Consider the following 121,896-nt stretch of genomic DNA (forward strand, 5'->3'; position numbering starts at 1 on the left):
ACAGAGCTATTGCTGCAAGCAGTATTTTCAGCAGTTATTTTGTAAGCAGCACTAATAGATGGTTTCTAACTCATTAACTGTCTGGGGCAAGTTGCCTCTGGGAGAAAGTAGCCGTCACCTGTCAGCGGCTATCTCATTCCTTTAATCGTTTTAAGTCTGGTCGGAGCGGTAAAAATGTCAGTCATGTTCATAATGTCAGCTTCAACACAATCAGCTCATAAATAGGATGTTATGTATTCAAATAGACCACTGGATACTTAACCCTTTATTCACCTGTGACCTTGCAGGTTAAAGGTCATTACTTTATTATTATTATTTTTTATTATTATTATTAATAATAATAATCGGTTGGTGTTATTAATCAGTGGACGTGCTCTATTTTGAATTGCGATCTAGTACTTCATATAAGTACTCTAATTTATCAATGGTCATTTAATTGAAAACAATACTATGGGCAGGCTTTAAGTTAATTAACATATAAATCGATTAAAAAAAATCTGTTGATGATTACATTGTGTGTGAAAATTGCTAAGATGGAAGTTCTATTTAAGATGGGATGTTGCTTTGGGCAACCAATCAGAATCTACTTCTTATTTAGTTAGCAACTTCTAGGAAATAATAGATAGAATGCGATTCGTTGCCCATGGCAACATCTCATCTGAAATAGAACTCCCATCTTCGAAAATTCCCCCTATAAGCCAGAAGTATCAAGCTTTAAAAAATGATAAAGTGGAGAGCGATTAACAACCAGCCAATCAGCTCCTACCTGTCATTTTTCAAACCCAGTTGGTAACATGGCAGTTAAAAGCTGATTGGCTGGCTGTTTATGACTCTCCATTTTATCATTTTTTAAAGCTTGATACATCTGGCCCTATATCTCATTATCAGTTAGTAGGTGATAAAAACCAGACACTTTATCACTTCGCCAAGCTTAATAAATCTGCCCCACAGTCCTCAGGACACCACACAGGCCATGTTTTCCAGGTCACCCGGCAGGTGTACTTCGTATCACCAACTGTCACATTTTAAAAAATCCACAGGTGACCTGGAAAACATGAAATGTGTGGGGTCCTGAGGACCAAGTGTGAGAACCTGTGGATGAAGTTGTGGCATGTTTTGGCTGTTTGTGATCGATACAGTGACAATGTGATCTTATTGGGAAGACTCTCATCGCAAAACCAAGTTGCGATGAGATACAATATTGTATACAATATTGTATACAATAATTGTAACGTGTATGGGCACCTTTAAATGCCCATTCATTAGAACCAGTTAGAAGTAACAGAGAACACAAGTGAGGTAAGAATTTGAACATACAATTCTACCATCAGTCAGAGGCACATTAGATCCATTTTGATAACTATCCTTTTTTTCCCTAGAGATAATTCAGTAATTTAACCATATTATATATTACCCAATAATAGCCGTTTCATCTTTCTGTCTTATTCATTATTAAACCAGAAAATGTCTTCATAATTTGCTGTGCCCCAATATAAACGCAATTAACATAAAGGAGAACACTCACAGATAAGCTTTTGAGTTACACAAGAGCTTTTTCTTCTTCTCTTTCTTTTTGGGGGAGATTAGGATCAAATAAATTTTGTTTTATTTTCTACAAGTGATTTTATAAATGAATGGCTTGAGACTGTAATCATTAGTAAGCTCATCTCCATTAGATGTTTTCACAAGTAGGTAAGCTTATAGTTAAGTTAAGTGGATTTGTTGTAATACTAAAGGTAATATTATAGATTATTAAAAAGAGCTGCTTAATAAGTAATCATGCATGGCATTATACTAATTTTTGCACACATAAAAAAGCCACCTTTCAGTGTCCTGCCTATTATCATATCTGGAACGCCCTCTTATTTTTTCTTTCGATAAACCCAAGTCCAACCTGAGTTATTCAATGTGGTTTTTTCATGCCATGTCCCAACTGCTGGAAACTGCGTTCACACCACAGGCTGGACCTGTGCCAGGTGGTCACCTTGACATCCCGTAGGAGATGACATCATCTGCAAGTGACGGGGATCCAGCAATCTGCTGGTTTTAGAGTGACCCGGGTCCAATAACCAGTTAGCGTTTGCGGACGTTGGCTCTAAATTAAGCTTTGTTAGCACAGCAAAAAAAATCACACAAAAGGGCAAAATTAAGTTATCCAGCCGGTGGGGCAGACGTAACATGTGCAGAGAGATTTAGATTTGGGTGGGGGTGTGTTCAAACTGAAATCTAATTTACAGTGTCAAAATAAAGCTGTGGGCTACATGAAAAAGCAGCCAGTTATTTACCCTGCACAGAAACAAAATAAATCTATCTACTCCCCTTTAAGAGCAACATGGTTTGTTCCAGACTTTTTTTTTCCCTTTACTGAATCTGGCCTATTGCCTGGAATTTAATCCCCTCCTATGAAAAAAGTGGATCGTTTTGCTCATATACAGGATATGCTGCACTGCATTTATATATGCTTATACGGTTAATAAAAAAATAATAAAAAAAACTCCTAGTTTCCCCCGACTGAAGCGCAGCTGGCGAAGACTGTACGACATGCACATATAAGAAGGAATTTGTGTGAAACAACTCTATTGTCTAAGAGAACAGATTAAACAGGACTCTTCAAAACCTTCTTTGAAGAATCACTGCTGGGCCTCTGACCCGCACCTGCAGGTAACCTTGAAATAAGTGTAGCATTCGTACACTAATCCCAGCCTAAAGAATCTAAAAGTGGAACAGATTGACTTGTCCACCGAAACATAAAAGGCTTATTAACAGACAGAGATCAGCCTCGAAAATATTAGCCAGAGACAACAATTTATTGAGTAATACTGGGAAGGAACAAAATATAGGACATTGCTGCCTCATCCTTCATAACGGGGCACCTAAACATGAATGAATATATTTAGACTTTGTTTCTGAATCTGATCTGCCTTCATGGGTCTACTGGCTAAGACAATGAATGCAGACAAGGAACCCTACCTAGACTTGCACGCCTATTAGCCAATGAAAGTTTACAATGCAGTTTGGTTTGTTAATTGGATATTGCTCTTAACTTCTGGATTTCTACTAAAGCCCTGGTTATCTTTTCCTTTTAATGGAAATCCTCTCTTCACGCTTTTTCCTAAACTCAATCTATTTCCCAGTGCTGTGTTTTTTGTAGGATTATGTAAAATAAACTACCTGATTGTGTTTTACATTCATCCGGAATAACCAGTGTTTGTTCAGTTCCACGTTTCAAAGGCCGGACTGCTTGTCGGACAAGTTTCTTGTGGGAGAAGTAGAAAGTTTCTCTTGGTAAATAACTGGATTAAGAGGGGGATTTAAAACATAAGAATCATGTTAGATTTCTGATTGCTAAAGGCAACATTGATTTTTTTTTTTTGGGCAAATGCAATAAAAATCTCTATAATATGACTCTTGGTGGGAAAAAAACTAATTCGGATTTTGTACATTAGCAATAGCATACTGGGTACTTATGTAATAGCAGGGCGCCCACTAAGCAAATTGCTTAGCGGGCGATTCTGCATAAGAAAATCGCATGCGATGCGATTTTTGCGTGCGATGCGTTCGCGTGCGATGCGATGCGATGCTATGCGATTTCCCTTTCCCTATGTAATTTATCCACTTCACTCTGGCCGCGGGTGTGATGCGATCACACCGCACCGCAAAATCTCATGCGTAGGGTGTGATGCCAGTGACTTTGCGATACATTTGTATGAGATTCAATGAGATTTAGGCACCCCCCCCCCACTATCCACGCCACTCCGAAGCGTGGCGAGTACAGCGAGCCCCGGGAGGGATGGCGGAACACGTATTCCCAACCTTTCATACCCCCACTATCCACGTCGGCGTGGAGTTGATCTTATATAGTGTGGCGAGCACAGCGAGCCACCGAGCCCGAAGCGTGGCGAGCATATCGAGCCCTACGAGGGGCCGCGGACTACATGTAAGTTAATCCGCGTCCCCTCGCGGGGCTTTCTGCGTTCGCCACACTATATAAAATCAACTCCACGCCGACGTGGATAGTGGGGGTATGAAAAGGCTGGGAAGACGTGTTCCGCTGCGCTCGCCACGCTTCGGGGTGGCGTGGATAGTGGGGGGGGGGTGCCAAAATCTCATTGCATCTCATACAAATGTATAGCAAAGTCAATGGCATCGCACCCTATAAAATCGCATGCAACCGCATGCGATTTTGCAATGCGATGCGGTACAGAGCAGTGAATAAATTACATAGGAAAATCGCATTGCATGCGATCGCACGCAAAAAATCGCATGCGATATGATTTTCCTACGGTGCCGTGCGTATGCTAATTGGGCGACCTGATAATACATAAGTACCGCATACTGTATAATAAAGGGAATCACTGAGGTTCCAAGAAGTAATGTAAAGGTGGTGTCACCATATTTGCAAATATTTTTACAATTTACTTCTGAGATTCTTCTGCTACACTTGTCATTTTACTTCATCTGATGTAAGAAATGTTTATTTGTGGACGGGCAACAAATTCGGCCTGGCAATTTATTTGAGTTGTTCATAGATGTAACAATTATCCCATGATCATTTATGTTGCCTCATACATATTGCAGAATAATCTTAAGTATATACATTATACTCGCCTACTTTGAAAACTAGAATAAGTAGGAGGTCGAGGGGGTGTGTCACATGCTGCCCAAAGGGCGTGTCTAGCTCCACATATGGGAGTGTCTATTTTGAAATTGCTTGTTGTTGCGAGATATTTTTATATAATATTAGTAATAATAAATTTTGGGAAGTTTGGCTACTATTGATGCTAACAGTGCTGCCTGCAATATGGAGTTCCTTGTTTGCAGCTATATATTCACTGTGATATTTATTTATATTTATTTATTTCACTCATCACGATATACATATAATAAATGTGATGCATATGCAATAAATTCCAAATGCATTTTGAAAATGTGCGAATTCATCCCTAAGCATATAAGTATGTTTTTGGCGTATTACATTTTATTTTATTGTGAACACTGGACTGTCTGCAACTTGTAGGCACAGCCTATATCTATTGGATGTGCTGTTTTGCATACCATTATAGCATTAGCCAAATCATTATGGACCACAAATACTGTAATCAATCAAACATGTTCAACTACAGAACGATTACTAGCAAACATTATCACCCTAAGTAACTCAGTAGCAGCAGCACCCTATGGATGAGTGCACAGCAGCACAAATAAGAATATGCTGTCATATGCTTCCGTCTCTCCTGTCAGGAGTTACCACAAGGGGGTATAATGAAAGTCATCAGCAGGGACTCCTGAACAGCTATAGCAAATCACAATTACAGTAAATCACTGTCTTTACAAAGAAACTCTTTAGTGGCAGAATCTGAAGAATCTGGGAGACTTGAAGTACAATACAGGGCAGCAAGAGATTTATGAAAGAAATGGGAGCCTCCTTTCAGATGTGGGAGAGTGGGCAACAATGGTATACATTCACTTCAGAACAAGCATTGGAGTGAACATAAATAAGGCTCAATGCAAGAAAGTGCATGTAGATCACAGACTGCCTAACTAAAACCAGTGCTACTGTAAGTCAATAAGGATTGCAGAATTCTGGAAAGCCCATTAGCTGAGTACAGGTGAAAGCGCATCAAAGCCAATTATACTGTAAATTATAAAAAAAATATTGGAGCTGTATTAGAATTGCATTCTGGCTATAAACTAAGAGTGAGATTCAATACAGTAACTATGTAATCAAGTTACAAGGAGACAGTTACATTTGATTACAACAAATATATTTATAGAGACACCGAATGCTGAATAAGCAATAAGGCTGACATAAACCACGTAGGGTTCCAGCAGGCTGCACTTGCTAGATGTCACATGTTATGTTGATGAGGATGGGCACAAGGCCTATCAGAGCCAGGGGGAGGGCTTAGCAGGGTAAGAACTGATCACGAGTTAGTGTGATCCCCCTCTTTCTCAGGAAGCCCCGCCCACCCTTCCCTATTTTTCTCTTCTTCGGCGGCGGTAAAGAACGGTCATCTCTAATAGATCTGTGTGTATGTAGATAGTGGGGGGCGCTCTCCCTTGACAACGATTGTCGTGGGCCATGCTTCTGCACGGGGGATGGCCTTTACCATCTGACCGGGTGGTTGTGTAGGGAGAGTAATCCCAGCGATGGTATGCGTGAACATCTTTAAACCCCACTTTTCTATAATGACCGTTCTTAGTTATACATAGTTGCTTGTCAAAAATAAATTTTGACAGTCTGTTTGAAACGCCAGCACTTGTGTCCGTGTATTTATTTTAGATAAGGTTATAGATAAGTTAAGCTAAGTTATGGTTTTATGTGATGGTCTTGGGGTGTGGCCTGTGGGGATATCCGATAGTGAGTTTACTAGCCCTGGCTCGCAGCACTATATGTGCACCATGGGTAAAGACACCACTGGGTTCTATAGCATACAGAATATTGGAATCCTCCAATAACTGTAGTTGAGCAAAGTAAATAGATATTTTCTTTTTAACCGTGTCACTATTTTCAAACATCTATTGAAATATTTAAATCTATAAACCTATATGTTATGAATTTAGTATTGCCATTTATTGCTTAGTCCTGAATATTGGCAGTTGGGTCTAGATAAAAAGAACAACATTATATAGACAGACAGCAATAGGTCAACACCACATGGTCCACGTCAATAGATTGACAGGGTCAAAAGGTTGACAGATTTTATTGTGTTAATTTAACCCTAATAATAAACCTAACCTTAACTCTCCCCTTCTACAGCCTAACCCTAACCCTCTGCCAAGTGCCTAACACTAACCGTCCCCTACCCCAGCCTAACCTTGTCCCTCCTCCAAGTGGCTAACCCTAATTGTCCACTCCGCCAGCCTAGCCCTTCCCTTAGTGGCTAAGCCTAAGCCAAAACAATAGATTCCAGGTTTTGGGTATATCCATACTCTGGCACGGATTCAGTACTGAATCCCGGCGGTCGGGATCCCGGCGTTCAGAATCCCGACGCCGGAATCCCGACAGCCAAAATCCCGACAAGGGGGGGACGTGGATCGCCCCCCCTTGCGGGCTCGTTGCGCTCGCCACGCAGCGGGCCCAGTGCCTCGCTACGCTCGGCACACTAATTTATTCTCCCTCCAGGGTTGTCGTGGACACCCACAGAGGGAGAATGTGTCGGGATTTCGGCGGTCGGGATTTCGGCAGTCGGGATTCCAGCATCGGGATTCTGAATGCCTGGATCCCGACCGCCGGGATTTTAACTGCATCCCTCTGGCACAGGTGACTTAATTAATACACAGTCAATTTGATAAACTGAGATGAGCCATGGATATTTCCAAACCTGCATTGTTGGGGTGCCTTGGGAACCAAGTTTCGGAACCACTTCCTTAATCCTAACCCTTAAAAATAATATATATATATATATATATATATATATATATATTAATTTTTAATTTATTTTTTTTATTAATTTTTTTATATTTTTCTTTTTAATTGTTTTTATTTATTTTTTTCCGATTTTGTTTGACCTCACAGAGGGCTAATCAGCGAGTAGCTGTGAGTGGGATGAGAAAAGGCTGCCAGACTGAGCAGTGTGTGTAGACTGCCTGGGGAGACTGCAGAATCTCTGTGTGAGAAACAAGCTGCCCTATACAAGTGAGCCACCCAGTGTTGACTGGGAAACTTTGTGTTTTTGTTTAGTGACAGTTAGGAACATCCTGTGTTTAGTTAGTGCCAGACAGGCAAGTATTTTCTTTTGATGTTTATTTTATTTTCTGCTGAATAAAACTGGTTGCACCACAAAGACTGGACTTGTATGATTTCTCAGCTGCTGCTGGCTGCCTTCTACCCCAGGAAACTGTGGAACTTTGACCCTGTCGACACGTTGACTGTCTTTCTTTCATCTGTGTATGTGATAAATGTGATATGTATTGATGATTTAGTTGTGTTTTCCATGGCACGAAACGTCTATTGCTTCAGATTTATGTCATTTTCCATCGCTGCAATGTCCCCCAATGTCCCCCTGAACACTTTATTTATATCACGTGTCCAATGTTTTGGAAACGTTAAGTGCATTTACATAAATGTTACATGCTAAGACTAATATTGAATGTAAACACGGTACTTGGGGTGATTCCCAGTCTAGCTCCCAGTGACTCGTCACAATCAAACCCTAGGAGTTTGTAAAATACATTAGAGTAGCTTCTGGGTATATTTAAAATTAGAAATACACTGCAGTCAGCTTTCATCAGAAGAGGATTCCATTGCTATGGGGTCCAGAGGCTTAGGGGGCCTGGGCGCAGGGTAAAAGGTTGATTACCAATTTTCCAGATTTGTCTGCTAAGCAATTTTGTTTGATCCATTGCCCAGCCTGAATTACATTTTCAGTAAGAGGTGTGTGTGAGTGTGTGGTGGATGTTATAATGGTAAGGGGGCACGGTATTGTGGCATAATTTGAACTGGAGGCCATTGTAATGTGGCACATTATGAAATGGACATGTGTCATAATCTGATCTGTTCTTTATAATATGGAGGGCACTATATTTAGGACATAATAAGAACTGGGGCACTTTTTTGTGGCACAATATGAACTGGAGGCCACTGTACTGTGTCATAATCTGATCTGCTCATTGTAGTAGGGAAGACACTTATATAGAGCACTATTATTAGGAAATAATAAGAAATGAGACACTTTAATGTGGCACAAAATGAAATGGAGGCACTATACTGTGCCATAATATTAGCAACGCACGCATGACCTGAAATGGGGGTGGGATCTCTGGTAGGAGATTCATCCTTTCGTGGGTGGATGTGGCCTTATGGCACAATCCTGTTTTCAGCATTTTAGGGGTGGGACCAGCATTCCCCAGGCAGCTGGACAGCCCCAGCTTACCATCCTGCTCCGGATAGATACCATGTGCATGGCATCTATTCAGGAATCACTCAATGCTTTGCAGAGCAGTCAGTGATCAAAGGTTTCATCCACTCCCCCCCCCCCCCCACCTATAGAACACTTTGCCATTGGATGGGACAGAGGGACAGCGTCCAAAAAGCGTTACTGTCTCGTTGAAATTGGGACAGTTGTGAGGTATGACATTGATGTCTTCGTTTTCTTCTTGTTTTATAAATGAACCGAAACCTTGCAATATAGTGTCAGCACTACTGTATTTTTAGATGCTGCCATTGTCACACCCAAGTCTGTCTAAATCCCTCCATTGCTGAACAGCCATCTCTGTTGGCACGCCGTGGGAATCACAACCCTACGCTATTAGTATCTATCCGCCTCCTCACCAACATCGAGGCTTCAGCCACCAATATCAGCACCCTTCCCCCTCCCCAGGTACCATCTGAGCTGCATTCACCTCTGAATCACATGTAGATGTAATGCACTCCAGTCGTGAAGAGGTCCGTTGGTAGACGTCATGTCCCTTTAAACATGGTTAACTCATATTGTTTGATGGCTCTTTTAAAAATAATGGGGGGGGGGGGATCCTAAACTCTAATTAAAATATCACTTTGTCCAGGCTTCTGAACACATGCCCAAAAACTTTAGCATTAATACAGATATTTGTATTTTGATCCTGGAGAGAATGGGGATTAGGTAACCCATATTACAAATGTAATCACATTTTGCAAAGCACACTATGAAATTCAGAAATGTTGGCCATGACTTTAGGAAAAAAAAAAAAGAAAAGTGTATTGCCTCATGTTTAAGAAGGTTTTGTTCCGTGCAAAAGTACTTAAACAGACGTTTATCATGCATTTGTTGGCTGGCAGACAACAGACACCAAGCTTATTGAAACAGATCCAGACAGCTCCACATATCTCTCCATAACAAGGATACGGCTTCCCATAGTCGTTGGCAAGCTCGTAGCAGACTCTTGTCGTCTTACTTTTTCCTTCAGCAACCAGCTCAACAGGTGTTGCCACAGATACAGAACACTTGGCAGTTCTATGACCTAAATAATGATTCCTAGGGTAGATTTTCGGGGGGGGGGGGGGGGGGGGGGGAGGAACCATTTAAATGCGTCTCTTAGCAACAGCCTCATAAATAGAGCAACAAGCGTCTTAAATAAAAGTGTATTTTCCTTGCGATAGTTAAATCCTCAATTTTCATGGCAGCTGGCAATGCCAATTATTTATTGTGAGTGCTCTCTTCCAGAGATGGATAAAGTAAGGGAACGGTTTTCAAAAGAAAGTAGCGTTGGTACAATACAGAGGCTTATTCTGCACCTGACGGGTTCTCAATGTATCAGGCTGCGCCTGGCACGTACAGATACATTGCTGCACTCAAGGTACCGAGAACAGGAACACTTAGGGAAAGGAGTGCACAGGAAAAACATGGATACACTGCAACCAATCAGACATAGGTATCAAAGCTCGAAGAGAGAGTTAAAGTAGTAACCGATCAGCTCCTGGGATTTTTCCAACACAGAATGCAAACCTAGCACTCAGAAAAAAGGGGTAATGGTCTTGCCAAATGGGGCGTGGTTTTGTGACAAAGCCGCAATCACTAGCCATGCCCCCGCTTGCCGTTACTGTGAGGGCGTAGCCCGCTCTCTGATGTGCACAACATCTATTCACTGCTGCTCTGCTAAACAGATCAGCGAGGGACAGGGGGTATGGAAACTGCCCCCACCCCACCGCGGGATACTTCTGCATGGCATTATATATTGTTACAGCATGCCACCATTCATTGCATTGTCTCAGCTGGTGTGCAGCACGTCAGATGGGAAGATGAGATGAACAACCATTGTGCACACGCTGGTGTGATGGTACATTATCTTTCTTCAAGATACATCTCCCAAATATGCTTTTATTTTCTAGACAGGTTGATATTGGTAACCCTACATTTTTGTTTCAAATCAAAAAAGCGTAACCAAGATCTTCCTAATGCCCTTTGCAAAGGGTACTTCCTTAGGTTTCTGAACCATTATAGAGTAGTGTTTGTTCTATAGTTCCAAACATGTTCTCCTTAAACCTTATGCTTGGATCAGTTGGTCTAGTCCACTGGTTTTCCATAGATTTAGTGTTGAAGACTAAAGGTCTTATTGTATGGCAATACAGAATTACACCTCCCAGGAGCTTGGGCAAACCCCCAATGTTATAAACTCTAGAGCAGCAGTTATCAAACTATGGGCCTTGACCCCAAAGTGGGTCCTGACCTTCTCAGCATGGGGTCGCGACTCCATGTTGCTGACCATCAGGCTGGTGACTTTTCTAATCTCAGTCAGTGATTCAAGTAGTCTGAAAAATCTGTTGAATTGTCTGTTATTTTAGACTCTTTCCATCATTCTGTACCTCCACAATGCTGCCATGCATGTGCTGTCTGCTGACTACACATGTGATGTCTGCTGACTACACATGTGATGTGATGACCTTCTGCAGTCACTTGCTGGGGTCCCATAATTATTTTTATTGTCTAATGGGTCCCAGAGCAAAATAGCTCCTGCTCTAGAGAATTTAACAGGGTTTGATGCTCATCTGGCACTTATGAAGGATGATGGCCTGATAGATCAGTTCAGCCTTGAAGTTAGGCCAAGGCTTCCCAAGCAACTCAGCCTCCCACCACTCAGCTGACCAGCTTATATAGACAGGCTGACTGTACTGCTCCACCTCCCGGCGTTCTGCTCAGCCACCATTTAGTGCATCTATAAGATATATATATGTGTGTGTCTGTGTGTATTCGTGTATTTCAGAACACTCATATATATATATATATATATATCCAACTGTATTTGAAGGCACTCAGCGGGCTTGTAGTATCTGAGTAGCTGAGTGTCTTCAAGTACAGTTGAATATTTATTGGATGATCTCCACGGGCACAGTGCACCTCGGCAGTTACTTTGTATAATGTATATATAACACTAAAGTGCCTATTTCCGGACTTTATATATACCAGGGCTCAAGCCTCAGTCTGTCCCTGGGATTGACAAAACATGTAAACAATTTTTGTAGATGTATCTATATTTTTTAGATCATTATTGTATTGAGTTGTATTGACAAATAATAACTCCAGGCTGAAGCCACATGATGCTTTTTACCAGATGCAACTCTGAAATTAAACTCTAAAATCTATGCCAGGCCACTCTTCCTAAGCTGGGCGCACAATGGGCAATATTCATAACCCTTTTGCCGTTTCCAAACAAATGACAAAATTCAAATTGCTTCCAGTGTGTTTGTACAATGTTGCCTAAGATGCGCACTCCCTATCGTCTTCACGGGCCTCCTCCATCATCTGTACATGCAGGGAGATGGAGGACATAATTAGTGAGAGCCATGCTGTGGAATAAAACGTGGCCTCTGCTCCCTCCCCCGCCGTTGTCCATTGTGGCTGGTATCGGCAATGTAAGTGTGTATGCACTTGCCAATGTTAGCACCACGCTGGGTCCTTGATGCTGCTGATCTCACTGGGTATACATATGTGTGTACCCAGCTTAACTGCGTTATTTAAGTTCCAATGGTTGGCATTAGACAACGTTTAATGAAAATAGAGACCCTGGATCCATATTATTGAATACGGCAAACCTCAAATACCAAAATTTCTTGTTATGGTTTATTATATATTTTATTTTGTTGTATTGCTCACTCCACATCCAGCTTTACTCATATCAGATTTATCCATATTTTACCCAGACACCACATTATGAAAAAGAAACTTCTGGACCCCATTGCATTATGGGTCCTGGTCTACCACGTCATACCTCTTATTACAGGTGTCTTACAAATCAATGAAAGAATGTTGAGTTTACACAACAATATATATCTATACAAGACTTCTACAGTATTACTATTGGGTGTGGTATAGCTCACAGACAATGTCTAGGTCAGGGGTGGCCAAACATGTCCTCAAGATCTACCAACGGTGCATGTTTTCCAGGCAACCTGTGGATCTATAGTAGGAATGAATGCAGCATGTTTGAAAATGTGACAGTTAGTAATGACTACAGCTATGCGCCAGCCAGGTGATTTGGAAAATGTGGACCGTCTGTAGATCTCGAGGACCGGGTTGGCCACCCCTGGTCTAGGTTGACAGCAAAAGAGTGACACAAACAAAAGGTTGACATGAACAGGGTCAACACATGAAATGGTCATGGCTTTTTCACATTTTTTTTTATCGTCAGTGGTGAAACCTGGCCACGTAGACCCTCAGTTATTGTACCGCATCCCCTCACAGGGCTCGCTTTGCTTCATTTTATCAGTCCACATAAAGTATTGTGGCAGAGACAGCATAACTCCACATGAGAGTAATGTGGAGGATCCAGACCAGGTTTTGGAGCAGTAGCAGAAGGAAGGTTGGGTAATCAGCAGCACCTGTGATCTCCTGATATAAGTGTTTCCAGGGCAGAGGGTAAATGCTTCTTATGGTGGATTAGCTGCCCAAGCGATAGGCCAGGGTGTGGGCTGTGGTAGGGAGTCTGTTCTGTGCTGGAAACTGTACCTGTGTGCTGCTGCCTATAACTATGCTTGCCTATGGAATTAATCTGGTATGCTGTGACCTGCTTTATAAAAATAAAGATCAAAGTCTTGATTTGAATTTGATTTGATTTGAAGTCTTGTATTTGATCCTTTTCACAATATGAAAAAATTCAAACAATTGAAATCCCCAAAAACTTATGCCACCTTATCATGTGTCAACCTTTTGTCAAAGTTGACCTTGTGAATGTCTACTTGTTGGTGGCACCCTAGACATTGTCTGTCAGCTGTCCAGATACAATTATTATTGCAGGAGCTTCAAACATAATTTTAAATGCCGCAAACGAAAACAAAAACAAATTTGTGGTTTCAAATTTACAAAAATATTTTTATTGTTTTACATTTTATATTATCTGCCAGACAAGCACTTAGGGTAGGTTGATATGAAGTTAGAGGTTTTAGAAATGACACATACTGTAACAAGATATGGCAGGATCGGGGATGATTGTGTATGAACACAGCAAGTTAGAATTGAAATAGTTTTTATTATTTTTGAGCGTCACTTTTTTTTTATTTTATTTTTTTTATTTTATGAGATTTAGAAAACATCAAATGTGAATGCAAAAACTCTAATTATGTGGCAAGGGAGGGACATGATACGGATTGAGGGGAAAGGGTGAAGTGGTGGGACGGTGTGTTGGTAGGAAAAGGTGTGACGGATAACGAGCTGAGGTTACTGAAATGTGGTGCGGTGAAAAAGCCCCCCACGCACATCAGTGGCAGGGGGTGTGGCCTCATGGAAAGGTGGCATGACCTCACAGGCCAACCTTGTTGCCATAGCAACCAAACAGAATCTACCTTTTCATTTAGTACCTTTTTGAAGATAATAGATACAATTTGATTCCACTCTTCCATTAATGCCACTACAAAAATGCAGGCATAATATGTTACCCTGCTTCTTACAGGCTTATTATTATTATTATCCTTTATTTATATGATGCCACATGCATTCCTCAGCATATAACAAAGTACATTTGTGTGCAAAAAAGTGACTTACAGTACAAGATAATGCAGGACAGGTATATGGTAATTAAAAGCCTGTCAATATAACGGCTTCTGCAATGTACTTTCACTTTGAGCTGTGACAGATTTAACTTTAACTTTGAGATGTGACAGTTTTTAGCCCACAAGCTCTCCACCCAGCCCCCAGTCCCTATCTGTTCCTACCTCCAATCTCTGTCTTCACAGCTCCCTCTCCATAACCAGCAAGTTTGAAACAAGATCAGTGTCCCTGTAAAAATTGCTTTCACTTTCTGTTATGACATCTTTTAGCACACAAATGAGTAATTTGGTCCGTCGAGTGGCCTCTAGTGGTCAGTGCTGGTAGTTCACCTCACAGAGGTGAGGAGTAATTAGCCATATATATATATATATATATATATATATATATATATATATTTGGAGCGCAAATGTGCCCACTTCTGAATGTGCACAATGGTGTATGGGTCAGTACGTGAAATGCGGAGCCGTGAAGCTTTGCGGAGAACACACGACAAAGGGTGAGTGTTCTAGAGAACCCTGGAGATTTGTGCCTGGAATAGAATTTTAAAAAAAAGTGAGAGTGAATATAATACGGCATTAGCAATATGCGCAGTGTTTAATAGTTGTCATTCCCAATTCCACTGTGGGAAGAAAATATACATGATCAGAAAAATAAGGTCATGATGTTGGCACTAGTCGGGAGTATACAAAAATATAGACATTATATCCAGAGCTTTTGTTTAAAAGAAAAGTCTCTGTGCAGCAGAATTTCAATTAACAAAATAGGATGGTTTACCTGATAAAACTCTCCCTGTGTGAGTGTAATTACATATTTGTGCCCCACAGAGATTTTTTAATTTCTGTTCGGCTTGTTTGCCTTGAAATATTTGTCACTGGAAATCTTATTGATGTGTAATTTTAAGGCAATGTGGACACACTGCGTGTTTTTGTTTTCATTCTTGATCTCTCAGTGGATAGAACGTCTTTGAAGATGATGTTTTGGGAGTTCAATTAACAATCCCTGAACAATTGCTGCACTTTGATTTTCAAAATGGAGGCAGTGGGGATTGGCGCTGTGGGAAGAGTTTCGGGTTCCGTCAGATGCTTCGGACTATTGCTGTAAAAAAAAACGATCCAATAATAACTAGCATTAGAAAAGACGCGCAATTTATGGATATAAATTTGTGTTATAACCGATGAAAACAGTTAGGATACGTACAGTAGGTTTTATCTTTGGCTGTGGCGGAATACCCTACTTAGGCATGTCCAAACTATGGCCCTCCAACTGTTGTGAAACTACAAGTCCCATCATGTCTTGCCACAGTTTTGCTATTAGGGAATGAAACTCTCGCAAAGCATGCTGGGATCTGGAGGGCCATCGTTTGGACATGCCTAAGTAGGGTATTCCGCCACAGCCACACGTTTCGCTCTGGTATGAGCTTTTTCAAAGAGAAAAAGCTTATAAAAAGCTCATACCAGAGTGAAACGCGTTAGTGGATCCGGCACCCCTGGAGATAAGGAGATCTTTGAGCCAGAAACAATAAACCCCCTTTGATGCGCCTCACACCTTGTCTACATTGGTAGACGCACGGAGCCTTCACATACGCTTGCACGGCCACGCACTGTTTAAGCGCCGCTGACGGCAGAGCGGCGGGTGAGAGACGCGGCTCTGTGAGTTGTACAGGTGCCTGCACAAGCCGGACGTGAGACCACCTGCTGCCACGTGTGAGAGATGCGGCAGTACTGGACTGACTACAACTGCTGGATTCAGGTTGGTCGTCTTTCCTGGCACCTCACCTTCACCAAGTACATCAGCGGGTACCAGAACGGAGGGCAGTGAACTTTACACAAAATAGCCCTCCTGCCTCCCTGCATCAACACTGCCATTTACTACTTGTCATCATTGGAATCTGTGAGTTTCGCGCACAATAGTGGAGGTTCATATCTACAGATTATTTTTAGACTTTATTTGAATAGGATCTGGCTCATTGATTGGGACATTCTTCCCTATACATACGAAGTGGAAGATATCACTTCGGGGTCCATTTTATGCAGATTTTTTATATTTGTGCACATTTACATATATTTTGTATGATTTTATGCTTATACTTGGCCTGCAATAAATATTCCAAGTATACGCATAATAAATTAACTAATTAATTTTTTATGTTTTTATTTTTCATTATTATTATTTTTATCCATTTTTTTGTGTTTATTGTATTGTGATATATTTATTTATTTACACTTTATTAAAAAAATCAATTGAGAAAACTGTGTCCAGCATTACTTCAGACCTACAGTATATGCACCTCTTTAATAACTAGTGCAGTTAATTGGACAGAGTTCCTTTGTTTCCATAGTTTGGACATACCTGCCAACACAGTATTTACTAAATAGGGAAAGTCACTTTAGCATTCCTCAGCATATTAAGTACTAGACAACCACAAGGACTCTGTTGCCAGTACTAACTGTCCATTTCCCCAATGCCAATAATACTCATTGGGTAGTATTCAATGCGGCCGGCGAGGGGGTAAACAGTGAGGATTGTAGAAAACCAGCGATCCTCGCTGTTTAACCCCCTCGCCAGCCGCTCGCCCTATTCAACGTTCTGGGGAAATCCTCGCCATCACAGGACAGCGAGAATTCCCCAAAACAGCGAGACCCGCGGCTAATGCAAAAAACCCGCTGTATTTAGCCGTGAGTCTCGCTGCTTCTGGAGCCGCATACGCCAATTACCCCTCGCTCAAAAAACGGAGCGAGGGGGAATTGGCATATGGGGGGGGGGGGTGTTGAATACTGACATGGTGAATGGTGACAGCGAGCAGGAAGCCCTGTCACAATACTTGATCAGCTTACTGTACCTCCTTCAGATAACACCCTGGCATTTCCCTTGTTCCACTGTGCATGCCATTCTCTACATTGCCTCTGTTTCCAGTTTGACAGTGTATGTCCAGCTCAGCATGGGTGAAGCCATCTTAACTATCATCATGTGATCACTCTTTCACCTGACCAGTTCCTTCATTATCCCACATGATCACTGCATGACCACTCCCAGGTCAGCCTATTTAAACCCTTCCAGTTCACCATTACCAGAACAATAATTAGTCACATCACTTACTACCTGGTCTGACTCCTTGTTCCTGAGTTTTCCACCTTGCTGGACTCCATTTACATTACAATACAGCTCTATCTATATTTCAAGGTATAAGCCTCTGTCAGCTGCATTTCACTGATTACAGACTCCCTTAATTGTACTTCCCAGCTGTGAGGCTTCCGCTATTCAACACCAGTGTACAGTACTTCTGACCTACTCTGCAGCAGTACTGTTTCTAGTGATATATGTTTTTAAGCCTGGTGAATACTATTTCCAATTCTCATCTGCTGCATACTACTGGTCCCAGCCAGGGAAACATATCTGCAATCCCAGCTTGCCTCATTCCCAGAACACTTGGTCCCATCCCAACACACAGCTTTGCCAGTCCCAGCCCAGCGTATCTCGCGCTGCCGCGGTCGCTTACCGGGACCACGAGCCAATCAGAGCTTGGTCGCGGTCCAGCAGCCAATCAGGAGCCACCACTCCTGATTGGCTGCTGGACCGCGAGCAAGCTCTGATTGGCTCGCGGTCCCGACAGGCGGCCCGGCAGCGCGAGCTAAGCTTCAAAATAGCCAGAGGTCCCGGGGCTGCTGCAGAGCTGACCTGAGCCTGACGCACACTGTATACAGCCGGGCAGCAGGACGATCTGCCCGGCTGTTAATTCTTTCAGGCGGCGGGGGGCGGCATTTAAATAAAAAATAAATAAATAATAGGTCATAGTTAACGATGGACATCCCCTCCCCTGAGATTGAGAAAAAGCCTGCAAGCAAGAAGGAGGAAACTGTGCAGGTAATGTTTCACTACACAATGATATACAAACCATGTGACCCATGAACTCATTGTATCACCTTTTTTTATCCAAATGAATGCATAGAGAAGGAGCTGATATCTTTGTTATATAAAAACAAATCTCATAGTTTAATAATAAATACAGAGGTGATGACAGAGCATTCGTGTTTGTAAGCTCTTGTGACTGAGCTGTTCTACTTTACAGTTGTGATGGGGCTATTGCAGATTGCACGTAATGGCTGCAGTTGCACCTGCATTGCATAAAACACGGATAAAAATGGCAGAATAGTCTCCCATATGCTTCTATGCACGGCTGTAATTGGGAATGTGTGTAGGGCTCTGTGTCCTAGGGGGCTGGCTGCTGCAGTGATCTCTGTGACGGACATTGTATGCAGCCGGGCAGCTGGACGCTCTGCCCGGCTGTGAATTCTTTCAGGCGGCGGGCGGCAACTTGTAATGGGCATTATGGTGAAAATTTTTGGTCCCATGTTTGTGGTGTCTTTTGTGAATTTTGCCGCAATCCATGTGGCATAATGTGAATTTTGGCTCACTTAGGGCCTTATTCTAGTTCACTCTTTCTGACAAAATTCTTCTTAGATGGACAAAACCATGTGCACTGCAGGGGGGCAGATGTAAAATGTGCAGAGAGAATTAGATTTGGGTGAGTTATTTTGTTTCTGTGCAGGGAAAATAATAGCTGCTTTATTTTTAAACTGCAATATAGATCTCACTTTGAAGTAAAACCCCACCCAAATCTAACACTCTCTGCACAAGTTACATCTGCCCCCCTTCAGTGCACATGGTTTTGTCCATCTAAGAAGGATTTTGTCAGAAAGAGTGAATTAGAATAACCCCCTTAGTTTGGCATAATGTGTAAGGGGCAAGTATAATGGGGGTCTACTATTATGTTGCATAGTGTGTAGATGTGGTATATGGTGTGGTACACAACACTCAAGGCCACACACCCTTTTCCGCCTTCGGCGTGCGCACAACTGCATCCTTCAGTATTGACGCCAAGGTGGGCCTACTTTCAATGCCAGGGCCTAATTTTTAATCCCATTCCCGCCCTCTCTCTGTCCTCCTTCCCTTCCTCCTCAGCGTGCACACCACTAACACCCCCCCCCCCCCCCCTATCTTGGTGCCCCCCCCCCCCCTGTCATTTTCTCCTGGATCCGCCCCTGTATACATGCATACATATATTTATCTATACATATCTTCAATATATTTTGTACTACATTTATTTTAAATCACATATTTCTTATGGATTAGAACCCCTGACCTTTCACACCTGAGACAGACACCTTAATATCAAAGCTATTTCCTCTATTAGTAAGGTGTCACCGTGCCACATACTCTTCTACAGGTTTTGACCTTGGTAGAATGAATAATAGCATGGGTGAAAATGATTATCATGTTTGTGAGTTTATTGATCTTAATAGATAAATCTATCAATAACCGGTACATCATACAAAATCCAGTTGTGTGTTTGCTGTGTTCAACAGCGATGATGACATACAGAATGAACGAAAAAAATAAATTTGCCCAAAAGGACTTCTAAATACTATACAAAATCTTGTCCTAATGAGGAATCTATTGACATAGGACAGCACGAGATTTACAAAACACATCAAATAAATTAATTATTTAAGAACCATCCGGCGCAGCGCAAGATACACAACTTGTCAAGTAAATCATTCACTTGAGCCTACTTAAAGCCCTCTGTTATCGCTGTTTTGTGAATGAGGCCCCAGGTTCCCCTTTCTTCTTACCATCTCCATACTAATGAAAATCATCTTGTATCGTTTGCCACGTCTGGGAATGGTGATAATCCGTCACGAGCAGTCAGGGCAGCGCTGTAATAGAGATAAATTAAGAAAGGAATCTTTGGTCTCTATAGAAGCCTAGTTATTATTGCAATCTGTGTTTCTGACTGAGGCATTTGTGATGAGATTTCATTTGCGAAATTACTTCCACGCTCGCTGGATACATTATGCTATTCCATTAAAAAATGACACTTTGAAAATAAATACCTTTAACGTTATTTTCTAGCAAGGTCAAACCTTTCTCTTGATGCGTTTAACTAACCATGCAAAATATTACATCAGCAGCCCTACGAGGGACTTAGATAGACTCTCATTTGCATAATATCTTCTGTTACTTGGACTGCGCTCCTTAAGGGTGTTTAGAAATAACTGTGCGCAAGAATATACTTAAATCCAATCTCTTTCTAGCTTTTTGCTCTTTTAAGATTTGAAAATTAATAAAACCTCCTGATACTCCAAATTACCATGAGCCTTTATAAGCATAACTTTGTAACTTTAACCCATTTCGGAATGTGCCCTACAGGCAACCATACTAATGAATAAGAAAATAACATTACAAGTTTGAAGATGGTTTTTTTTATATGGAGTAATGTAAGAAAATCCCTTTAGCTGGATCAAGTACAAAAGTGTGCTTTCTTACAAAATTGAAAATCCTTTATAAAAATGACTTGTAATTGCAGTCACCAAAGGACATATATAAAAGAGGAATGGCTGAGCATTGTGGATTACCCCGTCGCCTGGTGTTCCTTGGGTAAACGTCATGTAATTCGGCATTGAAGAAATCACGCCTTAGAAAAGAAATGATTGTTTGCATTTTTGTATTTACTCTATGACACGTTACTGTAGACGGCGCATGCAGTTTTGACAGCTACGTTTGTGTTTGCATTGTCAATGGAAAAAGGAAGATTCTGTGTAGTTACATTCATTATACGTTGAAACATGTACTTTATACCAGGGTTGCCGACTTTCAAATGCTCCTCTCCGGGAGAAGCCCGGAGAGGAGATTTTCATTACCTGTTCGGGAGGGGGAGGGGCTTGACTGTGACATCATTAAGCCCCGCCCCCATTACAGGAAATAGACACAATCACTGATCTCCATGGAGGGGGTGGGGCTAAAAGACACGAGTGTGTTATTTTAGCTGCGCCCCCTCCTCTGAGTCTGCAGATTGCGGCATTTAAATGCCGCGATTGGGGGGCTCAGTGGGGGACCTGATTCCGGGAGGGTTGCCCACCCTTACGGGGGGGCCGGGAGGGGGACCCGATTTTCGGGAGACTCCCGGTAATTCCGGGAGGGTCGGCAACCCTGCTTTATACATGGATGTAAACATGTGAAAGATAGCGGTCGCCATAGCGGATAGCGGACCTGTTCTAATTCAAGCATAAAGATGTTTTATTAAATAGATAGCAACAGGGGCCACTTGTAAGAAAATATCTCAACTAATGTCAGGAGAGAATCGGAGCATGAAAAATAGCTGCTGAGCCTTCAACTGGGGGCGGAGCTCTGCTCTATGCTCCCTGAACCACCAACTGGGCAGAGCTCTGCTCTATGCTCCCGGAACCACCTGGTCCATGGCCCCTCCCATGCAACCTAGCTGCTCCCTTCTGTAGGATGTGGTTGGCTGGTGGACACAAATATTGGTCGACAGGCCATATGACGACACATAAAAAAGTTACACAATACCTTAGGTTGACGTGGTCAAAATGTCGACACAAGGAAAAGTGATAGGCAAAACCAGTGCTGGTGGCTGCCAATCATAAAATGTATGGACAATTAGAACCACAGCTATGTTCCCCACCACATAACTGAACCTGAGGGGGACAGTTAAGCCCAATTTCCTTTTACTTTTTATTTATCCATAAGAAACTTTTTGACTAGGGGTGTCTTGAACAAATGCTGATATTCTAGGGTGACCTGGTCAAGAAAGTTTGGGAACCACTGCACTACACTAGATTCTATGGGGTAAATGTACTAAGATGGGAGTTCTATTGAAGATGGGCTGTTGCCCATAGCAACCAATCAGAAGGCGCTAAATAAATAAGAAGCATAATCTGACTGGTTGGTTACTATTGCCAACATCTCATCTTGAATAGAACTCCCTTTTTAGGAAATTTACCCCTGTGTGTATTCTCAGTCGGATATAAGGGAATGGTTGCGGCTAGAACCACTTCAGTTTTTTTTTTCACTTTTCCCATCATGCACTGGGTCCACATATACCTGGAGGGTTGATATGGCATGGCGAACGAAGGGTACAATCCAGCTGAAATAAAAGAAAATAACCTCCACCTATGTAAATACAGATAAAAGAAAGAACGCTGTGAGCGCATCTAACAATTTCCGCCTTCACCTAATGTCACATACTGGTCAAAAAACAGAAGTGGATCTAGACACAACCCACCCCATACACACTAGATGAGCGATATTGTTAACAATTCCCACTGAACTCCTGGGCAAATGATATATTGCATACACACTGAATGATATCGTTAACAAAATTGTTCAGTGATGTCATCAAGTTCCTGTTCCATACATGCAATCATTGACGATCTAGTCAAATTGAGTTGCATGTACAGACGATGGAGGACATCATTAAGGACCCTGCGGGAACGCCCATCGTTAATGATATATATACACGCTAAGCGATATTACAAACAATGTCGCTCAAAAGAGCCAAAATGAGCGATATTGTTCAAAATATCGCTTAGTGTATATGGGGCTTAACACAGAGCAAAGATGCAATTAATTACACATTATTTATATTTATTGTCTATTGAGTTGTGACACCATTGTTACAAATGTCGTTTTACACTATCGTTTAAGTGTTTTCTTAATAATAAATCAATAATACATAGTGCCCACAATGATGACAACAATAATAGTGTCCCCAATAGAAAAATAATTCAGAGTACTAATTACAGTAATAACTAAAATAAAATGAATTGCCTCATATTTTTATTTTTTTGTATCGCAGTGGGTATAAGAAATACAGAACTTATCTACAATTTTCTTGACCCACACCCTCAAAGACAAACCGGACTACTCCCAAGAAGTTTCCTTTACCTAATGAGTTGATGTTCGAGTAGTCCATCCTACTGATCCTGAAACCAGGAGAAATGTTATTATGGCAGACTTAGCTCCCATATAATATAATGGCAGTGTAGAGAAGGTGCTAGCCATGGACTGTCACAGGTCAGAGTTGGCTGATTCTCCAGACACCCATTCAAATTTGGACAAGTCGGCATCATTGATTTGACCATCTCTCAAAAGAACTCCAAAACTACAGGATTATATTTATTTTTGGCCATCTGCCATGCATTTAAAATTGTTGAAAGTACCTACTGTATATGAAGGCGTAACTTTCAACCAGGCAGACCAAAAACAAGTAATTTCATATCCACCAGGCTATTTTACCAATAAGGGGCTTATTCAGATCCAAAAACAATCCCAAACTGGTCACAATTGACCAATGTGTTTGGGACTGCAATGATCCTGCGGCACTGGTTGCAGTACTCTGGATGCCGCAACTGGACTTGACAGGCTGCATGCATTTTGGGGCATGGCCCAATATGGGCATACGCAGGGCAGCCAATAATGGGGTGCTGTGGGTACAGCTGTCCCGGGTCCTGGCCTCTGGAAGGGTCAGGCAGCTCATTTTGCCCACCGCAAACCTCCCCCCCCCCCTCCCCCGACTGCCTCCGCTGCGCAGCGCTCAGTTCGCTGAACAAATCAGGGCCAATTAAAATGCTGCACCGGCTTATGAGCCAATCAGAGCTCACATACCAGCAGCCAAATCAGAGCAGCTGCAGGTATTTGAGCTGTGATTGGCTCACCAGCTGGTGCTGCATTTTAATTGGCTGCTGGGAAAATGACGCATATAAGACAGAAAAGACTGCTTGGGTGGCGGTGCACCCTGAGAAAAATGAGAAAATGAATATTTTTAAAACATAACTTTTATTAAGGCCGTGATTAAAATATATAAGCAGCGAATATATTCGACATGTAATTTAAAATCAAACCATATAAGTGAAGATGTGATAACAGAAAGGAAACTAATGTATCCTAATCAGCTCACGGGGGGGGGGGGGGGGAGGGGGGGGAAGTGAAGCAGATGTTTCAAGTGTTGTAACTTATCGGTGTTTTAACACATAACGTGCTAACCATGCCCACTGTTATTGTGATCCTTTAATGAGGTATGGATACAGTGGGTACAGTTAAAGTGTTAGCTAAAAATTACAACTGCTGATAAGTTGTGCCAATCATAAGTACCAGTCCAGGAATAATGTCCCGGATTGCCTAGCAATTATAGCCCTATCACTCCTGTAATATTGTAGGTATATTATCCAGGAATAACACAGTGTGTATCATGGGGTTAGCAAGTTCCCCTGATGTATCAGTCTTGATAAAGCGGTGACAGCGAAACGCGCGTCGGCGTTCTGTTATACCGCGGGGGGGCTTGTTACAAGGGGAATTTATCTGTATTGTTGTTTATGCTGTTAGGTTGTGCCATTCACGCAGGGCTCCCATATAGGGGAGTTCCTCCAATAGAGCACCCTAGGGACCTCATTATTAACATAGAGTGAGACAGCAATAGTTCAACATTGGACTTTATTATCTCTATGTGGTGCCACTTATGTTGGGGGATTAATCACAACCCCTTGCAATAAGCACAGTGTGTAACTAGTGACGTGGAACCATTAGGACGTTTTTGTCCATATATTGAAGTGGCTCCACGGCGCTTCTAATTTATGCTACGGCGTCCTCAGGATTTAGGTGATCCACCAGGTGTCATTAGGATAGTGATACATCAGGGGAACTTGCTAACCCCATGATACACACTGTGTTATTCCTGGATAATATACCTACAATATTACAGGAGTGATAGGGCTATAATTGCTAGGCAATCCGGGACATTATTCCTGGACTGGTACTTATGATTGGCACAACTTATCAGCAGTTGTAATTTTTAGCTAACACTTTAACTGTACCCACTGTATCCATACCTCATTAAAGGATCACAATAACAGTGGGCATGGTTAGCACGTTATGTGTTAAAACACCGATAAGTTACAACACTTGAAACATCTGCTTCACTCCCCCCCCCTCCCCCCCCCCCCCCCCCCCCCCCCCCCCGTGAGCTGATTAGGATACATTAGTTTCCTTTCTGTTATCACATCTTCACTTATATGGTTTGATTTTAAATTACATGTCGAATATATTCGCTGCTTATATATTTTAATCACGGCCTTAATAAAAGTTATGTTTTAAAAATATTCATTTTCTCATTTTTCTCAGGGTGCACCGCCACCCAAGCAGTCTTTTCTGTCTTATATGCGTATAATCAATCACTGCATGGGCGGTAGCACACCCCAATGATATTATTGCAGCACTGTTGCGTCATTATTGATAAAGGGGGTCTCAGCAAATTATTTCGTATATTTACCTGTGCGGCAGCCCCATCTCTGGTGCTGTGCTGGGAAAATGAGTTGAAGAAGCCTGTGCTCCGGGACCTCCGGGCTGCAGTTCAGCAGAAGAAAATATGGGAGAGCAGGAGCCGGGTTACGGTAAGTCATGTGAGGAGGGGGGGCGGTGCCTGGACTGGAAATGAGTCCCGGACCCCAAAATTACTTATGGCATCCCTGGGCATATGGCAAGGCCAGTGGCTGAGGGTTACTCGGTTGTCTGATGCTGCCACCAAGGGTTTCAATGTTGATCCGTTTCTGGTCTTTGGATGCACCTAAGCCTTCATGCAGCACCTCCTGATGTCTTAGTAAATAGATATATGCCCATCATAACCATGATAAACACAATTGAAATAAACAATAATAACCAATCAGATTTGCTAAAGATGGAAAGTTATTTTTGTAAATTATTGTTATTATTAATATTTATAAAGAAATAGTGTTGCCTCAAGTCTTCAAAATCATGGCAGCTGATATTAACATGACTTTCCTGCACTGTGTTTGCCCTTGTAGAGGGCGGGCCTTTCCGAGCCCACAGCCCAATGACATATGGCCATATTCTTCTCAGGTGTAAAGCAGAGCCAGCGACACAGCTGGATCCAGTCATAGTAAATGAGGGAGCTGTAGTAGCAGACAACAGCAGCCATGTGTTTTCTGTTGCCTGTGGCTCTGTAACGTTGATATATTTGGCAGGACGTTGCAGCTGCCGGGATCTCACACAGACATGGCAACAAAAGCTTTATTTCACTTCCTTTTGAATTTTTAACAAGTGTAGTTTTGGTGGACGGAACAATGAAGGGAAAGGCTTAGTGGGAAAAGTCGTGTAACTTTCGGAATTTCACTAAATGAATGAGGAATGCACAGAAGCTTGGACGGAAGACATTGCGTCATTGACATTGCGACATTGACTGTATTCGTTTTATATAACCCCTTGGCCTAAGTCACAAACTTACGCTGTATAAGGCTCTATATATACGAGGCTGGATTGATAAGTAATGCCTGCATGGCTATGTTTTTCATTTGTGAACACATTTGAACACTTTTTTTTTGTACATGATAACTTCGTTTTTATCCTCTATGTAATGCACTGTTCACTTTTCAGCATAGTTCCCATCGCTTTCCACGCATGTACGCCAACACTTGAAGAGTCGGGCAAACCCATCGGAGCAGAAAGCTGCTGGCTGTTGAAGACACCAGGACCGAACGGCAACTTCCACCTCGTCATCGGAGTTGAAGTGTTGACACTTAAGTTGCTCTTTTATCTTTGGGAAGAGATGAAAATCGCAGGGTGCAAGGTCGTGACTGTACGACGGGAGTGGTAGAACCTCCTTGAACTGCAGGCACTGCAACCCTCTTCCCAAAGATGAGAGAGCAACTTAAGGGTCAAAACTTCATGTCTGATGACGAGGTGAAAGCTGCCTTTCGGTCAATAAGGAAAGGCACTTGGCTGGTGGGCGGGACTAAATCTAGGCATGTGGTTGGAACCGCGAATGTAAACAATTATTTGGGCTTCTCCGCAGGGGTACTGCAAGGCGGAGAAGACATCCATCGATCTGGGAGGCGTGTGGTGAGTATAATTTCCCTCAACGGGTACTTGTTTGGATTCTACATGGAGAAGAGGACTTCCTGGGAATCCATAGGTAATGTGTGTGTGAATGCATGTAGTATGTAATAAAGTTATGCTGTTCGTGTGTGTGTGAGTTTTTTTCACTATTTGTCACGTGGAACTACAAGATCCAGTGGGCCCTTTAATGCACCACATGCTGGGTCCATTTACCAGGGGCACTGGGGTCAGCCCCGGGCTTAAGCCTGGGCAGGGGTAACTCTTTATTGGGGAAGGGGGTCCCCACTCCTCCAGGGTCCCTGCATGGGCTGACCAGCCACAGGGATTATTGCTTTGGCCGGGGGTACTTGCATAAAAGTGTCCCCCGGCTGCGGCATTACCCTGTTGGCTGTTTGGGCCTGGTGCTGGTTTCCAAAATACTGGGTTCCCCTACTCATTTTGTCGTAAAAATAAAGCAACCAGTATTTACCCTGCATAGAAACAATAAAATACCAAAATTGAACTCTCTCTCTGCACATGTTACATCAGCCCCACCTGCAGTGCATATGGTTTGGTTGGGAGGAGCTGTTGCTGCTGCCAGGTAATGGGGGCACCTCTGTGTCCCTCCATCAGACCTGGGCCTGGGTAATTAGCCCCTCCCCCTCTCTCGGCACCACTGGCCCCGTGCATAGGACTCCGCTTCCATAGGAATGCATGGTGTGTACACACACTGGGCGGTATTCAATGAGGCTGATTCGCCAGGTTTTTATGGCGATTTTGTGCTGTAAGGCGTATTTCTGACTAAAACGGTGAATCACCCTATTCAATGACCAGATGGCGAATACATTTCAAGGTTTTTTTCGCCATGATTCACCGAGTAGCAATCGCTATCTTTTAAAACTCACCTCTTCAGGCAAGCCTATAATGTTTAAGTTCTACATGCATAACCCTCTGAGGCACTTATGTATTATATAGCTACCCTTCTGGACTTGTAACTTGGTGGGACTGCTATGGTATTACTGGTGCCTGTCCTTGTGTTTCCCCCTATATCCCTATAGATTGTAAGCTTGCAGCAGGGCCCTCCTACCTCCAAGTCTGTATGTTGTTACCCAGTTTGTTTTATCACTGTCTACTATTGTAAAGCGCAACGGAATCTGCTGCGCTATATAAGAACCTGTAAATAAATAAATAAAATAAATAAATTATGGTGAAGTGGAAGGTGAACTTTTAAAATAAAGTGTTTTGTTTTTTACAATTGGTGTAAAAAAATCTGGAATTTTATTCTGAGGAGGGGCATGCTATTTTTATTCATGTGCTGTAAGCACATGAATATATATTTAATTTAAAAAAATTTTTTTTTTTTTTTTACACAGACCAGCCAGCAGGGGGCCGGAGCTGAGCCGCTCATTAGATATTCATATATTCACTTCACACGATCATTACATATTCATGATCGGTTGTAGTGAATATACCCGGTCCCCTGCTGGCACCCCCGGGGGGGCAGCCTGTGCTGCCTGGCTCCCGGGGGAGCCCACCTCCCCCCCACAAACGTTCTGGGGCAGGCAGGGAGACTTCCATCTCCCTGCCTGCCACAGTCCTCAGGCTCCCTGCGGCATCCGCCGCAGGAAGTCAAATTCGCCGGTCAGGGGCAGCGAGCCCCTGACTCGTTGAATACCGGAGCCGGCGAGGCTCCGGAACGCAGCGAGCAGTGGCGAATGTCCAGCGAATCCTAAACAGGATTCGCTGCACGTCGCCGGTATTCACATTGAATACCGCCCACTGTGACTACTGTGTGTATAGCCGCTCCTGCGATACGTTTGCGCCTGGCGGATATATATACATAGATGGAGATCCATTGAATATCAGAGGAGGCAATTGTGGACGCTTATTGTTACAAAAAGAAGCTCGCTGGACATATGGACTAAACACAGTAAGCCCCAATGGCTTAAATGAACAGCTTAACATAAATTGTTTTCTTTAAGTCCGGTTTACTATATGACCTATCCTATAGCTCTTTATAACACCCTCTCTTTTAGATAAATGTTGTAGCAGCTACCAATAACTGATATACTATTTATATTTTTGTCATATTTAAAGATAATCACTACATTTTTTTAAATATTTTCCTTCAAAATTATGTACCGTATTATTTGTTTATTTTGTTTCCATAACTACATGTTCCGTTCACGCAGCATGACGTCATACAGGTGTGACTTAGCACCGGGACGTGAACAGCGGTGATCACCTGGAACAATTATCTAAGTGCACGTGGTGTGGGTGACAGGATATAGGTATGTACCTTTCCTTTTGTACGTTGTTCTTCTGATGAAAATTCACATTGAATTGAAACGTTAAGAAACTACTTGTCCTGTGATTATTTTATACTGAGAGTGCCGCCATCCAATCGCCCCATATATCTATCTATCTATCTATCTACAGTATATATATATATATATATATATATATATATATATATGGACAACAAGAATATAGAGTGCGCCTTCACGTAAGCCACCACCACCACCTTTGTTTAGGATGGCAATAAATCACTTGTTTGAGTATGACAAGTTGATAGTACAATTTATTAAAACATCAATAAAACAAATTTCAGATTTATAGCGTTGTTTCGTATAGTAATTTGTTTGGAGTCAAATTATATTGATCATCGCAATAACCCGACGCGTTTCGTCACTCGGACTTCATCAGGGGTGACAATAGACTCAAATAAAAAGAAGCTTCAAGTTAAAAAGCAACGACTGGGCTGGTTCTTCAGTAGTCTTAAACCAACCGAACTTTAAATTCAACTCCAGTATGGAATAGGGCAAACACGGCTATATGATAGGTTTGTCTGTCAGTCCTCTTACAACTCAGCAATTTCTCCTATATGTGTGCCAATCCAAAGTCTGAAGGTGCAGAAGAGCTGACCAGCATAAAGTTTTGTGACCAGCAGCTGAACATGTCACAAAAAACTGCCGTGCAGTATAATAATCTCATGAGGGAGGCCTGCACGGTGGACCTGCTGGCGCAGCCTCAGCGGCGGATCGGAGGCCCGGGTCACATCGTGGAGGTGGACGAGAGCCTCTATGTGAAGAGGAAGAGTAACGTGGGACAGCTCCTGCCCCAGCAGTGGGTGTTCGGAGGTATCTCCAGGAAGACCGGGCAGTGCTTCATGACTGCGGTGGAGCGGCGGGATGCGGCCACCCTGATGGCTGCCATTGAGGCCCATGTTGAACAACACCCAGCAGCTCGAGCAGGCCAGTTACCTGCATGGCAAGGTCAACCATAAATATAATTTTGTTGACCCGGACACTCGGGTGCACACCCAAACCATAGAGCGCCTGTGGGGCAGCTGCAATAAGCGCCAAAGGGGGACCGCGCGCCATAACCTGGACTCCTACCTCCAATAGTTTATGTGGAGGCAGAGTTTAGGGGCCCAGGACCACTTCCAACGCATCCTTCATGCTCTGACCCTGCTTCCCCTCATCGAGAAGGATGATGAGAGCGCCGAGCCGGCTGACTTCTCTGCAAGTGGTGGCGGTGACGACGCACAAGCTCCTTCCTATTCCACTGACCAATCATGACTTTTTACTTAATATTGGACTGTTCTTTACGCTGATTACCTACATGTTCTTTGAATCATTTATATCCTCAGGTTCTCATCAAGTTAAATTTTAACAAAAAAAAAGTTAACAGTTGCCAAAAATGTCGTCATTACTGTCTCAGGTGTATGAGTGTGCAGGTGTGAATGTGTTCCTGAAACAGCACCACTATCCACGCCAACCCGAAGCGTGGTGAGCGCAGCGAGCGCAGCGAGCCCCGTGAGGGGCGGCGGTACACGTCCTACGACTTTTTCATACCCCCACTATCCTGTGAAGGTATGCGTCCTACGACCTTTTGATCCCCCCACTATACCTGTGAAGGTATCCGCGTCCCTCGCCATGCTTCGGGCTCGGTGGCTCGCTGCGCTCGCCACACTTTCTATTCTCAACTCCACACCGACGTCGATAGTGGGGGTATGAAAAGGTCATAGGACGCGTACCGCCGCCGCTCGTCACGCTTTGGGTTGGCGTGGATAGTGGGATTTACAAGGTTGACAGCTGTTGCGTCGACTAGTGGCATTGTGGACAGGTTTTAATAATGTACCCCTAGACCCAGCTAAAGTTAGATGCTTTAGCGTCTAAATTTAGATGTACCCCTAGACCCAACCAAATTCAGGCGCTTGAGTGTCTGAATTTAGATGCCCCACCACCTTAGCATCTAGCAGGTAGTCGGGTTTCAGATGCGTTAGCGTCTAAGTTCAGAAACCCCAGCTTCTTAGCGGCTAGCAGGTAGTCCGTGTTTCAGACGCTTTAGCACCTAAATCCAGAAACCCCGGCTTCTAAGCGGCTAGCAGGTAGTCCGGTTTTCAGGCGCTAAAGCGTCTAAGTTTTAGCGTCTGCATGGGGGACACGACCCCTTCGTAGCGGCTAGCAGGTAGTCCGGTTTCAGACGCAGGGCTGCCTATTTCACTGTGGAACTACAAGTACCACAGTGACCTGTCAGCACCTGGGCAGCGCACTGCTGCTGCTGCCCAGTGCTACGCTGATAACGTAGCTGACACAGCTAGAGCGGCACGAGCACAGTCAGTCAGACAGAGCTAGAGCGGCACGCGCACAGTTAAACAGAGCCTCTGGCAGGCTGCCAAGTTTCAGAGACAGAGTGTGCGCGCGGCAGCGCCATGAAACTACACAAGTACCATATATATCTATATATATTTAGATATATCTATATATATATATAGATATCTATATATATATATAGCAAGAGAGAAACAGTGTGCACTCCCATTCTATGACTCCACCACCAAAAAGATGTCCGAACAGTAGTCATTCAAGACAAATTTTCAATTTGACAGTTTAATACAATTTTAAAACCACAAATAAAACAGTTTTTTCATCAGTATGACAAGGAAAATACCCAACGCGTTTCGTCGACACGACTTCCTCAGGGGTAAATTTCTGTGTATTAATTGGGTAGTGAAAGTATTCCCTCCCGTGTATGCATCCTTCTTAAGAAAAACAATAGGATCCCTTGAAGATCCTTAATATAAATGCATTACCGCATCAAATTTTGTAGGTTTCCATATATACGGGGTTCCTAGATAATAAGAATGTGGTTCTTAGATTTTCAAATGGACTCCCATTTCAGAGCCAATCCATTTGTCAGTGCCGTCATCCAATCGCCCTATCTATCTATCTATATATATGTATATATATATATATATATATATATATATCAGACTTCCGAACCGGGCACCCACTGACTTTCAATAATCGCAACTCACTCACATATACCTGCCTGGCGAAGGCCTATAATAAAGGCCCGAAAGCTTGTGATTGAAATCTCATAAGAGTGAGTTGTGATTGTTGAAAGTGCATAGGTGCCTGCTTCTGGAAGTCTGCTGTATACTATTTCTGCTGGAGCACCATGATATATGATATACTGTATATAGCTATAGTATAGTATATAGCTCTTTATTTGTACTCCTATTTTTGTTATTTATTCAATGTTATGCCAAGTTTTGTCTCCCTGTACTGTTCCTTTGTACGGCGCTGCGAAACACTTGTGGCACCTTATAAATAAAACACTATAATAATAATATATATATATATATATACATATATATATATATATGTACATAGGTATCTGTTATGTTGAATTTAAAATCCCCCGATTCAGTATTGAGTATAGAAAATAATATCTATTAATGATATCACATTTGTAATTTTTTTGAAAAAAGTTTGTCTTTAAATAATAACAAAGCTAAACAAAGCTTTTGGGTTCTTTTTAATTAACTAAATAAAATATAAATGAAATGACTACAGTATGGTTGCAAAATGGCCCAAGACCCTCATAAACTCTATACGCACTAAGCTATATTTTAAACGATATCGCTCATTTTAGCGCTTCTGAGCGATATTGTTAGATCATTTATTATCCTCATTATCGTTAACGATGTGCTCTGCTGCAGATCGTTAGTGATGTCCTCCGTCGTCTTTACATGCAGCTCACTTTGACTTTTTCTTTAATGACTGAATGTACGGAGCAGGGACCCAATGAAGCCATTGAACAATATCCTTGATGCACTATATCGTTTGCCCAGAAGCAAATTGTCTAGTGTGCATCCGGCCATACTGGCCAAGATCCGCCAAAGTCCAAGCCACACGAGAGCGACAAGCCTATCTGTTGTCAATAAAGTTCTGCTTGTTGCAAGATTATATCGACAAAGTTTTGTGCACATTTTGGATTTAAATATCCTTGTCCACAAAAAGGACTTTTAATTCAATATAAATGTGATGCTACAACTGTAGAACAAGTGCCCAGATACTGTCAAGTTTGATAACTGTTGTCTTGTGTCCATTTTGTGCCCAGGTGACTAGAAAATTACTTGTTAACTACATGGCGACACAGAAATCTTTGGGCCTCTCGGGGGGAGGCCGCAGCAGAAGAGTCTGGAATGTGCTCCGCTGTTCACCCATCACAGCCAGCCACTAGAAGTATTGGATTTAACGTTGTGCATCCTAAGATATAAAATTAGGCCGACAGAAGTCTGGATGGAGGCCCTCGCTTCATACTGCTAACTTGTGGGGAGCTGCTAGCCAAAAGTGCTTGGAACAGTCGCCTCTCTCCAGATGCTGCTATTCATTACTGTGGGAACTGCAGCACTTACATCTAATTACAGTTTGTGCTTAAATTATTAGGACAAGGATGACGGTGAAACTTCTCTGCACTGCGCTGATGGAAACCTTCAGTTCACACAGATTACCGAGCACTTGGACAACCTGCAGAAAGTATTAAGGTTCTGTTCTCATCTTCACTGCTACTGTCACACATTAAGGAGTACTAGGAATTTGTGCTGCTTGGGAATAAAATAAATGATTCACACAATACATCTCAATCCGTACCTCCCAACTGTCCCGATTTTTTTCCTGCGTCCAACCCGAGACCGGCAGTGTCCTGCAGCAGGCACATGGTCGGTGAAGCCTCTCCCATGTCAACGGGTTCAGCTTCCATTTGAATGCACTCTGCTATAGAATGTTTCTAACCAATGATGCAAGCTAGCAAGGCACTGTATGGTGTTAATCTTATGGGACTACAAGGGGTAAATCACTAAAATGCGAGTTCTATTGAAGATGGGATGTTGTCTATAGGGGATACAGTTACAATCCCGGCAGTCGGAATCCCGGCAGTCAAAATCCCGACGCCGGAACCCTGACCGCCGAAATACCGACACTTTCTCCCACTATGGGTGTCCATGACACCCATAGAGGGAGAATAAATTAGTGTGCCGAGCGTAGCGAGGTACCGGGCCCACTGCGTTGCGAGCGCAGCAAGCCTACAAAAGGGGGGGGGGGGGCGATCCATGTAAATAACGACTCGCTAAGCAGCCCTGAATCAGTGCCTATGTTTTTTAATTATTCTATTTTATTGGAGCAGAAGCATTGGAAATGAGTATACATTTTTCACATGAACGTTGAGCATATAAAATGTTATTGAGGCTATGTTTTTAATAGTAACAGTTTTCACAACTTCTTTAAATCAATCCACGTTCACATGTTTTTGAAAGTACCCAGAACAAGCTCCAATCCCGTCTGGTGGCTCCGTGCTCTCATTCCGTCAGAGGCTGACTCCCTAATCCTCTCCCATATTGCCTGTCCTGGAATCCAGAAACATTTACAGTAGTTTATTTTAAATGCATTAATCACTGTTAATAATGGCAACGAGTCATTCACAATATGATCTGTACTCGGAAAAAATGAATAAACTATTAAACTGCCGTAACTTCATTTCAGTGCCCCGTCCTTTTCATAACTCGCTGAAACCTTAATGAAATTCCGTGTGCGCGTTGAATGTTTTTTCTCAGTGAAACCAATTCTAAATGCCAAATATTATTGGCAAATGATTATTAGGCAAGTGTTGTCATGATGGGCATAATGTGGCAAAGCTTTCAGGAACAGCTTTCACTCTGTAAAATTCATCCAACAAAAGAGCTGCAGGACAACAGAATCTCATGACCGAAAATAAGTAGGACAGTCTACCTCTGGATGTCATGCAGAAGACCCCCCGATTGCCAAGCCTATGAAAAATTTACAACCCTATCCATTGCTTTCGATCCAAATTCAAATGAGATCGTGTTCCATCGCTGGTAGCCAAGAACGCAGGAGAAATTTCAGTAAACCAAACGCTGTCTTCTAAACAACATGGTCCAAAATTGAAGTCTGTGACCTTCCTCTCACAACCATTTCTTGGAGTTCTGTGAAATCTCTTTGCAAGTACTGAATGGGTTTGATTGTAATTACAATAATACAAATAATAAACATGTTAGCATTAAGACTTAGGGCTATTTCACACGCTCCGGCTCCTGCCGGCGGCGAAACCCCACATGGCCAGGAAGCCGTGCCGCACACAGAAGTTAATAATGGACACAAATGTGACCATTCACACGGGACGGCCATGGCCCAGCCGCCCGGTTGCAGCCAGATCCCACCACTGGAAGGGACGGCTGCCGGGCTGTGGCTATCCCCACCATTGTGAACTGCTGTGTGCGGCACGGCTTCCTGGTCGTGTGGGGTTTCGCCGCCCGGCAGGATTTGGAGCATGTGAAATAGCCCATAGGAATATTCAATCTCCCGCAGCCATCTCCCGATGGGGGGAGATGGCTGCGGGGCCCTATTCAATGCTGTCTTCCCCGACAGAATTGAACAGGGGATCTTGACAGAATGGGCCTGACTTCACAAGCCGCGAATTGATGAGTTCCTGGCCACAGCTCCCCAATTCCCGGCCAAAACTCGCGGCCACGCCCCCTTCTCGTCCCGTGGCAGGCTGGACATTGAATCCCATCTGCAAATTCAATTCAGACCGAGAACGGGACAGGTTCGTGGCTGTCGGGCCAGCCCGTCAACTGTGACACAACATTGAATACCCCCCTTCAGTTATCCAATTGTTTACGGATATGGCCGTAATACTTGCTTCAGAATAAAAATCCTGACCAAGTACAGACAGGATTGGCAAATGGGACATTTTTAACATGTTTAGTCTCCCCAATTTTCTGATGGATTGCTGATCATTGCTATTCGTGGATTCGGTCGGCAGATCGGCAGTGCTGGTGATGTATGGGGCCATAAGAAGAAAAATTAGCTGCTTTGAGGGACACTTTTATGTATGTCCCTTGTTTTATGGTCTCCATACACTTTGGAGTATTACAATTCCATGAGGTCAGGCTTACCGCATGTCTTTTTTAAAATCTTACAGATGTTCACTAAACAGCCTCAATCCTGAGATTCCTGGGATCCCAAAATTGACTTAGTGATGGCACTGGCAGTCATTTGCAGTATCCTCCTTGTCAGTAATAATCTTCGCTTGGGTGCTTCTACAGTATATTCGCAGATGGATGTTTGAGTGACAGATACCTGCACCAGGTGGCCGCAGCAAACAGTCCTCTTTTCAGCTGCTTAAGCAGGGTGAATTCTGGGCGGGGGCACCTGATATTGGGCTTTGCAGCAGGACATCTGATGTCACACTGTCTGCAGGTGCTCAGTGCTGGTCAGCATTAAAAAAAAATTGCACAATTGCTGGCTAATCCAGAAATCCTGGAATTGGAAGCTCCAATTCAGGGATTCAAATCCCAACACTTTTAGGCTAAAATCCCGGGATTGTCTATCCTACACAGAACACAGCACTCAGCTCATCTTTCCTCTATAAGCCTGCTCCTAGACTCCCATTGACCAGTTTCACAGGACCCCTTACATAACGGAATTACTTATATTCCCACCAGCCAAGAACAGTTACCATCCTGATATCTCCATAACTGTTGACAACTCAACAATCTACCCTACCCCACAAGCTCGTTGCCTAGGGGTCGTCCTCGACTCTGAACTGTCCTTTGTTCCCCATATTCAATCTGTCTCCAAATCATGTTACATGCATCTAAAAAACATATCCGAAATACGACCGTATCTCACACAAGATACCACTAAATCTCTTATCCATGCACTCATTATATACCGCATAACCCTCTGTATTATATAGCTTCCCTTCTGGACTTCCACCATGATGGCACTGCTATGTTATTACTGGTGCTTGTCCTTGTCTTTCCCTCCTATATCCCTATAGATTGTAAGCTTGCAGCAGGGCCCTCTTACCTCCAAGTATGTCTGTTGTTACCCAGTTTGTTTTATCACTGTCTACTATTGTAAAGCGCAACGGAATCTGCTGAGCTATATAAGAAACTGTAAATAAAATGATAACTAGTTTCATTGACCGCTTAAATATTAACTTGTAAACCCCAAACAGATCACAGTAAACAATATACATAGATGCATTGCATTAACGAGTTGATTAATGGTGCAACCTAAGTATAAACCCTTGGAACATGAGGCTATCCCTAGAACTAATGGACAGGCGCCATTGCAACTATATTTTTTAGATCATTTTTTAATCATGTTATGTTAATTGATGGTGAAACTTCCGTCTATATTTTTGCATGTTACAATATGCCTTTTAGTATTTAAAGACCGTTTTCCTTTGACCTGCATTCTGGATGAAGCTGGGTGAATGCTGATCTCATTGCATAATGCACCGCGGCAAATATCTGCCATTCTGCCAACACATTATTGGCTTTTAGTACAGTTTAGACACAAGCAAATGGAGACAGAGAGGAATGTTACATCTATAAATTCAGGATTAACATAATATTGAATGGATCCTGAATGTGCTGCGATTTAAATTGTATTCAGCGCATCTTGCTTCTGTTGCTTGCTACCAACAAAAAAAAAAAAAGCATTTTAATTGTACATTTGGCTGCTGGAAGTGGTTCTTTAAATTACAAGGAAAAGAAAGATGGATTCATTGCATTCGGTAATCTGTAAATAGACCGACTCTCCATGAAATGTGGCATCAATTGCAGGAGCTTCCATTTAGTTTTAGTTGAATAAAGACCGCGCTAAATACACAAATAACATCAAAACTTGCTGGATTAGAGCAGGGCAACTTGTACTTTAAATCACAATTGTCAATCATCGCCCGGGATTAAGGGATATAGTTTAAAAACCTAAAAGCAAGCACTTCCTTTTAGCTGCTGCCTACTGGGCATTTTGGATTTGTGCCCAGGAATAGATTTACTTGAATCAAGACTGCCCCCCTTCTACCATCTGAGAGTAATGCATTAGTGCCATCTGCTAGGCTGTACGTTGACCGAGATCAGCAGGAAGAGCAATTTGCTGCTAATGTCTAAGACAGAGTGCTGTAATGACATTGTATATACGTCTTATCGGTTTATTTGCATGTATTAAGGGAGTGTTTTGCATTTTGTGTTCTCCAGCTGCCATTCCGGAGAAACCGTCTAGTAGAACGGATGAGATGCGTCTTTCCATGTATTTATATATAGCTGAAAATAATCAGCCATCTTGGAGAATGGCTTCCAATTTCCAAAGGCATAGGTGCGGGAGAGTTCATCCCTCAAGCCGGCTTGTGTCGACATGGCTCAGCCATGCTGACTTTGTGATGACGTGTATTTAGAACATTACAGGAGTTCCAGGGGGTTTATGGGAGTATGTTGAATATGGGACTTTGCTATGGGCAACCAATCAGAATCTACTTATTTATTTTGCACTTTCTAATAAATAATAGATAGAAACTGATTGGTTGTCCATAGCAACACCAACATCCCATCTCCAATAGAACTCCTATCTTAGTAAATAAACCCCTAGGAGTCTATTAATTAAGCTACTTAATATTGCCCTATTATAACGGTGCATACTCAGGAGGTTCCATATCAATTGGAGAAAGATAGGGGGGTATTCAATATGTTATGATATTTCCCAACAGAGAAAATATTGTCACTCACTTATTCCGACTTTTTTTAAAGTTGATCTGTTTTGTCGGAAACGGCTGCCGATTGTCTAATTCTCGGCCGTTTCCGACACTCGACAGCCGGAACTTTGAATTCCAACTGTGGAGCTACTGTTGGATCAGACAAAAACAGCCCCTGATTGTCAGGACATCCCCTATTGAATACCCCCCATAATGTGTAAAGAGATAAAGTACCAACTAACCAGCTTCTAACTGTCATTTTCAAGCACAGCCTGTAAAATGAACAGAAACTGGTTGGGTTGTACCTTATCTATCTACACTTTACCCCTCTCTAAGGTTTGAGATATCTTCTCCTAAGGTTCCAAAAAATTTGATAACATAATCGGTAGGCTCGAATAGCTAACAACATGTGAAGATGGCATTAGCGAACAGGTCCAAGCCATACTGTACTTGCCAACACTACCAGAAAGGTCAAGAGGCTTTCTAAAATCGGGTGGTGTTCCCTGCCTCCCAGAAGAGTGGGCAAGTTGACCGGTTTGACCACAACATACAGCCGGCCACATGTGCCAACACCCTTCCGCCCACAGCTCATTTGTATTATTGTGGCCTCACAATGCTTTTGAGCTCTGCATTTTGTAGTGGGCACATGGTCATGGCGGCATGGTCACGCCCCCTGCTCCACCCCTTATTCAGAAGCATGGTTCCCTAACACGCCCCCTTCCCATTCTAGACTTGGCTGCCCCCTCCCGTGTTGCCCATAGATTTTAGCTATCATTGGACTAAAATCTACAAGATACAAATTATCTAGATTATAATGGATTGTTTGCTATGGAAAACACCCTTTACTTTCCAGAAAGTGTGATAAATTCCTCTTGAGTTTGGAGAAGGGAGTTGCCGAAGGCGTTTGTACAGGGTGGGGGTGGGGGGCATATTTGCGCATAAAAAAACCCATACCATCGGCCAGGGGGACGAATTTGAACCTGACCGATCAGGCCTGAATCAACCCATTAATGCAATGTGGCTACACTAACATTAATATACTGTCATACAGTGCCTTGAAAAGAAATGGAGGGATCTGTATGACAAAGTATACAACGCAAACTTTTTTTCGAAATATTTTTTTAAAGGGATTTTTTTTTTTTGTTACAAATACATCTTAAGGAAAAACAACTGAAATATGCTATTTGCAGAAATACTTAATCCCTTTGTTGTGGACGCGCTAACTTTACATTGGTGAAAGGAAATCACCAAACAAGCACACAATTGGCTTACAACCCACCGCAAAGGAATCATTACAATAACTGACACATTTTCGGGATAAAAAAAAAAAGGAACACATGGGATAATTATTCAGGTTGTAAATCTGAAGGACAGCTGTGCAAATAAAGACTACTGAGCATCTCAAAGAAGTAAGAGATAAAGCAGCACAATTGCATATATTAGAGAAATTGGGCAAAACACTATTGATGTGCTTGGGCGTCCCATTGGGCACTGTTGGTTATCAGGAAGTGGAAACGGCATCTAAAAGGATCATGCCTCAAAACGATGCAAAAGAAAAAACCCATCAAGACATGTGGGAGAAGCCAGATAAATGCCAAACAATCACTTTGAAGGAGCTGAAACCACACTTTTCAGGTGTTTAGAAGTGTCTTGGAGACTCCCAGAGGTGTCATCTGGACCCCCAGGAGAGCAGGTCACCCTCCCCATCCCAACACTTTTTAGCAAATTGTATCTTTACGATGCCTGATGAAGTGATTTGCTCCATAATGCCACTTTTGATCCCAACCCAACATCTGCATCATCCTTCAGCAAACTCTCCTGGGGTGTACAAAAAATAGAGATTAGTATGACTCGGACTTGAAAATAGGTGCACCAAGACAATTTTGGCAAATGCAGGTCTGAATGTCTAAATCAGGCCTAAGATTGCTTCCAGTGTCCAAGTCAGACTCATAGTTATTGTCCCCAAAGGACTTGTTATGGGGTGAGAAGGGTGACTACAAGATATTAAAATATGGGAATGACCTGTTTCTCCTTACCATGGTGACTTTGTACAGTCACGCATGGAAGCCAATGTGGTTAAGGACATAAGGGTGACCATCGATGGCTGATCAGTATGTAAAGAAACTCCTAGTATTTACTCTATAACAATTTTAAACAGCAAATTAATTCAATCATAGATGCCTATCGGTTTTTGAAGCCCAAATGCCCCATCAGTCACTAATGCCCCCAAACCATTGCAAAAGGATAGAGTGAGTGATATTGGCAGTTGGTACTTGGTGATTTGGCAGGTCTTGGCAATTCTGAATGAAGGTTAATGTTGCCCTGTATATTGTCTTCTGTCTTGTGTCTTTTTACTGGTCCTATCAAAAAGAGACCTTTATCCCTATAATTAATTTTGGATGTAGCTGTAAGGCTGATCTTCCTCATTAGATGTTTACTATCTGCTGATGCGTTCCATCACTGGTTATTTCTATTCCAGTGTATTCAATAGAACATACTTTTGCTTACACATAAGGCCATATACTAAACTAAACCAATGTTTATCTCTTTACTTGTCTCACAATATCTCCCAGATCAACCTCTTAGCTCTTCACAAGATCTACATCTCTCATCCACACTCGCTCTCATTTGCGATCGCAGAACTTTCTTGGGCTGCACGCACCCTGTGGAACGCACTCTCATGCACAATAACATGTTCCGCTAATCTCCAAACCTTCAAGTGTTCACTGAAAATTCACCTCTTTAGGCAAGTTTATCAAATTCCGGAAATACCCTCATAACCTTCATGAATGTTCTGATCCAATTGCATCCACACATGCTCACATATTTTCTCTTTCTTTACTTTACCATGCTCCTGGTCCCAGGCCAACATTGCTGGATGACCATATCATACAATCCACCAATATCCTTTTCCATCCCACGGAAGAAGCTCCAAGTCCTCCAACTCAGGATAAGGCTTAAAGTGTCCAGTCCCAAGAGGGGGTCATGAGTTTACTGTTTCAGGATGCAGTTTTGAGTTATTGCCCCAGGATAGAGTTTCAGCATTTCTGTGCCAGGATAAGGATGACAGATGCAATTGAGAGGTTTAAATAGTGCGCTCAGAGCAGTTATTGGTGCTTCTGGTCAGGTAGAAGCTAGCCCCTCTATGATTGGAAGAAACTGGAGTCAGCTGATTGGAATATTTGAGAAAGAGCTCTATCAGAATAAAATTATTATTATGAATTAATCCAACACGGCAGCACCCATGGGGTGCTCAAACCAGGATTAGGCACCAATTTATTAGAAGCTAACCAAACCCAATATGCACTGTTTACTGCATAAAAAACAACTGCACAAGTCCGGTAAGAGGGAGTCAGAGTCCAGGAACTGAAATTATATTTTGCTTTCCATGGTCTATATTTAATTATCGTTAAGTCATATATCAAATTTTAAGCTCAAACTCAAAGTTATGACTTCGACGTTCTGTTCAAACACTATATTTCTTACATTGTTATGTTTAACACTTACTGTAATTCAACCAGCAAACATTATTCGGTACTTGTGAGTTATCTGGGCTGCCGATTTTTTGATTGTATGCCTTAAGTTAAGGCATACAATCAGATGCGATGCGATATCGCATCGCATTGCATCGCATCGCATGCGATCATCGGATGCGATGACCCGATTTTTCCATAGGAATCAATGTTAAAATTGACTGAGTCCATTTTAACATGGAATTCAATGGGAAAAAGGGGTCCTTTTCATACCCCTACTATCCAAGTGGGCATGGAGTTGGATATAAACCTGTGGCGAGCGTAGCGTACCACCGAGCCCGAAGCGTGGCGAGCGAAGCGAGCCCCGCGAGGGGACGGTATTCTGTGTCCCCTCGCGGGGCTCGCTACGCTCGCCACGCTTCGGGCTCGGTGGCTCGCTACGCTCGCCACAGGTTTATATCCAACTCCATGCCCACTTGGATAGTAGGGGTATGAAAAGGACCCCTTTTTCCCATTGAATTCCATGTTAAAATGGACTCAGTCCATTTTAACATTGATTCCTATGGAAAAATCGGGTCATCGCATCGCATCGCATCGCATCCGATGGTCGCATGCGATGCGATGCGATGTGCCCGATCCGACCCGATTTAGAAATCGGCAGCCCGGATAACTCACAAGTACCCATTATTCTAATATGACATTAAAAATAATATGTACTGTAACCATTAAAGCTCACACAAAATAGAACAGGTTTGGACATGACCAAAACACTTTGATTTGCTTGAATTCATCTTAAGATTTAAATGTTTGCCCAGAATATTTGCCTAATGTCGATCTATCACAAATATAATGTTATCGTTTAATCCGAGTTCCCAGGTTTTAGATAAGGGGCGATATGTATCTCTGTCATGGGAACCGGTTGTATATCTATAATAAGTGCGGAGTGTATGCATTCACTATACTGACACTGGCATCCCGACTACTGCTGGGAGACCGGAGCCGGAATCCCAACATCAATTTGGATGCCAGCGGCAGAATCCCAACTGCTGGGTTGCCGAATGTAAGCATGCTGGTGAAGGTTAGGGTCAGGCCCAGGAAGGGGGTGGGTTAGGTTTAGGCACTAGTAGGGGGATTTAGGATTAGGCTGAGGGTAGGGGTGGCGGTTAGGGTTAGGTGAGGGGATGGATGGATGGATGGATAGTATAAGCCACTTAGAAGGGGGTTAGGGTTAAGCTGCGGGGTGGGAGGTCAGGTTTAGGTGGTGGGGTTCAGGGATTACGGTTAGGGGGAGGGTTTAGAATGCTGGCGGCAGAATCTCAACTGCTGGGTTGCCAAGCGTAAGTATGCCGGTGCAGCTTAGGGTCAGGCTGAGAAAGGGGGTGGTTGGGTTTAGGCGCTAGTAAGGGGACTAAAGGTGCCCATACACTAGTAAGATTTATCGTCAGATCTGGCTGGTTGGAACGAAAACATGGTTATGGATGAGTGACAGTTTGTCAGTTTTCAAGCATTTCCAAGCAAATGGTCAACTGTCATCCATAACCATGTTTTTGTTCCAACCAGACAGATCTGCAGATAAATCTGCGTGTGTATGGCCACCTTTAGGGTGAGGTTTTAGAAGGGGCTGTTGGGGTTAAGCACTGAGAAGAGGTATTATGATTAGGATGTGGGGGGTAGGTTTAGGCAGCGGGGTGAATGGGTTAGGGCAGGGGTAGCCAACCCTAGTCCTCGAGAGCTACCAACAGTGCATGTTTTCCAGGTCTCCTCACAGAATCACAAGTGAGCTAATTAGCTCCATCTGTGGATCTTTTAAAATGTGTCAGTGATTCATGAGTGCAGCTGTGCAGCAGCTAGGTTGTCTGGAAAATGTGAACTGTTGGTAGCTCTCGAGGGCTAGGGTTGGCTACCGCTGGGTTAGGGTTAGGCACTAGCGGGGTGGGTTAGGGTCAGGTGGGGGGGGGAAGCGGTACATCTGTCAGATCAGACTTAGGTCTACAGTCATTAGGTCGACCCCGGAAGGTCGACTGGCCCCAAGGTCGACAGGGTTAAAGGTCGACATGGGTCAATGTCGACATGATTTAAGGTCGACATGGGCCAAGGTCGACATGGGTTTATGTCGACAGTCATGTGACAGTGGTGTCCTTGCCGCGCGGGTACCTGCGGCGCTGTGTATAAAGCTGGCGGCAGCGGGGGGTCCCTGCAGTGAATAAGAAATAACTAGCGCTATGCGGCGGCACAGGAAGCGCTTCTGTTTTGAAAACACTGGCCGTACGCCATTGTTTTCAAACCCGGCAGCGCTTCCCGTGCCGCCGCATAGCCCGGCGGATAGCGCTAGTTATTTCTTATTCACTGCAGGGACCCCCTGCCGCCGCCAGCTTTATACAAAGCGCCGCAGGTACCCGCGCAGCAAGGACACCACTGTAGGCTCTTGTCAGACGCCAGCATGGACCCCCCTGCCTGCTCCCCAGACGGCGCAGCAGGTACCCCCTTTGCACGGGGGGCGAGGGGCGAACTGCCGCCCTCCAGTGGCCGGCACCCTAGGCAAATGCCTAGACCTGCCTAGTGGTGGCGCTGGCCCTGGCTGTAGGTGTGAGCTGCTGCTGAGATTACAGTTTTAACAGTTTTCTTTCACCCTCCTCTAAACATTGTGGGGGCGTGGCCAAAGTGTGGGCGGTGCCCACACCCCCACACTTCGGCCACGCCCCCAACATTTTCCTCTCGGCTGCCCTGGGTGCAAATACACAATGACGATTATGATCTCAGGCTTTAATGAGTCTCTTCTGATTGCTGGTTCACCTCTCAGCTAGTAAATGCTTTCTTAATTGCTCCTGCCTATGTTATTATGTTATTATGTGGGTGTATTATAGAAATGTTTGCTACTTTCATTCATACAAAAAAGCAAGCTTATACCTGCTTTAATAAAGATGCTTTTTTTTTTTTTTGTTTATTTTAATTGAAACCAAACCTACCGTAATAGTGAATAAAGTTTTCACTATCAAAACAAATGGTAACAAAAATAAAAAAACGGTTTATGCTTTTGACTTGATTGGGTGGGGAAAAAAAGCCTTATGTACACCTGACCCCTGTGCAACTGGTGAATACCTGAATGCATCTTGAGATTCTCTGGCTCGGCATATGGGAATTTTATTATGATATTTTTAAGTATAGTGCCATCTACAACACTTGAATTCCCCCAATAGAGGTGAGGAGCAGCATTTGCTGTTTATTATTTAGGATATCAACATAGAATTTATTTCTAAAATGATTTATATGAATGTATTGTTCTAAAAATAGATTACATGGTCTTGAGATTCCTTCTGCCAATATGAAGTAATGGAAGCCCATTAGTGTTTCTTTGTGTATAAAAGCACTTGTACGTGGACAAAAGGGCAAAAACAAAACAAAAATAAACTGCCAATTGTGGCATCATTATATTACACAATCTTCACATGCAATTAATTAAGTCTTTGTAATATTTTTTAAAAAGTTTTACGTAACTGTAAGAGCAATGGAGTCAGCTGATACTGGGCTCTGGGCTCCTGATCCCAAGGAGGTACTCCCTCAGGGGGCACTCTTTTCGGTGGGTGTTCCCAACACCCCCACCCCCCCACCCCCCCCCCCCCACACACACACACACACACTACCACACATCCCCCCCCCCCCAGACTCACCCGCAGCTCGCTGTCGGGGTCCGGGAGCCGCTACTAGTTCCCATCCGCCGCAGGGACCCCACTGATGACAGCATAGCCACTGCTGGGACCCCACTGCTGGGACCCCGCTGCCGTGGCCCGTGCCGTGGGTGCTCCTCACCTTCCGTGGGTGCTCGGGCCCCCGGAGCACCCACGGTTTAGGCGCCTATGTGTATATATATATATATATATATATATATATATATATTGACCACAAATGAATGCAGCACTCCAGCTTGAATGAAAAATTAATTCTTTAGTGATAGCTTAATGTGTCAACGTTTCAACAATTTCTTGTTTTTGTCAGCATGACGAAAACAAGAAATTGTTGAAACGTTGCTACATTAAGCTATCACTAAAGAATGGATTTTTCATTCAAGCTGGAGTGCTGCATTCATTTGTGGTCTGTATTCTTACAGCGACATGTGGGCACCCGCGGAGAACTGGGACTAAGGAGGCTGTGCTGGATCATCTTGTTTGTTTGATATAGCCATATATATATATATATATATATATATATATATATATATATATATATATATAACTACTCCTCACCTCTATAAGATGAAGTACCGCCAGTGACCACTAGATTCCACTTGTTGGCCCAAATGACTCCTTGTGTGCTATAAAATGTCATAACAGAAAATGAAAGCAAATTTTGCAGGGACACCAATCTGTTTAAAACTAGCTGGATATGGAGAGAGGGAGGTGTGAAGACTGAGATTGGAGGAAGGAGGAGCAGATAGAGGCTGGGAGTGGGGTGGAGACTTCGTAGGCTAAAAACTGGCACTGCTCAAAGTTAAAGTAAAAACTGTCACAGCTCAAAGGGAAAGTACATTGCAGAAGCCGTCATATTGATGGGCATTTAAATAGTAAGGAACACATGGGATATTTGCCTTAATGAAACAATATTGCCGGTGAGCAGATATAATATCTTCGGCATTTTGGCTATAGGAAAATGCCACTCTATAACCCAGCCAATAAGGAAAAGCACACATTGGCTCTTTGTATCACAATTTTTTAAATCCAATCTTCTGGATAAAAGCGATTTTAATAAGATTATTGAAACAATGTGTTAATTTAAAAACAGTTCAGCATTCTAATAAGTTACAAACAGTACATTAAATTGCAACCCAACAGGTAGCATTATTGAATTCATACAGGCGCCCTTGGCAGAGACATTCCAAATTTAAACTTAATTAATAATCCTAGTCCTGGTTTCCATAGTTTCTTTTTAAACACGAGTACCAGTAGAAACTGGCAGCAACTTTCCTTATATTCTCGGCAATAAACCCCCTCTGGCTGGCAGTATGTATGAAAGGACAAACATTCCGCATACCTCAAACAACCTGTCATTCTATTGCCTTTTGTCAAGAAATATGCTGCTGCGTTGTGTTTCTTTATTTTTTATTTTTTTTTATTTTAGTTTCCTTCGCTGCATAATTATCCCCCCTTTAGTGTAACGCTACTGACCATACCCATAATGCACTGCACCTGCTGCTTTCATAATGAATTGTTAGTTTATAGTTTCATTTTTTTTTTTTTAGGCTTAATTGAGATGGAAGGAATTTGTAGCTGTGACAACAGCAAGACATGAAATATAAACATCTACAAGATGCAAAAAAAAGAAAACCTAATAGAAAACACATCATTACTGTTTGTATAGATATTTTTATGTGGGGAAATGTGGTGTCCTCAAAAAGTGTTCTTGTTGTAAGCCTTAAAAAGTGTACCTTTCACACATGGAAAAATTAAAAAGATAACATTAGCACTCTAATAAAAGTCATAGAAACTCCTTTTCACTTGCTAAACAGTCCTACTTTAAACCTTTAAGTGCCGACGATGCTGTGAGAGATCCTCAATATATCTGTTAAAAATGCCGGCGCCGCTCACAGCTCACAGTTTTTTTTTTCAGTGCAACATTTAACTAAACTTCAATGAGTTGACTCGGCCGTGTTTGTATTTATTTATACTACAAGAACAGTTGCTGTGAGCGGCGCTGGCATTTTTTGCGGGGTTGAGAACGCTCACAGCAACCTTGGCACTGAAAGGATTAAAGCCCTACCATCTCCTCCCAGTCTCCAATCCAACCATCTATTTCAACCATTCAATATTCACCCGTCCTCTTGAAGTACTCTTGACTTTGTACCCAAATTTAACAAAATCCATCTAGCATCAACTCCCTTGTATGGGTAGTATACAAACACATCACATTCTTTCTCTCTATTCATTCAATCCTTGACCTACTTCAATCTGGAATTTGGCCTCATTACTCCACAAAAACTGCCCTCGCCAAAGTCAATGGTCATGGTTAAATCCAATAGCTCTCTCGCTCTCTTGTACTGTACACCTTGACCTCAGCAGTATTTCATAGCACTGACTCCTGCAAACCCTCCTGTATTTTGGGCTCTCTGTCTCTACTACTCATTGGATCACCTATTTGTCCAACAGAACCTTCTAATTGTTATTTACACTTTCATCATATCAAGACTTGACGACTGTAAACGTAGGTCATACTTACCTACCTGACCCTCTCCATGAGGGAGAAAATGCTCTGTTCTTGGACTTCCCTGGTAATGTAGGATTGCCATCACCTGTGGTAAAACACCTTTCTTATCAATGACCTAGCTCCCCACAGGTGATGGCAATCATACATTACCAGGGAAGTCCAGGAACAGAGCATTTTCTCCCTCATGGAGAGGGTCCGGTAGGCAAGTATGCCTTAGGTCTATTAATGTCCTGCCTCACTCCCATCTGCTTCCTACCTCATTTATCTGTCTCATCGCTTCATCTCCGCTGCCCAACTCTACCAGTCACTGCATTGCCTCTCTGCCTCACTCAGAATTAACCTTAATCTCTTTTTCACCTACAGACCCCTCAAGCAATCTGCTCTTATATCTCCAGTATCATTTCCACATATGCCTGATACATCCTACCACCCACTCTGTCTCCACAACACCACCTCCTCTCCTCCACCATAAATACCTCCTTCCATTCCCACCTTCAGGACTGTCGTGTCCCACTCCTGTAAAATTGGAGCTGAGTCCTTACTTGGAGGATGTGACTTTATACATTTATGAGTTTGTGTCTATATCCGTGTTGGATAAATAAATGGGAAATTAAAGACTTGTGGTGGGGTTCTGTGTCTCTATGAGTTCATTGGGTGTCAAGTGTGCAAATGTTTAAAGGTTTGGTTGTGTGTGTTTGTCAACCGTTGCATATATCGGATCTTGGAAAGTGGTGACTGAGGCAGTAGATATGTACAACCCTTTCCTAGGTCACCCATGCAAATAGGGTGGGGATCGGCAGGAAAAGGGACCAATGGACCAGATTCCGACACCTGCAGCAGCCAGGGCCAGATTAAGGTCCTAATGAGTCTGCAGTTGAAAATGTTCAATGGCCTATTTCAAGAAGTGGAGGATTCGAGGACAATGCCATGTGGGCATGTAGAACCCATAGATTATATGCCCCAATATCTACCTAAATATATAAAATTACAAAATTGCATAAATGTGTAAGAAAAAATGCAATTGTAATAGTTATAATGTATGGTCAAACTTGTGGCCAGCTGGTAATCATCATGCTGTCATGGGCCTATTTTGTAGGCCAAATAACCATAACAAGAGTGGATACAAAATATTAACCTGAAGATGATTACATTTGCATGACAATAAGCAATCAATGCTATAGGATACATTATGTATCAACCTACATCTTAGCTCACAATTACAATGATAACACAAGAGGTTAGTATATGATATTTTAATGTCGCCAATGCATCAATAAATACACTACTATTACAACCACTCAAACCTTGGGGTGAGCTTAACATTGGCACATTTAGGCTACTCCCAGGCACAACCTTTTCATGCCGCTCTGGCTCTTCCACCAATTTAAACCTACAGTATGTTTATAAAAATGACCGTATAAAGAGAGGTGTATGTATAATTTGGAAAACGTAATGGTCATGGAGGGTTAGCAGGGCCATCTTAGCAGCATTGGGAATCCATTTTTTTTAAATACCCTTTCTATGGCCGCACCCTATCTCTTCACCTGCTTCCATACAGTGAAGCACTTTGATTGGTGGATAGCTCCAGCAAGCAACCAATCAGCATTCTGACTGCCATTGACTGTGGCTGGAGGCATGCGGCTCTATGGCAAATTTTGCAGCTTCTAGGCGGGGCTTCAAAACTGCTGTGTGCGCACAAGTATCCATTAGTTGCCCATCAGTCACACATCGACCTTTTGGGTAACCCTATGGTCATGCAGTACAGCTACTGGCAATGGCGCGCACTGGCCAGTGTAACTATAGATGGGATTGCAGCTGCAAGCTGTTACATGCGCCTACAACGGTCGGGACATCCCTGCGCTTGAGTCTCCACACTTCGGTTACCTCCCACAAGCGCCCCCCTGCCTGTCACTCACTTTGAATTCCTCACTGCGGCTGCCAACGTCAAACCATCACATGGTAGACTTATACGCATGAGCAGTGGTAAACATCACACCACTGAGTACAAAATTGAGAGCGCCTTTATCTCTTTAACAAAATAAAAAAATATATATATATTTACCAAGTATAGACCAAAGTAAAAGTAACATAAAATTCAGTTGTAGAGGATAAATAAATTCCACATTTTTGGTTCTTTTCCAAATGTTTCATTTCTAGAGCGAAGCAAATGAACAGGTGCCCATGGTATACGACGCTGAGAACCATGTTTTCAATGGCAGATTAAGGGGGGGAGAAGAAAGCCACACTTGCGGGATTCTCTTCGGAGCACTCAGACATCTTTTTTAAACCATGTGCTGCTCCGACAGCTTCAAGAACACTTCTTAATCCATCCTCCCTGAGCAATGTGTTGTACAAGTACATTGTAAGTAAGCGGCTCCTGCTTGCCTGGTTTTGGGACTGAATAAAGTATCATGCTATTCAATTGTTACTTAGCAAGTTAACTTGCCTTTGCCGCTTACATTGTATGCGCTTCCTGTGTGGTTTCACATTTGTGCCAATTGTAAAGTAATTACAGGCTTAATGCACAAGTCATTATAAAGCAAGACTCTTATGAGGAATACATTTTTTGGCTTTAGTAAAAAGGTGAGGGGAAAAAAATGTTCCATACAATTTGTACATTAATGAATTTCACTGCACAGCTCTGTATGGGACGCATAGACCAGTGGTATTCAAATTTTGGGGGTGATTCAAACATGTTCGCTGTGGTCCGAATTCGCTTCCCCGGCCAATGGCAGGGGTTTGTGCATGCACATATACAGATGGAGCGCCTCTCAGCCAGCCTGCAGGACCGCCAAATGTCCTGAGCTGGTGCAGGCTGGCACTCCATCTGTCAGGAACGCGTCTCACACACTCACACGGCGTTGGGGAGTGGATTCCCTGCCCATCCCCGCTTCAGGGAAAAGGGCAGGGTTAGCGGAGGCTGCGGGCGGCGACGGGGGAGCAGTGGGGCCCTGACGGAATGGGGTGCATGAGCTTCTCGCCTTCCATCGGCTGGTGGCGGGACCTGGTGAATGGCGATAGAATCGCCAGGACCAGCTCCACTGTGATCTGCTCCATCTGTATGTGCATGTGCAAACCCCCAGAGCGAACGCCTTTGACGAGTTTCGCCCTCGCCGTAGCGTTCACCCAATGATGGCAGACAAGGGACCGGAAGGGGGCGGACGCTGGGTGCACCCAGCATTATGTGGGAATGCCCACAAAAATGGTGAGTGCATCCAAGGAAACGCTGGGTGGACTGCTTGGGGCAGGTGGCTGATGCCACAGGGCCCGCCCCCATGTCGGCCATCTCCATCCAGGATAAAAGTATAGGCTTACTTTATCAACGAAGGGAGGAAAAATCATTCGATGGTGAGCGACCATCGAATGGTTTCTTCTCTGTGCGACAGCATGTGAGCAGATGTGTATGCATACACATCCGCTCGTATGGTAGCGCAGGGATTCGCTCGGCAGGGGGGGCATGAGTTCGGCAGCAGTTACCTGCTCGCTAGGTAGCGAATATACGCAGCCAAACCAGCAGGTCTGAAAAAGGCCCTTTGTCCTCAAGGCACCTTAACTGCCCCGAGTTTAAGGACTGTCCATGCTTGAACACAGTCGACCTAGATTTGGATTCATAGATGTATGTAAATCTCTAGATGGTGCATGTACACCTGCTGCTGGTGTTCCAGAAAATGGGGGCATGTTGGGCCAATTCTCTGGACATACCAAAGCCAGTGGTGGACTCCTTGGATGCAGCTCCACTGACCCCAGCATCTTGATCTTCCCGTACATCCTGGATAACCCGAGGGGTCGGCAGTTGTCTGACGGTTGATCTGATGCTGCGTCTTTGGAAGCAGCAGCAGATTGGGTGTGGTATAGAAGATCTACATGGTCTAGGCCAGGGATGGGGAACCTCAGGCCCGGGGGCCGTATGCGGCCCCCGTAGCCGGTCTGAGTGGCCCTCCCACCCGGAGGCTTTGCGGGGAATCAAGTACAGGGGAATTCTCGCAAGAGGTCGGTAGTTCTTGCAAGATTCCTCTTAATCAACAGCAGCCAGAGACTGTCAGTCCTATTCAGCGGTTCCCCACCCCTGGTCTAGATAGACAGTCATCAGGTCGCTTCGATAGGGTTGATATGCATTAGGTTCACAGGGTCAAAAGGTCAACAGGTACAAAACCGGTAAAAGGTAGACAGTGGGCAAGGTCAACAGGGACAAAGCATTACCAGGGTCAAAAGGTCAACAAGGTATTTATTTATTTTTTTAAGGTTTTGGGGTGTTATTTTGTGTTTGACCAGTGGAAACTTGTCCCGACTCGTTCTCTTCACTCGCCATGCTTCGGGCAAAAGGTCTCACTCTGCTTCATTTTCACTCGCCATAGGTAATTATTTCCATTTGTAGGCCAGGTGAATAGTGAGTCAAGCAACAGTTACAAAGACATAGGGCATGGGTCCTCAAACTGCGGCCCTCCAGATGTTGTGAAACTACAAATCCCAGCATGCCTTGCCACAGTTTTAACACTCCCTTATAGCAAAACTGTGGCAAGGCATGCTGGGATTTGTAGTTTCACAACATCTGGAGAGCTGCAGTTTGAGGACCCATGACATTGGGGGAAAAAAACTCAACTTGTGCCAACCATCTGCTCGCTGACCATGTTTATTTAAACACGGTCTACCTTTTACCAGTTGACCTTTCGATTTCTTTACTATTTTATAATTATATATTCCTACCAACTCCTAGGCAAGTATCTCCAGTACTGGTATAAATGGTAGCCAATGTCTAGGTCAACCAGTGATGGTCAACATCTAAAAAATGGTCAACTTTCTCTTGGTTGATAGTCAATGAAGGTTAATATGAAAAGGTCAACTCAAGTTTTGCATGTTTTTTTTAGTGTCTATGTTGACATAATCGATGCGCTCGCCATGCTTTGGACACTGTCTCACTGCGGTCAGCACATTAATATAGTCCCTTCCATGTCCACTGAGATAGTAACGTATGAACAGGTCAGTTAAAAAAAAAAAAGAGACTTTTAACAGGATGACATTTAACAGGATGCGATTTTTTGGGGGATGATTTTTTTCGCAAAAATGTCCGAAGTCGCACTTTTTCTGAAATCCACACAATTTTAAAATGTGCAATATGGCGCGATTCCGGAAAATGCGCCCCATATGTACAGCACCACTGTAGTCCAACCACTCCCAGGTAAACCGACCTTCGGATACACCCAATGGTAACGGCTACGTATTCTTACCAAACCATTTCTGCACTCTGCGTTACAGCTGAAAAGTCACCTGTTATTCCAAATATGAACTCTAGCAATTACTAAAAAGGACAAAAAAAAAAATCTAATTTTAATTATGAACAAATAGCAAAATGCAAGCTTGTTTACTCCCTTCAGATATAAAATGCATTGTGTGTGTTATAATTAGAAGCGGAGGCAATCCAACAGAGCAATGAGTTCTGAATCCATATTCCGTCTTCAATATAAACACAGCTATCTTGGATACATTGAATTATGGACAATATTTATACACGTTGCACAGCACACATTCATTTAGGAGAAATCACGCTATCAAAAGTTTGCTGTTTACTGTGCACTAATCCATTCCACCTGCTCAAATATTAGTGCAAATAATTATATAATATTTGTAATGCATCACTGCAGTCTACAATGAAATACCCGGATCATAAAAAGGAACGGGCTTGCGCTCATTTGTTTGCCGTTATGAGTGAAATGTTATGTTTTCCTGCTTAGATTGATTCGGTGGATCACGAAGTGAAAGAGAAAACAGGCACTAAGACTTCACACTTCATTTTAATTAACTTTGTGCAGTCATCGATAGAGGTCCATAAGATTACAGGATCATCTCTTAAAGGGGAATAAGCCTTGGTACAAGTAGACACAGAAAACGGAAAGATGTGTATTGAAAATTTCAGAAGCATCTATGGCGGCGGTTCCCAACCTCACTCTGCAAGTACCCCCCCAACAGCTCAAGGTTTCCAGGTCACCTGTCAGGAGCACGTGCACTCATCACAGACACATTTTAAAAGATCCCCAGGTGGAGCCAATTGTTTCACTCGCGCTTCTGTGTGGAGACCTGGAAACCGTGAACTGTTGGGCTTCCTTGAGGACCAAGATTCTGAACCACTGATCTATGGCATATAACTAGTTTAAGGACGGGTGGTCTAATTGGCATATGGTTGCTAGCTGGACACTATGTGCAGTATTCAATGCCGGTGCGAGCGGCCAGCGAGGGGGTTAAACTGCGAGGATCACAGAAAACCAGTGATCCTCGCAGTTTAACCCCCGCGCCGGCCGCTCGCACTATGCAACGTTCCGGGGGAATCCTCGCAGTCACAGAACTGCGAGGATTCCCCTAAACTGCGAGAGCCGAGGCTAGTGCAGCAAACTCGCTGTAATTAGCCTCGGCTCTCGCAGCTTTTGGAGGCACATTCGCAAATTCCCCCTCGCTCAAAAAACGGAGCGAGGGGGAATTTGTGAATGAGGGGGGGTCCGTTGAATACTGACAGGGTGAGCGGTGACTGCGAGCAAAAAGTCCTGCTCGCAGTCACCGCTCGCCCACGGCATTGAATATATGCCAAGGAAAGCCGACCACTAAAGGTTGACACATGAAATAGGGCAACAGGCCTAAGGACAACACAAGCATTAGATCGACAATGGGAAGGTTGAGTCAAAAGGTCATGAGTTTTTTTAAATGTTTTTGTTTCTCAAAAACAGGCAGTATGTCATACCCTACCACCCACTAGGGCGTGGAGCATGGCGAGCGCAGCGGTGAAACAGGTCGACCTTTTGACTGTCGTTCTTCCCATTGTGGACCTAATGCTTGTGTCGACCTTCCGACCCTAGGCCTGTTGACCTATTTCATGTGTCCACCTAAGTCCTGTCGGCCATCTTAGTGTCAACCCTATGACCCGGACATGATACCGTATATCGTGCAGCTTTGCTATAAGTGCACATCTCATTGTCTCATCTGATGCACAGCACACGAGATGGCACGATTCAACACAAGTCATCAAAAAATGGTCTGTGCGATCCATCGCGGATTGCAAGATCGGGCAATAGATCATATTGGCCGGAATGCATTGGTAGCAGATTTTATCAAAAAGTTGCATGAACTCTGACATTATGACATCAGACTTTTTCCCAGAACTCGGCTAAAGTAAAGGCGGGCATGTTTAACCTTCCGAATGTACGTTGGAACAAACCTCTCACAGGATTTTTAGACCAGGAAGCAACAACTTTTTCAGGCCAACCGGAATGCATTGTATACTAAAAGGGCTGTTTCACACACTCCGGCTGATGCCGGGCAGCAAATCCCCGCACGGCCAAGAACCTGTGCCGCACACAGAAGTTTACAATGGTGGGGATGGCCGTCCCGTGTGAATGGACACACTCCTGTCCATTATTAACTACTGAGTACACAGCACAGCTTTTGCCCGTGCGGTGTTTCGCCGTCCGGCATCAGTCAGAGCATGTGAAACAGTCCTAACAGTTAAAGGCCAGGATTTAGATACAAAACAGCTCTATAAAGCCAGATTTTTTTTTGTTTTACAGCACATTTGCCAAAAAATACACATTACTGAATTTCTGACCTAAAAAAGCAACAATATACTTTCATCTATCAAAATAGGTCACTGTACTGTACATGTCTTTTAAAAAAAATAAAACTTTTATGCATCAAATAGGATGCACAAGCAGCTTCTGATGATTAAAATATGCAGCATATTGTATGTGTAATTGTAACTGTATTTGCATACAAAATGATATGCTACAGCGGTTTCCTGCTACTAACAAAATTTGGTACACAGGTACAACTTTATTATCAAAGGAAAAGCATGGGAATAATGCCAAAGTGTTAGATGTGTACACCCCTTAAGACAGGATTATACTATCAGCGGCATAATATGTAACAGTAACCATAACACAAGCATTTAATAACATAAAAGAATTTATTTATTGACAGGAAATGTTACATGTCAAAACTGCAAACATTTTTATTGATGCCCTTTTAGCAGGCAAAAGTAGATATTGCACTAAAGAAAATTAACAACGTGCACCAACAAAAAAAGTATATATTAAGAAACCATAGTTTTCCATACATTTATACAACTTTAAAATAAGGGTCAAAAACAATAAGTACAAAATATAAAAAAAAAATTAAGCATTTCCGTGAGATAGTCTTAAATGCCGACTTTTCTGTCAAATTCGTTGAAATATACACTTCCAAAAACATTACAGTTAGGCAATACATGTCTCTACAGCTGCTGGGACATAGAAGATCATTCAGGGATCCACCTTTTATTTCAACCTGCTGCCTTATACTAGACATAAATTCTCCAATTATCTGGCCTGATATCAGCTGATTGCCCAGATATGTCTAGAGTGTATGTGGGGGATCAACCCGAAAATATTGATCATTTGGGCCTGCCAGATCATTAAGAACGTCCGTTCAGTGCAAAAACAATTTAAGGTGAGAGTTGGCCGCATTGGGCTGTGTAAGACCTACTGTGGCTGATCGATGGACATAACCCTGTCCCTACTCAGGGGTGGTAATGGGAAAGGTCTCCTCCCTGAGTGCAGAGTGCAGATTTCATTACCGATATACAGTGAGATATCTCAATAGTGTTCATTCTACACCCTGGTCCTTGAAAAATCATCACAGTTCCTCCTTCCTGCCTGGGGTGGCACTGTCTTCTGTGGTACTTCAAGAACAGTCTGGTTTGTATCTCAATATTGAGATAACCCAGGCAGAAAGGAGGAATTAAAAGAATTTTACAAGGAGCAGGGTGCTAGAATGAACACTATGTGTATGTCCTTGATATTTTTTAAAGGTGAACAAACTCCCAACTCAGGTCAAAAAGACTTGGATTGTTAATAACTGGGCGGACAAGACGCAATGTTTAGCAGAATGATTCAACCAATGATGTTAACATTTTACGTTTTGTCAAAGTAGCACTTCCATTGGTAAAACCCAAGCACACACTCTTGGCAGTATGTTAATAAAACAATTGCTTTAATTGACAAAGAAAATGTTTTAAGATTAAAATCTTTCTTGTGGGCCAGGCACTGGGATCTGAAATGTGAGTTAGCTGGAAGTGAGTTGACTTAGAAAAATAAATTACATTTAGCGACGCCCTAATAACAAAAGGTTGGAGTGATGGCGCTAATGACATAATATAACCAGACGAAACCAAGACCACAAATAGGGCTGCCCCCAAGCTTTATAGCAGCATTCATTTTCAAAGTAGCAGTGCATTATAACATTGTTGGTACAGCAGATGTCTTATGGTTATCGATCATATGTATGGATGAGAAATAGATCATAGGCTTACGGGAAATATTGTCTCATACAATGGCCAAAGATCTCATCTGTGGCCAAATAAGCAGCAGTCATACAAGTGGACGGAAGAGAGTGCTACCACCAGGTTGTGTATGAAATGTTGACGTTAGAATATCAACATTTCATCCTGATCGCCCAGTAATGGACTTACCTTCTAGTGGCACTTTCCAGGTCCTGGAAATCATGTGACCTTCACTTCTGGGTCAGACCTCTAAACCTTGGTCTTCCAATAAGTATTTCATTGCTATTTAGATCCCAAATTCTAACCCCACCTCTAGTTCCTCTAGATGCTTTAACCAAACGGCAACATTTTTAGAATGTTCATATTTCACCGATCAACATTCTGAGAAAGTCAACATGTTGGCTGTTGAAAACATAATGGTGTAGATTCATTAAACATTTCCCTTAATAGTATGGTCAACACACGGAGGCCTGTTGCACGGGAGATGCTTTTCAGCGCCAGAAAGCAAGGATTATAGAAAGCCAACAGCAAAGACCAATTTGAATGCGGACACGATACAGCCAATGGAAGCCGCAGGTTTCTTTCCGACTTCTCCTGGCTGTTTTGGCAAGCGAACACTTTCAATGCCTGGTGCATATGAGAGATTATCTTCTGTACATTGTGCATTCCCATTACTCAGAGGAGGGAAGGTTAGTAAGGAAAATAAATACAAGTGGAGTTCTCCTTTAACCATATTTTGTGGTTTTTAACCAGTTTCCTCTTACGTTTGGAACAAATATTTAAACGTGATCTCTGCAGACCTTAAAGTGTTTTGGCAGTGGTCGCTATCTGTACTTCCAATACATATTATAAGAGATAAGCGCATTGTGGACAAAGACCGATAAAAAAGATATTTAATCCAAGAAGTGTAAAACATACCTGTAAGTGAATGCATTACAGCATTAGATTTCTGCTTTCATTGCACAACATTCTCTTCTGGACAATGCAAATCCCCACCATAGGAAACAACGTATTGACCATTTGTGTTTGTAGAACATATATTGGTATTAATTTTATTGAATAAGCTTTCGGCTCATGATGATCAAGTTCATTAACTGAACGAATTGTTTATATCACCATGGTTAAGGTGACTGTGGACATTATCATGGCTGGGGAAAACAATACACACAGACAATAGAAAGAAGTCAAACTGCAGCACACAAAATGCACTGTGTTTGTGTGTAACTATTCTCATCATCCTGTATGCCAATGACCGAGCTTGGAAGCCAAGGATTTACCTGCACCTGTCTGTGTGACCGACATAGGAAAATAAAATAATCTCTCAACATACTTCTCTGATATAGTGCTCGACACAGGAGAATTGTGTTGTGGTACTCATCTGTATAGAAAATTGGAATCACATTTTGGCATAAATAAGGATAAGTTGCAACTGGCCTCCCATTGAAGGTTTATTTTGCAAAAAAATAACAAAATTGGGTTAAATCTGCAAATTAAAATCCTGTAAAGATCCCAAGACAAACATACATCACTGTTCCGCAATAGAATCAATGAAACAAAATAGATCTGTATCATCTGTCAATGCTGGAGGAGGAGGAGGGGAGGGGGGGGGGCTACAGGTTAACACAACACACACACATATAAAAGACCAAAGTGTAATCATTCCGATAAACTAATCTAGCTTAATGCCCTGTACAAATAAGTTAATGGTGAATTGGGATAAAACACAGTTCTCAATGTGTAAATTGTTAAATTGGCTTTAAGGGTCATGAGAGAAAATCACAAGGTTGGGGGATTTTAACATGTAAAAAGGGGTTACAGGAGAGACCGTTCACCAAATGTAACAAAACAGAGATCCGTGCAAGTCAACAATGGTCAATTAGAAAATGTTAAATATTGTAATCATACTGAAGGTAGTACATTCGTGGTATGCCATCCCAGGCCCAGCTAGGAATAGGGCATTTTGTGCCCAGGATGTGGGAAGGGTCACGTATAAATCTTGAAACGCTAACTAGGGTTCGGAAGTAAAATCACCCGTCATGGCATCACAATACACAATAAGAAGCAATAAAACACACTTCCCTACGTAACTTGAGTCCCTTTAAAAAATGACTCTGCTAGCCAATCAGGCAATGGGTAATGTATCCCACTGTAATAACAATCTCAGAAAGGAGTGTGGTCTCTACATTAGGAACACACCTAGCTCTACCTTCACCACCTAAGAAATGCTCTTACGATGACAGAGGCAGAAGGAGCGGGTTATACACACAGTAGCTGCACTACCGTTCTAAAGCCAGTGTCCTGCGCTGTAGAGACTAAAGCCACCCTTATGTATGAAGGAATGGGCTCCTGTGCTATTTTCTAGCCACGACTTGGCATAGGCAGATACACATTCATCTCGGTGGTAAGCTCTTCAGCTGAAGTGTCGGGCAAGGCGCGAGGATCTGTAGTCCGCTCGCAGCTGTACAAAGGAGTGTAAGATGTTCTTGTCCAGGCTGGCCAGTTGCTCTCCGGAGCAAACCTGCTTTAAGTTATCTGGGGCCACAACCAGAAGGTTGCAGAGGGAGTGAAGGGTATCGAAAAGCTGCAGCACAAGAGGAATCTGCAATGTGACAGTAAAACGACAATGAGTCAGGTACAAAGGTAAAAAAAATTAAAATAAAATAAAGCAGGTGCGCACAGAGGATAGGGACCAGATGTACTGATGCCGACCAAACTCAGACTATTTATTAAAGGGGCAGTCGTTTACAAGGCAAAACCATGTGTTATAAATAAATGCCCCTTTAAATAACCCTCAGAGTTCACTCAGCATGAGAGGGGCTGTTTGGCATGACTAAAATGATGATGTAGGAAGACACATCTGTACGGGAGACACACAGATAACCAGTGGTGGGGAATCCCGACAGGAGGCAAGGAAGTATACTTACCTACCCCCCCCCCCCCCCACCCCACAATACCATAACTAATATCCTCCCGGCTAGTACACAACCCTATAACCCGTACACACCTAACCATAACACTCCCTCCCCATTAGGATGGCCAATCCCAGGATAGGCAGGATCCCGGGATTTGGCCCCCAAAACGCCAGGATTTCAATCCCGGGATCCTTGGCCCTCTTCTCCCTCTACACCACCTCTCTGGGCACCCTCATCAGCTCCTATGGTTTTCATTACCACCTTTATGCTGATGATACCCTAATCTCTCTCTCCTCCCCCGACCTATCCCCATCACTCCTGTCCAAGGTCTCCGAATGCCTCACGGCCATCTCAGCCTGGATGACCCAACGCTTCCTGAAACTAAACATGGCTAAAACTGAACTTCTAATCTTCCATCCCCCGAACATCCCCTCTTCTCCCACTATCTCCATCAGCATTGGTGAAACCGAGATCACCTCCACCGACCAAACGCGCTGCCTCGGTGTCATCATTGACTCCTCCCTCTCTTTCACCCCCCACATTCGTGCTCTCTCACAGTCTTGCCGCTTTCACCTAGGCAACATCTCGCGCATCAGACCATTCCTCTCCACTGACGCAACCAAAATTCTCATTCACTCTCTTGTCATCTCCCGCCTTGACTACTGCAACATCCTTCTCTCTGGGCTACCTCTCACCCGCCTCGCACCTCTCCAAACCATTCTTAACGCTGCTGCTAGGCTCATCTTCCTCTCCCGCCGCTCTTCCTCCGCCTCCCCCCTCTGTCTATCTCTTCACTGGCTCCCCATTCCTTTCCGAGTTCTCTTTAAACTCCTCACCACCACCTACAAGGCTCTCTCCTCCTCCACCGCTCCTTACCTCTCTTCACTGATCTCTATCCACACTCCCTCCCGTCCTCTTCGCTCCATCGCTGACCGCCGACTGACCTCTCACCTAATCACCTCCTCCCACTCCCGTGTCCAAGACTTCTCTAGCGCTGCCCCCCTGCACTGGAACAACCTCCCGCCACCCATCAGGCTTTCTGATTCCCTTACCTCCTTCAAGCGCTCCCTCAAAACCCACTTTTTTCGACTAGCCTATCCCTCCTCCTAACCTCTTTTGATCCTCCTATCCTGCCTCCGTTCCCCTCCGTTCCTACTTATCCTGTTGTTTTTCGTTCGTCCACCCACCTATTTTTAGTATGTTAACTCTTATGAGTAGGGTCCTCCTGCCTCACGTACTCACCCTACCTCTTTACCTTAGCTGTCCTCCTGTCCTGTTCTTCCCTTCCTCTACTTCATCTTCAGTCTCCTCGACAATTTTGACACCTACTTCTGAACTGATGCTGATTTTATTTCTACCAGCTATACCCCTATTTATACTGTATTTTTCAACACACCCTGTACGTTACCCTGTCATTTGTTTTTTGTTTGCTATGTACGGCGCTGCGGACACTTTGCGGCGCCTTATAAATAAACGTACTACTACTACTACTATCTCGGGATTAGACTGCGCATGCGCAGTCTAATGCCGGGCAGCGGCTGACTCTCAGCGTGACGAGATCAGAAGTCACTCTGCGCAGGCAGAGGTCACGCCGACTGTATGAAGCTGTGCCGCCCCAACTAGCCAGCGCACCAGCCCACCCAGCGCACCAGCAAGCAGGCAAGGAGCATGGATCTCCTGTCCCCACACCCGGCAGTATGAAGATCACCGCGCACCCGGCCACCCATCCACCCGGCAACCCTGCTGCACCTGCAAATGTAAGTAAATGCGGGGCAGCCAGAGCGTTTTTTTTATTAGGAAAGCCGATCCTGGAATTGAGCATTTTTCGATCCCGGTATTGAAAAAATGCCCCAGGATTGGCTTCCCTACTCTCCATAGCTTAATCCTAACCGTCCCTTACCATAGCCTAATACTAACCTCCACCACCCATCCCTAACCTCCCAACAGTCAGGATTCCCGTGCCGGAAGAATCAATGATGTTGGCATTCTGACACCAGTCTCCTGACTGTAGTCAGGACACCGGCTTCGGTATTGTGACTGCCGGCATCCCATCTGTACAAATATTCTCACTTATTTTAGTAATTAGGCATTTTCTGGCCTATAGAACAACATTTCTTAGCAGACAAACTGTTGGGAGCACCTAAATTACGTAACACTAATGGGGAGGAATGTCCAAGGAATAATCAGTAGGATCTCTATCATACAGTTCAGTAATGATTAGCAATAGTTACACTGGTAATAGTAAAACTATTCTAAACAGTCATAATAGAAAGCGTTTTAAACTCAAAATAATCGCTCATTATAAACTCGTCACACGGAAAGCTCTAATTGTTTAGTGGCCAGAGAATGTAGTCTGCGACTCAATACTAACTTTGAATTCCTTGGCGCACTTTCTGTACTCTGCAACGTCACAGATGGCCAGCATGCCGCCCATTGAGCTGTACGAGAACTGCTGCAGATGCTCGTATACAAGGCGATGGAAGCGCAACCCCAGCTCCATCAAGACGGTGTCCACATTCTTGCCATCCATTGAATTACGGATCTTCTCCACTTGCTTTCGAAGGTAAAGGCAAACCTTGGAGCAAGCCTGTTTGATCAAAGTACGACGGTCAAAGTCATCATCATCAAGTTGAATGCAACATTGAAAACGGACTTACCTATTCAATTGCGGCCGTTTTCGGACAGTTTTTCCACCGATGCAGTTTCACCTTTTTAAAAAGTCGAAACTGCATCGGCGATAAATACTCGAAAACGGCTGCAGTTTCGACTAGAACACCTGGATCCATGAGTAATTAGTCGATCCGAGAGTTTTCCAACCGTCATTGAATAGGTCGAATGTAAATTTGAATGTAAATCATCGAAGACTGACGATTTTTTGACTGTCGGAAAAATGGTCAAAAACGGACCACCACCCGTGTGGTTTTCGATGGCTTTAAATGAGTAGATGTGACAGGCTGCGGTGTTCATGTGTGCCATGTGGTAAAACCGGCATCAACTTGGAGGCTGACACTCCATATAGAGCAGTGATAGGTAACCTGTGGACCTCCAGCTGTTGTGAAACTACACATCCCAGCATGCTTTGCTACAGTTTTAGCATTTCCTAATAGCAATACTCTGGCAAGGCATGCTGGGGTGTGTAGTTTCACAACACCTGGAGCCCTATGCCCAATAGAGGTTTCCAGCCACATCAGAAAACTATAGAGCAGAGTCAGAGAGCGGTCTGATTTTCATTATGGACATAGACACTGGAAGCAATGCCCTATGTCTTACACTGTAAACATAATGTGCGCCTCTAATATGACTGGTTTGTGGCTATAAATAAATCGTTAATAAGGTTTGCCGGGATTTACTATCAAAGTAATTACTGAAGCCATGTGAACAGTAGACCTGACTAGGTCACCGTACTTACAGAAGTGTATTGAATTACTACATTATTCTCATCCTCCGGTTTGAAATCTGTCTTTTTCTGTTCCGCTGTCAAGATCTGCTTCATCTGACCGATCATACAGTTTAGTGTCCTGTAGGTACATCAGAAAGATCGTTTCTTCTTTTTCTGGTTGTTATTAACAAAAACAAGTGATCCACAAGAGTAACATAACACATTTCTTTCTCTGCATTGAAAGCTGCTGCAAGTAAATTTGAAATATGTTTTAACACAGGAACAGACATGCTCGAGCACGCCACCCCATCGGAAACCAGTGAGCGGAATATATAGGAATGGTCATCGTACGGGCACACAGATCTCCGGACTCCCCTATACAATCTGCGCATCAATGCCCTGTATTCGCTTACCTGTCTATACCAGTGTCCAGTTTCACTTCCATTTGTTCGATGATCTCTTTCTTTTTCTGCAGACACTCTGTCAGTTTTGGAGAAGAGCTGCAGAGAAACCGGGAAAAAAGGTCATCAGCGTTACCACCTGACGGTGTCGTTATATCGAAGACTACGTGATGGGAAGAACGGAAACTCACCTGATTAAAGGCATTAGATGATCATTGAATTGTTTGTCAAATAGATGAAATATAGTGTTGGCCTGATGTACAACATCAAAGAAATAGAGGTTGGCATTCTTAGAGTCCGGAGAGGGGATTGCTGGAAAGACAGAAAATGATCCTTTAGAAAAAAAAATTAAAATCAATATCCCAAACGATTAAAAATGGCCCTCCGGATGGAGCGCCAGGAATCTCTAGAATGCCCTGCACGTCTTTGCTTCAGGGAGACGAGCAAGGTTGGGGGGGGGGGGGAACGACAGACTGGGGAGCGTTGGGAAGGCGGCGGAGACCTCCATCAGCAGGGGACACACAAGTGTCTCCTGCGTGCGCGTCCCCTTCTGGGGGCTGGCAGTTGGCGATTCCATCCATAGCCCCCGGCAAGAAGAAATGCGCTCCATCTGTAAATGGTCTCCAATAAATTAGCTAAATGCTTTATTCCCAAATGGGGCTAAACACAGGGAGACACTGCCGAGCGATCTGCTCATTGTAGGTCGCTCAGCAAGAGTTGGTACAGCTTGGTTACAAGAGATATATATATATATATATATATATATATATATATAACACATTTTTAAAAAATGATGTCCGTCTCTTACCTGCTAATCCTATTTCCAAGGCATAATCAATGTGTTCAATACATAAGTAGTCGACAAGTATTGAAAATATTCTAAATGCATTCCTTGGGAGATCAGACAGATCTGAAAGCTGGGGACGAGAAAGGAAAACGTTTGCAGTCATAACATCGATAAAACACCGTACATTCACTGTAATGCTTCTCAAAGACAGCAAACTGCAGCGTATAAATGCCACAGGAAATGGGATCAATCCTGCAACCTATGGTTACAGCCACAATGGCATGTGTGGCATCAATGTTCACTGCATTAAGCATACGTGTCAAGAGTGAAGTAGACAAGTGGAAGCTTTGGCCAAAGCAACCAATCAGCATTTATGAAGTTCATTCTATAAAATGATAGGTAGAAGCAAACTGGTTGCTATGGGCAACTTCTTAACTCATTAGAGGGCGTAATAAGTTCCTCCATTGTTCTGGAAGATTGTTAGAAGCACAGATCAGGGTGAGTGCCCATAAGGTGTTCTAGAAGATGCCACGCCCGCATTCCTCACACCCCAGAAGGAGGACAATCTATTCAATCCCGGGCGCTATTTCCGACAGTGCCCGTCGCCTATTCAATGCTGCCGTTTCCGACAGCATTGAAGGCGGATCTCGACAAAACCAATCTGACTTCCAAACCAGTTGGATCTGTTTTTTTTTTGGAAACGGCTGAGAATTGTCGAATTCACAGGCGTATCTCGACAATCCACGGCAGTTTCCACCCCCTTTTCGCCACTCAGACGGAACATTGAATACTGCAGGTCGAGAAACTGTCGAGCTGGGAGAAAATGGGCCAGGGTTCCAACAGTCGGAATCCAGAATTGAATACCCCCCATAATCTCATAAGTAGCAATCAAGACTTCAGGTGGGATATGCGATCACCTCCTCCTACAGGATGAATACGAGTAAAATGATAATACATGACCATATGCAAGTTCCGCTGCATCGTACCTTGTGACATCTCTCAAAGGCACGCTTGGTTTCCTGTAAGAGGTTTACCACCACTTCTTGGGCCAAAAAAGTCTCGCCGTGCGTTTCTATACTTGGTCCCAGAGACAAGTTTGTGCGCTGCCTAATACGTTCCTTTAGGTCTTGGATTCTGTTACAGGATATACAAGAATCATTATAATTACATTTGTATCTCTAGTTTACAATATTCAGTTAGGCTGCAAACAAGTTTTTTTTTTTTATATTTAAAAAATAAATAATAAAAATCTACAACAATGCAAACTAAAATGTGGGGGTTGTGGTCAGTTATTCCAACACATAATGGGGTCATTATAGAATATCATAGAAGGTTGCAGTTTTTAAGGAGAAAAAGCTCAAACGACAAAACTTTTGTCATACATAGGAATTTAATATAGTGGTGACGAGACCACACAAAACCCAAATAAAGAACGGGATGGGGAAAATAACATAGCGGTATTTACCCTCCAGTTCCAATCTGTCTCTTCTGATGGTTTTTGGAATCATAGTATCTCTGCAAGATCGATAAACTCCGACTTTTTAAGTAAGCCGTTTCTACATCAATATAGTTCTCCAGGTAAGAAATGAAAATGGACTTGATCAACTTTGACAAAAAAGTTTGCTTGTCGGTTCCCAAATTGAATTCTATGAGCTTAGTAGAAAGACTAGTAGTTCTGTAGAAGATACAACAAAAATAATTGCATGCCAAGAGACCCATCTGTATGTAGTGTTCATTCTAGCACCCTCCATCTTTGAAAACCCATGCAGTTTCTCTTCCCTGCCTGGGGTGTCGCTGTCTGCTGTAGTGCTTCTAGCACAGTGTGGTCTGTATATCAGCGCTGATATGCAAACCAGACCTGTGCGAGAAACCCCACAGCAGACAGAGACACCCAGGCAGGAAAGAGGAACTGCATGGATTTTCATAGATGGCGGGTGCTAGAATGAACACTAGGAAGTCTTCAGCTATGCCCAACAGACAACTTTTAAAAAAAACAATTACATCCAATTCTTGAAAAGGGACTATACTGAATATATTAAGCCTGCGTCAATGAATAAAGCAATTTATATTTGAATATTTTCTTTTTCTTTCATCACAAACCTCTTATTGGCCAATTTTACAGCTATTATTTACTAGATATCTCCCAAAAGCATTGCAGTCATTAGGTAGACAATAAGTATGCATCAATACACAGTGGGGCAGATGTAATAAGCCTCCATAAGAGATTAAATCAAAGGTGATAATGCACCAGCCAATCAGCGCCGAACTGCCATGTTACAGACTGTGTGTAAACTGACAGTTAGGGGCTGGTTGGCTAGATGCGTTACCACCTTGAGTAGCACAAATTTGCGGCCTGATTCAGAGTTGATCGCAAATGCAAAATCTTCCTCAAATGGGAAAAACCATGCTACACTGCAGGTGAGGCAGATGTAACATGTGCAGAGAGAGTTACATTTGGGTGGGGTGTGTTTTAACTGAAATCCAAATTACAGTGTAAAAACAAAGCAGCCAGTATTTACCCTGCACAGAAACAAATAACTCACCCAAATCTAGCTCTCTTTCTCTCTCTGCACATGTTACATCTGCCCCACCTGCAGTGCAGCATTGTTTTTTTTTTTCCTTTTGGCAAAAGATTTGCATTTGCAATTAACTCTGAATCAGGCCCTGCAGCTGTAGTGGTGGAAGGGCTAATGCAGGAGTCGGTGCATCTGCAAGCAGAGATCAGTACAGAACCCTGGCTTTACACCAGCTGCTAACACTTGCCCCAGCTCCATGCTAGATGGAAGAGACCCCTGCTATATTCATGCTCCCAAAGGACAGGGCAATGCATGCACTGAAATTGCTGCCATCACAAAACACCCAATTTCACTGATCCGGACGGCCATTTTTTTATGTCTGTGCGCTAGAGATGTGCAGGTTCAGTTTTACTCAGATTTACTCTGTTCTTATTGGTTATCAGCGGTCACATGTTTTAGATAGCCAATACGATTTGAGAACAGAGTATAACCAAATCCGTACATCTCAACTGTGCACAGAGATCTGTCTGACAGTTTAAGCTTCTGGCAGGATGCAATGCCAGATGGGTACTATAAAAAAAGGGTCGGCTGGATCCCTATGACTACGGCAGTTGCCCTATGAGTGGCTGCTCTCACTGGGATAGGTCGACCTAAAATGGTCAACATGGGGGGAAAAAAAGTCAACACAGGCAACATGTAAATTGGTATCAACATGTTCCTGTTCCCAATCGGGGTCCACGTAAAGTAAAAAAAAAAAAGAGCATAAAACTCACAATGACCATATGCTGCGTCGACCAGCGTCATGTCGGGAAATCTGACCGTGTCGGCCATATGCATGTCGAACTATTGAGCGAAGCTGCTGCATACATAGGACGTGTATGCTTTAAAACGCCAAACAGAATTTCAAAGCAAGACTTTAGCAGTAACATCATCAACTTCAGTTCTTGTTGCCTGCAGTCAATACCTCTGTAAACACACGCACCCCCTCCCCCCTCTCCTAAATATGCACATTACTCAAAATAAATTTGCCAACTTAATCAATTTTACCTTGTGTACAGATCATAGAGATTGTTGAGATATTGCTCTGCATCCGATTTTCTGCATTCTTCCAGCTGCTCTTTCACAAAACTCTACAGTTACATTAGGGGGAGAAAAAGCAGAGTCTTAGCTGGCATGTTATCCGTGTCCTGTACAATTAGCCGCAGCCTATGTAAACAGCATTAGGAATGGTTATGTTTTCTTTTCATCTTCATGTAAATAAGCTACAATCTCACGGTGTATCAGGCTTCTAGAGATGAAACAAGGAGAAACATTGGAAATAAGCGCAAGGTCCGTGGCCAGATTTAGTAGTCGACGCAGTATTGATTCGTTTGCAACTGGACAATGGGATCAGTCTTTGTGGCAGATTTATTGACAAATACATAGGACTGTCACGTCTGGTTTGGGGCAGCAGAGTGAGTGACTGTCTTTGGCTGCAGGGCTTCTGGCCTTGGTGTCTCAGTTGTTATGGGCATTGTGGGTGGCTTAGAGGTCAGTTAGTGGAACGGATGTTCCTGATGTGCGACAGGCCCTGCATTTTCAGATGCAAGAAGCCTCTGTTTACAAAATACTGTTCCGGCTGCATCCTCTTCAGCTGATCCCTCATGTGTCCCCCTCTGTATCTGGTCATTAGGGAGGGCTCTGTTAAAGGTTTGAAGCGGATGATTTTGATGGGGCACATTCTTTCTTTTTCCAACCTCACGGACCAGAGTAGGGTGGCCAATCCTGGGATTGGCCCCCAAAATGGCCAGGGTTTTAGTCCTGGGATTTCGGGATTAGATTGCGCAAACACAGTCTAATGCCAGGCAGCATCTAAACTGCTCAGACACTGTCCAGCTTCTCCTGTCACAGCTCACAATGTGCAGGCCGTACCACCGCTACGCCGCTCCCGGCAGCACTGCCCTCTTGGTTCCAGGGGCACATTGCCCACCCAGGGTGTTTTTTTAGGGACTCCAATCCTGGGATCCCTAGACAAGAGGTCACATTGCTTAAATAAACATCGGAATAATTTTTGTTTGCACCTACGCAATCTGCCATCCTAGTCCACCAAAGGTAAGACCCCCCCCCGTGACCCGCTGTATGGGGATGTGGACAGCTTAGAAGCGCTCCACTGGATGGACTGTGTGTGTGTGTGTGATATATATATATATATATATATATATAACGCTGGGAGGGGGCGGGGTTAACTGTGTAACTAACTCGGCCCAGCGTTATACACACAGACACATCTGGCTAACTATACAGGAGATTCATTTTATAGGTTGCCCATATCCATCTACGTCAAAATAAAGACCCCCACAAAAAATTCATTTCGGCTTTTAGACATGTCAACATTTTAAATCACAGCATTTTTGATTGTGTCGGCATTACGAATGTCAGCATTTTAACTATATGCCAATGCTTGCCGATATTTTGAATGTCGGGAAATCATACTGAACCCAAGTAAATAATATATAGACATGAAAAAGTATGTAAATATAGTCAAGAAAAAGTATGAAATACCGGGTTAAATGTATGACTCTTGGAGAAGTGATATCTATCCCAGTAAAGAACGTTATGTGCAAGGTGATAATTCTCCAGCCAATCAGCTCCAATATGTAAATTGACAGTTAGAAGCTGATTGGCTGATGCATGATCATTTTGCACTTAACATTCTTTACGGGGATAGACTCTACTTCGCCAATCGTCATACATTTACCCCACAGTATCACATGCACTGACGTCGTGACAAGAATCTGTACCCATATTTAAAACCTTCCTTATTAATACTTTGTATCTTGTCATATTTATAGTTCCTTTCAAGTTTAGAAGTTTTCAGCTAATTCTGCCAACAAAGCCTTTAGAAGAAAAGGTTACAGCCACCGCCCGACCGCGGAAACGTGAAAAGTACAGCAAAACGGCGTACCTGGATTTTGATCTCGAAAACGTTTTGTATTAGCTTTGCCAAAATAATTTCTGGGTTGCTGAAAATATCCCCAACTTCTTTGTTCACACGCTGGCACAAGACAGCCGAATCTTCAAATATGTCATTTCTCTTGTAGGCTCCCTAGAACATAGAAGGTGACGATACAAAACATCATACAGGCTGCATAATGAATAACACACCTTGCTCTGCAGATAGAATGTTCCACCGCTTATATTACCTCTTGACACTGATTTATGTACACATCAACACAGTGTGAGTAACCCTGTGGAGAAAACATTGAAACATACAATTAGACAATTTACATTCACAATATATAATGTTCTACTTCTTGGTGAGGGGTCCCTTAATGTACAAGTTAATACTTGGTAATACCAAGCAATCAGCCTTCTAATGTACTATGCTATTTTGCCACTTTCATTGGAGTTTACAAATAACCAGATTTTACTTTTGGAAAGCAAACTTATGCTCCCTTTTACACTGCTGCAATAACCCAGGTTATTGCCGTGTTGACCCGGGTCAGCAGTCTGTGTAAATGGCACAGGAGTCCTGACCAGGTTTGAACATGGGAAGGACCCGGGTAATGGTGCTGCGTAAATGGGTAAAGTCACCCGCCCGGCATTATGCCGGGTGGGGAGGGCAGTGTAAAAGGGGCCACAAGCTGGGTCAGACCCGGGTGGCAGCCGGGTCTAAAATCACGGTTGCGACCCGGCTTGTAGGTGTAAAAGGGGTATTAGCACAAAACTAATAAACAATACAAAATTCTCTAAGTTTGTGGACACAACAGCTACAGCAATAGTCACAGGAATGCAGAGCTGGAATGACGTCACTGGTCCCCAGATAATTTAGACACTGCATTCTCCTGAATATCGGTTCAGCCACAAAACCGCCGACGGCTGCACTTCAAGTGGTTCAAGTACCTTGAAGTGAAGCAATACCGCAGCCACTTCTCTCATACGAGATCGCTCTCCTCTTCTCTGGGCACTTGTAAATTCCTGAATTAACTGGTGTTCTAGATCATGGTATTTACCTATAAGAAGCCAACAGCCAGTCAAGTTCAGCAAGCGGACCACAGTTCCAAAAACAGAAGGAAGTAAACACAGATATGTGGCAGCGTGCGTCAACGTCTCCCGTGGTGCTACCCGCTAATGGGATTCCCTGCCATGCTCCATCAGGATCTCCCACGGACTTTAAATCTTAAAAACGTTTTCTGAAAGCCCATCTCTGTATTAGAGCTTACTTCAACTTCCACCGACATCCGGTACTGTGGCGCATTGCAAAAAAATCAACAAATAACAATAATAAAAATATAGAACTCACTAGCAATTTTTGACTTTACTTCGGCAAACCTGCAAGAAGAAAATAATTGGCTGTAAATAACAGAACGGCAAGGGTACAATTTACAGCGGGCAACATACTGCACAGTTACATTTTGTGGCTGATGTGAATGGTTTAAAAAAAACCTCCTGCAATATCCAGTAGCGTTTATGTTTTTCTTCTGAGCTTAAAGCACCCCCCCCCCCCCCTCCAACCCCAAATTTTATATACCTCTATTTAAATCTATGTGGTCACATTTTTTTTATGCACCCTGTTCTAACTTATGGACTACAGCTGGTGTCAACTATTTCCCTAGGTGCTTTGCAACAGGTGTGTTGGTAACAGCCTCAGCTGGCACAGTTGCTGAGAGAATTAGACCAGGTTGCATGCCTGAAGTCTAATGGTGTTTACACACTGTCGACGGCCGTGCGATTCGATCTCGATGCTGATCGAATCGCACAGCAAGCCATGAGACATGCATGCAATTTTGACTATATAGTACAGATCTGTACTATATAGTCAATGCTGCCCTGTCTATCTGGCTTCGATTTGTGCTGTGCAGGAGTGCGCATCGGGAACGCAAGGTTAAAAACCTGTGCAATCTGAATGCGATCCCGATGCGATCTTGAATATGTAGTCAAAATTGTACGCTGAATTGTACCGTGTGTACACACACCATTACAATAATGTGATCGCTATGTTTATGGTCATTATTTTGAGCAAGAAATGTGGGGTCCCGTGAAGGGGGCTACAGGCTTAAATGCATTGATCAATTCATGAACTAAATCTCCATTATTTATTATTCTAGTGGAGCAAAGATTTTAATAAGCTAAAAAGAGAAGGGGGGGTCTCAAGGAAAGTTATGAGGCCGGGTCAGTAGTAATCTGCGGCACTGAACGTTATAATATAGCCATGAAGGGTATACAGTCAATTCACCAGCATACTGACCACTACTGACCGACAGCCGAAATGCCGACATGAATTATTCCGACGCCGTCAAAATGCAGATGCTTGCAATGTGAGTTTTTCAGTATTTAAAAAAAAAAAATGACTTTTTCATCCTTTCATTGTTCATCCCAATGGGCATAAAGATAGATTATAATAATGCCCAAACCAGGGCGAGCGCGGCAAGCCATGCGAGGGGACGTGGCACACCAATACACTGTCCATGTAAACATACCCAACCTAAAATGTCGGCATTCTGATTGAGTCGACCTTTTGACCATTTCTGCATAATGCATTTTGCCATTTTGAACATGTCTGTAATTTGATTGTTGGTCAAGTAAATTATACTGGAACATCCATCAAGGTTCCATGTTGTGCACAATGGCAATCACAGCCCACCTATCCTCCATACTGTAGACAGGCCATTGTAGAAGACCTAGTCTAGCAGCCAGCTGGTACAGCATGGCGGGTAGTGGAACAATGATCAGAGATGTGGCTGTATATCACACCCGCCTAATTACTTACCTATCAAACGGCAGCTCTTGGGCGATCAAATGCAACTTCTGAATGATGTCAGCTGCCTCTTTGATCTGTGGATACAATAATTATGTTTAATCAATAAGTTGTATTACTTGTATTGTATATGCGTTCTGTGGACAGAAATAGGTCATCCAAATCCTTGATGAGGTCATAGGTTCAGTAATGTTTATCTGTGATTCAGGTACCTTTAATTATAGAAGCAGGCACACAGGAAAACTGTGACCAAACCAGAAACAGAAATGTGACTACCCCCCCCCCCCCCCCTCTCTGCAGCATACATCTACCCCACCATGTGCTTTCCTGTAATGTGTACCTCCGCAGATTGCACACCCTGCCAGCGCTGACCTATGCAGTGCACCCAGATGGTTGCCCCAGATGGTTTCTCTGCGGGCAGGATGTGGGTCACGGGGATGTTTCTGTGCAGGGTTTATCATACTACTACACAAGCATTTGCTTTCCCGTATCTGCATTGGGTCCTGGTATGGCTCGCCTCCTACCTCCTGTAACCTTCGTAGTGCGCCCACCATGGCTGCCTCATCTGGTGCACTTGTGGATGGGATGAAAAATACATGGACCTAAGTATACACTGAAATCACCCATTTTGGGTAATCTATTCCACCTGGGAAATCCTATGCAGAGCGCCTAAAATGGCTGCCACACCTGGTACCTTGTCATGGTGGAGTACACAACCCATGGAAGTTATTATCCAAAATGCTGCCCCCACACCTGCATTATGGTTACTGTGTGCTCAAGGGTTCTTTTGTCTGTGACTTGTCTGTTACTGTACCACCAACATCCTCTGTATTATGTGCCTTGTCCGTTACTGTACTACCAACATCCTCTGTATTATGTGACTTGTCTGTTACTGTACCACCAACATCCTCTGTATGATGTGCATTGTCTGTTACTGTACCACCAACATCCTCTGTATTATGTGCCTTGTCTTTTAATGTACCACCAACATCCTCTGTATTCGGTGACTTGTCTGTTACTGTACTACCAACATCCTCTGTATTCTGTGCCTTGTCTGTTACTGTACCACCAACATCCTCTGTATTATGTGACTTGTCTGTTACTGTACCACCAACATCCTCTGTATTATGTGCCTTGTCTTTTAATGTACCACCAACATCCTCTGTATTCTGTGACTTGTCTGTTACTGTACCACCAACATCCTCTGTATTATGTGCCTTGTCCGTTACTGTACTACCAACATCCTCTGTATTATGTGACTTGTCTGTTACTGTACTACCAACATCCTCTGTATGATGTGCATTGTCTGTTACTGTACCACCAACATCCTTTGCATTATGTGACTTGTCTGTTACTGTACCACCAACATCCTCTGTATTATGTGCCTTGTCTTTTAATGTACCACCAACATCCTCTGTATTCTGTGCCTTGTCTGTTACTGTACTACCAACATCCTCTGTATTCTGTGCCTTGTCTGTTACTGTACCACCAACATCCTCTGTATTATGTGACTTGTCTGTTACTGTACCACCAACATCCTCTGTATTATGTGCCTTGTCTTTTAATGTACCACCAACATCCTCTGTATTCTGTGACTTGTCTGTTACTGTACCACCAACATCCTCTGTATTCTGTGACTTGTCTGTTACTGTACTACCAACTTCCTCTGTATTATGTGCATTGTCCGTTACTGTACCACCTACATCCTCGGTATTATGTGCAATGTCCGTTACTGTACTACCAACATCCTCGGTATTATGTGCCTTGTCTGTTACTGTACTACCAACATCCTCTGTATTATGTGCCTTGTCTGTTACTGTACTACCAACATCCTCTGTATTATGTGACTTGTCTGTTACTGTACTACCGACATCCTCTGTATTATGTGCCTTGTCTGTTACTGTACTACCAACATCCTCTGTATTATGTGACTTGTCTGTTACTGTACTACCAACATCCTCTGTATGATGTGCATTGTCTGTTACTGTACCACCAACATCCTCTGTATTGTGACTTGTCTGTTACTGTACCACCAACATCCTCTGTATTATGTGACTTGTCTGTTACTGTACCACCAACATCCTCTGTATTATGTGCCTTGTCTTTTAATGTACCACCAACATCCTCTGTATTCTGTGCCTTGTCTGTTACTGTACCACCAACATCCTCTGTATTATGTGACTTGTTTTTAATATCTGTAAAGCGCCTTGGGTCATGTTGAAGAATGTGCACTATATAAATGAAACTTTAGTAGGTACTAACTAAATTTGCATAGTTTACAGTGCTAGTTCAGGCATTTCCAACGATGGCCCTCCAGATGTGAAAATACACATCCCAGCATGCTTTGACACAGTTTTGCTATTATAGAATGCTGGGATGTGTAGTTTCAAAACATCTGGAGGGCCAACGTTGGACATGCCTGTTCTAGTTCTTAAAATGTATGTACACGATAAAGCAGACTTCAGGAAATATGTACCAAGATCCCAATATATTATCAGAATCAAATAATTTCCTACACCTTACTCATTTTTAGTCTGCATTTGCCCAACATGTGTCCTCTTTTTGCATTTGTTGCAGTTGTGCCAAGATGCCGCTCATTAATACGCCAGGTGGCATGAGAATCTGGAGTTTGGATGTCTTTTTTGCCAGAAGATGGTTCTTAGATGCGACTAGGACGCAAGTGTTAATGCTGTATGACACTGGGTATGGGTCACTGGGTCGACCAAATTAAGGTTGACAGGGCTTAGTTTGGCACATGAAAAAGTGTTGACGTGGCTGAGGTCGACAGGGGCAAATGTCAACACAAGCATTAGGTCGACCGTCAAAATGTCGACAAATTTTTCACATTTGTCCCGAATGTCTACACAATCGACATGGACATCGAAACCGTGCACTGCTTCGGTACTTGTGTATTATCTGGGCGCCCATCGCATCGCATACCACTAATTATGGTATGCGATGGGAACCGATTTCCGGGCGCAAAGACCCGCATTGTGCGATAAAATATCGCATCGCATGCCATTAGAAATGGCATGCGATATTAAATTGTACAGGCACCCCGATGGGTGATTACTATGTTAAATGCACCCCTATTGATAAAGCCACCGGGCAAGGGGACGCGGATTACATGTGAAGTAATCCGCTGCGCTCGCCACACTATCTAAAATCAACTCCTTGCCGACGTGGATAGTGGGGGTATGAAAAGGTCGGAGGATGCGTTCCGCTGCGCTAGCCATGCTTCAGGTGGCCATTGATAGTGGGGGTGCATTTAACATAGTAATCACCCATCAGGGTGCCTGTATAATTAAAAATCGGGTTCAATTTTGTCGCATCGCATGCAACGCGACCAAAACTATGTCGTACGATGGAAATCTTGGGTGCCCAGATAATACACAAGTACCCTATATTCTCCTGCCAAACCCTAGTGCTGTGATGGCTAACCTTGACACTCCAGCTGTTGTTGAACTACACATCCCAGCATGCCCTGCTACAGTTTTACTATTTGGCCATGCTAAAACTGATGCAGGGCATGCTGGGATGTGTAGTTCAACAACAGCTGGAGTGTCAAGGTTAGCCATCACTGCCCTAGTGCAGTGTTTTTCAACCAGTGTGCCGTGGCACACTAGTGTGCCTTGAGCTGTTCTCAAGTGTGCCCCCAGATCTAGTGTTGCCCAAATCAGCTTACAGCCACCACCAGTTCAACTGTTATTTACTGGTCTCTTCTTTTCATGTAAAGGCCCAATGTAGTTTATTTTTGTTACCTGTGGGGACCAGTGTGATTGTTTTTTTATATGGGAGCCAATTGGATTTTTTTCCTGTGGGGGCCGATGTGTTTTGCCCTGTGGGGAGCTCATGGTGTGCCTGGGCAATTTTAAAATCTTATTTAGTGTGCCGCAAGGTAAAAGGGTTGAAAATCACTGCCCTAGTGGATGATAAGGCAATAAATACTGCATTTCGGCTCAAAAAAAAAAAAAAAATATCATGTTGACCTTTTGACTGTTGACATTCCCATTGTTGACCAGGTCGACTTTAGCCACGCCGACTGTTTTGTTATGTAACGACCGTGTACCATAACACTAATATAGGTGTGCCACTAGTGAGGCTAGTTTGTCCTTTGGGGGTGACCAGCTGGGTCATATCTGGCTGGGGCCAGGTTGCATGAGTTGACCATGATCAGGTAAATTCTTGGACCACTGAGGTACTGGGAAGGTCAGACACAATGCATAAGAGAGCCAAACGATGATAATTTGTAGATTTCTCGATTCTAATTTTCGGAGCATTTGAATTTCTGTATAAAGGATACGGTCATCTCAGATGAATTCATTATCTGCCATACAAATAGGTCTTAAGAGTCTTAAAAGCTAGCAATCATTTTCTATATAGTTAGCTGTTAAAATTAGAGATGTGCGGGTTCGGATTTACCTGGATCTTATTGGCTTATCCAAAACACGACAGCCAATCGGAAAAATCCGACCTTGCGATAATTTGGGGATAAGAACGGAGTAAAATCGAACCTGCACATCTCTGGTTAAAAGCACGGTATTGCCTTTAAAATGTTTTTAAGATGATGCTTCAAAAAATAAAAAATAAAAATCTAAAAAGGCAAAAAAACAAACCCAAACACATCTGTGTGGTGCTAAATAGAACATTAAATCTGCTAGGCAGCAAATCTAACATAAGAAAAGACCAGTTACCAACATTTTACAGTATAAATAAATAGGGGACTAGCTCAGCAGGATCACATTGTAAATGCGCACTTGTGAACAATTAAACTTTAACGAGTCAGTCTTTCAACGGCTGTAAGTGTGACCAGCACAAGTTGAAGCAATTTGGGCAACGCTGCTTGTCGCTTGCAATCACTTCACGCCCTGTTGGCGGCCATTACCTTTTCAGAGTTGTTAAACACATCAGACTGCAGATTTCCATCCAGAAACTCATTAAAATAGGTCATCAGTTTCTGCGCCTCCACCGCTCGCTGCCGTGGTGTGTTCACCCCCTCCAGCTGGTCACCAAGATGACACACCTTCGTTGCCACGTAGCTGATGTGCTCGTCAAGCTCTTGGAAATGCTGAAAAGCAACCTGAGGAAAAATAAGGTGACGAGCCTTGGTCAGTTTGTCATAGAAACACAGCGGCCAATTAGCAGCACACGGATTCCTGATTGGCTATGATGCTTCTGATACTTTGTTTTAATTGTTGTCTTGTACTAATTTTACACCTATTTGTTCGACCTCTTTGCGGTTTGCTTCAATAATAAGTTCTAATATGGAGTAAAGACCCATTCACACTAGACAACACATCGTTAACCATAATAATGCCATAATGATATATCATTGTTCATATCATCTAGTGCACAGGTCTTCAACCTGTGGCCCTCCAGATGTTGTGGAACTACATTTCCCAGCATGCTCTGACAGTTTTGGCATGCTCTTATAGGAAAAAATGTGGCAATGCATGTTGGAACATGCAGTTTCACAACATCTGGAGGGCCATAGGTTGAAGACCCATGATAGTGTGTGCACTCAGTATCTCCCCTCCTCAAATATGTGCTGAACGCCCAATGTGGACTATATTGTCAATGATGCTTGCTAGTATATAGTCCAGGCATGTCCAAACTGTGGCCCTCAAGCTGCTTTGGCTATGATGCTTCTGATACTTTGTTTTAATTGTTGTCTTGTACTAATTTTACACCTATTTGTTCGACCTCTTTGCGGTTTGCTTCAATAATAAGTTCTAATATGGAGTAAAGACCCATTCACACTAGACAACACATCGTTAACCATAATAATGCCATAATGATATATCATTGTTCATATCATCTAGTGCACAGGTCTTCAACCTGTGGCCCTCCAGATGTTGTGGAACTACATTTCCCAGCATGCTCTGACAGTTTTGGCATGCTCTTATAGGAAAAAATGTGGCAATGCATGTTGGAACATGCAGTTTCACAACATCTGGAGGGCCATAGGTTGAAGACCCATGATAGTGTGTGCACTCAGTATCTCCCCTCCTCAAATATGTGCTGAACGCCCAATGTGGACTATATTGTCAATGATGCTTGCTAGTATATAGTCCAGGCATGTCCAAACTGTGGCCCTCAAGCTGCTTTGAAACTACACATCCCAGCATGCCTTGCCATAGTTCCAGCATTCCCGAATAGCAAAACTGTGACAAGGCATGATCGGACTTGTAGTTTCACTTTGCTCACTTATACCACCATCCCCTCCCCTGTGCCACCATCATCCAACCTTTAGGTCTGGCCGCCGGGTGGCTCATTTAGGTGTAACGGCTGCTGCTGCGGTGATGTTTCTACACCTTATACATGCAACGTTCTGTACTATGGGGCCGATTCAGACTGTGATGGTTGGGGTGTGCCTTACTGTTATCTGCAAAGAGAGGAGAAATCATTTGATGGTGGGTAACCATTGAATGATTTATCCTCTGTGTGGGTGCCTGCGAGCAGGTGTGTTAGGCTGTGTACACACGGGGGCGATGGGAGTGTGCATCGGCCATAAATCGCCGGGTGCGCACTCCCGTTTTCTCCCCCGTAGTGATCGCTGCTCGCTGGAACATGCTCCTGCGACCAGCTGATTACCACTGCCGGGCTCCCCCGGCAGTTTCTTTTTCATCAGCGACCATCTCTGGGACACTGAGCGATATATCGCTCGGTGATGTATCCCCCTGTGTGTATAGGGCTTGTGTACACATCTGCCCGCATCATATCACGGGGATTCGAGTGGCGGGGTGGGCATATGTATGTCATTTACCTGCTTGCTAGGCAGCAAATATACACAGCCTAGTGAGCAGGTCTGAATGACCCCCTATATGTCACTTTGTACATTTGCTCATCCTTTTTATGTGCTTTGTAAGGTGCTGCAGACCCCCTGTGGTGCCATAGAAAATAATGATAATGCTGTATTCTTCTGTACGTACACTGCGTAAAGGAACATCTGGTAGACAAAGGAAAAAAAGCCTGAACATAGCACAAAGCTTACCGGGTAAAAGTTGCATATTTCCTTAATGTAATAAAAGGTACTTGTTTCCTAGCATGGCGCCACCGATTTTGATTGTGAGCATCGCGTCGGAAAAAATCGCGTCGATCGCAATCGCATGCCAACCAAATCGCATGCGATGGACGCGATTTTGCATTGATTTTAATGTGAAATGACCCAAAACACCCCATTTTTATAGAAACCCTCCCTGACGTTTTAAATGGCCCCCAATTTTAATGCCACCCCGCTATAGACGCCAACCCGAAACATGGCGAGCGCAGCGAGCCCGCGATACCCCTACTATCCACGTCGGCGTGGAGTTGAAAATCGAAAGTGTGGCGAGCGCAGCGAGCCACCGAGCCCGAAGCGCGGCGAGCGCCGCGAGGGGACGTGGATACCTTCACAGGTATCGCGGGCTTCACAGGTATCGCGTCCCCTCGCTGCGCTAGCCACACTTTCTATTCTCAACTCCACGCCGACGTGGATAGTAGGGGTATGAAAAGGTCGGAGGACGCGTACCGCCGCCCCTCGTGGGCTCGCTGCGCTCACCACGCTTCGGGTTGGCGTCAATAGCGGGGTGGTGTTTAAAATTTGGGGGGCCATTAACCATGCTTTTTACACATATTCAATGTTAAATGGGCCATACGATCCGTCGGAAACGGGTGAAATTGGCTTAAATCGATGTAGTGTATTAAAGGAGAAAAAGAAGCACAAAAAAAAGGCTAGTGCAGATATTAGCAGGAGAGAGGTCATTAAAACAGTGGTGGAAGGAACAAGAGTGTGACAGGAAGTGGGTTGCACGTAGCCAGATGTGTCATAGGATCCGGGCATCTATCTTCTGTGTGATGTTTAGGCTAAATATTGCCCATATATACAGGTTAAAGGTGATGCAGTAAAAACACTGTAAAAGCCAAGGGACGTTCTAAAGGGTTGGTTGTATCATGTCACCATGGTGACAGTCATAATGTCGACATGTTCAGCATGTGAACGAGCACAAATGTGACACAAAATATCGAAAAGCAAGTTTAAACCCAACATTTTAACCATGGGTCGACCACTGAAGGTGGAATGACGGAACAAGAACACGGTCTGTTGTGGTATTACCTTCGAAGGGAATTTTCATTAACCCTTTGAGTGCCAACGTCGCCGTTCGCAACCCTCAAAATATACGGTAAAAATGCCAGCGCTGCTCAGTTATCTCGTATAAATAAATACAAATACGGCCACGTCAATTCATTGTACTTTAGTAAAATATTGCACCCAATAAAAGAACAGTCGCTGTGAGCGGCGCTGTCATTTGTAACGGATATTTTGAGGATCTCTCACAGCAACGCTGGCACTCAACGGGTTAAAAGAGGCTTGCCACCAAAATGATCTTTCCTCCTAAAACGATGTCCTTAACCCAGAGGTTTCCGGATGTTATCCTCAAGATATCCTGACATTCCAGGTTTTAAGTACAGGTATAGCCATGCTTGTGCACAGATGTTGTAATCAAAATGAATGGGGAACTAATTAAGTCACCTGTGCTTAAACAAGGATATCTTTACAGCCTGGACTGATTGGGTGACTTGAGGACCGCGTTTTCAAACCACTGCCGTAACCATTTCTGGCCCTATGTATGTGATATGACGGGGAACCAGCATAGAGACACAGTTACCAAAATCCCATACTGCACCCATTGTGAATTATAGGGACCCTAAAATCTCTATTTGAAGTCCACTGATTGTCGATAACCCATTTTATTGAGGACTGCTATAGGCCCTTACTTCTGGGACCCCAAAGTTAATTAATTTAATCCACAATTAAAGGACAGATCTCCACTCTTGAAGTCAAAAGGATTTTTGAACAGAGATGTTTGAGCACTTAAATGCAGGGGATGAGCAGTCAGGGGAGGCAGTGCTTCCCCTGTTATTTTGCTTAAAATAATACAAAGAATATTTGCCGGCGTATAAGACGACTTTTTCCCCCTGGAAAACATGCCTCCAAGTTGGGGGTCATCTTATACGCCGGGTGCACTTCGTAGACAGTACATATAGCCCCGATGTTTGCACCTTTATACAGGTCATACACTCTCCTCGCCCCCCCCCCCCCTTCTTATGCATACCTTGATACTTCAAATGTCTTTTTAGAGACATGTCAGTGCCGCCGCTGTCCTCCTTGCCTAACCGCCTGTCACATTCTGCAGTGACGTCGGCGGCAGGCTCGGGGATGTTTGCGGCGGCTCGGGGGGACTCGGGAGCTCTCAGGCACCCGAGTCCCCCCGAGCTGCCGCGAACATCCCCGAGCCTGCCGCCGACGTCACTGACATGTCTCTAAAAAGTATCAAGGTATGCATAAGAAGGGTGGGGTGGAGGAGAGTGTATGACATGTATAAAAGTGTAACCCTTGGGGCTTAGGCAGGGGGGATAGCGGCAGCACTGCAGGGAAGCTGCAGGTGAGGGGGGCTTACAACTTTATGTGGTGGATTTTGCTGGGGCAGGACAAACCTGCGCTGATAGGTTTTCCTACCCCAGCAAAACCCACTACTCAAGGGGTTAATACTGGTACTACAGGTATCCATAATATGGATTCAAGGGCGGACCAGACAGCTGCTAGTGACATGGAGTGTAGAAGGTGTGCGGAAGAGGGGGTAGTCTTATATGGCGAGTAAATAACAAACTCTATATTTTGAGTGGAAATGTTGGGGGTCGTCTTATACGCCAAGTCGTCTTATATGACAGCAAATACGGTACATACCTTTTACACATATTCTGTGTCAGAAGTATTTTCTTTGTATTATATTTGGTACTTGTTTCCTAGCAGGGCGCCCGTCGGGTCCCATCGCATACCTTAACTTAAGGTATGCGATGGGACCCGACCGACCCGGGCTTCAAAGACGTTTTTAATAGAATAAATGAAAAAATAAAAAAATAAAAATCGATCGCATGCCATTATAATGGCACGCGATGCGACCGACCCGATTTTTACATTGGACCCAATGTTAAATGCCCCCCAGACCCGATTTTTTTATTGTAAACCCACCCTGATGGTTAATTATTATGTCAAATGCCCCCCCATTGTTAACGCCACAATCAACCCGAAGCGTGGAGAGCGCAGCGAGCCCCGCGAGGGGACGCGTAATTCGTGTGAAGTAATGCGCTGCGCTCGCCACACTATCTATAATCAACTGGGGGTATGAAAAGGTCGGAGGACGCGTACCGCTGCGCTCGCCATACTTCAGGTTGATGTTGATCGTGGCGTTAACAATGCAACCGATTTTTCAGACCCGATTATAATCGGTGGCGCCGTGCTAGGAAACAAGTACCTTATTTTTTCAATTTGTACCCTGTAAGACAGTTTGGGAGGCAGCGATAATCATGCCTCCCAAACAAGCGTATAAGGGTATGAAGTGACGGGGAGGCAGGGCTAAGTCGTGGCCTAAAAAAGCCCATTAAAATAAACTGTGAATGTGGCACTTCTAGAAGTTCTTCATTGACAGGGGATGCTGTGATTGTGGAACATCACATCCAGTGTCAGCTGCGACCGCAGGGGGGTATGTCTCTCTGGACACAGCCACCACCGCACGTCCCTGCCTAAAAGTACTCATACTATTATAGGGTTAAAATTTTATTTACATAAAATATAAAATCACATGCACACGTCACATGTGCCAGTAAGCATGTCACACCATTAGAGGTTTCAGGACATAAATACCAAGCCTGTGCCTTAAGCACATGCTACTTCCCCCATTGGGAACCAGAGCACTTAGAAGCATTTGTAATAGTTCCCATTTGTGACCAAAGCTTATGAAGTATTTCAGCCTCCGCTTCTGTATAGCTACAAGACCTGTTCTTCACAGTCCGTAATAAGCAGAAAAACAAACAGTAAAAATCTATTCGCATTACAACTTCTATGCTTTTACTAGGTCCCCAAGTAACGGCGTACTAACATATGACCAAACAGAACCGCAATGATATACAATATAGCACAGGTTCTCAAACTCGGTCCTCAGGACCCCACACAGGGCATGTTTTGCAGGTCTCCTCACAGAATCACAAGTGAAATAATCAGCTCCACCTGTGGATCTTTCAAAATGTGTCCCTGGATAATGAATGCACCTGTCAGGTGACCTGGAAAACGAGCACTGTGTGGAGTCCTGAGCACAGAGTTTGAGAACCCCTGCAAAACAGTGCGGGCAGAACCTATATAATGAATACTGAAATAATGACACGGCGGTATATACTGTGATGGAGCAATTCTTTCTTCTTTCTGTTCTTACATTGAACACATCCTCTCACCTGGTTGTTTTTCTGAAGTACTTGTACTTTTTTGGCAAACTCTTTAGCTTCTTTCTGGCACTGATTTTCCAATTTTTCCACTTTTCTCTGAATCCGCTCATCCATCATCTTCAGTTCCTCAATGTGATTCACAAACTCCTCCAACAATCTGCATAGGAGGTTACAACAATGTATCATTACAAGGCCATCGCACTGTGTGTACACACCTAAAGACTGGGTACACGTGTCAGATACAGGTAAGCATATAGACTTACCGACAGACCGCTTGATAGGTTGGCCCTGACATAATAACTGGGCGAGCATTACAATTTTCCCACCTATGAATGCTTTCGGGATACAATCATGACAGGACTTAGAGTGACACCATGCCCGATGCATGACGAGCGCAGCGGAACACTTTGACGGTGTCCATGTCGACATTCGGGTAAATAAAAAACGACCTTTTGACAATCGACCTTGCCATTGTCAGCCTTCCAGCCCTGCTGACATTAGCCATGTCGACCTTCAGTGGTAGAATGCTTCGAAATCCACAGACCTATAGTGTTCATTGTAGCACCCTGCACCGGTCAAGCACCGTGTAGTTCCTCTTCCCTGCCTGGGTTGTCGCTGTCTGCTTTGAGGCTTCTAGCACAATCTGGTCTGTATTGAGATACAGACCAGACTGTGCTAGAAACGCCAAAGTAGAGCAATACATCAGGTAGGAAAAAGGGAGCACGGATTTTGAATAGTGTAGAGTGCTAGAATGAACACTAACCTATGCAATTTTGCACCCGGATAAGTACAAGCTCATGGCAGATTTGGTTATGCCTGCCTGCATTGGGGCTAATTGAATATCCCCAGAGGTGGTAAATAGCCATGGCAAATTATCGTGACTAATTGGATACCAGCCTAAATGTGAATGCAAATGGAGGCAACACAATAAATGGCAATTTGAGTCTACTCATAAGATATAAAAACCTGTGGTCACAAATAAGTACCTTTGAGGGTCGAATGTTTCCGCTCCTCCTCTGGACCCTCCGCCTGGAGTTCTCCATGCCAGTCGCTCAATGTATTCATCAGCAACAAACGGCTCCTGAAATCACAAACACATATCCAACATGATTTTCTGCCGCTGGAGTCAGCAGTCTAACATTTACATAACACTGAGCTGTCTAGTAAAAATTGCACCGCTTAAAAATTGGAGGTCCAGGTACAAATTAGTCTACAAAAACCTTCACTTTGTTGCTTAAACTCATGTTGAACAAAAAAAAAAAAAATCTTAATAATTGCTGCAACAATGAAATGTGTGGTTCATGTACATTTACAGAGGAGAAAGTCCTCACAGAACTCTCAAAACTAAAGTGGATAAATCAATGGGGCCAGATGGGATACATCCAAGGATACTAAAAGAGCTTAAAGGGGAGCTGGTAAAACCAATAACAGAATTATTCAACCAGTCACTAGCTACTGGAGTAATCCCAGAGGACTGGAAAACAGCGAATGTAGTCCTACTGCACAAAAGTGGAAGCAAGGAAGAGGTAAGCAACTATCGACCAGTGAGCCTTACATCAGTAGTAGGGAAATTGATGGAAACACTCTTAAAACAAAGAGTTGTAGAATATCTCAAAACGGTACTCTTTACCTAGCACGGCGCCCACGATGTCCATCGCGGTCATCGGGGGTAAAAAATAGCGGGCATCGCATGCACTAAAAAAACGGGTGCGACGCGATGCCCGCGATTTCCCATAGGGATCAATGTTAAAAGTGTGATTGGACGCGATTTTACTGTTCAATGCCCGCGATTTTTCCATAGGAAACAATGTTAAATGGACCACAGAGCCCTAATAGTCCCCCTGAAGTCTGAAATGGCCCCCACAATTGTTAACGCCACCCCACGATCAACGTGAACCCGAAGCCGTCCGGCACCAGTATGATGGTACCATACTACTGTATATGATGGATCTGGTACCGTATGATGGAACCATACCGTATGATGGATCTATTTATGAATTGCACACTTTCGCTTTTTGTTTTCAACAAGCCTAGCGCCGCCGAGATTGCGGTGCCTGGAGCTTCCCCGGGCACAACATTAGTCAGGCAGCAGGCTCTTTTAGCGGGGCGCTGCTGGAGGGGCAGGGCGCATTTTGCCCTTTTCTACATTGCCCAATTCATCTAGGATTCACCCAGGATGCTTTGCATTAGTTTTGCTAGGTGGCCATGCTGAAACTGATGCAAGGCATGCTGGGATGTGTAGTTCATCAACATCTGGAGGGCCGGTGTTGCCCAGCCCTGCACTAGACGATCGGTCATTTGATCTTGTGGGTGGGTAGAACCGACCTATTGGGCATGTTGTGCGGTCAGTGTGTACCCACTATGTCGCTGACTGTGCGACGGAGGAAGCCCGGGCACGCCTGCTTTGATGACGCGGCGGCCCGGGCACGCCTACACCGATGAACTACACATCCCAGCATGCCTTGCATCAGTTTCAGCATGGCCACCTAGCAAAACTAATGCAAAGCATCCTGGGATGTGTAGTTCACTAACATCTGGAGGGCAGGTGTTGCCCAGCCCTGGTCTAGTGTGTACCCAGCTTAAGTATTTAAAGTTTCTCCTGTGATTCTGTAAGATCCCAACATCAGCCCTTAATATTAGATTATAGGTGCATACAGCAAACAGATTTTACTCCTACTCCAAACATTGCATTCCAATTACACCACTTAATAAATGTATTTGAAAACAAAAAGCGAAAGTGTGCAATTCATAAATAGATCCATCATACGGTATGGTTCCATCATACGGTACCAGAGCCATCATACGGTATCAGATCCATCATATACAGTAGTATGGTACCATCATACTGGTGCCGGACGGGATCCAGACTGGTATTTACCCGACATCGGGATCCTGACTGTCAAAACACCGACAGCCGGGTTCCCGACGGCCACCTGCTATTTTCCCTCGTGGGAGTCCAGGACCCCCATAGAGGGAGAATAGAATAGGTGGCTAGCGTAGCGAGCCCGCAAGGGGCCTAGTTGCGCTCACCATGCTGTCTGGGTCCGGCCAGTCGGGATCCTAACGTCGGACCCCTGTACCACACCCCCTAGCACAGTGTGGGCTGTATTTCAGCAGTCATATGCAGACCATACACGTGCTAGAAGAACACCCAGGCAGGGAAGAGGAACAGCCCATTACTGTCACACTCTCTTGTATATTGTCACACAGCCCCTGTTGCTGTCACACCCTCATGTATACTGTCGCACAGACCCCATATACTCCCATGTATAGTCTCACTACTCCCGTATACCGTCGCACAGACCCTGTATACTGTCACACCCTCCTGTATACTGTCGCACAGACCCTGTATACTGTCACACCCTCCTGTATACTGTCGCAGAGACCCTGTATACTGTCACACCCTCCTGGATACTGTCGCAGAGACCCTGTATGGGGTGGGGCGATGGAGCAATCCTCGGGCCCCCGGACGTACCTCGAACAGCTCCGCGGTGGCGGCCATGGCGCCGGGTATGTGCAGGGCAGGCTCCCGGGCAGGCTCAGGCTCCGAGCACCATGAAGTCCCCGGGAGGAGATCAGACTGGAGCTGCCATCCTTACCGGAAGTGACGCGGACACCGGAAGCAGAGCGCGCACAGCAGCTGACTCCCCGGGCGGGTGAGCCCGGAAGTGGATGTCCTGTCAGCGGCGCACAGCAGGACGGCGGGGAGGGCGTGTGTGAGTGTCCCAGCCAGGAGCTTGCCGCTGTAGCTTCATTCTGTACGACATTCAGGGTATGCTGTGACCTGTAGTCCGCCAGCAACAGCATAGACACCAGTGCTCTGCGGCTCAGTGGTGATGTTGAGCCTCTGCTTGTCATTTATAGCAGAGAGAACAGTCTGGGGCAAGCCAGGTGTTGTGGAACTACAAGTGCCAGCATGCTCTGACAGAGATTAGTGTAAACATTTAGAAATGTTTTCAAGGGACCCTTTGCTGCTGAACCAGTGACCCCCCCCCCCCCCCCCCCAAAAAAAAACATGATTACTATACCACCCCGGAACAGGACAATTGGGGACATTTGCATGTACACTGATGACTGCAGCAGGCGTGCTGACATTGGTAATGCCCACAGAAGGTGCCAGCTGGACAGGAAGCGGTGCAGACCTGGATGTTAGTGTAATTACACCTGTATTCAGCAACTGGTGTCTTGTGGATAGAAGGCCAAACTGATTGATGTCTCACAGCAAACCTATATAATCTACAGATGTAGTCACGCTTACCCACAGCACGGGCACACGTGCTACAACCATGTGTGGAGCATTCATTCCTGTGGCCATGCGCATCCATGCGTCAAAGTTGGGGGCACACTTGCCGCACCATCTATGCTGCAAATTAAATAGTTTGTGACAAAGTTGAACATGGCTACATCTTTACAGCCACATATATACATATGCCTGCGTTACTTCATCATCAGGCACATAATGATGCTGAGTTTTTTATTTCTATACCCATGTATCCAAGTCTCCAGATGTTGGGGTTGAAAGAAAGTGACCAATATATTGTAATAAACACAATGCTGTTCCAATTAGAGTGCATTTTAATTATGTGAAGAAACTGAGTATGTTTATTAAAAATACTAAGGGGGCAGTGCACTACCAGACATTACTAAAATGTTGAGCTGCCCACCTTACCATATACAGTGAGCAAACATCACCTATTTTCCTGCACACCTCTCTTCTGCACAAGGGAAAGTTAGCACAGACAGGTGTGGTGTCCTTATCCTGGCTGTACCAGCGCCACTTGTACACATTGACCACGCTCACCACCAATCATTTCCATGCTCATTCTAATCCAGTTACAAACTTTCATTTCTTATAGAGTGGAAAGCGCCTTAAATACAATGACATAATACTGGGTCTCCATATCTATTTTATAAGAGCACAGCCGTACTTACATTGTAGTGTAATCGCCCAGCCAGTATATCTGTGATACAGCCAGTTTGCTAAAATCTGTGTTATGTTATATAGGTCCCTGTTTAATGGGAGTGCTTCTCGAGCACAATAATGCCTGTTCGTGGACTATGGATCTTAAGCCACCGAGTTGGGGAGTGTGGAGAGGTCAAATTCTCAAGGTAATAATGTTCCTTATTTTGCTCTATATCTCTATAAATATATATATGCATTTACCCAAATGTGTTGGGAACCATTGGTTGAAGGCCCCCATATTAGGCAGACTTGTCCTGAGTTTTCCCAGCAGCTTCACAGATCTCGCTAAGATTTGGCACTTGAAGTGCCATTTTTTTTACATGTGATAAATCGCGTGGGGGGGGGGGCCTTGATTAGCCGAGAAAGCTCCCTCAGCCAATCAGCGGCCACACAGTCTTTTAAATAGGATTTCTAAATTCTCCTAGCCGCACCCTGCCCGTCGCTCCCCTGGCCTCTGCTGCACTTAGAACCCGCAATGTCCCGCCGACGGCTGCACATAAGATTTATCTTATGTGCAGCCCATCCGATGCATATGGGACTGCGCATCAGATCCGAACAGACGTCATAAACTTCACATAAACTCACGGTGGCTGTCATCAGAAAGCCACCGCCCAGCCAGGGTGAGTTTCCGCCCAGTGCAAGTTTGCGAATGGATCGCTGATTGGCCGCTCTGTGTGAAACAATACGCAAACCACTCACCATCGAATGATTTTTACAGTGTGCAAGTGTGCGTAACTCTGAGACTTCCATAGCTCTGTGACAGAGACAAGCTGATCAAGGCCGTCGCTGACTTCACACACCCTCCCCTAAAACATCACGTCCGGCCTGCATTTTTTCAGACACACCCATAAACCGGCAGGATGGCGCCCAGAAACAGCGGCTTCCTGTCAGTCAAATAGCGTCCGGGTTGCGAATGAAATCTTCATACTTTTTTTATCGGTGTTTGGCATCGCACATGCATATTGCGACCCAAACACATGCAAAGTCATTTTTTTAATCGACCAGCTTGCAAATTTGCACAACAGCAATCCACTCTGAATCGGGCCTATAGCTTACAAGCAACTTAGCCTATAAGAGACTTTCCATTAAAGTTTGAAGCAAGTAACTCCGAATTAGGGATGGCTGTCGTTGCCTTTGCCATCGATGGTTGCCATCGATGGCAAAAGTGCAACAGGCCATCGATGGTGTATAAGTACGCATTGGATGACCTTCGATGTTTTTTACATATCGATGGTCATCCATTGGCCTGTGGGCCAATCAAAATATGGGGAGGGGCTTCGCGGTTGTTGGGGGGCAGAGCTATGCACTGTGTCCCGGCCCCTTAATGAAAAAATAAAAACTAAACTATTCAGTTAAGCCTGACATTGATGGTGGGAAACCATCTGGTTCTCCACCATCGATGTCAAATCGATTTCTAATCATCGATGGTCGATGGCCATCCCTACTCCGAATTGGTAAAAACTTCCCACACCTACACTCACTGCTGCTTCTGATCAGGACAAGTATCAAAATCTTCTGTGTTTATTGTAAGATCAATAATGACATCTATTAGACAGCGTACAAGTGTATGGGGCAGAGTTCGTACTTTTGTTTTCTCAAATAAAGTTAAATAATGCATAATATTGAATGCTGTATATCTGTGACTTGCAGGCGTTACCCTACAGTAGAAAAGCGAGCCAAGGCCTTTAACAGGTCGAGCTATGTGACCGTCCCCGACGATGAAGACCTCTTAAAAGCCCTTCTCCATGAACTGGGATTGACGGAAGAGAATAAACAGTTTGTTGAATACAGAGATAATTGTTCCAGAATCAATAAAACAAACGTGTACTCCGTGATCGTTCCTGAAGGGAAACTCTGGCCTGTCGTGGCCATTCAACATGGCAACTTCATCTACGTGTGTCTTCCTTTAGTGGAGCAGTCACTAACTCCTCCTCCACCGCTTATAAACATAAACAGCATCTCCGAAGCATTCGCCCTACTGTCCGGTATGACGCTGTTCATCAATTCCGGACTGAACACTGAAGCAGAGGTTTTATCCAAGCTCACACAGCTTCCTTTTCTGATCACTCAGGCTTGTCCGCTGGGCTCGCCGGTGAATACGGACTTACTCTCGCTGCCTGATAATGTTAGCAGCACCTCATTGGCCGAAGGTCATAAATCGCCAGCATGGAAGACCAGCAAGCAGAAGGGTAAAGCGCAGATTGAAGTATACATCACAGAGAAAGTTAATTCCACTCAGTATGACAAGGGCGATGATAGTGACACGTGGCAGGTATATGGGACAGTCTCCTGCAAGGTGAGTGTCTGTATCAGCAGCATTCTGTTCCTCACTGCTTCAGCCAGTACTCCACAGCTCCCATTGGTTTGTTCTCCGTCCCAAATCATAGGTTAATTCTATCACATATTGTTCTCCTGTTCAGCTCTGTTACGTATCCTACAAATGATGTCATGTTCTCTATTGTCTTATGAAGATCATGCAAACTTATATGGGTAATTGTCCAGTGGTTGCAGGATATGTGGCTTAAACTGCTTTTATGCTTAATAATTATACACTAACATGGTACAATGATGGAAACAGTGATCAGCCGCTCTGCCCGAACACATAAAGGGCCTGATTCAGGTTCACTCGCAATGCACATTAGGTTTGCTAATGGACAAAACCATGCTGAACTGCAGGTGGGGCAGATGTAACATGTGCAGAGAGAGTTATGTTTGTGTGCAGTCATCAACTGATTGCACTACTTGGGTCCTGTGTGATTCTGGGTTTTAGCCTGACCATTAGATGACAGTATCTGACTATGGGCCTAATTCAGAGTAGCTCACACATGTAAAATCTTTCTCAAATGGACAAAACCATGCTGCACTGCAGGGGGGGCAGATGTAACATGTGCAGAGAGAGTTATGTTTCTGTGCAGTCATCAACTGATTGCACTACTTGGGTCCTGTGTGATTCTGGGTTTTAGCCTGACCATTAAATGACAGTATCTGACTATGGGCCTAATTCAGAGTAGCTCACACATGTTAAATCTTTCTCAAATGGACAAAACCATGCTGCACTGCAGGTGGGGTAGATGTAACATGTGCTGAGAGAGTTACATTTGGTGTTATATTGTTTCTGTGCAGGGTAAATACTGGCTGCTTTATATTTGCGCTGGACTGTAGATTTCAGTTTGAACACACCACACCCAAATCTAAATCAATCTGCACATATTACATCTGCCCCACCTGCAGTGCAGAAGGTTTTTTTCTATTTGAGAAAGATTTTGCATTTGCGATCAACTCTGAATCAGGCCCTATGTTTGGTCACATGCCCATGGATTCGGCGATCCAGCTGAACAACTCGATCTGCAAGTCTGGTGGCAGTTTGGTCAAATCTGTTGGACCCTGAACGGCTGTAGCTTGTTGTATTACGCTCCTGATCCTATTGTCGTCTTTCTCTGAACGAGGCCCAAGTTCTGACCGAGAACAACAGCTTTTCTATTAGGGCAGTTCCATGCCGTGCAATGGTGACTACTGCTGTTGCGGTAGCCGTCTAATAGAGATCACTAATGCTGTGTACACACGGTGAGATTTTGTTTTCGATTTTAATTATATAGTTGAATCCAAATCAAATGGACAGCGAACGATTTTGAGCCTCATTCGATCCCTATGCGCGCTCCTGTTCAGTGTGAATCCAACAGTAAAATAGACTGTGCAGGCAAGACTATATAGAATAGAATAGAATCAACTTTATTGGCCATGTGTGCTTGCGCACACTAGGAATTTTTTGTGGATTACAGTACAGCATCAAGCAGGGATGAAAAGGGGGGAGACATTACATATATTACATAAAGACATTACAAGCATTTAATTTCTAGCTACGACTATGGTGGTCAGGTTGCCAAGTAGGGACACGTTGTTTGGCTGTTGATATTGGGATTGCAATCGCTTTGATTGGATTGTTCAGGTGATGGACGGCTAACGGAAAGAAGCTTCTTGTGGATCTGGACGTTTTGACGGGGATGGACCTGAACCGTCTTCTGGATGGTAGGATGTCGAACAGGATGCAGCTTGTCATTTGCGATCTTCTCAGCACGTTTCCTTACCCTGGATGAGAACAGATCCCTTATCGGGGGGAGGTCGGTCCCTATGATCCTTTCCGCAGTCTTCACTACCCTCTGCAGTTTTTGTTTGTCGTTCTCGCTTGCGCCAACGTACCAGATTGTGATCGAGGAACATAAGACAGACTCCACGATGGCGGTGTAGAATACGCACAGCAGGTCCTGTGGGATGTTGAATTTCCTGAGATGCCTCAGGAAGAACAGATCTGTACTATATAGTCAAAATTGAATGTGTTTTGCATGCTGTTTGATTGAATCTTAATCGATCAATAAGCAGGTAAGGCGCATCCATGTATGTAATCAGGTGCAGCAGTGTCCAGGTGCTAGTTAAAATAAATGGGCATCAGACCATCTATCTTAATGATGGTAAAAGAGGTTCTTTCGGGTTGGGATCATTGGGCCTTATTCTAGTTCAATCTTTCTGACAAAATCCTTCTTAGATGGACAAAACCATGTGCACTGCAGGGGGGCAGATGTTACTTGTGCAGAGAGAATTAGATTTGGGTGCGGTCTTACTTCAAAGTGAGATCTATATTGCAGTGGAAAAATAAAGCAGCCAGTATTTACCCTGCACAGAAACAAAATAACTCATCCAAATGTAATTCTCTCTGCACATGTTACATCTGCCCCCCTGCAGTGCACATGGTTTTGTCCATCTAAGAAGGATTTTGTCAGAAAGAGTGAACTAGAATAAGGCCCATTAAGTCTACAGCAATTTGGTCGACAATTGTTAGGTCGACATGGTTCTAGGTCGACATGGGGTTAGGTCGACAGGTCAATAACACAAGCATTAGGTTGACAGTGTCTAGGTCGACATGGGGTTTTTCGCTGTTTTTTTACCCGAATGTCGATACAGTCAACATGGACACAGTTTCCAGTTTACCGTTTCGCTCGCAATGCTTCGGGCACATTATTTTATTCTCCCACCACGCCCTAGTGGATGGTAGGGCATGAAATACCGCCTGTTGGCACATGTTGGCTCAAAAACAGTGAAAAACCCCATGTCGACCTTTTGACTGTCGACCTAATGCTTGCGTCAATCTAATAACCTGTCGACCCATCCCCATATCGACCTAGCGGTGTCGACCAGCTTGCTGTAGACCCAATGCCCGTATCCCCTTCTTGCATTGTAGCACAATAGCGCAGGTTACAGCATTATTTAGCATAGCACAAGAGCTGACATTCTGGCAACCCCTTGGTACTACTAAATACAGTTTTGGACCTTATGGATCCCACTACTTGGCTCACAATTAGGTCAGGGCAACAGTATTCCACCTGGGGGTGCTCCCAAGCTCGTGTCTCTGCTCAAAGTGGTATATCTATCAAGTTATAATGTTGTTAATTACTATGCGGACAGTGTAATGCTGACCCCCATAATGCAATTGCAGTACTAATGCTAATTAAGGCTTTTTAACATCAGCATTATAGCATTAAACATGATGGTAAAGCAGCATGTTGTTAGCCTGGTAACACTAACCTTCAGCAGAATAACTGCTCCCCTCTCTGGCCTGTCTCCCCACCTGCATTCCTGGGAATCCCCCTCAGAACCAAACTCCTGCATCATCACAATATTTTGTTCACACTGCAACACGGTTCAGTCAGCAGTAATCAGACTTGTTAAGGTCCATACACACTGGGATATTATGCCCAGCATGTATGGACAGCGATGACTGCTGTCATCGCTGGGGGGAAAGCCGCTCAGTGCATTCACACTGGCTTTCCTCTAGGGGGCGCCTACTAATAGGTGCTCGACAGAGCAATTCAATTTGACCATGTTGATTGTGAGGTTATCAGATTCACTGTAAATCTGTAATTACTATATTTTATTAGGTGTAGTAATTAATGTACTATTTTAGTCCGTCGGTACCCTCTTATTCTCCATAGATGTTTCTATCCCCCAAATCTGTGTGTATTTCCAGATCAGATCGCTCTTGCCCTAATATGGTCTGCCAGGAAATACCCAGGAAATAAGTCACCAAAAGGTTATGTCCAATTACCATACTTTTGTTCCTGCTATCACAGGAGGGTGGAAGCTGAGGGACAATCTTCACAGGGGGTGATCAGCCCATAATGTAATCAGCCGATTATTGTTCCTGCTGTTTACATGAGGGGGATAGCTGAAGGACAATCACCACAGGGGGTGATCAAATTCCCCTACTATCAACAGGAAGGTTGTCCACAGGGGGTGACCACCACATAATGTAATCAGACTGTGTTTTGTATCTTGTGTTGACTCTGCTATGCATATCTTGGCCACTTCCAGACTTTCTGGAACCGACCCCAGCAGGGGGCAGAAGCAGATGGGCAGCAGCAGTACCTGGGAGGGGGGATAAACCTGACTTGAATCCACCAATAGGGATTGAGTGCAAGCCCACTGATGGTATGGAGAAGCGTGGGAAATTGGAAGTTTTTAAAATGACTGGCACACAAGCCAGAAAGAGAATTTGATGGACTGTCCTGGACTAAGAGGTTATGCTCTGTCTAGGTATCGTGTGGACTTATATGCTATCACTGCTGGGTGGGCTAAGTGATAGTTTGCCCTGTGGAACTGATCTGGGACTGTGACTATACAAGGACTGTCTGTTTGGGCCTGCTACCTGAATATCTTTCTACTCTGCAATTTACCTTTGCCACTGTTTATTGTCTATTTGTGCGTGCTGTGGAAAATAAACCATTCTTCTGGTTTCATCTGCTCGGTGTCTGAGTGATTGAGGAACTCGTACCCTCACATTTGGCGGCAGCGACAGTGGGATCATTCAGACACCAACCTTCGAGCACAGAAAGCACAGAGAACAGAGGATCAGACCATATGTAAGGAAACGGAAAATGCAATAAGGTGATGTTCAGCAAGTGAGCAGGTGTCATTCCTGTGGAAAGGGAAAATGTTTCCAAGGAAAGAAAATCGATGCCTCAAGACCCCTGTAGCAGAGGAGCTCAGGGATGGAGGTTCTTCAGTGTATCGGCAGGCTGGGAAGCCGGATCTGTTATTTATTGTCAGGAAAATGCAGTATATCTGGAAGTACTGGGAAGACGCTCAGCAGATGGTCAGCGGGTGGAGAGTATCCAGCATACAGGACAAGTTGTGTTACCTGGGGGATGCATTTCTGCACTGTAAAGGTGAGGCCACCTCTTGGAATCTGCTGGGAGAGCCAGAGTTTGTAGAATTTACAGAGGAAGTGATTGCTACAGTTACCCAGATGCTACAAAGAGGACAATATTCTGAGGCTGAAGGACAAGTCCAGAATACATTGATGCCCCAGATAGAACCAGAGGAAAGGTCTAGAAGGGGGCTACTGCAATCTGGGCAGACAACCGAGGGGTCTGCCACAGAATTAATTGTTACTGCAAGAGAAGGGTCGTTGTCAGGGGGGCCCCTAACTGCCCTTGAAGAAATGAGTATGGAGGAGCTGATAGCAGAAGGTCAGCTGCGAGGTATACCCATCCGATCCTGCACTCGCGGGGAAATCCTTCAGCAGATCCTTCACGATCAGGGAGATCCTACAAATGCATTTGCTGATTATCGAGCATGGATCCTCCATTTCGGTGCACAGTTGAGTGTGTGGGAACAATTGCAGTGTCTGGAGGAGTGCTTCGTGGTGGCAGAGGAAGAGGCGATTGATCGGGGGCTCCTGGATACCCCAGCATGGCAAGATCAGTGTCGCAGGGGGCGTGATGAAAGGCACCGTTTGCAATTGATTCTCCCCCATCCTAGGGAGGAAGCTGCTCAGTGTTCTCTGCAGGGGGAGGTTATCCCCAACGTGAAGGAAGTGAGGCCTCTGAGCCAGGCACCCCGGGAGGAGCTGCACTACTGCTTCCCTTTTGCTGAGGTGGGAGATGCAGAGCTATTATCCTGCTGCCAGGGGATCTATGAGGACTGCGTCCAAGAAGAGATCGCCGTGGTTAGAGGAGTATCCGACAACATCCAGGCCACCAGCCCACCAGTCACAGATGACGTCGTGTTTCGGGCTGCCCAGCATACTCAGCTGGGGAAGGAGGCTATCGCGGAGAAGGAGGTGTGCGCAGAAGTAGCTGCAGGTGAGCATCTGGCTTTTAAGGGGACAGAGCTGACACAGCCTGTCCTGCAGCCACCAGCGGAATTGTTTGTGATGGAGGGTCCCTCCTCAGCCCTGGACATTGAGACCAAATGCTGGACTGAAATTTGCCATGCCCCTAGTTTGGGTTTGGGGGAGGAAGGACATGACGGGGTGGTGGAAGTGCCAGGGCCAGAGCCCCTATATTGGCCTGCTGTTTGGCCCCTGTTCCTTGGGCAAGAGGGGGAGGTGGAAAGTGGTCCCTGCCCCATTGTGCCCGAGGCAAAAGTATTAGTAGGTTACAATGTTGCAGAGGGGGGGTACCCAGAATCCGAAGAAGAGGAATCGCTACATCCCTTGTTAGTTCCAATGTATGACTTAGACTGTAATCATGCCCTTGCTGGTTCTGCAAACCAGCCGCCTTTTACAAGATGGGTTTGGTATGATGTCACCCTGTGGGACTCAGGTGGTATATCCAAACCCCAGATTCTCGGCTCTGCATCCCGCTATTCCAGGTTGTTATTGGTTCCTGAACAGCTTGGTACCGGGACTACAATAGTAGGGGAAGGAATGTGAGGTTATCAGATTCACTGTAAATCTGTAATTACTATATTTTATTAGGTGTAGTAATTAATGTACTATTTTAGTCCGTCGGTACCCTCTTATTCTCCATAGATGTTTCCATACCCCAAATCTGTGTGTATTTCCAGATCAGATCGCTCTTGCCCTAATATGGTCTGCCAGGAAATACCCAGGAAATAAGTCACCAAAAGGTTATGTCCAATTACCATACTTTTGTTCCTGCTATCACAGGAGGGTGGAAGCTGAGGGACAATCTTCACAGGGGGTGATCAGCCCATAATGTAATCAGCCGATTATTGTTCCTGCTGTTTACATGAGGGGGATAGCTGAAGGACAATCACCACAGGGGGTGATCAAATTCCCCTACTATCAACAGGAAGGTTGTCCACAGGGGGTGACCACCACATAATGTAATCAGACTGTGTTTTGTATCTTGTGTTGACTCTGCTATGCATATCTTGGCCACTTCCAGACTTTCTGGAACCGACCCCAGCAGGGGGCAGAAGCAGATGGGCAGCAGCAGTACCTGGGAGGGGGGATAAACCTGACTTGAATCCACCAATAGGGATTGAGTGCAAGCCCACTGATGGTATGGAGAAGCGTGGGAAATTGGAAGTTTTTAAAATGACTGGCACACAAGCCAGAAAGAGAATTTGATGGACTGTCCTGGACTAAGAGGTTATGCTCTGTCTAGGTATCGTGTGGACTTATATGCTATCACTGCTGGGTGGGCTAAGTGATAGTTTGCCCTGTGGAACTGATCTGGGACTGTGACTATACAAGGACTGTCTGTTTGGGCCTGCTACCTGAATATCTTTCTACTCTGCAATTTACCTTTGCCACTGTTTATTGTCTATTTGTGCGTGCTGTGGAAAATAAACCATTCTTCTGGTTTCATCTGCTCGGTGTCTGAGTGATAGAGGAACCTCGTACCCTCACATTGATATTCCTATGTCAGCCGATGATGCTACGCCCAAGTAAGCAATCAATTTTTTTGTGTTGTCACATGAGCATATAGACCCCTAATTAGTGTACTACATCCCCACACAGAGCTTGCTTTGCTTAACGTGCTTTGGGCTTGGTGTCTTGTTCCACTAACACTACGCTCAGCACACTTTACTGTTCAAGTATTGTATTATTATCAGCGGTGGCTCCAGAGAAGGGGCTGGCGGACAGTTCAAAATTCAAATAGGGAAGCCACACCCACTGCCAGTGAGTCAGTATGGAATGGCAGTTGGTGTGTCTCCCCTATTTGAATTTTGAACTGTGCTGCAGCCCGTCCCCTGGAGCAACCACCACCGATTATCATTATCGTGGATTCAGTATGAAATCCCGTCGGTCAAAATCCCGGCAGGGTCAAAATACCGACATGGACAAAATCCCGACATTTAAAATCCCGACAGGTTCAAAATCCCGACATATAGAATGTACAGGTGAAACAGTCTACATGACTTTCCGTCGACAGGTGTGAGGTCGACATGGGTTTTTTCACAGTTTTTTTTACCCGAATGTCGACAGTCGACATGGACACAGTTGGAAGTGAACCGCAGCCCCTCGCATAGCTCGCTTTGCTCGCCATGCTTCGGGCACGGTGCCTCGCTGCGCTCGGCACACTATTTTATTCTCCCACCACGCCCTAGTGGATGGTAGGGCATGAAATACCGCCTGTCGGCACATGTCGGCTCAAAAAACATTGAAAAAACCCATGTCGACCTCGTACCTGTCGACGGAAAGTAATGTAGACTGTTTCATCTGTACATTCTATATGTTGGTATTTTGACCCTGTCGGGATTTTGTCCTTGTCGGGATTTTGACCCTGTCGGGATTTTGACCGTCGGGATTTTGAATGCATCCCATTATCGTTTACATGGTGCCTATGAGGTTCTGCAGCACCTAGCAAAACACATAATCCAGGCATGGCCAAGCTGTTGTGAAACTGCACATCCCAGCATGCCTTGTCATAATTTTAGCATTCCCTAGTAGCAAAACTGTGGCAAGGCATGATGGGACTTGTAGTTTCACAATAGCTGGAGGGTCATAGTTTGTATCTACATAGAAATGGAATGTAGCTTTTCAAATGCAGATACAGTCACATTCTTTGACGCCAAAGGTGCAAATATGTGTACTTGGACACATCTGTATATAAACATTGCTGACAGCGGACAGGGCACTAAAACAGTTAGGTGCCATAGTATGTAGTAGAAGCTAGTTTAAGAGGGCCCCGCTCATGAGAGACCAAATGACTTCCCTTCTGCACAGTTTGCACAAAACTTACATGTGTTCTCTTTCTGTTCTCAATCAATCCTCTGATCCCAGAACTACAGTGTAGTCTGACTGGGTTGTATAGAGCACCAGGCACTTTTTACACTGGATGGATTTATGTTGTTTTTATGCTCCTGTATCAAATGTATCATATGCAGTGTAAGCAGGTGAGCAAGGTCCTCTTATATCTCTGTCTGTTCATACCCAGCCTCATTGTATTACTTTGCTGCCCATATAAATAATTCTAATAAATAACATCAGATAAAGATATGTGATTATGATGATGTATAAGAAATGCCACTATGATCATCTGGAACATCGGTTGTTTACTAGGGCAGTGGTTCCCAAACGTTCTTGGACCAGGGCGCCCAAGATTATCAGTATCTGTTCAAGGCACCCATAGTCAAAAAGTTTACTGTGGATAAATAAATAAAGTAAATTGTGTTTAACTGTTCAAGTTCTGTTATGTAGTGTTCATTCTAGCAGCCGCTATCTTTGAAAACCTATGCAGTTCCTCTTCCCTGCCTGGGGTGTCGCTGTCTGCTGGTGTGCTTCTAGCACAGTGTGTTCTGTATATCAGCACTGATATGCAAACCAGACTTGTGTTAGAAACACCACAGCAGACAGCGACACCCCAGGGAAGAGGAACTGCATGGTATTTCGAAGATAGCGGCTGCTAGAATGAACACTAGTTATGTAGTGGGAAACATAGCCGTGGTTCTAATTGTCCATACATTTTATGATTGGCAGCCACTAGTACCAGTTTTGCCTATCACTTTGAGCAGAAGTAATTTTTTTTGGTCATGGACCCCCCAAAACCCAAGGCACCCTTGCAAGCTTACCAAGGCACCCTAGGGTGCCTAGGCACGCAGTTTGGGAACCACTGCACTAGGGGCTTGATTCAGGCTAACTCTGTAAACTGCGAACATCGCAGCTTACTGAGCTCCTGAGACGCTATCCGCCCCCCATCCTGCCTCCGATTCTCCTCAATAACATGCGAAAACACACCCCCTCACATGCCTCCGCTGCAGGAGTAATCATTCGATGGTCACCGTCCATCGAATGAGTTCTCCTGCCTTCACAAATAGAAGTCAGTAAAAACTAAGTTTAATTTGCATGTGCCTGGACGAAGGCGGGGTGGGAGGCTGGCGCCCTGTGACGTCAGCCACACACCTGCGTTTTCAGACGGACGCCAATAAAACGCTGGGCCAGCCCCATTCCCTCCGCCGTCCGCCCCGATGCTTGCGTATGCCTCTGCGACTATGCAAGTTGCCAAAGCCATTCGCAAAGGGTAGCTGTGCATGCGCATAATAGACAATGCACTTGCGCTGTCCCCCAAACATCGGAATAGGGCCCAATCTGCCTCATTCTGAATGAACCAGAATTAGGCCTTATGGAGGGAATGGAAGTTCAGACCCTTAAATAAGGAAAAATAAAAAGTGTGTTCACCTTAATAGATTTGATGACTTCCAGAACCCTTCGTTTATACAGTTCCTTTGGCTGATTGTGTCCATGGCCTTTTATCGAGTGTCCTAGCATGAATTTGTTTTTCTCCTACAGAACCGCTTGGATATAACTGAACAGATTAAATCAAAAGAAATGAAGTCATTTTTCAGCAGGTTCCAAGTGCTGCCAGGAATCTTTAGCAGTAGCCTGTTTACACAGCAGAAATGTATTAACCGCATTGACAAAACAGGCTAGTGGGCTGAACATAGCGCAGGGCAGGGAAATGTTTATGCAGGTGGTGGTCAATGACCATGGTGGGAGCTATTTCAGCTCTTCTCCTGCCGCTTTCTCCTTTTGTTTATCTTTGTACAAGCCACATTAGCTCCGAGGGACCAACGTATTCAGCACTACCTAAAATAATGACTCTTTGATTGCAGTCAACCTAAAGTGGCTCAAGGACTTATTAACATCTACGGACCTATGTAAATCATTATGATTATTTTTTATTATGCAAAAGGTACATTTGATTGATTTAATGCACAAACTCCACGGGGGGTCATTGGAAGCTTGTGCCGGGTAAGTGGACATGTGGATTAAAAGCCTCGCTTCGAGCATTTAGACAGATCTAATTAACGTCATCATTTTTTTTTTGTTTTGTTTTTTTCTTCTCAAAAGTGTAATTTGGAAACAATCAGCCCAAATGTAATAGTTGGCTTGAATCTTCCTGCGAATGGCTCCCCGCTTCAGGATATCCTGGTCCATCCCTGTGTGACTTCCATTGATTCGTCCATGCTTATCTCCAGCAGTGTGGCTCTATCGGACGATTCCGCTTTCAACGGGCCGTACAAATTTCCATTCATTCCGCCTTTTGATTTATTTCAGTTGTGCTACTACACATCACAGGTAAACAACAAGAAGGACAGAGTTATTCATATGTGTGTGAGTGTATGTGTATATGTATATATATATATATATATATATATATATATATATATAATAGTTCATATGAGATCGGCATTCACAGTTGTTCTGTGTGTGGATTACTATTAACCCTTTGAGTGCACAGAGATGTGCAAAATATCCACAAAAAATGCCGCCGTCGCTCAAGTTTGTTATATAAATTCAAATTTAAAAAAATGTTTTGTACATAAAGATTATAGTTTAGATAAGAGGTAAACATTACAGGTCATTACGATGAATATAAATGTTTGCTTGGCCATTTTCACACCTATTTTGACATTCACTTGGCACTCATGGGGTTAATAATAATACTTTTGATTTCTATAGCGCTCTATCTCCAATAGTATTCAAGGCGGTTAACAGATAGAATGAATGTAATGCAGTACAGGAACAATGAAGAAAAGCTTTTCAGAAACTGTACTTAAAGGAATTACGGCAATGCTTTGAGTAAACAGGAAAGTCTTGAGTCTGTTTTTGAAGGATTCTAGAGTGAGGGTCTCTCGAACTGTGCGGGGAAGTGAGTTCCATAGAGTCAGAGCTGCAGGGCTAAAAGCTCGACCCCCAGATGAATTATGGGAGATTCTAGGTACTGCTAAAATTCCCATGACAGTCATTAGGTTGACTACTATCGTGGTAAACGTAGTGAAAAGGACGACACAAGCAGTAGATTGATAAGGAAATGGTTGACGTGAGTTTTTCAGGTTTTTGATGCCTGTGTTAACATCTGTCGATATGTACCCCCAATCAGTGTAATGCGTACCCTTTCTTCGCTCAGCATTCTCAAATGTGGTCCACATAGATCTTAAACTATGAACAAGATATCTGGAAGACAAATTGGGAAAAACTAACGTTCACTTATTCAAGCGTCGACCATTTCCACATCGACCTATTGCTTGTGTGGTACTTTTGTCAGTGACGACCTAGTGCAAGTCGACCCTTTTCACCATGTCAACATTTTGCCTGTCGACCAACTGTACTCAACCTATTTACTGTCGACCTAACAAGCGGAACCAGTTGTCCTACAGAACATTGCCTTGATATAAAAAAAAAACAGTCCTATACATAACATAAGTTGTTTTCCATTATTTATTTCTTTTAATTTAAAGGTACCGGTGCCACCAATTTTGGGCTTTTACCAGTTGACAGGAGATGGACACCAGGTACAGATATCCGTTAAGCTGAAGCTTCACGAAAGTGTAAAAAACGGATTTGATTACTGTGAAGCTCAAATACCTTTCTTCAACAAGTAAGTATATGTCTATAGAAATACGAGGGTGGATCAATAAGTACCTGTGTTTGAAGACAGGTGGCATTGCTGAGGAAAGTTGGTATTACTACCGTGTACTACCATCTTACAAACAACGCCATACCAAATTCCAGATTGATTCATAAGTTAGTTTTTTTTCCCACCACGACAATGCACCGGCTCCCTCATCCGGAATTCTTTCCGGCAAATTGCTTGAATTGCGCTATGAATCGTTGCCGCATCCACCGTACCCCATTCGGCTCCCTGCGACTTCTTCCTGTTCCCTAACCTGAAACATGGCTCGCGGGGAAAAAAAAACAATCCATAGCGCAATTCATGCAGTTTGGACGCAACAATTCCGGATGAAGGAGCTGGTGCATTGTCGTGGTGGAAAAAAAACTATGAATCAATCTGAAATTTGGTATGGTGTTGTTTGAAAGATGGTAGTACACAAAAGTAATGCCAACTTTCCTCAGCAACGCCATCTGTCTGCAAACACAGGTGCTTATTGATCCACCCTCGTATATCCACCCTGTTCACAGTGCTTCTAAATATCTTAATTCTTCAGATCTGTAATTAATCACATCACATTGCTGCTACTGTTATGGCCTAATCTAATCAGTATTTGGAGTGTATTATTCTCAATACACTCCATATACTAGGGCTGGTTCTGAGCTGCAAGCAAAGTAAGCAAACCTGGCCGATATATTGTCGGTGCATGAGCCAGCGATTTGTCTGTGAACATCGTTCACTCACATATGTACCGGCCCTGCAGCACACTGATGGGCGATATACAGGCTCATTGTGCTGCGTCTATGTACACTTGCTACCAGTGACTGATATCACAATGGGTAGGCACGTGTAAGCATGCAGAATAACTATGCACCTCTGTAAAAGCATGCTGCACTGCAGGGGGTGAAAGTGTGCAGAGAGCATTAACCCTTTGATTGCCAACGTTGCTGTGAGAGATCCTTAAAATATCTTCTAAAAATGCCAGCGCCGCTCACAGCGACTCTTCTTTTATTATGAATAAATACAAATACGGCAGAGTCAATTCATTGAAGTTTAGTTACATATTGCACCCAAAAAAAAGGCATCTTTAACAGAGGATCTCTCTCAGAGGGTTAAACATGGAAGGGTCAATCTAATACCCCTTTCACACTGTCACAGAAACCCAGGTTATTGCCTGGTTTACCTAGGTTACCTGGGTTGCTGTTCGATGTGAAAGGGTCCCTGAAAAATGACCCGGGTCCTGTGTCCTGGGGATCCAACCCAGGTACCGAGCAGGGCCGTGTTAAGGGGCAGTGTGCACTTGAAGATGATGTAGCCCCCAAGCGTTGGCAGAGGTGAAGCCCAGGTGTGGATGAGTTTCAAGCTGCTGTGACCAACCCGTGTTCAGTAACCCAGACTGAAGATAGGATGTTGCCCGTAGCAACCAATCAGATTGTGAATGATAATTAAATAAATAAATCCTTGAACTGGTTGTTGTTATTTCTTCTCTTAATTTGTACTATAAAAAGCTGCAACTGCACAAATGTAGTGATTCATTAACATAAGCTTGTACTTGGAATGAAGGCAGTATTCTTTTATGATCTTATGGTATAATTAATCCTGGAATCAGAATTCTGTCCTGTGCTGGGATCAAACTTAAGCCCTGTACACACACATCGATTTGCTTTTGATTCGATGTTAGATTCGGTTTTCTATTAGATCTGGCATTCGATCTTTCCATTCGATTTGGCATTAGATCTGTACTTTTGCATTAGATATCGAATTCGATATACATTCATGGTACATTGTACACATTCGATTTACTAGATCGAATTCGATATTTCCTTGGCTGCACAGTAGATTTTTTCTGTTCGATTTTGTGAAAACGGGAGCGCGCATCGCATCGAATGTGACACAAAAATCATTTGATTTCGTTTAGGATTCGATTCGATTTTGCTTCTATGAGCGAAATCGAATCGAAAATCAGGACAAATCGATGTATGTGTACAGGGCTATAGAGTCAGAATACTGAGTCATGAAGCTGGTAACATTTGTGTCATGTATGTATCATTACTGTTTTGTATTTTCAGAGGTCAGATAAAACATTTTGAATACAAAGTCAGCCATGGGCAGCTTGAATTATCACGGGAGAAGAGTCTGGTAGTTTGGGTGATCGGTGAGTACCGATATTTTCTACAAGTACAAATACAGGTATTAAAGGGCTTACACAATATATGATTTTTTTTAAAACGACATGCCCGATAATGACATATACGCACAACATTGTTGTATATATACTAATATAGTGTGTGTGTGCACTATATCGTTAACAATGCCCGCTCCAGCGGGTCCTTAGCAATGTCCTCCGTCACCTGCACATGCCAAATAACAGAGAATAAAGCGAACACCCCCAGGTGTGGTATAGGGTTCCAACAGTCGGGATCTCGAGAGTCGTCAGCCCGACATCGGGATCCCGACTGGCCTGACTCAGACAGAATGGCGAGCGCAACAAAGCCCCTTGCGGGCTCGCTACGCTCACCACCTATTCTATTCTCCCTCTATGGGGGTTGTGGACCCCCAAGTGGGAGAATAGCCGTGGCCTTCGGGAACCCGTCTGTTGGTGTTTTAACAGTCGGGATCCCGTCTGTCTGTACCCCGTCTGGAACCCAACTCCCCCCTTCCCCCTGCCGTTGCTCATTGCTCCCGGCATAGGCAAAAGTGAGTGCACTTGCTGATGCCAGCACCCTCAACAATGTTGTGCTTGGTACACATTGTCTAATGTGTACCCAGCAATAGACCAGGACTGGCCAAACTGGTCCTGGAGATCTACCAACAGTTCACGTGTTCCAGACCATCTAGCTGGTGCACAGGTGCAGTCATTACTAACTGTCACATTTCCCATACCACCTATCTGGTGCACAGGTGCAGTCATTACTAACTGTCACATTTCCCACACCCCCTAGCTGGTGCACAGGTGCAGTCATTACTAACTGTCACATTTCCCAGAACCCCTAGCTGGTGCACAGGTGCAGTCATTACTGTCACATTTCCCAGACCACCTAGCTGATGTACAGATGTGGTCATTACTAACTGTCCCATTTCCCAGACCCCCTAGCTGGAGAACATTTTCAAACCTGCTGCGTTCATTCCTAATCGACACTTTCTACAGACCCACAGGTAGCCTGGGAAACATGACCTGTTGGTAGCTCTCAAGGGGCGGTTTAGTCACCCTTTTATTAGGCGGTTGGGTAATGCCTAAATAAATACATACAGTATAGAGCAGGGGTCAGGAACCTTTTTGACTAAGAGAGCCATGAAAGCAAAATATTTGGAAATTTATTTCAGTGAGAGCCATATAATATATTTTAAAAGTGAATTCAACTAAATGTCAGTATAAAACGCCTCCAAACGTTTTATTTTATTGCTGGATCCGGCGTTTAAAGGTGGCATATGGGGTGGGGGTGGGTGGCGTCGGGCGGGTATGGTGTGGGTTTCCCGCTTACCTTCCCGGCGGTGTCGGGCTGAGGGTACTGTGCGGGGCTGCCTGGGTGTGTGGGGGTGCAACTCCCAAGATGGCGTCCGGTCTGTGGTTTGCTGCGTCTCAGCTCCGTCTCCGGGAGCAGCGCAGCGTCTGTCAGTCTGGTGTGAGGAGGCAAGAGCGGGTAGGAGTATTCTGGGTCCCCCGGTTCTCCTCTGCGGCGTCAGGTCCCGGTGCAAGGCTGGCGGGGTTAGTGGGGCCGCAGCCTCCAAGATGGCGCCCGGCGTTTGGTCGGTCACAAATTTAGGCCGCGGCTTCAGGGTATGAGCTAGGCCGCAACCTGCAGAGGCCTCCGAGGGCCTCCGAGCGGCCTCCCGGCTCCGCAGCACACAGCTCAGGTTAGTGGGGTGTAAGGGCAGGGTAGTTTGGAGTGGGGGTGCCTCCAGAATTCGTTGTTATAGCCGTTAAGGGGGATCAGCAGCAGGAGCTCAGCAAATACACGTCCTGCTGCTTCCCCAGTCAGGTCACGCCCCTCGAGAATATTTTGTTTTATCTGCGAGCCATATGCAATCATCAAAAGAGCCACACCTGGCTCGCGAGCCATTGGTTCCCGACCCCTGGTATAGAGGATACAGACGTTGTAAAGGAAATAATCCTCAGTTGGAATACAACTGTTATTAAGCCCCCATACACTATGCGACTTCTCCGAGGGTAGAAGTTGCGTGTCATCCCCTTGAATCGCCCATCATATTCGATCCCAGCAAGGCCCGCGTGATCCGATACATCTATAGTGCCGGCCTTGCGGTGTCCAGGTCCGATCGGATGCGCACAGCACCACACATCGGATCGGAGGTGACACACACATGCGATTTGACACTATTTATCCAATTTATTGGTCCGATCTGTCAGAATCAGATGAAAAGTGTCCAATTTGTATTAGTGTATGGGCACCGTAACAAATTGATTATGCTGTATGCTTGGTATTTACCATAGCCCTGCCCCAATGGTTGTGAAATTGTAGGAGGCTTTCAGAAATGGAAAGCAAGTGTTATTCAGCATTTTAGGTGTCTGAATCTCCAAGGAAAAGGCTCTCATTTAGTTGGAGAGGTTCTTTTGTTAGTGGAGACAAATGTAAAAGTCTATTAGCGATTTGGATGAAGGGCTTCTAAAATCATGTCAGATTCATTTATTAATTATACTTTCATTTTCAGGACCGAAGTTTCCAAAATCTTTGGAAATTTCTCTTTCGGGGACTGTGACCTTCAGCGCGGAACAACACACAAATGACCCCACGGATCCGATATGTGTTGGAAACACAGCTTACGTCAAAGTAGGTGGATAAGTAAAATAAAAATACAATATGGCAAACCAAGTTTAGGAAGCAGCAATTCTCATACGTGAGTTCTTATATTGTTAAATCAATGAAGCACTACAGTATTGTTTTGATAAATTGTATTATTTTGTATTTTTTTTATTGAAAGAAATGAAAGCCCATTACACAGCTATGCACTTACTAAGGTGGGAGTTCTATTGAAGATGGGATGCTGCTATGGAATCTACTTATTATAGAAGGGGGGGGGGGGCAAAGTTTTGTGACCCGGGATCTACTTTTAATTCACATAATTAGTAGACATCTACCATTGTCAATGGGCCTGATTCAGAAGCGGCCCATATACTGATTTCCTCCGCAGATCTACTTGTCTGCAGTCCCGGCACTCCTCCTGGCTGGCTCCTGCATATAAAAATGGCACCGCCTCCTCTAGGATCCTCAAAAAGTGTCTGCTATAAAGGGGCAGACATTTTGTGTGGGCTATTTTTAATTAGCAGGAGCCAGCCAGGAGGAGAGCCGGGACCGCGGCGCAGACAAGTAGTAGAGTTGTGGGTCCCAGCCACAGCCACGGCGGCAAGCAGTGGGGTAAGAGGGCAGTGCATTGCATAGCCCCTTTTTTACGCCACTGGTATGAATACATAAGAATCGGCAACTGCGCACACATAGCATCCACCTCTGAATCCGGCTCACAGGCCCTGCGCTTCTTAAGCTTCCCACAACAGGTTTTGTTTGCTGACCGCTCTCACACACACTTCAAATTTGCAACCTCTTGCATCCTCCCCGACATAACCTAAACTTGTAGTATATTATATACACTGCACAAGAATTCAAGCGATTGTTTTATTGAGGGGGGGGGGGGGGTTATGAAAGACACCTTGCCAGATAGTACATTGTACTGTGGAAAAGAAACTGGCATTATTGTGTGATCTATTACTCAGTCAGCAGCTGATAACCAGGACACCAGCATGGAACCACGTATTCGGAGTGGCATACAGTATGAATGCAGCAGGAGGTGGCTGTGCTCCAACAGCATTACCCAACAGCCTCTGTACCGCCCATATCAGACAGTTAAACCGTCAACACCAGGAGCCGCTCTCAGGATGTACTGGGGGCTGTGAGGCGTCTATGTGCCAGTACAGAGTGGTAAGCACGGCATTACAGTCTGTGGGTATGGGGCCAGGCAGATGGATAGAAGCAGCACTGGGCTCTGTGCTGCATCCAGGTAACGGCATAACATCAGGGGCCCGCTGCAGTACTGGGAGCCGGCGTTCTGACACCTCAGATGTCAGTTCAAGTGTATTTTTGTTCATTTGGCCGTGGGATGCCCCGAGATCTAACTTTTGGCCATGTCTGCTTTAGAAGATAATAGATGGATTCTGATTGGTTGTCCATCCCGTCATTCATAGAACTCCCGTCTTAGTAAGTAAATGTACCGCTTTCAATAAAAAATACACCCCTCTGGGTCTAATTTCTGACTGTAGTGACTAAGATGAAGAAAAAGTTATACTGTGTGTATACGTTACCTAGGCTACCCCCCTACGGGCTCAGGTGTCAACATTGACGCAAGAAAAACCCTATTAAACACTTGTGTCGACTATTTGCTTCTGTCGGCCCTTTGTCTCTATCAACCTTGCACACATCGGGGGAAATGTACTAAGATATGTATTCTACTTCGCATGTGATGTGGCTATGGGCAACCAATCAGAATCGACTTCTTATTTATTTAGCACCCTCTAGAAGATAGTAGACAGGATCTGATTGGTTGCCCATCGCAGCATCACATGTGAAGTAGAATACACATCTTAGTAAATTTCCCCCATCGTGTCAAAATCAACCGTTTGCAACATTTTGGTGTTGACCTAGACATTGGGGGTTATTCAGACCTGATCACAAAGCTGCTTTTTTTTTCTTACATAGATAAAACCATACTGCGCTGCAGGTGGGGCAGATGTAACATGTCCAGAGGCGCTGTCCAGCAATTTTAGATCCAAATTCTGGGTTCCTGACGTTCCTCATCTTGGGATTGGCCACCCTAGTGCAAACCCACTAACCCATAGTCAGGACTAAAATGTCCCCCAGATGGAGTAGGATGAAGGGATTTTAGTGAGCATAAAATCAAATTTATCTCAGTTGTTATTACTCTGGTACATTATCATACATACACCAGCAGTATTACTATATATAGATTTATCATGGGGCCCAGACCAGGGTATTACAGGAGACCAGTGCTGCGCGTGTTACTGGGACGGGTTTTGTTAGTTTTCAGAAATATCTATATCAGAATTTATTAACTAAACCCATATGCATGACACCATTAAAGGAAGCGTAAAACTACTATACTAACATAAATCATTAACATTAATAGATGCAAAAAAATGTTTTTTATTATTTCCTACAATAAGCTAGGGTGTAGTGCAATATATTGCTGTGTGACGGCTCTGTAAGCACCTGCGCAGCTTCCTGTGTTTAGGAGTCGTGCAGTCAGCTGTCGTCCTCATTGCAGCGAGCCAATGCCTGCTGCTGTGACCAGAGGATGCCGGTCTAATAACGCTGTTGGTACAGAGGTGACAAGCAGGGGTCCCAAGGGACGTGATCAGCTGTCATTAGTGGACCGGTAGATGTCGTCCTCATTGCAGTGAGCCAACGCCTGCTGCTGTGACCATAGAATACCGGTCTAATGACGCTGTTGGTACAGAGGTGACAAGCAGTGGTCCCAGGTGACAAGCAGTGGTCCCAGGTGACAAGTAGGGGTCCCAGGGGATGCAATCAGCAGCATCCAGGTAAGGGAAGCCAGGTGTCACAGGCTGTAGGACCGGAGTTGCAGCAAGGTGCCTCCACCAGATGATTAAGCGTTGTCTGTTTTGCACCTTTTTGATGGTCTTCCGGCATCATCCGCTTCATCATCACTCACCAAAGGCCGAGATCTTGTTGTGCCTTGATGAGGAGGCTCCTTCACTTTGTGGAAAGTGCCACCGCAGAGGATGATGTGGTTAATGAACCACCTTTCCTGGCCTGATGGGGGCCGATTCATGCAGCGCTTCACGTAACTGTGGCACCTGTCACATTGCCACTGGTGGCATCGCAGATTGGACACTGCGGTGAAAAACCTGTGGCGCATAGAGATGTTAGTGCCAGTCAGGTCATTAATCTTCTGCATGAGGTGTAGAAACAGCGGTCCGTGCCCACCAGTGTCTCTCTGCTGCGTGGTGTAGATATACGCATGGATCATCTCGTGCAGGAGGATATCCACTACATCGCTGCGGGACTGCTGCCTCAGGAGGGGCCTGCTGAGTTTTATCCTCCAGGGGCCGCCGGTATAATGGCTTGGGTATTGGCAGATACCTGCACACTTCTTCAGATGGTTACTCCATGCCACATTAACTCCCTGAAGTTTCCCTCCGAAAATCTTTTCATCAAACTCATTAAAGAGCGTCTCTATATTGGCGGTGGGGTCTACAGACTTCCATCCCTCATCCGTTATAGAGACATTGGCGCTGAAAACATCATCGTCTTCAGAACAATCCATAGCTTCATCATAAGCAACCTCCATCTTCCCTCGCTTGCCTAGAAGTGAGGCTCAGGAACAGGTGCATAGAATATGCGCGTGTCACAATGGCCGGCTGTATGATGCCTGTGCCGGTCACATGACTGTAACTGACTATAAAGGTGCCCATACACTAGTAAGATTTATCTTCAGATCTGGCTGGTTGGAACAAAAACATGGTTATGGATGAGTGACAGTTTGTCAGTTTTCCAGCATTTGCAAGCAAATGGTCAACTGTCATTTGCTCTCATCCATAACCATGTTTTTGTTCCAACCAGACAGATCTGCAGATAAATCTGCGTGTGTATGGCCACCTTAAGTTTGAATTTCTATCCTGATACAGGATGTTTCACCATCAGAGGCCAGGTCCGGTATAAGGACAGAAATTAGCTAATGGGGGATTTTGTGTTTTTTTTTTTTTTTAAATAACTGTTCATTGTATTTTATAAAACAAGAGGGACGATACAAAGCAGAGAACCAATCACAACAGCAACCAGCAGTAATACAACTGTAGAAAGAACCCGGCTGTTAATGCTGATACAAAGGGCTTGTAGCCATAGATAATTAAATACATAACTTCCAAGTAGGGTGTCCGTACAAATATAATGTCATATATGCACTCAGACTGGAGGAAAATAGATTCCATACCATTAGGAGGAAAGGCTTCTTTACGGTTAGGGCAGTAAGGTTATGGAACTCCTTTCCGGAGGAGGTAGTCTGGGCAGACACAATAAATACATTTAAAATAAGGTTGGACAAACATTTACTGGAAAAAAGCATTCAAGGGTACAACCCATAATCTGTAAAAATGTGTGTTTGTGTGTGTGTACGTGGTGTACACACACGTGGAGTCTGTATGTGGCGTACTAGGCAGTTGGAGCCCCCTCCCCTTAAACAATTGTGACCCTAAGGTTACTTAGGAGCGCTGGCTAATAATGATAATGAGGGCCAATGTAATCAAAGCAAGGCTAGAATACCTTTACAATGTAAAATAATAATAAAAGCAACAATAAAAAACACTCTCAGAAATAAAAGGTCAAATTAAATATACACCTGAGCACTGTTGCAGCCCCTTTCTAAGAGGATGTGACCCTCAATTTGAACAAACTGGTGTACAGTATGTATAATGCCTATAGCATGAACTTCTAGGCACCATTAGAGGCGCATCTGTGTTCAGTATATTAATTCAATCAATGCAGATCTTTATACAATGTATACAAATTTATTAAAAAGTATTTCATACAAAGACATTATTTGAAGTGCACTTCATATTAATACATGTACTTTAGACAAAGACAAAAAAAACCACACATAAAATACGTAAGTTCTGCCATGCTGTAAGTCCCTCTTACTTTGGTTAAACTCAGTGGATGCTCCTTACTTTAAGTAGAGGGTCCTTTATAATTACCAGTCCAGAATCAGTATTATGTCCCTGGTGGCCGTGTATTATTATGGTATCCTGGGTCTTTATATCCAATGTGGGCAAGGGAGCAGATGTATTAAGCCTTAACAAGAGATAAATGCAAGTGTGATAAGGAGAGATAAACGTCCAGCCAATTAGCTCCTTACTGACTTTTTTCAAACACAGCCTGTGACATGGCAGTTAGCAGGTGATTGGCTGGACATTTATCTCTCCTTATCACCCTTGCATTTATCTCTTGTTAAAGCTTAATACATCTGCCCCAATGTCTCAAGGTGATATCGCTCCTCTGTTACCAGAGATGCGCTCCGGACGATTTGGAGGTAAAGGTCTGTGACTTCAACTGAGGAAGCCGCTGACTTATCTATTACAGGCGGAGAAACGCGTTCTGAGCTGTATGGGCCAGGTATCCGCATATCAATCTTTACCTCCAAATCGTCCGGATCGCATATCTGGTAACAGAGGAGGGATATCACCTTGGGACATTTCCCACATTGGATATAAAGGCCCAGGATACCATAATAATACACGGCCACCGGGGACATAATACTGATTCGAGACTGGTGATTATAAAGGACCCTCCCCTTAATATACGGAGCATCCACTGAGTTTAACCAAAGTAAGAGGGACTTACAGAATGGCAGAACTTACGTATTTTAGTGTGTACAGTCCATTACTTACCAATCGCTATTTGAAGGTTTCCCGGTGTTATCTTAGTGCATTTATACTGTATGACATGCAATGGGAAATGTAAGAACATTGTTTCACAGTTCTGCTGATTAGAATCTGTCCATTTCCATTCACTTAGACTTCATCCGACTCTACTTACCAGCAAATGCAACACTGTATGTTTCCCCCTCCCGTAGATGCCCCACTTTGGTTCACAGAGCGTTGGTTGGACTTCCTGTAAAACGGGTGCATTTGCCGATAATCAGATACAGAGATGGCCCTAGGGTTTATACTTTTACAGGCACGGGGTGTCCTAGAATGGACATATCTGTGACAAATATTGTTATCCAGATGATTGGTCTGGGATGTCTAGGTCAACAGTCAACATGGCAATGGTCGACATATTTTACAGGGGCCTTAATCATACTTTAACATCAACCTGGACTCCGATCGGGAACGGTAAAATGTGCAGAGCGCAGCGAGCCATGCGAGAGTATGAGTTGCGCCAATCGGGGGTCCATGTGTTCAGGTGTCGATATTGACACCAAGAAAAGAGAAAACCTCGTTGACCATTTGCTTGCGTCGAGCTTTAGACTGTCGACCCATCGATCCAACCCATCCATGATATCACCATTCATGAAAGATGATATGAGTATAAATAAGGTGAATGTATTTCGCAGGGCACGGTCCAGTTACAAAACTTCCTGTTTGTTCATTTTATGTCCACAGCTTTCATTTAGAATCCCGGACTACAGCCTGACCGGATGTTACACGGACCAGCATTCCGTCCAGGTGTTTTCATCGGCAAAGCACAAAACTATAACATGTAAGAGCCGTCTTCTGTCCGCTTCCATTCTCTCAGTACGTGCGCATGCTAAAGGGTGAGATGCTGGCAGAATCTAGCATGTGCCTAATTGCTTCCGATCTAGGGGTGACATTTAATAGGATGAGAGATTCGGAAAGTGAGAGATTTGGTAAGAAATCTCTAAGTTTTTTAAAGCGGCAATCATTTACACTGCAAAATCAGACTGGTTCTGCACTGTAAATGATTGCCGCTTTAAAAAAAAAACCTGGAGATTTCTTACCAAATCTCTCACTTTCTACTTCTCTTATCCTATTAAATTTCACCCTAGGTTTGTTGCTTCAGACACCACTTTATAGCACCCTTGGTCCGATTCATAGTCACTCGTAGCATCCGATTTTGCCCTCAGCCCCGATGCATGTGCAAATCTCAGCACAAAACGGCTTTGGCGAGTTACACACTTGCCGGGCCGTTCGTCGCAGGTAGGGAGGGCCGGGGTTGGAAACGAGGATGGACCATGGAAACGCACATCCTTTTTATGGGTGTCCCCATGAAAATGCTGGATGTTCCAATGGGAGAGTAGGTGGGCTGGTGCCTGCCGGGGGGCGGACGGCTGGCGCCCTCTTCAGCAGACACCAACGGAAATAAGGAAGTAAAAGTCAGTTCAGACTGACTTTTATTTCCGAAGGGGAGAGAAATTATTTGATGCTTGGGGGACATTTTGGCCAAGGGGGGGGGAGGGGGGCATGTCAGGGCTCGCTAAACTGTGAACAACCACTGCTTAGCGATCCTGGGATCCTCTTATGCATTGTTGTCATTTGGGTCTGTTTCTCTTAAGATTACAGTAATACATAGTCTGCATGATGGCCAGTAATCTAACAAATTACCCTTTTTATATGCCAATGATTCATCCTACGACATAATCCCCTTCCCAAGTTCTGTATGCCACCTTCAGGGAAGACCTAGATGGGTTTCTGGAGATGTACCATGGCACACTTCCAGTGCAACCTCATAATTACGAGGAGGAGGATTATGGTTGGATTACATGGCGTACTTTGGGTGAAATGTAAGATTTGGTAAGAAATCTCCAGATTTTTTAAAGCGGCAATCATTTACACTGCAATATCAGACTGGGTTTGCAGTGTAAATGATTGCCGCTTTAAAAAAAACTTCCCAAATCTTTCACTTTCTGAATCTCTCATCCTATTACATTTCTCCCTTTGTGTTCCTGTTTAGTTACACCTTGTGCCGTTACATTTGCCTTTTTTTCCCCCCTCTTTGTATTATTACAGCTCGAGAGCTCATCTCTGCTGACTACTATATATGGAACTCCAAGGCTCCAGCGCCTATTGTATGCAGGTCATTCTTTGATTAATTTCTACCAATTAAAATACATCACCCATAAAATTGGAATATATTTCATTAAATGTATTTCAACTGTTACTTGCTCACTTATGCTTTTTCAGTATAATAAATTTTAAAAAGTAGCAAAAGCGAAATTATTATTTTTTTTTGGGGGGGGGGGGGGGGTATCGGAACAGTGTTTAAAAAAAAAATGGATCCAGACAGTCAACAAAACATTACGACATTATGCTCAGCTCTCACAGTTGACTACACACTCCAAATACAGAAAGGGTGGGGTGTTAAAATGCGCTATACCTAAAAAACGGTCCGTGGCGACGCGGACACCTGTGAAGTCCGCGAAGGGACGCGTTTATCTGTGAAGGTATCCGCGTCCCCTCGCTGCGCTCGCCACACTATTCTATTCTCAACTCCACGCCGACGTGGATAGTAGGGCATGAAAAGGTCGGAGGACGTGTACCGCCGCCCCTCGCGGGCTCGCTGCGCTCGCCACGCTTCGGGTTGGCGTGGATCGTGGGGTGGCGTTAAAAATTTGGGGGGACATTTAAGGGTTAATTGTGCCTATTTGGGCTCTGTAGCCCATTTAACATTGATTCCTATGGTAAAATCGCGGGCATTGAGGCATTTTACATTAAAATCGCGGTCAATCATCCTTTTTAACATTGTTCCCTATGGGAAAATCGCGGTCATCGCGGGCAGCCGATTTTTATGTACCCGCGATTTACCCGCGATGACCGCGATTTTTTACCCCCTTCTAGGTAAAGAGTACCCATACATCTACCACTTTATCCTCTGAACCCCAGCACAGTCATTGTTTTCCAGGTCACCCAGCAGGTGCACTGGTGTAATCATTACTCACTGATGCATTTTTTAAATATCCACAGGTGGAGCTAATTATTACGCTTGGAAAATCACCTGGAAAATATGCACTTAAACGGAGTTCTGAGTTTGAGAACCTGCGCACTAAACATTAAGACTAAATAAATCATAATCTATAGACAAAAGAGACATTCATCACTTCATATTAAATGTGCTGAACACAAAACAACATGGATGCCAGTCAGACATAACTTTCTCATCTGTGTGGGGCCGAGGCATTAAACTTGGTAAAGCTCAAGTTGGATTTAAAATGATAAAAGTTACTTGCCAACCTATACAGTCATCAAGGGCTGGATGTGATGAAGGCCCGAGTTTGGCGGCTGTGCTGGATGCCGGCCGAACTCAGACATTTTTTATAAAGTGGCAATAATATACAAGGCATGGTTTTGCCTTGTAAATGATTGCCCCTTTAACAAATGTCCCAGTTCGGCCGATGCCCCACAAAGCCACCAAACTCGGACTTCATTGAGGTAGATGATATTTTAATAGAAAAACCCTGAAAGTTCAGTAGCCTTGATAACCCAACTTCATAAAAATCTTAGTCCTGGCCGCTGGTTGGGCATAGTTGGAGAATGATTACTATGAAGGTCAGCGATTTGCTTAATCTAGAACGCTCAGCAAAACAGACGATAAGACACAAATATATAATTTTTTTAGAATACTTTTCCAATGTAATTTATTATTTTGTTTAAACGTCACCATGGATGATCTTTTTTTTTGTGTTGTTGTTTTTTTAAAAAAAAATAGAAAAAAAACACAATATTTTGTTTTCCACTCATTTCGCTGTTCAGCGGGTACAGAGCAGCCGCCTGCTGTACAACGGCCTGATAGAGTTTTCAAACCATTGTCACAATGGTGCCTCCTAACCGCGTCTCAAGGATCTGATGGATTCTGCTCAACCGCAGAGTTAATTTAAAACACAGTTAGTTGGACATCGCTACTAACAAACCCAATGGCTACCACGCGTTTTTTAATCAAAGTGTGATGAGCATTTCAAATGACATAAAGCAATCTTTGCCGCATACGGGGCGCCGCGCACACAGCTAGAACAGTGGTCCGGTGCCATCTTCAGGAGCCACTTCTTCTTCAGTGTCTGTGGTGCTAAAAAGCAACTATTGTTCTGATCACCCTGCTGTAAAGCTTTTGATTTTGTCTCCAAATCTGTCACTTCAAGATACATTTTTGAAGACAAGGTCTGTGTCCCCAGTTTGGGAGATGACCTGTTTAATGTTCTCCCTGTGTCTGGGAACGCCTTAGTGTAATTAGCGACCTTTGCTCTCCACAGCTAATCCCAAGCTAGTTTGTATTCCTTGCTCATCTTTAAGACCAGACCTTTCTTTTCTTCGGAGTCCACTGCCACAATTAAAGAAGAAACAGCTGCATTTCAAAGGGATTCCGATTCCAGACGCTTAATCGTGATTGACAAGTTCTTATACTAAGCTATATGAAAATAAGAGAGTCCTTTCTTGGGTTAAAACTTCAATCATTTTCCATAAAATTATCTCAATATGGATTTTATTAATTTTGTTTGATAGCGATTCTTTGCATACATTTAACTTGAAAGATGCTTTGAGTCTTCTAAGTGCCTAAGAGTTTCCTTTGAAGGCCTGAATGGTATCAGGCTTTCATTTGTATCAGGAAATATTGATAGCGCAATGAGACCTGTGTATCGGCGTTTAATGCAAGGAGAATAGGCCGCTTTTTAAGCAGGTGCATTGGAACAGCCACTTTCTTTATAAGGTCGTATTACAGCTGATCAGCGCGGTATGTTATGTAAGATACGGACAGCCTTTCATATCTGGAATAAAATTAATTTTCAGAATATGACTGCAACATTCCTAAAAAAAATTCACCTACTTTTGTATTTTTTAAATATTGTATTTTTACATATATTATATGTTCTGCTAAACGGTGTACTTTGGGGGTCATTTACAAGATTGTGGTATAGCTCACAAACAATTTGTAGGTCAACGTGCACAATATTGACATTGACACCTGAGCACGTGGAACCCCAATTAGTAGAAGCGTACTCAGACAGAGCGGTGGAATGAAGAGTTTCCTGGTAAAGTGGTTATATGGAGTGGATCGAGATTAATTTAAAGGGGTCGAGAGCACACATTTTTTGTAACGGCCGGTAATGGCCATTCTCCACTAGGCAATATTATTGAATTTTGTACTAGCGTAGTGGTGAGCTTTTTCTGTCCTATATGCAATGCACTGTTTACAAACATAATAATAATAATAGTGAACATTTTTATTATGTGCCACCTCCCCAAAGTCACAACCACTCCCCTATAAAATGGCGTTGTTGGACTCCATAGAGGCATTGGCAGCGGAAAGTAACCCAGGGTTAAAGATGAAGTACCAACCGGCTCCTGTCATTTTCCAACACAGCCTAATTATGTGGTTTAGTTCCACCTGCATCAAGCAACACAGTACCGGTTCCCAACCTAGGCTACAATGCAGATTAATCTCCATCGCGGCATATGCTGGAAACTTTTGTGGAAGTCTAGGTACACACACGCCATTTTGTGATAGTATGGCCACCATTTTGGTTCGCAGAGTTGCGCAAATAAAGTTTCCATACCCGAGTATGTGTGACAATGTGGACCAGAAGAGTAGACATACTATCACACATAAATTCATAATAACACACTTACACGAAATGAAATATAGTTAAAAGGTTTAGAACGCCACACATAGCTTAGTTAGCCCTGCACACACCTGTCTATATCGTGTTTAGTACCGTTCCGCTCAGTTCATTATGCGAAGTATTCCGGTCATTGCGAATATGTCGCAATGTACATTGCCCGATAGTTATGGACATAATCCATATTCCAGAGACAGTTTCTGTTGTAAGTAGTTAACAAAGGAAACTAGCTCAAACCGGTTCTTATCCTTGCTGACGCCGAAACCACCAAACAAAGGACTCTTAAAGTTCACTCCCCTGCACCTGGTCAGACCAGGTACAGCGTCTAACCTCCAATCACAGTGGACCGGACATATGATCTCTGACCAATGAGAATGGCCTTTGACCTCCCCCTTCTGACCCTATAAGATAGGCGACCCGGAGCAGTCTCGGTCTCTTTCGGCACATCTACTTTCCCTGGACCTTCCTACCGGACTATAGTTCATTCCTGAACGATAGTGAGCTCTGACCGGACTGCGCTTCGCTTACTAGATGACCACGGTAAACGGTTGCATTTTCACGGTATTTATTCTTATAAGTATTGTTGGCTGATTGTGTCTTGTAACTGTATTCTTTCCCCTTAGTAGAGTCTGTTTAGTATTCATTGTTAGTATATTGTATTACCTGTTATACCAGTTTATTCTTATTTCTGTAACCCCCTTTTTGTCCATTAGGGACTCAAATACAACCTTTTTACGGAGCTCTTATCTCCATATTTCTATACAGTGGTCGTTGTCTGTTTATTCGCATAATAGCGATAAGGTATATTGCGGACACAGTCCGATAAGGTATATTCGCAGATTAGAGACAAAGTACTACGAAGGAATCTCTGATTAAGGTATTGGTTCTTGGTATACATAATACAATAAAAGGTACGCTACGCTTTGTTCACACGTAGCTAGGTATAAAGGGTACGTTGGTTGCGGACTTATTACGTAATCAACGCTTTTCACTTATTGTCACTCTGGTTATATTTTAATCACCATTAACAATGTCCACCCTTTAACAGTAAATATAAAACTGTTACATTACAAAACATTTCACACGACAATACAGAAATTCATAATCCAAACAGAGAAATTGGGATACATGAAATAAACATATAAGGGGAGTAAACCATCTGCTCTCGGCCGATCCAGGATCATGGATAAACGATGGGCCGCATTTATCGAACAATCTACTCAGGGTC

At 43.9% G+C, this 121,896-nt stretch overlaps 2 protein-coding genes across 4 annotated transcripts; one reads left to right on the forward strand and one right to left on the reverse strand.

Annotated features, from left to right (window-relative positions):
- Positions 1–58,838: 58,838 nt before the first annotated feature.
- EXOC5 (exocyst complex component 5) lies at positions 58,839–88,688 on the reverse strand. The gene is made up of 18 exons (XM_083166864.1): positions 88,429–88,688; positions 85,940–86,034; positions 84,963–85,110; positions 78,580–78,774; positions 73,707–73,771; positions 72,240–72,268; positions 71,840–71,949; positions 71,140–71,184; positions 70,902–71,042; positions 69,005–69,087; positions 66,907–67,116; positions 66,428–66,575; positions 65,463–65,571; positions 64,846–64,966; positions 64,667–64,753; positions 64,284–64,392; positions 63,246–63,461; positions 58,839–60,561 (listed from the first exon to the last, which is right to left on the reverse strand). The coding sequence occupies exons 1-18, from the start codon at positions 88,453–88,455 to the stop codon at positions 60,373–60,375; spliced, it is 2,127 nt and encodes a 708-aa protein (XP_083022990.1). The 5' UTR covers positions 88,456–88,688; the 3' UTR covers positions 58,839–60,372.
- On the forward strand, positions 88,519–117,231 carry AP5M1 (adaptor related protein complex 5 subunit mu 1). Of its 3 annotated transcripts, none has more exons than XM_083166865.1 (9): positions 88,519–88,669; positions 89,959–90,062; positions 91,567–92,212; positions 103,013–103,240; positions 104,404–104,543; positions 106,625–106,710; positions 109,224–109,342; positions 115,705–115,801; positions 117,070–117,231. In XM_083166865.1, exons 2-9 carry the CDS (start codon positions 89,995–89,997, stop codon positions 117,150–117,152), a joined length of 1,467 nt encoding a protein of 488 aa, XP_083022991.1. In that variant the 5' UTR covers positions 88,519–88,669; positions 89,959–89,994; the 3' UTR covers positions 117,153–117,231. The 3 variants fall into 3 exon arrangements, with proteins under 3 accessions (XP_083022991.1, XP_083022992.1, XP_083022993.1); XM_083166866.1 differs by having other exon boundaries at positions 88,534–88,725; XM_083166867.1 differs by lacking the exon at positions 88,519–88,669 and adding an exon at positions 88,970–89,101.
- Positions 117,232–121,896: the final 4,665 nt, after the last annotated feature.

This window comes from Crinia signifera, chromosome 12, assembly GCF_055691185.1.
Source record: "Crinia signifera chromosome 12, ASM5569118v1, whole genome shotgun sequence".
NCBI classification, from domain to species: domain Eukaryota; kingdom Metazoa; phylum Chordata; class Amphibia; order Anura; family Myobatrachidae; genus Crinia; species Crinia signifera.

Excerpts from the sequence above, each read along its gene's own strand:
- EXOC5 (XM_083166864.1), bottom strand. The coding sequence starts at position 88,455 with ATGGCCGCCACCGCGGAGCTGTTCGAG. Across the intron at positions 67,117-69,004 it reads CTCTATGATCTGTACACAAG|AACTACTAGTCTTTCTACTA; the intron begins GTAAAATTGATT and ends TATCTTCTACAG. Across the intron at positions 65,572-66,427 it reads CCTTTGAGAGATGTCACAAG|CTTTCAGATCTGTCTGATCT; the intron begins GTACGATGCAGC and ends TCTCGTCCCCAG.
- AP5M1 (XM_083166865.1), top strand. The coding sequence starts at position 89,995 with ATGCCTGTTCGTGGACTATGGATCTTAAGCCACCGAGTTGGGGAGTGT. Across the intron at positions 90,063-91,566 it reads GGAGAGGTCAAATTCTCAAG|GCGTTACCCTACAGTAGAAA; the intron begins GTAATAATGTTC and ends TGTGACTTGCAG. Across the intron at positions 103,241-104,403 it reads TGTGCTACTACACATCACAG|GTACCGGTGCCACCAATTTT; the intron begins GTAAACAACAAG and ends TTTAATTTAAAG.